We start from the raw sequence: 106,103 nt of genomic DNA, 5'->3' as shown, positions 1-106,103 counted from the left end.
TAAACTGAGATCCAATTTGATCTATTGCACCAAAACTTTAAACTCAAATTTAAAATTGGATCAAGTAATAATAAAGCAATATAGTGGTCAAAAATGAGTGCTGTAAAGTGTCTAGCTAGCTCATAAACAGTGTAAGGTTTTGTTAACTTTTTAGCTACCTAATAAAGTATTGTAAAGGAATAAAGAGCAACTGAAAGTTAACAGTCACATTTTGTTCACTTTTTATCTGGCTAGCAAGCAATGTAACATTTCATAAAGAAGTTCAGAACAGATGAAAGTCAACATTACCAACCCACACATCAATAAACTTGGTCTACTCATCACAGATTAGCTCTTAATTGTGCAAAATTAGTAATCTGGATTTCTTCATTTTAAACCTAGTTTTGCTAAACTAGTTTTGCTCGAGTAAGAATTTTATCTTTGATTGTGGTGCATGAAGTCCCCTACTCCTACTTGCATTCACAGCAGTTTCTACAAAGGAATCCAGGTGTTTTCAGCTGCAGTAACACATCAGTGTCCATAGAAGCTTGCCACTTGCCACTCCTGCAACAAAACCCATCCCCTCTGCAGCCCACATGAGCTCATATGTATGAGACAGTCAAGTATGCCTAAATACACAACCTTCCTTCCAAAGTTTACCCAGAATCCTACTGAGATCTTGTGCACTCTCCTCCTTCCTGCACCCTCACTGGTCAGTCCTGCTCTATCCTGACTCTGTGATTACATCTAAATTTTAACGTATCAAGTACATCCATAGTTTAATCTCTACAGACATGCATGTAAAGAAGTTAAACTTAATAAGATGAGTGGAGTCAAAACTCTGCTGTTACTAAAGTGTTGAAGTTTACCCTCAGTTTACACACAGCTGTCAGCAGGGGGCAACATTTTCACTGAATGGGGTTAGGGAGATTATTGAAGAGGTAAAAAAAAAAATAAAAATGAAGGTGCCAATAGCACAGCAGCCATTTTGACATGAAATAGTAGGATAAACACAGGTGTTACCAATGATACTAACTGAGGCCAAACTGGAAAGGTTCTGCTAACCAAGCCCTGTAAGCTCAATGGATGGTATTTGTGTTTCATTTCATTCATTCAGTTAAACTCTGTAATACTTTTTAGATGTATTCTGTGAAACAGCAGTGGTGTATATTAAGTGTGTATTTAGTGTGTATTAAGTGTTCAGTTTGTTCACTGCTGAAATCAGATATCTGAGTTTCACATTTACATGTTGCACGGAGGATGAACTGATTTTGTGAAGCGAGTGGCTGGAAGGAGACAAGTTTGCCCTCTAGATCTGAACACATTTAAGACGAGTCATTAGATGTGAGAAAAACCTCTCAGAGGAGCTGACCTGATAGGACTGTCCTTGTAGAGTCCTGTACTAAAAACTGGAGGCCTACAGCCAGACTTCCCATCACACAGTCCACAGTAAACTACATGATGAGGAGTACATAAATCAAACAGTGAGGTGGAGTTTGGGTTATAAAGAAAGGGTTTGGTCGGAACATTTAAACATAGTCAAGGAATTGCAGACATTATTTAAAATTACAAATAATAAAATTAACTTTTGCTAATTTCTCCTCAAAACTGTGCAGATTTTACATTTTAATAACTGCAGTACTTACTTTTGTCTTTATTTATACACTCTTAGAAGTAAGTGTTCCAAACAGGTTCTTCCTGAAGGGCTGAGGTTCTACCCACAAACATTTGCTCCTGAAGAACTCTTTTTTTTTTTTTAGGAAATGGTGGATCCGGGGTTCTGTGAAAGACTAAGGGTTCAACTAGAAATTGTTTTCATGCAAAGATCCCTTTTTGGAACAAAGAGCTCTTCAAGGATTGTTGAAATCCTTGAACCCTTTGGTGGGTTCTAGAGAAAACCCTTGGCACATATAAGGATTCTTAGTAGAAACACCAGTTGGGGTCTAGATAAAACCCTTGGAATATAAAGTGGTGTTCCCAGTAGAACCCCAATGGTCGTGTTCTAATATATAAATAAATATAAAAGGGTTCTTGGGGGAACCCCTTGGATGGGTTCTAAATAAAATCCTTGGCATATAAAGGGGTTCTCATTATAGCCCCCAGGTGGGTTCTAGATCAAACCCATGGTATATAAAAAGGTTCTAATTGGAATCTCCTGGGTGGAGTCTAGATAAAACCCTTGGAATATAATCGGGTTCTTGCTAGAACCCCCTTGGTGGGTTCTAGACAAACCCTCAGAGTATAGCATTCTTGGTGGAACCCCCTAGGTGGTGGTGGTTTAGTATATAAAAGGTAGAAGCCCCCAAGTGGGTTCTTGTTAGCACCCTTAAAAGGTGGAAATGTTCTGGATAGAATCCCCACAGAGGGCTCTGTGGTGAACCGTTACGCCACAGAAGAGTTCTCCTTTATAACCTGTCAGAGGGTGATGCAGATGGTTCTGGGTAGAACCCTTTATGTTTGGTTCTTGTATGTGAAAACCCACTTGGCAATAAGCCTGATTCTGACTCGACCGGCTGTACTGTTTTTATCGTGCAGGTTTTGTTGTTTGTCATTAAAGTCAGATTATTGTCTGACTTTATTGTTCCACTGAGGTGTAAGACTGAATCTGCTCACTGAGGTCTGGGCTTTTACTGTTACTGATGCTTTGGAGGCAGACTTCCTCTGCACAGCTGCAGTCGGTCTCTCAGGGTGCTCACTCGAGGGTGAGAACACATCAGGCAGTCTGAGAATTTTAAAAAAGGAACGTTATGAATATTCAAATGGATAGAGGAAAACATATGGCCAGTGTTAGCTTAATGTGGTTGGGGTACAAAGTGCTTTTTTCCCCTGTTTGCTCCTCACAGCTTTTTAACACCAGTTTCACTCCCAAAGCTGTGGCTTCATTTTGGTGAGAAAATGTGAAAATAACACCACTTTTGCTGCATTTATATATACGGGGTTGGGTTTAAAATATATTCTGATACAGTTAGTCAGATGCAGTACAATTAGCCAGTAACCTAATTTACGTATCGCAATATTATTATTTGATTATTTTCTGTTACTTTTGAATTACCTCAATATCAAATTTGGTGAAATTATTAAGCCTCATGTAATGTTTTATGTTCGTTGTAGGTTTATTAATTGTTTCTCCAGATATTGCTTTGTTTGTTTTGTGTGAATGAACATTATTACATTAATAGTGGTAATTAAATCCATTGAAATGTACTTTGTTAAGTAATGTTGCCACAGACCCAAAATATTTTTTCAGTATATTGACAGGTTAGCTAGCTAACTGGATTTCTGTGAAGCTGGCCGTTTAGCTAAAGTTAGCAGCTGGTCTGTAAAGCTAATGGTATCAATCAGCCTGTGTGGCTAATGTTAATGATCGGTCTGTGTCGCTAATATTATCAGCTGGCCTGTGTAGGTCACATTAGTGTTTGACCTATGTAGCTAACATTAGCAGTGGGTCTGTGTTGCTAATGTTAGTGGTTGGTCTGCGTAGCTCATGTTGGCAATTGGTCTCAATCTAGATGTATAAATTAGATGTTGAGACAAGATAATGGCAAAGTTCCAACTTAGTGAAAGCATTTTTTCAATTAGCTTGTTTCACGGATACCAGAGTGGTATCAAGAGACTCCTAGTGTTGTAACTTGTGCACACTACATAGTACATACTGTAATATACTACATGGTAGTATATTATTCTTTAAGCAAAATGTATTTTGAAAGTAATCCTGCTAATAATCTTCATCTGTAATCTGATTCTGTCTTATTTTTTGTGACTGTAATGGGATACATTTAACTTTTTTGTATCTTACTTATGTAATCTCAGCTAGTTTCATGTAATCGGTTACTGTCTGGTTTTATAGTATACAATGAGGTTGCTTATAAAATAGGCAGGGGTAATGGGTGGTGTGTTTAGAAGAACACGCCACACCTCTACAACAGAGTCACTGGCATGGTTACCAACAAACATACCAGACAGTGACCCATTCAGTAGTTAAAGAACAAACCAAACATGTTTTACAACCTTTAAATGAACTGATCCTTCTATTTGGTTTAGAATAATAAGAGAGGAGTTTGTTTTCTGTGTTATTCCTAAACGTAATTGAATATTTAACACAATTATTTTCCTGCAAACTTTTTTTTTCACTCTTTCAACAGCAGCTCTGACACCAGATGGAGAGGGAACTGGTCTGTGGAGACTGTAACATGGTCTTTCGCTCCACTGGGCTGCTTGAGAAACACAAATCACTGTTCTGCATTGGGAGGGGAACAGAACACCTTCGTGCGCAAAGACACAGCTCAGAACTCCTCACGAGAGAAAAACCAGGATGTGTGGAGCCTAAACACACAAGAACACCTGACCTTGTTCAGGTAAGTAAGTCAGACTGATTAAAAGTGAGCAAAGTCTGAGCAGGTGGATTAAGTGAGCAAAAAAAGGTGAAACAGATAAAATGGAAAACCCTGCATGCGTCTTTATGTTTGCAGCTGAGAGGTCAGCGCAGGAACACGACCAGGTGGAGGAGTGTTGATGCCAAACCGGAGTCAGCAAGAGCAGACGACGTACCAGCAACCAGTCAGACGGGAAGTGCTTCTGTGCAACATCTCACAGACGAGGTAAAACCGAACAAAACCTTCATCTGTCCTGCACTACAGCGATCTAAAACATCTAAAAAAAACAGTGACAAAACAAGAAGCAGACGTTAGATGTTAATTCTCAGAGAGCCATTAATATTTATTTTATATTATATATATATATATATATATATATATATATATATATATATATATATATATATATATGTATATATATTTTTTGAGTTTATTTTAATTGTCATTTTACCAGGCACTGCAGGCATTTCATGGTCTTTGATTAAAAATTCATGTTTGAATATCAGTATGCTAGTCAAGGCACATGGGAGTAACAAGGGTACTTTATTATACAGGCATACAGATACACGCATGGAGGTACAACCCCAGTTCCAAAAAAAGTTGGGACGTTGTAAACAGGTCAATTGGTGAGAGGCGACAGTATCATGATACTAAAGGGACATCCTCGAAAGGCTCAGTCATTCAAAAACCTGGATGAGGTGAGGTTCACCACTTTGTGAAAAACTGCCAAATAATTTTAAAAACATTTTAAAAACAACATTTTTCAACACAAAACTGCAAAGAATTTGGGGATTTTGCCATCTACAATCCAATATGTCAATAAAAGAGAGAGAGAATCTGCACAAAAGGGGCAAGAAAAGCAACACTGAATGCCCGTGACCTTGCATTAAACACCCACGTAATTGTATAAAAGATACAACAGCTCAGGAACATTTTGGAAAACTGATGTATCACATGCCCCTGTCCAAGTTCAATTTAATGTACTTCAAAAAGTCAAATCATTGCATTCTGTTTTTATTTACACGGCGTCACAACTTTTATGGACTTGGGGTTGTATGTCAGACTAATTCTTGTCAATGCTACATTTTAAGTCTAAATATCAACATGAACTACAAACAAATTTCTCTTTTCTGACTCTCAGTTTCACAGATTGAGGATGTCCATTGAAGAAAATGTGCCAAACTGGTCAAAAAGGACCACAGATACCGAGGTGTGATTCTGTCATAGTCATTTTCTTTTTCTTCTTCTTATTCATCCTATTGGTGCTTGGTGAGCACTTTAAAGTTTCTCAAGGTGGTCTAAGTATGCAGGTTTCTTCTATATTGTAAAATCTCTTATATAATGCATTAAGTCATCAGCCAGTGGTGTCAGAATGAGTCACGGGTCACAGGTGAAGACAGGTACAAAGACAAGACTACATTTTTATGACGTTGGGTCTCTGGGTGACAAAAGACATGAATCATTTTTCTTCAGGATATAATATGTTCACGAACCAAAGCCACACATGAATGTTCACTTGTAAACATGCTCTTTAGACGAGTGGGCGTCAGCTGGGTCACAGTGAGAGACTGAAGGAGATGAGGGAAATGGCGATAGTCCATGAGCGTCAACTGGCCCTGATACGTGCTCACAACCAGCAGCTGGAGCAGCAGAGAGACGGTGAGGAACAAATGCAGAAAACCGTTTTACACCTTGTAATCCAAATATCCACTTCAGCCTCTGTGTCAGAATCTGGGCTTTAGATTCCTCTCAAGTTTCTCAAGTGTGTGTGTGTGTGTGTGTGTGTGTGTGTGTGTGTGTGTGTGTGTGTGTGTGTGTGTGTGTGTGTGTCAGAGCTGGCCCATCAGGTGAGTGTCCTGTCTGAGCAGAGTAACACAGCTCACCTGGAGAGTCTGCTGCTGGAGCTCAGAGAGCAGGAGGAGAGAAACGAGGATATGTTGCAGCAGCTCACTGAACATCTGCGTACATTATAGTAAGCTTATACTTTTAGAGCTTCTTATTAAGAATTTACATACTTTATTCAAGTAAAAGTACCAATGCCACTATGAAGAAATACTACTATTTTCTAAATTTTAGTATTAGCGATAAAATATTCAAAAAGCAAAAGTACTAATCTGAAATTGAATCTGAAATACAATCTGAAAAACAACACTGCATGTCTGTGACTTTTTACCCCTTGGGCAACATTGCATTAAAAACGGCATTAAAAACCCACATAAATGTACAAAGGATACTACATGGGCTCAGGAACACTTTGGAACACCATTGTCAGTACACACAGTTTGTCGCTGCATCTAGAAATGTAAGTTAATGTGTATGGCCATACACTGTTGGCTTATCTTGACCTTTAACAATTATAAACTGTTCATATAGGCCACAGTATTCAGGAAGGAAATGTTTATCTCAAATGTAACCAGCAACTATAGCTGTCAGATAAATACAAGGAAGGAATCTGAAATGTGGGGGAGGAAAAATATAAAATAGCATGAGTAGTGCATACTTAAATGTTTTTGAGCTGTAAACTAAATTCTCGCAAAGGCCAATGCTGACATAGAGTCAACCAGGTTTGTGTTTAAAAAAAACATGTTTTAATCTTTTATTTTTTAATCTTTAATCTTTAATCCCCACCCTCCACCCTTATTTTTCTAAATTATGCTGTGGATGGAGTTTGTCTCAGACCTGGGGGTGAAGTTGCACTTCAAATGATATATGACAAAAAAAAGGTGATGACAATAATTTAAATGAAATATAGCACGAATCCCATGAAAAGACCAAATGCCTGATATATCTTACTCACCACTGCACTGTGTCATCACCTGAAAATAAGAAATCATTGCGTTTTTTTTTGTTTTTTTTTACCTTAGAATGAGGTATTTACTGCATGTCTACAGGGCGTGCGAGTCTTCCTCCACAGATAAATCACCATGTTTCTACAGCAGCCCAGAACAGACAAACCAAACACTGGCTCTAGAGCGGGCCTTTCGCATTTTTGCTGCCACTGTAGTTTCTCGTACGCGCCTTAAAGGGGACAAGTATTCAGCTGGTTTCAATCTGCAGTCTCACTGGTAGATGAAACTGGTTCTTTAAGTAATTAAATTGTGAATAAGTAAAGTACTTAGGTGAAGAAATTTCACACAGCAGTTGCTTAAAGACGCATCACCAGGGTCCGTGATTACTGAGAGTTCAGCACTGACAGTAAAAGCGGGATCAAACCTGCAGCGTTTGTATTTGCAAACCCTAACTGTTCTGCCAGGGTTTATTTAACGTGTATTTGTTAAGGCAAACTATGTCGGCGCAGATGCAGTCAAAAGAAATGACTGCTTCTGTGGTGCCCTGCCTCCAAGATGAATATTTAGTGAAATATGTTTTTTTAGCTGCTGGATGACTCATACCGTCAATTATGTATTTGATTATGCCTGGGTTGTTCCTCGCTACAACATTTGTGGTAGAATAAATTTAATTTCCTCTTGGAAGGTGGATCATAGCTGGGAAACTTTCTGTAGATGCCACAGTGTGATCCAATTTAGATGATCTACTGTGTTTTCTTTTTCTCTTTAGTGTGCGAGAGGCCTTCGTACCTGCTGATCAGCCAGATCCACGCATGAATAAGAGGATGCATCATGACAGCTGCGAGCTCGTTCCTTCTGTGGATGGGCCTCTCTCTGCCCAGATAAAGTATGTACCTGCACCCCTCAACAGTCATTTATTTTAAAAATGCTCTTTTGGAAGGAAAAACAATGGAGAGCAGATTTTTTCCCCCCATTTGTCTGGTTGCAGCTTAGAAAATCAGGTTGTTTACATGTTTATGAAGCTGCCAGGTTATATGAGGGTAAATCAGGTCCGGGTTTGGGAGGGTTGCTTTAAAAATGTATTGCGAGAGAATACCTAATTATCTGTTAAATAATGTAGTCAGAAATCTAATCTATGTTTCACAATATTAAAGTAATGTAACATGATTAACTTCCCTTTACTTTTGGATTACCTAAATACCAAATATGATGAAATTGTTTAGCCTAATACAATGTTTTATGTTTATTGTGGGTTCATTGTTTGTCCCGATATTCCTTCTTTTATTATGTGCAGATGCATGTTTAGATGAATTATGGTAATTTGGCACTTTAAAATGTACTTAAAACCTTAACTGTTAATGCTAGCAGTTGGTCTGTGAAGCTAACGCTAGCAGTTAGTCTGTGTAGCTAACATTTTAGGTTGGTTTGTGATGCTAATGTTAGCCGTTTGTGTTTGTTGCTAACATTAGTGCTTGGTCTGTTTCACTAAAGTTTGCACTTGTTCTGTGCAACTGATGTTAGCGCTTGGTCTGTGTAGCTAACATTAGCAGTTGGTCTGTGTAGTTAATGTTATTGGTCATTCTAATGTTAGCGGTTGGTCTGTGTAGCAAAAGTTAGCACTTGGTCTGTGTAGCTAACACCACTAGTTGGTGTGTGTAACTAACATTTTTGATTGGTCTTGGTCTTGTTGCTAATGTTAGCATTTTGTCTATGTTGCTAACATTAGTGCTTGGTCTGTTTAGCTAAAGTCATTGGTTTGTGTGGTAAATGTCAGTGGATTTGTCCCTGTCGCTTACATTAGCAGTTGTTGTAATGCTAGTGGTTGGTCTATGTAGCTACCTTTTTTAGGTTGATTTGTGTGGCTAACATTAGCAGTTTTGCTTTAATTTGTGCTTTTTCTGTGTAGTTACTTATAACAGTTTGTCTATGTTGCTAATATTAGTGGTTGTTCTGATGTTAGCAGTTGGTTTGTGACACACTAGCAGCTGGTCTGTGTAGCTAACATTTTCTGTTGGTTTGTGATGTTAGCATTAGCATTTTGTCTATGTTGCTAACATTAGTTCTTGCTCTGTGTAGCAGTTGGTCTGTGCAACTAATGTTAGCGGTTGGTCTTAGTTGTAAATGTTTCTGTAAATTAGATGTTCAGACAAGATAAAAATCTCCAGCTAGCGAAAGCTTTTTTTTCAATCATGTTACATGCAATATGTTACTCCCATTGTCTGAGCAGGTGTGTTTGTTGCAGAGCTCTGCGGCAGGCGTACATGCAGTCAGGTGGGTCCGATCCAGCCATCGTGGCACGAATGATTGACCTGCAGGCAGAAGCCCAAAGTCTGGAGAAGAACCAACCAGCTGCTGCAGCAGCCGGCAAGAGTGAGACTGAGAGTGATGATGAACAGAAAATATGTTGTGCTGCTTGTCGCTGTGCAACTCTGTGTTAACACAGCTGTGCTCAGTGGAGCCTTTATTAAGTTTACCCAGCTTGATTTTTCCACTCTGAAAACTGATTTCCTCCATCCATAATTATGAGATTCTAGTCAAACATTTATTTTCACATGAACAGTTAAAACACTAAAAACATAATGAATACAAAACACACACACCCTGAATTGCAGCAAAGAGATTACTTTAATTCTGGGCACACACTGAGAGAAAAGTGAGAGCCTGAGCCACATTATTAATAATAATAACAATAATGATGAACTTTATTTGTACACAGCAGATCCTGGCCTAAACTCTCTGTGAGTTCAAATGAACTCAATGTGACTCTCATGCAGAGTTAAAGTAATTCTTTTCTGGGAGTTGACCTTTTAACTCAATTCAGGAGTTAAAACCAATCTCTTGTTGGAATTAAAATATTAATCCCATGTTGAGTAAAACACGACTGTCACCTTGAGTTAATTTTTATGTGAAGTCTTCCATAGTGTTTATAGTCAACTTTTAAAACTTTGATTCATTTAACACATATGAAGTTAATATTTCAAAACAATATAACATTTTAGGTAAAAAAAAACAACTCCAAAAACGAATCCAAACAGCGTCTTCAAAACTTCATGTTGGATTGAGACTTACTTGTGTCACAAGTTAAATTTTTTTCTTTCCGCACTAACAGTGTAATTATGCAGATTTTCACATTTAAAACAAACTGCCATAGGGGCAGCTTAACAGTTGGGAAGTTGTGTGCTCAAATGGAAATATCAAAAAATAAGAAAAACAAGAAAAATGGTTATTTCAACAAAACTAAATATAACACCATTGTTAATACCACATCTCTACGTTTTGCATAAACTCTTCAAATTAAAATTTTGCAAATTCATCTATGCAAGAGTATTACTGACAGAAAATCCCTCATAATGTAACATACAGTCTGAGGAGTAAAATGCATTTTTACCGTCCTTTTCCAAATGAATTTATGCAACAAGCTGCAGCTGTAAAGATGAATCAACACCAGGAGTGTGGTTGAATCACACTCCTCAGTGAATGAACACTAAAGTATTACACCACCAAAGAGTATCCCTGAACACAGGCTGTGGTCTAAATAAAACAGAATAAACTCCCAAAATCCAACACTATGACACTTTTTAGTCCAAGTCCAGATTATTATGCTCCATAAATTTGCTGTGTGCATCACCTTTCATACAAAGGAATGCAGCTCAGAGATCTTTATTATTAACAAATTACAAGCAGCAAATGCTTCACATAAAAAAGACATAATATAAAACAAGAGGAAAAGTAAAACCCATATGATAATAATAGTAAAAATAAGATATAGTTGAGAATAGAATACATCTTCATTATGAAAATAGACATAGAATGACCATGATACAGAATGAATTCTATAATTAATGAAAATAAGATTGAAAAATAAAACCCACAGAACAATAATGGAACACGTAGAATGAATAAAATTAAGTAAAAATATAACATTTTAAAAGAAGTGTAGCAGTGCATAAGTGCAAATCAAGTGCAAAAAAGAGTTTCAGGCCTGTATCCTGAAAGTTGTAGCAAGCTGAAAACTAACGTGAAGAGAATATGTGAGGTTTCTAGCTTTCTTTTAAAATATTTAGCAAGCTGGCTTCCCTTATATGTAGAAGTGGTGCGTTCCAGAGCTTTAATTGACATTCGTTGTCCTCGTGTCCAGAGGTGAAGCCTCCTCAGAGGGGTCGGAGCTGGGAGCTGCTGGCTGTGGAGCAGGAGAACCAGAGACTGGAGGAGGAGATCCTCAGGATCCAGCTGGCCAGAGGCCGACACCACAACTACGAGGGTCTGAGAGTTGTCACAAATAAAACATTAAGCTCTTTTTCTTTAAAAGCTAACTGTTTTCAATTATCTAGTACAGTTTAAAATAGCTATTGCGAATAAATTGCAACAGGAAGATGCAGGGTTTTTTTTTTTATGGCTTTATTTCACAATAGTTACCATGTTACATGTTTATGTACCAAAAAACCCAATAATTTGACACAAAGTATTAATTTTCAAATGATTTTAGTGATTTAACAATGATCCTTTTGCTTGTCCAGAGTCTATGATCAGAATTGTGTGCATAGCAACGGTATGTACTTCATAGCAACAGTCTGTTACACATAGCAACGGCCTGCTATCAGAAATAACAGACCTGAGAATGCTTTAGTTGACCAATCAGAATCAAGTGTTCTTCTGAAATGACTTTATTTCAGTTTTTAAAAAAATATTTCTGACATTACTGCTTTTACTACTAGGGCTGGATTATTCTGATTATTATTTACTCTGTAAAAAGTGCTGCTGACACTATGTACTGAGCATTTTTTATACGGGTTTTACCGAAAACCAAAGTCCATCAACTCTCTGGTTAGTAATTTGGTGCATTTTAATTAAAAACTTGAGCTTTAATCGGTTAAATTCTTAATGCAGATTATTCAATTTATCATTAACATCCCTGCATAGAATTTTTTATATTGATTAAACATGTGAAAGCCCTTGAACAGAACAGTGTGACTAGCACCAAGAATATATGTAGGTGAATACTGGTCTCACGGGTTTTGGGTGGTCGTCTTCACAGAGGACATCTCGTGTCTGCGTGTCGTCTCTCAGCAGCAGTGAGGACTGAGCTCGAGCTGATTCAGAGGGAGAACCTCCTGCAGATTTCCAGTTTACAGGCAGAGATGGAGAGAAGCAAAGAAGCTCCCAGGCCCAGGAGACGTCCTCCTCCTCCGCCTCCTCTTCCTCCTCATCATCCACTCCCACTCCGAGCGAAGACTCACATTCATGCACCTCTTTCACTGGTACATCAGTCAGAGCTGTAGACAAAAAAAATATCTAGCAAAGACAACTCTGTTTAACTCTGGTTTTTCACAGTTTTTTAAGCTTCAAGTGATATAATAGTCACCTTTAATCATGTTATTTAATGAATAATTTAATTAATTATTGACATTTATTCAAATACCTCCATGTGTCCCTCAGCTCCAGGCCAGATCCTTCTCCTCTCCACTGGGAAGATGCACGTTGGACACCTTGGACTGTCTTGGTCCTGCCCCTTATGATCCTGCGTCAGTTTAATTCTCCATTTACGTGTCTGGATCAGATTTGAGTTTAACTACACTCTGAGCTCACATCATGCGCAAACAGCCCGTGGTCACATTTAAGTAATATTAAACTGTTAAATTAAAATGACCTCTCTTGAAATTAAGCTGAATAAAAACCGTCCTGTGGTGTTTCAGAGCTGGTTTTGTGGTTTTCTACGACCTGGTGGTGGGAGTTGATGTCTCTCAGAGGGCGCTGCGCCTGGTGGCGGCTCTTTACTCAGAAGGTCAGGAGGTGGGACCCCCGACTCCGCTGCCTCCTGTCCGGTGCCTGCAGGGAGCGTCCCTCACCCCGAGAAACTACGCCCTCCTGTCAGTCAAACAGCCTGCACCCAGGTAGGAGAAACAGCAGCTGCGCAACTTAAAGGGATAGTTCATATTATTTTAAGTGGGGTTGTATGAGGTTAAGGAAGGGAAGTTAAGGAATGAACTGCTGTAGACAGGGTCAGCAACAAAAGTTATTTTAGCCACCTAAAAAAATTCTATATTAACTCAAGTGTACTTAGAATATTTTCATTGCTTTCCTTTGCCATTTGCCATTTTCTGAGGGGAAGCTGCTGTTAAAGAAGCCAAATATATTCGCTCAACCAGAGTCCACTGACAAAATCTGTAATTTAGTTGTTGGTCTACCACTGTACCAATAAATATTGGAAAGGGTTAAACATTCCTAATCATTATTATGTTAAATAAATTCATTTAGGCTAAATTAAAAGGCCACCTTATTACGTTAATTTCTTCTCATCAGGAGAAAAATATAGGACATTTTAGCCTCCTTCATAAATGAGACAAAAAAAGTACATTTCGACACAATTAACAGGCTCTCATGTTTTGTCTCTCTCATCAGTAAAACAATATGCACATTTTAAATATTAAATTTGCAGATTTTTTCCCCACAGTTTTTTATTTATTTGGCAACCCAAATAAAATCTCCTGTGACCCACCTGTGGGTCCCGACCCGGTCTTTGAGCATGAGAGCTCTATAATGTATAACATTGTATAAGAGTCTCATTTTGGGTTAAAGTCTTTTAGGAAACTTGCTTTCATCCCTTCGTTGCACTTCTACCTTCAGTTCATGGAGCAAATATGGTATCTCTCATGTCCCTTACTGGACACTCCCCTTGTCTCTCTGTTAGTCTGGGACAATGATTGGCCTGAAGCCACATGACCATATGCCCAACCTATTTTTAAATGTGCCCTATTGGCTGATACATGTATGAATTACATGATTGGCTGTCTTTTATAGATATACTTTTTTCACTTTTTTGAATCAACATTGTCTCACACCCTTTCACTCCCTACTAAAGAGTTTTAATGTGTTTCATGATGATCCTGGTGAAGGCCAGAGCTGACACACGTTCTGTCTGCAAATAAAGTTAGTCAACATACTGCAAGTGTTGCAAGAAGTTTTGCCTTTCCGTGCCCTTCTCCTCCTCTGCATGCACCTTGTAAGTAGGTGAAGTTGTGCCAGATACCCCTACATGCTTCTACAGTGTGCTGCTGACCCTGTCCACAGCAGCGGATTACTGCACTCATGCTCCTCTCTGCTCCTCCAAACTGGGGCGTGTCGGCCGCCATCTGTAGGTCATAAACTGACGTCAAAGTAGCTCATAAAACCCCACTTCAAATGATCTGAACTACCCCTTTAAAATAGACTTCAGAACAAGGGTTTGTAAATAATGGGAAAGGGCAATGGCCCAAAAAATAGACCAATTCCACTTTAGATGAGAAAGAAATGCATTTGGAAAAAGGAGAAAAGTCTGCCCAAACTCTCATGCGTGCCTCCTTCGTGGTAAATCTTGCCCCCCTGCAGGATGCAGCCGTCACCCTCCCTCTCTCTGGTGATGGAGGTGCAGGCAGCCAGAGATCTGGATGTTCACGACCAGGAAGTCTTCAAACTGGCGTCCTGCGGCTGGACACGGATGGAACTATTTGACCAGTACAACCAGGTATTAAAGTCTCTATAGAATAATGCTGAAAAGAAATATGGAAATAAATTATACTAATTAGAGTTTATGTTGCCATGGCAACAACGCCCTGGTGTCAGTAGTGTTTATATCTATATATATATATAAGTTGTTGTCTATAGACGATTCTTTTTAGCATCTGATCCCTGTATGTTTTGTATCCAATTCTTTTGGATTTTGGTATGTTCTTGTGATATATATTGTTATTATTTGTTTTTATTTCTTGTTATTTTATTTTTTGCAGCCCATCTTGGCAGGATATTAATAAGGGATAAATAAATTAAGAATAATAAAGCTGAGTTCGTTCTACAGTTAAGGTACCTCAGTTAATACCATGCTGTTGATGCTTATTAATCAACAAACAGTGGTGTTTAAGGCGGCTGGTCTGAACAGTAATTTTATTTAACTTTTATTAATTTTAATTTCATTACCTGCTGAGGTAATTAATAAACTGATTGCACCATCTGGCAGAGAGGAGCATGAATCTATCACACATTATCATGCAAGTCTTAAATAACCATCTGCTGTTTTTGTTTAGACGAATGTTTTGTGTGTCAAAGTAACCCATTACTGAATACTTTTTTATAGTGTGTCATAACATTTTATCATTTTGTGTCCACCGACAGCTCTGCAGTGGCCACTGGAGGGTGCCAGTGCGCTGTCTGCCTATTAGACCCTCATTAAGCCTCGCTCAGATCAACTCAGTGCCTCAGGTATAAAACCCCAGAGTTGCTGATATTGTGCATGTTGGCTCACTAGAAAGGCTCTGATACACTAAATGGAATGGGACCTTAAAGCCTGTGAGCGCCCACACAAGGTGTTTTCAGTTATTTTGGCTGGTTTATAATTATTTATAACTTTTTCATAATTTCAGTATGACTGCTGAGGTCTATTTGATCAAATACCTGTACACAGAAAACAGCAGTTTCTGCAGCATCATCCACTGAAGTAATCCATTACATATTCTCTTTAGGCAGAAATTTAAGTTGTTGTTTCAGCCTGATTTTTTTGCAGAGGGTGAAGAGAGGCATCAAATGACTCTACACCTGACTTTATGTGCGTTTCTGTGAACTGAAGGTGGGCGACATGGAGCTTTGTGTGCGTTTGGTCAACGGACGAGATGGAGATGCTCAGACTCTGGCGAAGCCCGACCCAACCAGCACCAGTCACTATAAATATCCAGCTGTGGTAGGACATGTCCTTGAGATGTATCAGGAAAAGCTAAAGAAAAAAACAACTACTACACCGCAGAAAAAGCAGTCATTGCAATGGAATTATGTTGTTAGTTGCACACAGTTTAACCCTCCCTGGTCTGACCTGAATCCATGTGTGACACTTTGTCAGTAAAGAATTTTGTCCTCTTCAGGCCGTAACTGTTGATGCTCAGAATAATAATCCCTTTTGCGTCAGCAGTACGAGCAAAAGACCATAAACCCCCGTCCACATCAGGATGAGTGAATTTCACACCATAAAACAGGTCTAGTTTTGACATTTTGAAAAGAAACATCATCTACAAAAGTACAAAAAAACCAATTTAATTTTGCAATCCTAGATTAGAAATAGTTTGTTTTAAAAAGCACAATGTTGCATTTAACAGTCTGACTCTCCTAAATTCCCTCTGCTTGAACAGTTTAAACTTTTTAACAAAATGTGTCTTGCAGCTTAGCAACAGACATAACCAGTGAATGGGCTACTTAGACTCATTTGAAGGAATTAATACTCTTCCCCCACATATAGAAATGAAAACTTGGGGACAGTCTGTAACTGTATACTACTTGTCTCTCTTATGAACACACTTGAATGTGTCTCAATACAGGTGTCCTCACATCCTGCGACTGTCCACAGACATGCAGCTCTGCCAGTTTCGGCCCCGCAGCCCACTGAAGTGGATCAACTCGCCTCCCTTTTACCCTTCACTGAACACCAGCACGCTCCACCCAGAGAGGAGGCCAGTCAGAATTAAAAAAAAAAGACAAGAACACCGTGAAGAAAACATCTCTACAACCAGTGTGCAGCAAATATCTGTACTCTCCCAAACTCAGAATACTTTGTGGAGTGTAAATGAGGGTCCGTCTCTCCCACTTATCTTGTAAAGGCAATGGTTTTTACTTTCCTCTACAGTTTAAGTCCAATTATGCAAGACAGGTCTTTTGATGAATGTGCAGAAGCATACTGTTGGAAAAGAGCAGAGAGATTATTTTAACATCTGATGTTTGTTAAAGTGGTGCATTTCACAGCTGCAACTTCTGATAAAACAATGAAAGCAATCCAATTATTTTCCTCATCATGTGGTCCATAAAATGTCAGGGAACCATACCAGCTCCCAGAGCCCATGGTGACGTTTTCAAATGTCTTGTTTTGACAGTACAGCACCGTCATCACCATCATCTTCTATGATGCCATTAACACCAAAAATACTCTTCTCAGGGTTCAATGTAAAATAAATAACTCGCCCCATCAGAAATCTACTAGCCCAGAGTGAATTTTTACATGTTAATAAATTGTTTTAGCAGCAATTATCAAACAAAGACTAAAGTTAACTGTCATGTTTAATCTAGAACTGCAACACCTATAAAATGGAGCAAGTGAGTAAGTTTATGGTTGAGCCCTGCATTTAATATAGAACCACTGAAATTATCTAATCACTAATCCAGTTATGCATTAGTCTCAGCTGTTATTTGGAGCAATTAAATTGGTTAAGAGTGAAATCTTCAGAATATTAAAGCTCTTGTGTCATGTGGTCAAATGTATGACTAGATGGTAGAACATCAATTCTAAGCAAAACACATTTAAGTTGACAAAGTAGCAAACAAACTTTGTTGCAGGTTTGTCACAGTTGTGAGATTTAAAAAAAAAAAAAACTGATACAAACTTCCATCTGCAAATTTTTTATTCTTTTTTACTACAAGTATACAAAACTTGACAGACAAATCTATGAAAATGGATCTTATTTACAGAAACAAAGTGTTGAAGGTGGAGAGGGGCTGGACAGGCATGCTGTGCTGGTTTCGTAGATCAGGAAGGAGTCGAGGACAGTCACGCTGAAGACTTGACGACAGGGGACGACTGGCTGGCAGGCTGCAGGGAATAAAGAAAACGCAAAAAGGCTCAACATAAAAGCAGCAAGAGCTTGGCATTCTCCTTGCATTTCTCTACGATCAAGAGAAAAAGTTTTCAGTTTGCTGGTTTGGCCTCAATGTCTCTTGTTTTAAGAAGTCAAGTTTCATTGACCAATAAGAATTCAGAAAGATGATACATAAACACTGAAAGGGCTGCACATAACAATTCTCATTTATGTAATCCCTTGTTCACTGATTGGTTGTTTGGTCTATAAAATATCAAATCCTTGAAAGTGATATTTTCTAGTTCCTTTGGTCCTCTGGCAGTCAAAATATCTTTGTGTTGCCATTTGAGGACGTCACCTTGAGCTCAGAGAAACTGAGCAACATATCTGATAATATTCTTTGGTCCATAAAACCTAACTACTAACCATGAAAAGCATATCTAGTCAAGTCTGAATGAACAGGATTGTTGCTTTTATACAGATAAAGCCACTTCAAGGAGACTTGAAGTGATTGAGGAAGAGAAAAGATGTAAAATGTGGTCATCTTTAGGTCTATAGAGTCTTGCAATGAGCCTGAGACGGTTTCATGTGCAAGAACGGTTTGAGTTAAAGCATCAGTGATGCAGGCTTCTTCCTGACTTCCTTATGTAGTTCTGATTAGACTTCAAGAGGTAAAATTCCTTCATACGTAGAGAACAGCTAAATCCTCAACCCCAATTAAGACTTGGAACTCCACCAGAAACCATATTCAAGTAGTGAGGGTCATGTTTAGCCATCATCACGACACAATCATTCCAGAGCGTCCTCCTGCAAACGTCATCTGTACAAAGAAGCCTATCACTCGCCTCCTGTGATTTTCCCTCCTTGCTGGCACTAGAGTCCCCGCTGCCATTAACTGTGGCTTCCTGTTTCGCTTGTTTAGCATCAGTGTCCTTTACTGGGCTCTCCTCCTCTGGTTTCCTCTGTGTGGAAACAGAAAACCAGGACAAAGGGAGGGGGGGGGAAGAGAAGACTCAACGCTTCTGCACAAAACTGCATTCAACGCAAACAACCCTTTAAGAAGGTTGACATTCAGAGGGAAAAATGGAACCAAATGAGTCACCAATTATTTCAAGGGCACAATTTAGTTTATCATGCACACAAATCAGCTCATATCAGAGCTTAATATAGCATTGAGCAGAACCACAGCCACCTACACTCACACATGCCACAGCTACAGTAAGCTAACCAACACAAGTCACACTTCACAACACACAAGCTAAAGACTGACATTCACAAAAAGCCCTGACATCTGACAACCAGAGCAGGCAACCACACAGACCTAGCCACACACAGAGCAGCATTTTGCCACTTTCAATTCAGATTATTGTAGCTCCCGTATAGAGATGAGCTTTTTATTCCTTAGCAAACATTCTCATTAGGCAGAATAGAGAAAAAGGAGAAAAAAGGTCAGGCAGGGATTAGCAGGGTCTCACCTTTTTCCTGACGAGGTGGGAGATGTCTGAGGCTGCTTTGGAAGACGAGGCGCTGTCCGATGACTTAACTGGGATCTGAAACGGCAGAGTTTGGTTGCTTATCAGTCAAGTTGCACAGTAAGCAAGACACCTAAAAGTTTAAGGTGCCTACTATTACAATGTCCTTACCTGGCTGGCTGTTGCAAATGCTGAAGATGACGAAGCGCCCCCGTTTTCGCACAGGAATGCTGACGAGGTTGAGGCGCCACCCTGGAAAAGGTTAGTCAGTTAACAAGGAGCTGAAGCTGCAGTTATTTTATAGCTTTTGTACATCTAAACTGCAAGAGAAGGGTTCCAACACTGGATGGTTTTCACCCTTTCACCCAGTGTATTAAAGGTTGTCGTGAGTATTTAAGTATCAATACCACATCTTTACATCACTAAAAAAAAAAAAAAAAAAAAAGCCAAATCCGCAGCAAAGCAAAAACAGTTCAGTGACCCTTCACTGACAGCTCTATACAGTATTATTGTTCCTTGCTGTTCTGTGTACTCACTAGTGTCTGCTGGATGGCCTGAGAGGCGGCGCTGGCAGTTTTCTGGCTTTCCTTGGCATCCTCCACCTTTTCCCTGATGTCGGGCAGAAGCTGTTTCAGTTCCTCCATCTCATTCTTCTCTTCTGCTGCCCCGTCCGTTCCCTCTGCTTTGGTTATCACCTCCTGCAACATGGCTATATACAGACAATACATGTGATAAGTCCATTAAAAACAGTTCAGCCCTCAGAACTGCCAGGATTTGATGTTCAGCTTTTGAGAAACATGCACTCTCCAATCTACCAGTCACTTTACAGGCTCATCTAAGGATGTATAAAGCCCTTGAGAAAAAAAGTTAAGTGCAAAACATAGCTGCGGTTCTGAAAATGCTCGTCTCCAGAGAAAGAAAACTCTTACCCAGACGTGTCTCGATGACTTTTATGGAGCTGTTGTAGTGCTGGATGGCCTGGCTGTACTGATCCATGTAGCAGAGTGTTGTGGCGACATGATAGTGGGTCTCAGCCAGCAGACGACTGTGTGGAGGCAGGTGCTTCAGCTGCAGGGTAAGACACTCCTGGAAGTCTTCCAGTGCCTGGGGATAGTTACCTGGCAGAGGGGTCACAGGGAATTCAGATTTGGAATATAAGGTGACATTTAGCTCGGCTACATTGACATGAAATTTGTCAATGAAAGATTTCAAAAATGTTCAATGATAAATGACTCTGGCATTTACAACACTAATCATGTTATTCTAAATTGCATGCAACTGTTTGCACACTTGATGAGCAAAAAAAAAAAAAAAAAATTGAGCCAGGGCCAATTGAAGATTCCTCAAGAAGCCCTGGCAAAATATTGTGAAGGTTTAATTCAGAATAACCTGTCTTTGAGGAGGGGAAAGGAAAGTCCAGCCTAAAAATGCAAATCTGCTGCGTGAAACTTACCTGATTCAGCGCTGACTTCTCCAAGTTTCAAATATGCCTGGGCTGCCATCAGCTGGTCGTCTTTGCTTTCCTTTCTGTGGGAAAAATAGAAATAGAAATTAATTAATATTAATAGAAATTAACTGAGTGACAATTTTACCTCTTATTGACCAACATCCTCAAGCAGAGCGCTATTAAGATTATAAAGTCTGGATTTGTATGAGGTCAGACTTTTGAAGTGGCCTGCTTGAAATCATTTCAAGTGTCAAGCCCACACAGCTGAAGACCTGAAATGTTACAAAGGTGTGTGAAAAAGGTCTGGATGGGTGAGAAGCACCATAGTGAAGATTTAAGGATTTTTAGACCAGTAAAGCTGAAAAGGGACATTTAATTGTTTGACAGATGAGCATTTTGATCCAAAAAGTTGTTCCACTAAAGTCAACTGATGAGAAAATGACAATTCTGAGCAACAATCAGGAACAGTTGTGAGTTGGGATGCACAGTTTACTTTCAGTACCTCCAAACTGAGAGACTTCTATATTGCTGACATGGCATGAAAGCACACTAAAGGTGAAATGGTAGACTGCAGAGTTGCACTTACCTTTTGTAGATGACTTTGGCAACCTCCAGCATCTCCCATGCCAACTGCAAATTCCCAACTTCGTCCTCTTCCTGAGGGCAAGAAAGGCATAAGTCAAAATTCTAAATATTCAATTATGTCAAAGAAACTTGCATGTATGGAGCTCACCTTGTCTTGTCCATTTTTCTCTTCATCCTCATCATCATCGTCATCATCATCGTCGTCATCATCATCTATTGAGGCAGCAGAAGGGCAATTAGACAAGGCCAGATAATCTTTTTCTGCAGTACGACTCAAGTAGAGCCTGAAGACAAATGTGCTCAAATAGATTAAATTTTTCCACCAAAGTGCCGTAAACTCTTACTTCAGTGCATTTCCCTTCACCTTTTCTAACACCTAAGCTAATGTGGCCCATTTTAGATCAATACAAAGCTTATGCTACACCCAAACAGTGGTCTGTATCCAAACATTTACTACCCTCTGGTTCTCCATCATCCTGTTCAGCTTCTGGCTTTGATTCGTCTTTTCCTTTCTCAGTCTTCTCACCACTCTCTTTTGAATCTACCGTCTTTACACCGTCTTTCCCAGGAGACACAGTCGGACTGTCCCCAACACCGTTCACATGGCTCTTCTCAACACCATTCACTTTAGCTTGAGATGACCCTGATCCATTCACTTCAGGTTTGACTGGGGACTTGGCCACACCAGTTTCCTTTCTCACCTCAGTGTTGCCCTTTCCATCCTCAGACTCCAGCTCTCCTGCCCCATTCTTCTCCTTCTCTGCCATTGCATCATACACCTGCTTTCGTAGCTCATCTCTAGTTTGTTCTGCACCAGAGTGGCATGTGAAGAGTAGTTTCAGATAAAGTGTTGCATTTAAATGCCAAGGTTAGTTTTCCATGACAAACACTTTCCAGAAAGCTCACAACTCATTTGGTCAAAAGAATTATAATTTAACGCTTAATTTGTGATTGGACATGGGAGGGAAATTAAGCCTCCTCACACTTGAGCCAATAGTGAAAGGAAAACATAAGTCTGACTTCGGCTAACAGGAAAATCAAGTCTAGTGTTTTATCATTACTGGGATATAAGAATATACCTGAAAGCATGAGAGAGACTTGAGATTTTGGACTATGCACCAGCTAATGACAAACTAAGCCAGAGCTTAATGGACCTTTTTTCATGCAAGGAATCAGAATCAAACAGCATTTACAGATTTTTTTCTAAAATAAAGAAAAACAATACTTTATACCGACCATCAAGATTGTTGGCACTCTCAATATTGGAGCTGGGCTGCTCCTCTTCCTCAGATTCTTCTGGGACTCCCTCCAGGGCATTACCAAGGACACTGTTCTCCATCCTAACAAAAAAAACACAAAAAGGAAGACCATCAAGGAAAGTATATTTATATAGCACCAAGGCAATTCAAAGTGCTTTACAGGAGCACAGACGCACATTAAAATATCAGGATATCTAAAGCAAATATGTAATGCTAACAGGATCAAGTCTAGAAGCTGTCACTCTTAAGTCAGTTTACACGCATGAATAAAAAGTGATGCAATGTTAGTCAACTTTATATCAGTCACAGTAACACCACCTAATATACAGTATTAAGTTTTTAATGGGTCCCAGTAAATTAACCAACCTGGCAAGCTCCAGCAGGGACTTCCCACACAGGAAGAAGGCCTCACCGCACTCATCCGCTGTGTCTCCATACTTCGCAGCCCTAGCAATGACAATGCAAGTATTGAGTAGATTCATCCTGCATTCATTTTGGAAAACTCATATGAACACCTGCTCAAGTTAGACCATATCAGAAAGTCTAAGAAAATTTTGGTTACATGCACACAAATGTTTGGTTGATAAGTTTAAGTACTGCATATTAGAGCCAGTCCAATAGAGCAGTCATCCCATAATCAGCACGATGGAGGCTGGTCAGATATCTGTATAGGTATACATGTTTTAAAGATATGAAAACATTTTTCAGAACGTAATACAGAAATCGATGTTTGAAGAGATTTAGATTTAGCCTAATGTCTAACATGAGGACAAGGAGCTCCCTGGCAGGTGTAAATGCAGAGTTGCTATGCTTCTTGTTTTACAAGCTGCCCCTAATTGACTGACAGTATTGAAATATTCATTCAAACGGAAACGGAACAGTACTTCTGTTTATTTATCGATGTCATTTTTATTTCTCAGCGTTCCTTTCTTCAAATGCTTGGCATACTGTTGAACAATTATTTAACATGTTAAAATATTCTTCAGATAGAGGAAACCTTGTTGCAGAGCCGAAGGTGCAAACTTCATAGAAAGTCTATTTTTACATTGCTGGTACAAAAATCTTATCCTGTGAGTTTTCCTCTCCTGAAATCAGAATCATCTCAGAAATTCCATATGGGTTGGGTTCACCTGCATATTAATTTTGCTTGCATGTCACATGGCATCAGATTGTAGCCATTACTGTCTATGTAGAGTGAATTATTTATTAGTATTCACCTTGATTACAAGCAAACTAAAGCTACATTTTAGTGGTTTAAGGGAATGTACTGATGCATCCATGTTGTTCTATTATGACTTCAAAGTTCCTGAAAAGTCTTCTAAATACAGAAAATGGGATCACACGAGGATCACATGACTGAAAGATAAGTTAAACTCGCTGATGTAAGCTGTGGTCAGACTTACTTCAATGTGAATTTAGAATAAATACAACGCACTTTCACTTTACATTTCTCACAAACCCAGAGTGATAGATACACAGAAAATAGAATATGAGTGAATACTACTGACTGACAACAGAATTCAGAGTCAGAATTAACAGTGACTACTGTTTCCGTGTTGAATCATTAACAGCACTTTTCCCTACAAAACTCACAGCATGCTGCAGGCGTCCTGGAAAACCCCGACAGCAGAAACAACATCTCCCATCACTAGATGCTTGTTCCCTGTGCCGATCAGTTTCTTTGCCTCCTCCATGACATCAACAGAGCTGCGACGGGGGGGAAATTCACATCTATCAGGTCAGAGTTACACAATAACACGAACAGATGCAGCGGAGTTTTCCGTTAAGTTACAAACACTCACCTGTCTGCTGCAGCAGCAGCTGATGATGATGAGCACGGCTTCTCCTCCACACTACAAGAAACAAGAGTTCAAACTTAAGTTCAGTCAGCAAAAACAAGCTACCTGACCTGATTCTGAAGACGTCGATGCACCCAACTTTAAGCGCTGACACGCGTAGTTTAAGATATCAGCTACGCCTCATTGTTGTTAGCCAACTAGCCTCCCAGTGCACGGTGACAGTATTTTTTTGTTGGCAGCGCCTGCAGGCACCGCCTGACTATTACTTTAATAGTCACTCAGAAGTACGGAAACCTAGATGTCACATAACCAGTACCAACCACGCAAGGTCGTTAACGTTAGCCGCGTTTTCCTGCGTTAGCTAACATTACAGGGCAGCTAGCCGTGTTTCCCAGCGTTACGTTACACAGTGATAAATTACAAGCGAGTCTTACCTCCCAGAGCTGGACGCGGTGGACGTTTCCTCCGGCATTGTTTCAGGACGACAGTAGAGACAAACAAACAGTCCGATGTGTGGTGAATGAAGTTCAGACAGACCTCCTGCAATAGTCTTTGTTGGCGCGCTTAAATAGAGAAAAGAAGGCTTTCTATTTCCGCTTTAACTTGGAACGCGGGAGATTGGACTTAAAGGAGCCGCAGCAAGTATCATGATGCATTCAGGGCCTGTGGGGGAACTAAAACATGAAGTCATGGCAGCGTTTGAGACATAACAATGTGGAGTCAGACAAACAAAATACATACTATAGGCATTATCTGTGTACTGAAACGCACACAAAAGTCTTAATTACTAATACGTGATTGCACCTATTTTGCTTGATTTTTGCGTTATTTGATTTATACATTATTTAATACTGCTGATCTGTATCTACACTTGGCAAAACATTTTTTTTACTGGCTGAAATTAATCAGAGATAGGGGAGTTGATTAAATCTAACCTCTCCTCGTCAGACATGTGGTCACTAAGTCCCACTAGAAAGCTGAAGTAAGCTGTTTTCGCCGATGGATTTCAGATTTCCGAGGATGTGAATACAGCAACAACAATATGTCACGCTAATTTGATCATGTTTGGGTCCTGTCTAGAAGGGAATCCCAGACCCGCGACAGATCTCGCGAGAGTGATTATTTTAACCCAAACCATGATGTTTCCTTATATCCCTAACCAAGATCTTTGTCACTAAACCTACTGAGATCTAAACCACAGCGTTGTTATCTTATAAAACATGATTCATTTGTTTAACGTGCACGATTAACAAAAAGTGAGTATTTCTCGCGAGAGTTTCTCAAATCAAGGGTTCCCTCTAGACACGACCGTGCGTTTAGCGTCATGCCCCGTATCGACTCCCGCTGGTTCCTAACTCGTTATGATCATGTATAAAGATGTGTAGCAGCCTCTAAAATAACATAAATGTGAAGCAGATCTATGTAAAATCTAGAGCAAAATGAAAATCTTCATGTGATGATGATAAAAAGACTAAGAATATGACAAATATGAATCTTATTGTTGTTTATTTACACTTTGAGTTCAAACAAATCTGTGTTATGTACGTATTTAAAGTTGTAGTTTTTTATGACTGAGCTTTGTAACCTAACATTCATTTAGCTACTTCACTTTCTAAAGTTGCTTGTCATCAACGGGCAGGTTAGTTTATCAGAAATCGAGTCTCGAACCTGCCGTTTTAGTTTTAAAATTCCAGCCGGCATTCTGACACATCATTGGTCAGATCTTGGTTGGTGAGGGAAATCTTGGGTCATCTATGAGGACACCCCAGGTCTGCGAAAGATCTCGCGAGAGGGACCATATCAATCAAACCATGATCTTTTCCTAACTCCTGTGCATGTACTTTTTGTCCTTACAGCATTGTCCTACAGCATTGTCACATTATTAAACATAATTAATTAATTCATCGTGCGCAGTGTAGAAACGACGCATACAAATCTCGCGAGTTTCACAAATGTTGAGTTCCCTGTAAGAGAGAAGCGACCAAAACGTTGGTAGCGATACGAGCGCTGATTGGCCGGAGCAGACAACGATTTGTGATAGCAGACCGAATCGTGATTGGCTGCTCGATTTACAGGCGCTGTCTGTCTCACAGTTTGCGTAAATTGTCATTTTCCAGGACAGGAATGCTGCCATTATGTCACGCTAATTTCCAAGTAAAAATTGGTGTGAACAACATGAGACTTTTTGTCGAAAGAATAAAATTACATGCACTTCAAGCCGCAATCGAGGCTTCTGCAAACGGAAGGAGCGAAGCTGCTCAATTGGCCAGAACAGAGACACGTCACAGCGTTCTGCCGTCTTGAACTAGGTTGTAAAGAAATGACCACACACGAGTGCTCCTTATATAAATTTGACATAGGGTCATAAAATAATGCTGTTTTATCCTTTTTGGACATACGCGTGTTTTCATCGGGCCTCGTTGGCGCAGTAGGCAGCGCGTCAGTCTCATAATCTGAAGGTCGTGAGTTCGAGCCTCACACGGGGCACGTGACTTTTTTTTTTTTTTTTTTTAATCAACTTTGTGCAATACGTAGTAATCACGTGCTACTTAAGGAAGCTAATATATGCTGTAGTAGAAGGTTACCCACTTGTGTTGCGGTTGCCAACGTTGCTATTTTTATACATGGTGAAAAGAGGGGAGCAAAATATTACACTTAAAACATTAGTTACTCACTCAAGAGTGATACTCTTTCAGGTTGTCCACATTTTAGTCATGAAATGGACGGACAGGTTGCCATGGCTATGCTAAATTACCTTGCTGACGTTTGTCAGGTGCTTGGTCAGCCTTAACGATCTGTGTAAAAAACTTAGTCGGCTAGTTTAATTAAGCTTCTTGGTGGAGGTGAAGTCGAAGAAAATTGTCTTTTTTGTCAAACAAGCGAAACAGTAAACTACAGCTACCGACGGTACTGGAATTGTGTGTTAATTGACTTTCTGCCTCAGCTAACCGCTACCGCATTGTTGTAGGTGGTCCTTCCAGAAGGGAACCCAAGATCTGCGACATTCTCGCGAGATCTGTACGCGTTGTCTGAACTTTTACTGCACGTCTTCCAGAAAAATTGTGGTTTATAATATGACAACGCTGTGGTTAAGATCCAGAGAGATGCAGTGACAGAAAACACTTGGTTAAGGTTTGGAGAAGATCGATTTGGGTTACAATGATCCCTCTCGCGAGATATATCACGAGTTTGGGGTTCCCTTCTATACACGACGGCTGCAGGTCTGCAAGGTGAGGTAATACAAGCTAAACTAGATGAGTGCTGTCGGTTAAATCAACAATACTCATTCTATATTATATAGCTAATTAGTTATTGGAAAACATATAACACATCACAAGGGTTCTATACTTATGCAAGAAGATTTATATGAACATTGTAACAAACTATTTACTCTAATTGAGGAGCTGTTAAAAATGACTCTGCAATGATGCAAAGTGACCAACGGGCGGCGCTCATGTTCAACTTTCAAACGTTGCTTTTTCCTGATTCCACTTCCCTTACAGAAATCACTCAAGCTTAATGGACCCTGTCTGCAGAAGCAGCTGTTGTAAAGTGTGTGTGAGAGAGATAATGTAAAAAAAAAAAAGACAAACAAATAATAATAAACAGATGGCTTATGGCGACATAAGTTAGTGAATTCCCGGGTAAATTGCCTATATCCCTTATGATTATTGTGACGGTTGTGCTCTCACAGTGTTGTCAGTTTCTTAGCTGTAATAAGATATTATTAACATTACGATATAGCTGCTGTATAGCAGACACACGTATTTTTTAAAGTATTTGGAGTGCACATGTCAATTAAGTAATTGAGCTGAAGTGAGTGAGGGAGTCAGAGAGGGAGGAGGGCGCTGAGCCTGACAGTGGGCTCCAGCTCCAGACAGACTTACTGGCTGCAGATGAAGTTTTCACTCACGCCGCACCGTGGGATTTTTAGGAATTCATACATTTGCCGTCCAGACTCTCTATCTCCTGACTGAGATGTTGCGATGTTCCGTGCAGCCTTACAAAACGTGGACTTGTTTTGGCTGATTTTGCTGTATTTTGTTTTCCTGCCGGAGAGCGGCTGTAGATCAGCCGATGTGGACAGCTGTCATGAGGTGAAGACAGCCTACATGATGCGCCAAATAGGCCCGGTGGAGCTGGTGCCAGACAGGCCGGGGACAGGTCAGTCACTGGAAACACGATATGTGGAAAATATATGGAAATGTTCTGAAATATTATAGTGGAAACTCTGCAGGAGGCTCACAAAAAGGAGCATGAAGTATTCAGAGGTGCAGTGTAACTAACTGCATAAAGTGAAGTGTTGTATAATAGTTTCATTTTGAAGTAGTCGAACTTTACTTAAGTATTTTCCATTCTGTGCTATTTTAAAGGCAAATATGTTATATTTTTAATACATTACATTTGTTTGACAGCTAGTTATTGCTCTGAAGATCAAGATTTTAAATGCAAAACATAAGATGAGTTTATAAATTACAATGCAATGTTATAAATGAAACCACTGATCAATACTTGTGGATGAAGTAAAGATTAGTTTCACTTAGATCACAATTTCAAATTTCTGCCTTTCAACTAAAGCACTGGTAATAATAATAATAATAATAATAATAATAATAATAATAATAATAGTGCTGTGTATCTACTATATATATTATATTAAAATATCACATATAATAATTATATATTATAATATAACACTGACAATTGGGCCATTTTGCTACTTTAAGAACCTTTTGCTTTGTACAATTTTGATTGAAAAACCTGTAACTGAGTATTTTACACAGTATTCCTTACTTAAGTAAAGTATCCAAGTACTTCTATCTAAGATCCCTACTAACCACAGTAGTGTCATGAAGACAGTTAAAATATATAATTAAGTGTAGAGCTGCAGCAGTTAATTGATTAATCGATCAGTTGTCAACTGTTAAATTAATCACCAGCTGTTTTGCTAATCAATTTAATGTTTTTATTACCCTTTTATCAAGTAAGTAAGTAATCATTAGCAGCCTTAATCAGTGATAATAATCAATATATTATTAAAACAATACGTATATATATATATATATATATATATACACACACACATATATATATATATATATATATATATATATATATATATATATATATATATCCATACTAGTGATATATCAGTTAGCTTTTGTACTGTTTTAATTGAAGAACTTGTAATTGAGTATTTTTGGGGGTGTTGTGTTAGACAGGTATTGACGATAACCTTGATATTTAAAAATTAAATATTGATATCATGTCAATAATACACACATGGTGATATCTTGTAAATAATCCAGGGCCTCTATAACACACTGTGTGGTCTTACATCAGTTTATCTGGTTGCCTTTTCACAGTCCATTAAGTCTAATTGCATTTTTTGTACAGTTTAGGTTACAGACGTTCCTCCAACTCTCTACACTCATATTCATTTGCCAAAACAGAGACAAAACTCAAGATAAACAAACTTAAAGATGAATTTTCATCGCTAGAATGATATTTTTTGCAAATGTTCTCTAGACATTGCAATAATTATTGTTATTAGTTTGTAGAAAAAAAGATTTAGGGATGTAACAATATTAAAATTTAACTACACAAATATCCTGGGCAAAGTATTCCTTACTTAAGTGAAAGGATCCATATACTTGTATCTAAGATCCCTTCCATCCATAGTATCAGGAAGATAGATGAAGTATATAATTGAGTGTAAACTTGCACACATTCCTCACATTAAGATTCACTTAATATAGTGAGGCGGAGCTTGACAACTGTGTTTTGCTGAAAATAATTCAAAAGAGTCTCTTTATTTTCCACGTTCTCATCTTAAATGACTAAACTGAAAGCGAGCAAACTCCATGCAGTGTTACATAATCAATCTCCAACTTAATATCTCTTCTGCTATGAGATTTTTAATACTTTAAGCATTGCTGTGACATGTAGCCCACACAGGATTTAAACTCATAGCTTCAGAAGCGCAGGGCCAATAAGTCACTGGATCATCACTGTGCAGCCAACACTTCTTAGAGCGTCAGAAGCCATTTCTGCTGAAAACTAACCTAAATATTCTGCAACACTTCTGTAGAGCTCTTGAAAACATACTTGGCTACAGGTGGTGGTGTTAAAGACGTGGATTTCGTCTGGCTCATGAGACTGTCTCTGCACAGTATTACAGTCCTGCACTGTGTGAGCGTCCAGGTCTAAGATGTCATTATTTTTAATGTAACTGTACCCAAAAAGAAACCACAAAAAGTTGATCCCTTAGAGTCATTTGTTGGCAGTAATTTCTGATTTTCCTGTGTACTGGAGACACGTGGCTGATGATAAAGATCTCAAGTTAACAAGCTTTATTTTCCTGTGGTCTTGACTTACATAAACTGTCTCCTTGTCTGAATTATTAAAGTCATAAAATTGCACAAGAATCAGATGTTAATTGTCCTGCTATAGTCAACAGGCATAAAGTAATCTTTGTCAGATATCAGTAACACTCACACAGCTGAATGAAAAATCTCTTAATTAATAATTTTCCTGCTTTTGATGACAGTTTGCAGTTATAGCTGATGCAGAGATACAAGGCGATTTATCCATCATTTACAACATGTTTGTAAAAGGAGGTGTTGATGTTGTTCCCTCTTCGATTGATTGATTGGAACTGGCTGAAGAGATGAAGCAGTCTCACAGCTCTTCAGTCAGGTGGTACAGCAGCGGATACTTCTGTATCTCTTTCCACACAGCAGCAGGGCGAACAAGCTGTGGCTGGGTGGGTTTTGTCTTGTGTGTTGTTTGAGCTCTGTGCAGAGACGTCACCTCCCAAATATCAGTGATGCTTGGTAGATGGGTGCAAATATTGTTTTTGGTAGTTTGAATCTGTAAAGTTTACCTTTCGTGGGCCGATTTCTGGACTGTAGGCACTGTAGTATTCCTGCAATATTACTGTTGCTGCAGGACCTGATAGTGTACTATGAGGTAGTGATTGTTAACATCCCGTTTACAATATATAGTGGTGACCTTTACATTTCTGGGCAGAGATTTGCTAATTGTCATAGGTAAAAGTACCAGAAGACTCTGGCAAAAGTACTGATTCACCTTCTTTACTCAAATAAAAGTGAAAAAGTACAGGCTGTGAAATGTACTCAGAGTACTATAACTAACTGAACCTTCTCTGCGGTCTAGTTTCCCTCATGTCTGTTTCATCTTATTACATCTTTACTGTTGTTTTCATTTTTTTACATCTGGCATACACAGTATGTACCAATTGACACATCAAGGAAGTGTATATTCTGTGTATTACTGTCCCATCTGTTTAGACTGAAATCAGTCCTGACACAGTGATGCAAACTAAAAATAATGATAATTTCTCTCAATTCATTAAAACTAAAGCAACTGGACTGTCTTGAAAACGTAAGGAGTAGAAAGAACAGATATTTGTGTTAAAATGTAGGGGTAAAGGTAGAAAGTTGTCAGAAATATAAATACTCGAGTATATTACAGATACCTGCAGACTGTATTTGCAGCTACTACAAGGAACTTTCACATTTTCTTGATTTTGGAGGCCTCTGTCGACAAAAGTGGTGATGTTTCGTCCGTGACAACCACAAAATATAACATCAAAAATCAAAAAGTCTCTTCCTGCTGCTTTTTAACTGGGTAATGAACTACTCACTGTAACTTTGCCTGGGAAACGTAAACACAACATGTAGAAATGGCCGAACTTCTTGGTGATGGTCTCATTAACTGTTGTAGGTCATATAGAGGCATCAGTGTTAAATTGAGGCAGTTTCACTGTAGCAGAGCTGCGTCGATTAATCAATTATTAAATTAATCGCCAACTATTTTCAGAAATGATTTATCGGTTCGAGGAAAAAAAGTCAAAATTGTCTGATTCCAGCTTCTTAGATGTAAATACTTCCTGGTTTCTTTACCCCTAAACTGAATATCTTTTGGTTGTGGGCAAAACAGGACACTTGAGGATGTCATCTTAAGTTTTGGGAAATTTTAGATGTATAAACCACAGTGAAATGTTGGCACGACACAGTATTCTGATCTGGTGAGGCCATGGATGAATTAATTAGAGATAAAAGCCATTCTAAGTAGGCTGTATAACAGTTGAATAGCGGTGCTGTCCTTGGCGGACAAATGCACCTCTCCCCGGCCCGTGATTGGCCAGGGAGTGGCTTCCATTATTGGAGCTGAAAAAGCACGTCAGTTTCTCTGAAAATGTTGGCAAAAATTCAGTGACAGGGATTACCATCTCATCCCATATACTGTGCGACCACCTGCTATTATGTGGCTAAAATCCCATACATATATCATGTGATAACAATGGAACCATCTCCATGACAACTGAGCTGAACTCCATCTGCTGATGAAGGCCATCTGATACTCAAGTCAGGACAATTTAATTTATATAGCGACAAATAATAACAGCAGTTATCTCGGGGCATTTTTATACAAAAAGAGCGGGTCCAGACCGTATTCTTCACAATATTATTTACAAAGACCCAACAATCTCACCATGAGCAAGCACTTGGTGACAGTCGTGAGGAAAAACTTTCTTTTAACAAACAGAAAGGTTGAGCGGAACTAGGCTGCGGGTGGGCAGCCATCTGTCGCGAGCGGTGTGGGTGAGAGAGAAAGACCGAGGAGTGATAGAGCTGAAATCTCTGTAAAATTTCCAGTAACTGGACCTTTTACTAAGAGTCCAAACTAGTTTAATGAATAATTTTGAGATGAGAACAGAGGCTGCACAGGTCTCTGAATCATGCTGACTGTGTTGGTGTTGGTCTGGTTGTTTCCAGACTTAAACCTTGTAGTCTGGCTTCCAGACACCCTGTTGCCCCACTTGCAAGTGAGGAATGCAACAAAGCATCTCCAATAAATAGTAACCATCCCAGTAATGTACTCCACAGTCAGCCAGTGCTAATGTGAATAGTTGAAAGTTTGACACAGGTCTGGTGTGTGTGTGAGGTCAGACATAGGTGAACAGTCCGTTCCTCTCTCTCCCTTGATCACAGTCAACTTGACAGCTTGGCTTACAGCAGTCTACACACCCTCACACACACACACACACACACACACACACACACACACACACACACACACACAGTCTGGTGTGTGTGGTGAAGTGTTGCCCACTGTGCGTGTCATCATGTCAGGTCCCAGCAGGCTCATTGTAGAATTATTTTTGTCAAGTCATAAAGTCTTGTGCCCTAAATTCTTTTAGATCACTGGTCCCTAAACGGATTAACTAATTTAAAGGAGCAGTCTGTAGAATGTAATGGTGTCTAGCAGTGAGGTTGCAGATTGTGTCCAAATGAATACCTTCTCACCTCACCCTCCCCTTCCGAGTGTGTAAGAGAACCTATGATAGCTGCAAAACTTCTGAAAAACACAAACGGCCGTATCTTGAGCGAGTGTTTGGTTTGTTGAAATTAGGGATGTCCCATTGTCAGGAACGATTCTGGGTCAGGAGAGAAACTTACTACAAAAACATTGGAGCAGATATCAAAATATTTTTTATTTGGATAAACTGATCACATATTAGGACTCTAAAGTTATTTTCGTGCATGAATGAATGAATGAATGTAAATGACCAGTAGCTCATTCAGTCATTCATGCTCAGTTAGTCACAATATGTAACATATGGCTCCATGTATAAATGGTCACAAAAATTCAGTATAATACAAAAATATAAAAAAACGCAAAAAAAAAAACATCTGCTGAATATTATATTTTATTCCTGCCATATTCTGCCAATAAATCCCCATAGATCTTACACATTGGGCCTTTAAATGATTAATAAGATGAGTTTTTTACTGGTTGTTTAATTAGTGATAATGTGTGGGAAAAGAGATTTTTATGGATTTTAAAACAACCCTTAAGAGCAAATCTCTAGCTGTGAGCCCAAACTAAAACAGTGGTGAGATTTAATCTGAGACTTTATTCTAAGAAAATATTAAAGATTTATCAGATACGTCACTGCCTCCATTAATCATAAGAAGCTTGGCGAGTACACCCAAAACTCTTCCAAGCCAATTTATCGAAGGTCAGAGTAAAGGCGAATAGAAAGCTGTGCAGACCTCATGAAATAATTCCTTCCAGGCACCATTCTGTGTTGGCTGATTCAACCCGATATCAGTGGATCTTCAGTTAATACGGTCATGCCTTAAACTGTTTCTTCCTCCTCTGTCTTTCAGATGAGTCTCTCAGGGTGTGTGTCCATCCTGGGCCCAGCTGCTGCACCAGTAAGATGGAGGACAGCTACATGGCGGCTGTTCGCAGCGAGACGCAGCAGAAGATCCGATCCTACAGCTTCGAACTTAAGTACCTGATCGCTGGACACACCAAGGCCTACCATGGTGAGAGAGAGAAATGGAGTTACAGTTGAAGGAAGGGGAGTAGACTAAAGAACACAATGTGTGCATCAATTCGTTTCATGTATTAATGAAGAGAAATGCATGTAAGTGAATTTTCCAATTGCTCCGCAAATCGGTAAAATTCTCAAATTATGTTTACAAGTTTGTTAAAATCCATGTTAGTGAGCATTTTATACTTGTCAAGATGACCTTTTTTTGCCCAGGAGGTCAAAGTCATGACATGCTCTACTCTGCCTCTGATTGGCTAGTGCTCTTTACCTTCATTGGTGGGGTTGTTTAGGTTTAGGCATGAGGTGGTGAGGCTGAGGCTGAGGGTGAGAATGTCAGGCTAAGCCAATCAGAGCCAGAGCAGGGTTGTGACTTTGCCATCCTGGGAAAAAATGTGGTATCTGTAGCCCAGTGTGAAATATCCATTGTTCAGTGCCTAAAAATGTCTTTTCAAGATAGAACTGCATAGTTTGGAGTAGTGTTGCCAGATTTAGCAACTTTTCAGAGCCTTTTGGTGACTTTATTTCCAAAAAGCAACATATTCTGCAAACAGTGTAGGGGTCACGCCTCTCCCTCTATTGCACTGCGCTTGCAGGCAGAAGGTTGTTTGATCTTCTCCCTCCCTTTGTATATATATATATATTTTACTATTTTACTTCAAATATATGCTGTGATGAGTTTGTGAATATTTAGATAAAGATTTCTTTATATATCCTTTAATATGGCTTAAGGTGATCTCTTCCTTGCCTGCTACAACCACCGCAAGCTTTATGTAAATACTTACGTGATGAAACTTTTGGAGCTAGCTGCTTCTATTGAAAAATGGTTCAGTCCAAAACAGACCTGTGCAATAATAAGACTGCCTAGTCAGCATCTCTGTATGCTGTACCTGTCAGGTGAATGATCATCTTTGGTAAAGGAGAAGTGCTCATTAACATGGATTTTAACAATTTGTGAACAAAATTTGAGGGAAATAAACCTTTTGTGTACACAAAAGAGAAATATTCACCTTATGAAAAAAGGTGAGCCAAAACAAAGTGCTGCATTTATATTTTTGCTGAGTGTACATGCTTATTCCTCAGTAAACTATTTTTTTTGAATTTGAACAAGTGCTAAAAGTTGACTAGTTGGTTGAATCTTTTTTTTTAAGCAAAAGCCCAGGGTTGTTTGATTTGACTTGATTACTCTGATTCTCAGACAGTTTTGTTTTTTCTGTTTTATATAGTTTTAGTTGAATTTTTTTGTGTCTTTTGGATGGTTGGTTGAACAAAATAAGAAACAAGAAGATGTCACACTGGGCTGTGGGAAATCATCATTATTTTAGGGACCAAATGATCAAAAAATATTGGAAAAATATCCAAAGAATAATTTGATAATGAAAATAATATTTAGTTACATTTGCAGCCCTAATGTGAAAAGTAATGTTTCCTTTCAGCTTTGTTTCATTAATGATTTTTCGTTGCGGATTTATTATGATTAACCAGCACTAATAAAGTCCGTTGGTGATTCAAGAACGTAGCCTAAATCAAAGTGACATTAATAGCAGTGGTGATTTTGGTGTTTTAACGGTTCTGTCAAGTGCCTGTAGCCCCCCGTCATTCTCACTTTGTGTGTTCATCATGAAATAGCTAGTTTGTGTCAGGGTGGTGGTGTGAGGCCAGTTTATTTTGTGAGGCGCCACAGTGGCTAGCCAAACAAACAACTGATGTTCGATTGAGTCTTTGAGAGAGCAAACTCTCAGAGGGAGCAGCGGAAAACTTTGTTACAACTCTCCGCTCTCTTTCTCTGTCTGTCTGTCTCTGTCGCTGCGATAATCAGGTTTTGTTCTTGACCAATGAGAGAGCGAGGGACGGAGAATGTTTACATTCAGTACGTATCCGCAGCAAAGTGTTGTTGCCGTGGGCAACAGCCGGTCTCTAACGGGCTGCTCTGAATAGGAGGAAGAATACTCTGCTTGTCCACTTGTCTCTCAACACTATTCACCAGTCTGTGTGAGCATGAGTGTGTGTGTGTGTGTGTGATAGAAAGAGCTGGTGTGTGTGTGTGTGTGTGTCCACGTGCACAAATGTGTGCGTGTGCATGCAGAGATTATGAGAGGGGTAGAGTTGATGAAACCCAGCAGACAGACATGGCAAACATGTACCTCTCTGTTTTCTTTTTTTTTTTTCCCTGCCTCTCTATCTCCCACTCTCTCCTCCCCGGCTACATCTCAGTGCACTCAGGCTCATTTTCAGCTGCTATTTATGCCCAGCGGATGCCTAAACCATCCATGGGTAAAATTAATGCAAAACATCCATACACAAAGGGGCTGAATGAGGAGAAGGCTGCAGCCAGAACAAGGAGTTAAAATTTCACAAGTTTAAACCATGATTTTAAGAGTCAGTTCACTAAAATCACAAGAAACATTTTTTTAACTCCACCTGATATCTACCTAAGGAGGAAGTTTTGTGTGTTTTAAGTTTTGTGATAGATATCATTATCTGAATATACTGCAGCCACCTCAGCACTGTGGAGGTAATAGAAGTTCGTGTTATACTATCCAAAACACTGAAATGAAGAAGAAATGAAATGAAATGAGATGAAGAAAACATTCTTTCAGAAGGACATAGTGATAAGTTATGTTAAATTATGTTAATTTATTCAGGATCAATCAATCAAACTTGATTTAAATAGCACAAGTCTTACATCAAATGCAACTCAAAGTACTTAAGATAAAAAGAGCTAAAAGAGCACAAGTTTACATAAAAAACATTTGAATTAATAAAACATTTAATTGAATAAAATAAAACTAATAGTCACTTAAAAAATAAAAGTAAAGGACAAGTCAAAATTAGCAACATTAAATAAAAGCCAGGCTGTAAAGGTGTGTTTTAATTTTCTTTTAAAGATATCCACACTTTCTGCTACCCTCAGTGATGGTTTTGACCTCACGTGGTGTTTATCAGGATATTAAACAATGATGACAGATAAATTAAACCTGGTCTCACGGTTCTTACATGTCCCATTCAAACATTTATAGGTGCCTGTTTGTATTCTGCCGTTCATTTTTTTAGGTGGAAAATAAAATTGATAACTTTTCAATTTTTTTTAACTTGGACAGATAAAACAGGAAAGACCCGCACAGCTAAATAATTCTAGTTTCAAGTGAGAAAATATTTTAGTTTTGTGATTTGGGTAAACCAGCCCTTTAAAGGGACAGTTCACCCCAAAACCAAAAGTGGGCATGCAGATTTTCCCTATGTAACAAGTTCTGTTTATCCATCCAGTTCAGGGGTCTCACACTGCCGGTCTGGGGGCCAGATCCTGACTGGGAAAATTTATGTTAATGCCCCCTTAAGTCCCTCCCCTTAATGCCCCCAACAACTCAGAAAATTGGAAAAAAAATAGTTGTTGCAGAGTTGGTGTCTGCTGAAGTCATGTATGCTGAAATATGATGCACGAAAGTGAAAGTTTGGTTGTTTTTATTAATTCATCCATGTTTTTTCCACATATCACTTAAAAGCTCATGAATACATCAAAGTCGGAATGAAGATTTTCCAGCTCAGGGAAATGGGACAATCCAAGGAGCATGTGAATGTGCACCAAGCTAGCTAGCTCGGTGATGTGGTTTGCGGGTGTAGTTCGGTTGAAGTGCCTACATGAAACTACTTGCAAAAAGGTCTGTGGATTATCTTGAGTGACTGGGTCATGATTCCTGGAATGAGACATTGTTGTTTTTCAAAACACAGTAAACACAAGCTGAGTGCCATTTAGTTTCTACAGCCGATATCTCCAAAACTCAGCTAGAGGGATAAATAGCACTGCAGTTACAATATGCATTTTTCATTTTGGGGTGAACTGTCCCTTTAATGAATGAAATTAATTTTGCACGACAGCAGTGGTCAACAGCTGAGCTAAATCTCAGAGGATCCCCCCTCCAAAGCACAGTGATTAAAACCCACAAGAGAAACTGAGACATGCCCAGAGCGGTTGTAGTCAGGCTCTATTTACACCCTGTGGATTACTTTAGTGTGTGTGTGTGTGTGTGTGTGTGTGTGTGGGCATACGTGTCTGCATGCTTGCGTGTGTTTCTCCTGGCACTGTAAGACCCTTGTGCCCTCTCCACCATGGCGCAGCTGTCATCCAATCATGGAGGGTAAAGAGCTAATCACATGACCCCGGAGCAGACTTTGCCGTGTCACTCGATGCCGTCTGTATTTGTGTTGCTATTGCCAGGACATGGGTATGCAAACACATAAAAGTGAGACATCACTCGGTGCTTTATGTAAGCGAGCCCTGCCTCTCGCTGCTCCGCCGCCTCGTCCCCCGACCACCATCGGCGTCACTTCATTTCATTTCATCTACTAGAGCGAAAATGAGTCTGAATGTACAGAACTCAAATACTGGGTCACTGTTGTGTGAACTCTCCTGAAGAGTGATAATGATTTCTTTATTTAGTCAATTTGTGAGTTATTTAATAAATTCCCACTTGTAGAGTCAGGCTGTGATAGTGAAATACAAAGCTGTTAAGACATGACCACACACACACAAAGATGCACACACACACTGACTGAATGAGTTGACGAGAAAGTCACAGAGGCGTAGATTTCCCTCTCTCAGTTTGTGTGTGTGTGTGTGTGTGTGTGTGTGTGTGTGTGTGTGTGTGTGTGTGTGTGTGTGTGTGTGTGTTAGGATGCCATCACATTGACATCACCCTTTTTACTTGGCAGGTTTCAAACATAGACACACACACACTGTCACACACACACACACTGTCACACACCGCGTGCACGCAGCCTCTGTTAAGGGTGCTGTCCACTTTATTAGACCGTGTCGGACATAGGAAACACAGTGGATCCTCTCATTATCACCTGACTATAGATAACAGTGAAGTGAAAATGAGCTCAGGGATGAATTAAGTTGTGTACTATTTTGGCTCGTATGCAGCAGGATAAAGTCAGTCCAAGGTTAGTGAGACAGACACTGTGTAACAAGAGACACTAATATACGCACAAATATGGAAATGACACATCTTTCAGGTGGAAATGACATATCTGTCAGTTATGCCACCATTAGAAATGTGAAGAATTTTAGATTTAATTACGGATGTAACAATACAGTGAATAATGTAATATTACAATTAAAAATGTCTGAATACTGTACTGGACTTTGGCATTATCTACCATGATATTACATAGTTAATTATTTTATTTTATTTATTTTATTGCAAATCTCTATAAATATCTCAAACATTTATTGCCAAAGACAAAGACAGAAGTCATAATTTTCTTTGTGTTTTAATGTTGGGATGAATATTGTATTGTGGACCTTTTATCTTGATATTATTCTACCTTGAGGTACAGAGTGTCTCACAGAAGACTCTTGTTTCTCATTATGATTTTTTTAGCCACACAAGTGGCGTAGCTGTAAGTATGGCGATGTTTATCATATGGTTGGTCCGTCCACCACTTTGGTCCAAACTGAAATATGTCAATTCAACTTGTAGATACATTAACATTAAATATAATACATACATTCATGTTTCACACATAAAAGATGAATCCCAAATATCGCCTGACTTTTTATTTAAGGCCATTCTAAGGTCAGCTAGGACAGAGGTCAGAAAAGTCTTTTATTTAAATCCCCAAAGTAACGCCAAATATCCATTCATTCCAAAATCCTGAATTTGCATTCGATCAGTGTTTCATGTTCATTCAGTTCACGATGTGTTAACTTCTTTGCCAAGGTCAGAGATTACACAACTTATTTTTAGGTAATAAATTAAGCTTATTAAGTTTTGTGATCACTTTGTTTTGAAGTCTTGAATATACTGAACAAACAAAAATTGGAAAGAAAATCTAAAATGCAGACCACATGCTGCGCCATCTGACCATATGTGACCACCTCAATATGTCATCATGCCACCGTCTGCTTAGGGTTTTTTTTGGTGCATACCAGCAGGCCTGAAAAGGAAATCTAGGGCAAACACTGATAAAAAAGACTGAGGTTAGGAAATTTAAAATGTTCATGTAGCAACAATGACAATGAATTAAGGTACCAGAAAGGTAAAGTAGAAATATAAAGTAGAAAACAATATTCCTTTAAGATATATTCATGACTAATTATCAAGTATGTTTGTTAGGGAACATGGAACAATATAACTCATGTTTGTCTTTCTCTCTGTCTTCTCACTTGTTCCAGAGACCTTTGAGTCACTTGTGTCCTTCACGTCTAACCTGACCGGCACTCTGTTCGACAGCGCCTACTCTGCTTTGGCGTCCGACTGTCGCCCCCTTGTGTTTCAGCTGTTCAGCAGCATCAAACACCACCTTTCTGGAGACTCTAACTCCTCACTGGACCACACAGTGCGTCGGTTCTACGATGACCTTTTCCCGTTGGTCTACCGCCGCCTGCTCAACCCTGGGATCGGCCGCTCGTCGCCTCAGTCCTTTTCCTCCACCTCCGCCAATCACGACGACTGCCTGCGGATGACACGGCAGGATGTCAGCCCGTTCGGACCCCATCCCCGCCTCTTGGTCAGCAGCTTGTCCCGTGCGCTTGGAGTGGGCCGAGCACTGAGTCGACTGCTGAAACTGGCCGGAGAGGTTGTGAACGCGACCGAGAAGGCGACGTTATCCAGAGAGTGTGGGCGGGGCTTAGTGAGGATGCAGTACTGCTCCCACTGCAGAGGGCTGACGCTGATACGACCCTGCACCGGCCTGTGTGTCAACATCATGAGAGGATGTCTGGTAAGTGATTGAATGTTTGTATCTGTTTTATTATCTGTGTATGTTTCCATCATAGTTATACTGTACACACTGATAACAAAAGTGTGAACTGAGTCACAAATTTGATGAAATCAAAAATCTAAATCAAAAAAGACTTGCAACTCAACATGGGCTTCAACACCAATAACTTCACTTGGACTTTTGATTTTTTACTTGAAAATACTTGATACCTTCCCTGAAGCCCAGAGATGAAAAAAACTGTTATTTAAGATCAGTGCCATGAAGCAATTCGTTTTTGTTCATTTCCTCAATCGACTCATTTTAATGCTATTCGTTCTCAGCAAGTCGACACCTCATTCTCCAGATTCACTTTGATTGAACCAATCCAACAACGTCCAATCAAGGAGAGAACCTTAAAGGACTAACATTACGTTACTAAGCACCAGTGTGAAAAAATGAGACCAAAGATAATTTCATTCACAAAAAAACCCTACAAGATAGTCAACAAAAAAACAAATGCAGTATGTGAAACTTGTAGGTCAAAAACTACAGATGGAGATGCAGTGACTGTCAACTTTGTTCAACATTTGCAGTTGCACAAAGAGCAGAAAGTTGAGGTGTACATTATGACCTGTTTAAGACTCAGTCTTGACTTGAGACTTGAGTGCAAAGACTCAAGACTCTCTAGTGACCTGCAAAACAATGACTCACCTCTGTCTGATACTAATAAAATTCAGCATTGGACCTGTGCATTAAGTATGGAAATAATGGCAAGAGGCAATTAGCTTAGCTTAGCATTAAAACTGGAGGCAGGGGGAAATTGTTATCCATGCTCTGTCCATGGTTCAAAAATACACCTGGGCCAGCACCTCTGGTTTTGACTAGTTACTCTCTTACACCGTGTTTATTTAAGCTGTACACAAACAGAAATGTCTCCAGACGCAGGGATGCTCAGGCAGATGAGCGGCACTCGATTTGACCATTATAAACATCTTCTCTTTCTAAAAGATTATTGCTGATTTGTTACGGCTCATAAACTTACTAATTCAGACACTTGGCATTAATTTGAGCTCTAGTTAACATGAAATGGGCGAACAATAACAAGTTAAAGGCCGGAATGGAAATGTCAAATGAAGACACCGCAGCTGTAGTTTTGTCAAAAAAGTGAGTTATTTCAACTTGGCATGTTTCCTTCCTTCACTGGTGACACATCATGGTCATTTCATGGTTTATTATAGTAAATATGTTACAGAATTGTCCTTTAAATCACCTGACACTTCGTCATTTTAGGTATCAGTAATGAAAATTTCTTAATGGCATTCCAGGTTGTGTGTGCGTGTGTGTGTGTGTGTGTTGTAGCTGATATTGTTTTAGATGCATGAGATTCCTCAGAGTATTTGTCTCCATCTGTGTCTGGAGCACCAAGTCAAAAAAAATCAGTAATCCTCTCATCACTCACACGACTGAATCAGTCATTCACAGCATTTTATCATCCATAATTCATCCCCACATTAAGTTTTAGACTGACAAATAAAAAGAGCATCGCCAAGAGAATTGGCACTGTCCTCCGTGTGTCTTACTGGGCTGCTTCGAAATTCGCTGGACAGCTTTAACAGCGCCCACAGTCGAGAGACTTCTTTATAGCACGAAGCAGGAAGATGGCACTGTTCATCCCGCCTGAGAGTTTCTTGGAAGGACAGAAAGTGTGATGGAAAAACAACTCCCATCATGTTTATCCTCTTCAGCAAAGGAAAGGAGAGAAAAACACACAGTGAAGTCAAGGAGAGGCAGAGGGACAGGCGGGAACAGCCTCTCTGTGACAGAAGGCAACTTGGTTGGAAGATGGCGTCTTGGCTCCTCTGTCATGAGATGAAGCTGCCGTCACTGATAGATTGATTTTAAAGCATCTAAGCCAATTTACCAGCTTTTTAGAAACATGTAAAAATATAACATCAGAATATTTTTCTTTTTCTAATCTTCTTCTTTCCACATTTGGCAGCTCTTCACCCTCTTTCTCGTCCTCCTCCTCCTCCCTCTTCTCCATCTTGTTTGTTTGTTTGTTTATTTGTTTGGATCCCCAAAGCAAAACTAGTCTTCCTGGGATTCATATTCAAAATCATGCATACATTTTAAACATGCGTCTAAAAACAAGAACATACATTAAACACTACAGTCATTTCAGATAGCAAAAATAGCAAACAAGCAATAGCAGCAAAAAAGAAAAAAAAAACAACTACAAATCCCATATGCATGGCCAATCATCCTGAGGATCTGATCTGAGGTCAGCTGAAAGTGTTGAAATTTGTGAATGTAAGCTTAAAATCTACCTCTTCAGTCTGGCTTTTGATTGAGAATAATTTATAGGTCTTAATCTTGTTTATTTTTATTTTATTAATTTCATTCAATTTGACCTTATTTATTCAACATTATTTGTTATTATTTTATTATCAGTATTTTTTAAGTTTGTGTGTTTTTTTAATGTATTTTATCCAGTTCTTAGTCAAGGTTTTATTTAACTCCATATTATTAACATCGCTTTTCAATCTATTTCATTGTATGTCAACAGTTTTATTCTGTTTTTATTCTCTATTTGAAACAGAGTATATGGTTTTACTTTCACTCTATTACAGTTTTCACTTGTTCTGTCTTATTGTTGGTTTGTCAGCCATCTGTTAAGCACTTTGAATATCATTAATCTGCATGAAAGGTGCCATACAAAGAGAGTTTGATTGATTGATCAGGGTGCTGTACTCCCGTGTCACTCCGCTGCCCCTTTTAGTGTGGAAAGAACACTGTGAATTTGACTGCCAGTTAACACAAATTCTGTGATCTTTGTCAGCTCATTGCATAAAATAAGAAAACTGTAACACTGTTTAGCTGTTAAAAGACCAAATCCTCTAGCCAAGAACGTGAGTAATTAAGCTGTGTCTTTACTGATCAATGATTGGCATTGTAACGAAATAGGGGATTTTTCATACTGCCTCCATCAAAGTGGATGAACCAGACATATATAACTACCTTAACAAATCTTCAGGTTGTGTATTTCAGACATGTCTCACTTTTTATATTGTTCAGACACTTTATTTATTTACTTACTGAGCCAAACTCCATTCTAAAGACAGGTGTTTTATGAAAACTTTAGTTCCACCATCACTAAGACTCTTTTCTGATTCACTTTGATCTACAGGCACATTCTTTACACGTTCTTTTACTCCATAACATCATTAACTAACCTGTGATGAAGTGTTTGCCACAGACACACACACTGACCGGTCGCTTTTATAGTGCTTGTTTTCACACAAAGGGGGATGTGGTTGTTCTGATTTTGCAAGGTGTTTCCTTATTTTCTTTTTAAACATTGATATCTGTGTTGATTTAGTCAGTAACAATGGTAAAGAATTCCATGTTTTCATGCACTGTGCCTTTGAGGAAATTAGTGTTTCTTCGGGGAGTGAAAAACAGCATTCTGTTGCCTGTCTGGTGGCGTATGTATGTGACTCTGAATTGTGCTTTAATTGCCTGTACTGATATGATTAATTCACTCTTACCATCTCTCCTCATTTCCTCTCCTTTCTCTCTCCTCTAGATGGGTGTATCAGAGCTTGGCGCCCCCTGGGGGAGCTTGGTGATGCTGCTCCAACGGTTAGCTGCCACTTTAGCAACCAGCAGCAACCACAACAGCCTGGAGTTGGCTCTGTTAGCGGTTCGAAATCATGTAAACGATGCCATCCTGCACGCTCAGCTGCACGGGCCGCGCATTACAGCCACAGTAAGTAAGCAGAGGGGATGATGGGATGGCAAAGAAGAACTGCCTAAGTGGTTTGCTTTGTTCTGTCTGTACTTCAAATTCTCACATAAAGTCAGGATGTTGATGCCAGTCAACTGAAAAATGTTTGGATACTGAAATAAAAGAATGTGCTCCTATAAAAACAATCACTAAAAATGGACCATTAACAGATTGCTCAACCATCCTCACTCATATACCCCAATAATAAAGTCATTTGAATTTTGGACACAGAGCGAGGAAGGCCGTGGGTTTTCTTTCAGCCTGGCAGTTGGATCTCTTCACAAAAGCCTTGTACCTAGATGGGCTAAAAACAGCCTCATTCTTCAGAGAATCTGGGGTTCCCCTCAGTCTGTGTGTGTGTGTGTGTTCAAGCGAGTGTGTATGTGAGAGTGAATACAGATCCAGTGCCAGACAAAGACTGTGGTTGGCGGGACAACCGATACCCAGAATGCAGCTTGGTTCTGAGTGATGAGAAAGTTTCTGTGGCTAATCTCTGGACAAACAGACGACACACAAACACATGCATGCACACACTGTTGGAGGAAGGAATAGAGCAGCCAGCCAACTTTGAGAGAACATTGTGGACTTAGTAGAGTAGATTCCTGAGAGGTAAACAAACAAAACACACAAGCATAATCACACCGCTAATTGTGGCTAATAAGAAAATACCACTTCATTGGATATTTGACCAAGCTTCTTATTCATTGAGAAACATCACCAAAGGCTGACCCCTAATCCTTTAACAGTGTATATGTTCAGCTTTTAGATAGTTTGGATTATTTGATGTGGGCATGTGAGGTATTTATCTACAGTCACTAGGTTGGTACGCCCACAGTGTAAAGAAGCAGAGAGGCGTAACAGCACAGAAGATAAGCAATGAACTGCTCTGGACAGGATCTGTAACAAAAGCTATGCGCACGCTATATTTAGAATATTTTCACGGCCTTACTTTGCTGCCAGACAGCCTTTTCAGATGGGAAACTTCCATTATACAAGCCAAATAGAGCTCTGTCCAAACCAACCAAACTCCAGAGGCCAAATCGGTAGTTTTACCTCACAGAGCACGGGAGCTGCTGGTCCACCGCTGTCTCAACTTTGTGTTATTGTGTGACTTTGGTGTTTTAAAAGGATATTTTCGGCTTCACCAAAGTCAAACAACAACACAAACAAACTAACAGAATGAAACAGCCGTACACCAGCAACTCCTGTGTTCTGTGAAGTAAAATTATTAATTTCGCCCATGGAGTTTGGTTGGTTTGGAGTGAGAAATATTTGGCTTATGGAATGGCATCTTCCTGTCTGAAAAGGCTGTCTGACGGCAATTAAAGCTGTGAAAATATTCTAAATATAGCGTGCACTGAAATTGATTTATAAACTGACTATGGATAAGTACCACTTCAAATAAAAAGAACCATCCCTGACCTGGTGCTATTAGATCAGTAATTCCCAAACCATTTGAAAAAAAAAAGAATATATGATGGGGTAAAAAACGTATATATATTAGGGCTATTATTTTGACAGATATTGCAGCTTGCATTTTTGCAATCAGCTCATGATGATGTAGCACTTGTTGGGGTCTTTACCTAACAAACATGTTTTCTCTCATCTGGAGAACAAGATTTGTGGGACAGCTGCTTTCCAAAACACTAACCTGCAGACCGTCTCCCCCCCAGGTAGAGAAGGTGTGTGGATCCCAGGCAGCTGGCCCAGGGATGCCGAGTGCAAATCCCACCACCTCGCATGTTACAACCTCTGTGAGCCCCGCTGTATCAGTAACCTCAGCAAGGTCACCTGTGACATCGCCTCCCTCAGCGCGTCCGACTGCTCATCATCGTCTGCAGGAGCAATCCCGGAGGTGAGTAGTGTTGGCGGTCAGAGCATCTGGGGCAAAAAAAATTTCCCTCTAAGATGAAAGAGACAGGGTTGAGTCGACCTTCAGTCACACATATAAATATATATTCCTGTGCTTGTGTGTGTTTGTGTCCCGCCAGGTCATTCCTTCTCAAAGGCTCCAGAGGAGATAAGAGTCGCAGCCTGAAAAAACTGTCAAGGTAACTTTGTCTCCATCAGTTGCTCTTTAAATTATTATCAAAAGAGTTTTTGTACATAATCAAGTAAGGCAGCATGAAATGGTAAAACAAGTCATATTGTGATTATTTTGACTGTGAAAGTGTAGTTGTGATATGTGATATGATAAGTGGGAATGATGTTTTTTGCATAACAGTTTTCATTTTTACTGAAAGAAAATGATTAAGATTGTGGCGATGTGAGTCTGTACCAAACACACATGCTTTCTTTTATCTGAAAAACAAGATCTGTTGGTCAACTCAACCCAGCTTTATTTTTATAGCACCTTTCATACAAATATGCAGCCTAAAGTGCTTCGCATGGCAAAAATAAAACAACAGACAGGAAACAAATAAAAACAAGCAAAGAACGATAAAAATCCAAATAAATAAAAACAAATAAAAAAATGTAAAAATAAAATTACAGTACAACAAAAAAGTTAATATTAAAAATTAAAGTTAAATCATGCTGTGATTTCGCTTTTTTGGAGATTGCTCAGAAACCCCCTTATTGTCAACATACCTAAGAAATCCATGCATCCTCTGAATGCCCCAGGTCTCTAATTTGTGGCTGTGAAGTTTCATGAGGCTGTGATTATCATAGAGGTCACCAAAGGTCATTGTATACAGTGAGGTCAAGTTTGAAATGGCTGCTATATGGGGACTAACATGATCACACAGTAATTAATTTGGCCAGTGTCTGAAGTTTCAGATTTAGATACTCAAGTTATGCAATGCAAATATCTTTAGTTGCATTTTAATTGTACAGTGTCTTCATTATTTTATGTTTCATTCCTCCTGAAGGATGTAGCCATGTCCTCAAGGTGGGGCGTTCATTATTCAGCCATTACCAGAAATGTTTTGAGCTGGTTTCCCTTCCCTGTGTTGTTTTCAGTGGCTTACCAGAGTCTATCAGAAGGGATTTCACAGGGAATTGGACATGACAAGTACAAATAGGAACAAATAAAAACAGATGGCACATCAATCCTGCTCTTACTGACACCAACCCAAGCATTCAACTGTGCACCGCTCTCTCTCTCTCTTTCTCTGTTTCAGGGAGTTTGAGGGCTCCGTCCAGCGGTACCAGTGGTTTTTCTCAGAGCTGCCGGAGATGCTTTGTGAGAGTGAGATGGAGGTGGAGCAGCACACATGCTGGAGCGGCCAAGACGTCGTAGAGAGGTGTGTGTTTGTGTGTCGCAGTGCATTTATTACATTTTACAGCAAATATGTAGAACATTTGCTCTGACACAACATGTGGTCCTGGATGACTTGCTCGAGTGAGGCACCCAGCTCTGGCATGTTATGCTCATATTCTTCCATATTGGAGGAATGATGAAATGCAACCTGCTGTTTCAATCCTGCTGTTTTACATTCTTTATATGTTAGGAGGGATGGGTGGTATTGACTTACAAGCAACACAGATGAGGGAGGAAAAAAAGGAAAAGAAAGGAAAGAGAAAACTTTTAATATCCCCTTTCATAAACTTTTCTTTTACTTGAGTATATTTGGAGTATATTTTTGAGCGAGTAATCTACTTTTTACTTTGCTACATTTGCCTTTTACTCCTTTGTTACAACTATTCTGCTCTTAATGCAGGGAGCACCTGCATATTCTAGCTGTTTGGAAGAAAAACAAACACAACCTGTCTTTCGACTGCAGTGCAATGATGACAAAGCAAAACCAGCTATCAGCAACAATCCTTGTGAAAAAAGACGACAGTTAGGTCCACGATGAAGTGCACCCTGTGCCTCCCACTGAGATCTCCACTTTTAAAAACTTCAAACCTGTGCATGCACACTGAAGTAGGCTGAAGTAGGTTACCACTGACTGATCTAGTGGTCTGTCAGGCTTTTGTGTTGGTGACAGTTCACACCAAACTCAAAAATACATATTTTCCTCTTAGCTGTAGTACTGTATAATCATCTAGATTGTTTTGGAGGGAGATGCTGAGCTTTAGAGATATCAGCCATAGAGATGTCTGCCTTCTTTCCAACTGAAAGGGACTGAATGAAAAAATTAAAAACTCAACAGCGACAGCTCTCCTTCCATAAATCATGACGTGATTCTCAAGATAATCCACAGACCTTGTAGTGAGCTGTCGTAAAGGTGACAAGTAAAGGTCTGTGGATCATCTTGACTAGACAGCTCATGATTTCTGGGAAGAGACCCTACAGTTGAGTTTTTCAAATATATTTTTGGCGCTTTGAGCACCACAAGCCGAGTGCCATTCAGTCCCATTATATTGTAGAGAAGGCAGACATCTCTACAGTCGACTCTGTGACTCACAGCAAATCTATCTAGATGAGCAGCACTACAGGTAGCAGGATTTATTTAATTGAATTTTCTCAAATGATCATTTTCAGTACTCTACCCACTACTGTATGCTGGAGTACAAAGCTAAAGCAACAGAAGTTTTCATGTAAAAATACTGGCTTTAGACAGGTTTGTGCTCAAAAACATCGTGTCGGCTCTGTCAGGCCTGGGACGCGCTCTGCCTGAAATTTCAGGACTGCGTAACATTCACAAGGCCATGAAAAATCCAGACATGTGCATAGTTAATGACTGCAGTGCTGCTATAATATTTAGCATTGTTCTGTACTACTAGGTGCCCAGAAGCTATGAAGTATGTTGCAACAATATTACCGTACAGTGGAGGGTATGTTCATCACAGTGTAGCATCCAGTCATCAAGTCAGCTGCATTTGTATTGGTGTACATCATGTGTTTGTGACTTCAGCTAAGCCTGATGTCAGTTTTTGTCTCCTGAGTTCACCTTCCACTGGTGGGTTTGTATTTTCTTCATTCATATGAGCATTAAATACCAGTAACAAGGGCTTCACTGCGGTGGTCATCCATGACAGTGTCTAATTTTAAGTCAGAGTGATTTTTTTAATTTAAAAAAAAGGGGGGAAACTGCATCATATGAGAAAGTGTGTGTGTGTGTGTGTGTGTGTGTGTGTGTGTGTGTGTGTGTGTGTGTGTGTGTGTGTGTCCTATTAGTGCCAGGGTGGGGGTTGACAGGGTTGTGAAGGTTAGAGAGTTCGTTTCCAGAGTCTTTCTCATGGTGATTACATTGGCAGCTTAAACTGGTAACAAGACAAATGGGTGCGCACACACACACACACACACACACACACACACACACACACACACACACACAGACGTACCAACACATTCACAGGCGCGCATGCAAACACACTCCAACATGCACATTCCTACACACGTACCAACTAACTAACACACATACCAACACGCACCCTGCAATACACACAGAATATGGGATGATTCTGCTCGTCTGACATCTCACTGCACACGGCCCTATCTCAACACACACACACACACACACACACACACACACACACACACACACACACACACACACACACACACACACACGGACGTTAAGTTCTATCCGTCTCAGTAGGGAAACAGTTGCTGTGATGGAGACGGTTTTCTATTAATGGTCCATCAGCCATATGAAACAGACCATGTAGCCTTACAAGGACAACCTACACAAATAAACAAACACACAAACACACACACACAAACCTACTTTGTCACCGTCAGTGTTCCAGTGAAGGCCAGTAAACCTCGTATTTATTGGTTCTGCCCTTTCTTTGCCTCTGCTATTTTGAGGTAAGTGGAGCAGTTAAATATATATAGTTTACACACATATTTATATTATTTTACATTTAAGAAATGCAGATGATAACACACTTTATAATGTCACCAGTCTAGTTAAATGAATAAATAAATGTATAAACATGTCCTTCACCTATAATGACTGTCCTTTGGTAAACTTTGAAGAAAGTCAAGTAACAATATGTAGCAACTGTGCATCAGAAATGTACAGCAGAGTGAGTTGGAGCCATAGACTGTGTATTACATAGGTGGAAATCTTATTTAATATACGACCTTTGGTTGAAGGGAGTTGTTTCCCTCACCCCTCCCTCTTCAGACTTGGGGAAGCTTGGGCAGGCTGCAGGAACACTGCAGGAGGCACAGGACAGGAGTGCAGCATTGTAAACTGACAATAACAAGCGATGACCAGTCCAACACTCTGAGCTGCTCTGCTGTTTATAACAGTCAGTCGTCTGTCTACGTAAAGCTTCAGCCCACTGCTCTGAAAACAGTTACGCACCCTGCCAGACTCCATAACATTTTACATCTACTCCTTCAACAAGATTACTAATGATTTCTTATGATTCACAGACAGACACTCATTTGGGATTCATTTGAACTCTAATTAATGGGAAACAGTCATACAAAAACAGTTATTCCAGCCTGGAATAGAAATCAATGGATAGAAGTGCAAAGTTGTGTTTACATCTTAATTTCCCGTATCTCTATCTACATTCAGGCCATTTTAGTCCAGCCCAATCCATCCCACTCAGTAATTTTGTCTGTGACAGGTCAGTTAGATGAAGTTTCCTAACTGCAAGTGAAGTACTCAGAACTCCTCAGACTGTCAGTATCCGTGAGGTGGGTTTTAGGGTGAAGTTTTTACTTAGAGGAACAGAAGAGATGCCACACTCGGTCTGTGTTGGAGTTCAGCCAGTCTGTGCCTCTCTGACCTCTTTACATCTTCTTCTCCCTTGCATCTATCCATCCACCCATTCATTCATTAATTCAGCCATCCATTCATCTCTCCATCCTTCTATTCAGACCTCCATTCATCTCCTCCACCCTCTGACCCACTTCACTTACAAATGTCTGTGTTTGGTGAGTGTGTGTGGATGTGAGAGAGAAAGAGAGATAGACGGCAAAACACACATGCCTTAGGGCATCTTAAATAACATCTTGTGGGAGTGTTTATCATCAGAATGCTCTCATGCGAAAAGAAACAATCAAAATATGGTCATTTTAATGCAGAATAACTAAAATACCTTCTACATTTCATATGAAAACAAGCCGAATATAGTTGCACACAAGAAAAATGCAGCCCATTACTGCTGCTTCCAAGGGAATTGTATAAGAGGGAAGGTACAATTTACCACTTCGGTGTTCAACAACTTGAGGTAAAAGTCCCAGAATACGACTAACAATGAGTTATGTTGAACAACCTGCACAATTTAGAGACCGATGAGTAAACACTGCTATCAGCTGCCAACCCAGACCAGGCCATACATAAACTGAGGCGATGGCAGGGCCCAGTTGGCAGCCGGCGGTCCTCCAACTGCTGCTGGCCAGTCCTGTACGCACAGACCAGAGAACAGTCTAAGATGAAACATCTTCACTGTTGTATGTGGTTTTCCATCATATTATAGACACAATAGCTCTTGAAAACGGGTTCTCAAGCTCAATATATCTGTTCTATATAATATAAATAGAAATTTAGATCATGCAGTGACATTTAAAGTTACAGCTGCGCTGAGCAGCTTCCTATCCATCCGTCCTCACTTAATGTCACAGCCCCCCGTCTGTAGCTAATTTACTGCGGCCATTTCTCCCTCCATGAATATCTCTGATTTAAATCAAGCAGGGGGCGAATGGTATAAATGAAATCCAGAGTGTGTGATACGCGGTGGAGAACTGATTATGTCTCTGAACCCAGGATTGACCGAACAAGACAAGAATGATGGTATGAAAATGAATTGATATTCCTCAGCTGTGCATGAATGCAGGTACACGGGTGCAGTTAAACAATTTTAAAGAGGTGTGTTTGCAGTAATTTAGACCAATCCCTTTCCTTAAGGGACCGCCTTTTCTATTTTGAATTTTGAGCAGATTATTTCCTGTGAATGTTGCATCAGAGATGAGATTTCCTGTTTTTTTTTAGGAGCTTTCATACAATTCTCTGTATGCATTGTGTACTGTTTTATTTAGCAGCAATCATACATATTTAATAGGGGTGTCACAATTTTGGAATGAGCTTGAAATTAAGAAGCAAATTGCAAAACAGATGTCTGATTCTGCCAGTGTTTGTTTTTCTCTCCATCCCTCTGTACTACATTTTACAGTGTAGCTTACCAGTCATTGTATCACAATGGACACCATGTAAGACTACCTTTTTATCTTTTAAAAGAAGAATTTGAAAAGTTAAATGACAGCTGTTAGGGCATAAAACCAAAATCAGAGTAATTCTGATCCAATAAATGTGCATTTCATAAAGAAAGACCTTAAAAATGCTCTTCATTGAGTCCCTGATAGGAGTTGTGTTTATGTTTATGGATCACATTACAGTGATTGCATGATGGAAGAGGTTCCAGCTGTTTAATGTTGTACAAACTCTTTCAAATGTTACCAAAGCATTTACAAGTAAACTTAAGTTGCAGTTATTAAAGCAGTAAAATATCTGATTTATCTGTCAATCATTGCGCAAAGTTAGTTTAGTTAATTAGTTAGGGTAATAAGTCAGTAAATGAAAATAAGAAATAAGAAATGTCAGAGAAAGATGAGTTTGTGGGCCTTCTAATGTGTATTCATTTTATCTGATAAATTAAGTTATCATTATTGTTAAATATATATATATATATATACATTTTTCAAGAGTCTTCCCCAGGCAAAAATTGTGCCCTTAATTCAGCCAGTTGAAGCTGTAATTACTGATAATCTCCAGAAGAGGGAAGCATCATATCACCATGCAAACAAGTAACAACACATTAACTCTGCTTCCACCACTAAAGAGCTGCCACACCCAGTGTTTTCATGTATTTCATGTATTTTTTTTAAATAGATTAAAATTCATTTTTTAATGCATTCAAACCTTTTACATAGTTCTTCACGGAGTCAGGGAATCACAGAGAAGGAATTTGGCCGCAGGGGATGAAGAGAAACATGAGGGATAGAGAAAGTGAGACCAAGAACAATTTTCCAAACCTATCCAAACCACAGCGTATCGCTTCCACATCTGGTTCAAGAGGTACAGGTAAAAGCCTCAGGTGTGAGCATAGTTACTGTGTGTTTGTGTGTCAGAGTTATTGTAAATGAGTCCACAGGAATGCAGCTAGATTTACAAATGAGGTTTTGACTCTTATAATTACACATCACCCACAGATCAGATCATTATCTCAGGTAATTTTATTTTGACTGTTCTGTGTGAGCCTGCATGCGTGCGTGTGTGTATGTGTGTGTGTTTGCGTGCACGTCACAGACGCTTTAAACGTTCGCTCGCAGAGATGAGACGGAAGAATGGATCTATGTGTGTGTTACCGTTAACAACCGTGCAGTTACCGAGGGCAGCAGCAGAGCAGCTTTGTCATTACGGTGCCTGTGATTTATGTCTGTCGTTCTCCAGATCTTATTAAGTGTCACTCACAGTCACACCTCTATGCGGCGTGTGTAGCACTCTCTCTGCAATATTATCATCTGGTGTCATACAGAGAGAGGATCCCGACAGTCTGTAATCTGGCCAATAGCTCATTCACAGCGCTGACAGTTTCCAATACATTCAGCGGGATGGCGGGTATTGGACATGAGAAAAGGCTCTAATTGTGCAGATGCTGTTGATACCGCCTTCTCCATTTGAATATAAAACACAATCCACGAGGTGTGATTTATTACAGAAACTGATGAAAAAGGTTTGTACATTTCCAAGACGGTAACAGATCATTTTCCGTAACCATTGGACAGAATACTCATGTTAATCAGCCCCGCCATGCGCCATTTCCCCCCAAATTGATGAAAAAGGCTAAAGATCTGACGTCTGTGAGTCCAATCAACAACCATTCACCATTTCTGCAAATCATGAATGAATTAGCTCATCCCGCTTGAACCCACTTGCTCATTTTAATCAAACGTAACAATACTGAATGGCAGTAAAAAGAAAAAGAAATAGAGCCACCGCCTCTTCATCTCCAGCCTCAGTAAATCTGATGGCTGTTAAGGATTAAGTGGGAATGATATCTGTTCTGCTTTCAACAGATGTTTCAGAGCTGCTGCTGGCAGAGCGTTATGAGAATGTCTCCTCCTGAAAATAACAAATAGATGCATGCAGCCAACTCTCTTCACTGATTTTGTGGTGCTAAGAGGGACACAGAAGTCATACAATGTCACGAACAGATTAAGTGATTGTGGCAGTTGTAGATCAGCAACTCCTGTGATCTGCGAGGTGAAGTTACTGACAGAGTTTGGTTGGTTTGTAGAGAGCGATGATTTGCTCATATAACGGCAGTTTTCCATCAGAAGAGGTTGTCTGAGGGCAAAGGTATTCTAAATGTAGAGTACGCTTAAACTTTTTAAGTGGCTAAAATCTGATTTGCTGCTGATCCTGTCCAGAGGTGTACATTTCTTAACTTCCTACACCGGTTCTCCTGCTGCTTCTGCAAACTGGGGACATGGTGACCACCATCTCCTGTAGGTAATACACTGGCTAATCTGAACTATCCCTTTAAGACCTGGAACCTGGAACAGGTATCCTTTCGTCTTCCTTCTATTGCACCAATCATCACAGAGCATATCCCATTGATTGATCTTTTCATTACATTTTGCATAGTCATAGTCATGGAAACTGGCTCATGTGGTCCATGTGCATTTGCAATAGAGATTGCAGTGACCCTGATAACTTTGTTCCAAATTCCAGGTTGTCTTACCCGTCACTTATCCTGGTATTGCTAATCAGTAATAGCTGAAGGCATTCGTCTTGGAGCACTGTACGCCAGTTTGCTTTTAGTCAGCCCTTGATCCACTTTAGACCTCACCTCAGTTGCAAATAGGATTATTGTCCTGTATATTTATAGATTCATTTAACATGGCGGGCTCCACGGAGGAGGACCCACGCCCTCTGCAGATATAAACAATTCATTCTAAGGTAACGAAACCGCCACTATTTCTGCTATATTCTGATAGTAGATCCCCTCAGATCAGCCATTCCCAAACTTAAGAATTCTGCAGCCCAATTTGAAATCTGAAAATCCTTTAATCACAACTCTGATCAACATGAGAATAATTTTACCAATGATGAGGTATAAGATATGTTCTGGTGTTAATGTGACAGTTCACCAAAAATGGTGTGATGCCTGATAAACTGGGTCCGATAAATTAAAAATAGCACTAAATTTAAATCTTTGAAAATTAATCCTAAATTTATGGTGTTATACAGGAGTGCATTATATTGAAAGGTATTTCTAATGTTCTTCCCCTCACACTTATGTAAATGGGGTGGCCAAAATAATAGAAACACATCAATAGTTTGGCTGCAAGCTGCAGTCTCTATAATAAAACTCCAGTTAAATTAATACATGTATCAGAGTGTCAGTCAAAACTTATCTTTGTAAAGGCAGAATTAAAGGCAGAGCTGTTGTACTGGATCACGTAAGACTGTTCAACTGTAATGAAGTGGCCGGTGGGTGTACATAACAGTAATTACATATCTCCACTGTGGCTGGTTCTAAGGTTGCGAAGGTCACATCTTATAAATAACTCGGTATCTGTCACAATGAGAAATGTTGCTTTAAATATCATATAGAAAACTTTTGCACACTGCAACACAAGCCTGGCTTTCTGAACTTTTCCTCTCAGTGGTAGAAAAAGTATTGCTGAAGCTGTTTTTCTCTCAGTTCCTGATTACGGGGATGTAATCTATAGACATGCTCCTGCCTCTACCTTTACCATTAAGCACTTGGATTCATTACTGGAGATAATTACAGTTCCCACCACTGCATTTTTCATGATTAGGTCGGTTGGTCTTCCTTTACTGACAGGCACAATAAACAGTTGGTGTTAATTTAATGTTTCTGCTTGTTGGAAAGTCATCATGTTGGATGTACTTTTTAATGCTCTTGAAGGAGTAACTGCTTTATTGTTGGTGCACTGGTCTTATGAAATGATCTGCACTTAGTGTTTGATCTGCCACTAAAAAGCACTTTATACCCCTCTCTAACTTCAAAGACCTACACGATAATGGCCTAATACCTGCCTGTATTACTCAAACTAATTGTCAAATTATTTTCCAGAATCTTTCCTTTGTTTGTATCTGTCTCTTTATTTTTGTCTCTTTCGTTTTGCAACTGTAAACAGGTTGTTGCGGTGAAAGATCTATGCTCAGCCAACCATATAAAGGTCAAATCATTTGCCTGCCACTCATGTTTTCATTGTTATGAATGAAGAGACACAACCCTAGCTTCAATGAGGATTAAGGAAAACATGAATATGCAGGAATATCTGTGAGGTTTTGACACTGTTGCATGTGTGGCAGATTCATTGGATGCGTGGTGTTGACACTGATCCCCAAAATCTTTGTTGGAGTCTGAGGAATCTTGGGATTTCCCCCCGGGGCACAGTCTGTGGTTTTTAATTGAGCACCCTTCTCCTTTCCTGTCCTTTCTTCTCTCCTCTTTCCTCTCATATTCTACTCTGTATATTGCCTTGGATTTTACAAATGAGGGGAGAGTTGCTGAACCTTTCATCACAGGTGTTAATGCATTTAAATGTAGTCCAATATCCTGTTGTTACATAAGGTTCTCGATCAATCTGTTTGCTCATGTTGGTACATGTAGCATCATATCTTGTTTTTATCCACCGTCTCATCTCACACATAAAGTAAAAGCAGAATTAAATTCTTACAGAGATCAGACAGGATGCACCTTATGAGCTTTTGCTGTTCACCGGTGCATCTTTGTAATTAGTGAAAGCAGTTTCCACAGCGATAATGCTAGAAATGTTCATTTTGTTTATGTAGCAATACAAAAGAGATCCATGAGATATGATCTGTCTCGTAGAGTAAGATTAGTGGGTTATCCAGCTAACTTTAGACATAACCCAGGGTTTCTGGATTTATCGGACTTGCTCACTTTGTTTTGTGCAGCATAGCTAACTTCCTCTGGTGTATGTTAAGATCAAAGGATTTGAAGAAAAATGCATAAACAGCCCACCCACTAACAACCTCCACAAAAATGTAGCAATAGTCACATATTGAGTAAAGAAACAAGGTGGGACTTCCCGCTGAGGGTGACCAGATCCCAACAGACCAAATGTGGAACAAAGAGTTTGTTTGTGTGGGACAATGTGAGACATGTTACCAGTGCTGAGAGGTAGTCTAATATTTTTATGTTATATCTACTTTTTAAAAAAGTGTATTCTGCCCCTTATAATATTTCTTGCTTTGCCTTCTGGTTGCTTCAGCAGAAAATCACAATCTTGTGGTTGTTTTAAGCCATTGAGATTTAAGACATTGGGTTCTACTGTAGATTTCAGAACGTGACAATATGTATGTGGGGTACAGCATGCAGGAGTCACTCAACTGCATTATTCTATTCATTGTAACATAATATAGATTAAATGCAAGCCAGTAACGGTTTGAGATTAGATTTGCTGTCATTTAGGATGTGAAAAATGTGCTAGCATTGGAAAACATTCGGACAAACCTTTACAGCAGGATGGATGATGATGTTATCGTTCCGCAGATGCGTCTGCAGACACTTTGTGATTATCGGTCAATCCCTTATCTCAAAATACCCTAAGATCATATTGATTAATCCTCTGATTAGTCTATCACTAATGCAGGTTACAGGTTAGGCCTTTAGCAGGTGAAGGGCTTAATGAATATGTTTTATTTATTTTATATAAGTGAATACATTAAGCATAAACCTGTATGATTGGGAGCGCTGCACAGTGTGGTAACAGCTAGTTATTTCAGCCTCTGTTATCTAATCTGTCTGGCATTTATCTTTGGATTTCAGGAAACTGCGTCCACAGATTGGCATATCTCTTTTGGAGCCACATGTTTTGTGTGTGACTCACATATGCTGTGTCTCTTCATGTTGCAATCTCCACCCTCCCAATGTAAAATTGAAAAATAAATAAAAAAAAAACTCTCTGTGCTTCGCCTTCAGCTGGCTTCTTTCACTTATAGGTAGTTTTCTAGTCTTTGTTATATTTGCATTTTATTTTCTTTGGGATAGCTTCTATCATAGTCTGCCTAAATCTGCATAGCTTGTGACTTGCAATTTTCCCTGTTGAGCATAGCGGAGGATGCAAAGACATCAAACACAGCCCAGTGATGACCGTGTTTTCTGCTTTCCCCACAGCCATTGGATGAAAGACAGATTTTAGAAAAGTGTCTGCCCTACAGTGGTTTGACTTTTGAAAAGTAGAGCCAATCAAAATGTGGGTCAGGAATCTACTTGGCCAAAGTTCTTATTCTTATTTGCCCCTGTATAAATTGTTTTATTAGCAATTATTTAATAACAACTAATACTCAAGTTGATTGTCATGCTTAATCGAGGGATGAAGCATCTATAAAATGTCAGATAATAATGAAAAATGTCTATCCCAGTTTTCAAAGTCCAAGATTATGTGATAGTTGAGAGGCTGAAACCAGTAGGTTCTGCCATTTTTGCATAAAGAAATGCTTTAATTATTCATTCATTATCAAAATAGCGTAATAGTTGAATTCTTTTTTACCATTTGCCCAGTTGGGTAAGTGATTTGCCAGATTTATTTGCCCACCTTGGCATTTTACATGCCCGGGCAAGTAGGCAATCTTTACTGTTATATGTGTGGGACAAGGGGTAAAATTCCTGTGCAGTCCCACAAAAGCAGGACATCTGGTTGCCTTCCACCATGGGTCCTATCACAAAGTAAATAAAAGAAAGTAAACACAGTTACTTTAGGATATTTAATTACAGCAGGATATGGCCTGTCACGTACGGTAGGTTAAATCTGCCTTAGCTGACACTGAACATGAATTAAAACCTATGCGGCAGATGCAGTACTTACAGCAGGACAGCCATGTGCCAACCATAAATCCAGCCATAAAAGTATCTCCCACTAATTTACGTACACAGCGTTATACTCACACAGACCCTCATCAGTCGCTCTTTTCCTGCAGCTGTTATGTTTGATCATTAACAGTGCAGTTTTTCTGCAGTAATCCTCTTTGCATTGGCAGCAGAAACACTGTACACTGTAATAATGCATCTCATCATGAAACATACGAGCAAAACTGGCAGTAATTATTTTTTCCATAACCACCCTACTCCAGGCTACTGCATATGTTGAAAGTATCAGCAGTATATAATGTTTAATTTTTTTTAAAGTTCTGTTTCTATTGATTATACTTATTATAGTTGTGTGCTGCACTCTTTTTTCCGCCCTGCTTCATATTAATTTTTGCTTTTCTAATGACCTAATTTTCCCATGAGGATCTGTAGTCTCATCATCTCTTACATTAAACATGCAGCTCTTGATCTGTTGATGTTATATGCGATTGGCTGCATATTAAATGTGAACTTGCCCAGAGCTGAATTGGAAAATGTATCTCACAGAGACAGCTCATAAGCACTTCAGACTAGTTATCGTGGGTTGCCAGTGTCAAGCTTAATGAAGCCAGAACACAAAAAGAACCCGACTGGGATGAACTGGCTTTGTGAATCAGGCCTCGGGAGATTTCACTTGGCTCCAACGGGACCTTTACCAGAATATGACCTTCTATCGGGAAAAATGGATGCATGAAAACACAATCTGAGTGAGAACAAGACAAATATTTTAGAAACTTAATTAGAGACTTGATGCATCAGACGAAAGTTTCCCAGCGTGGTAACCAGCAGGGTTAGCGTGGCTCCAGAGGTCAGGGTCTTCACCACCACAACATCTCTTGGCATTAGTCAGGTCGTATTTTTTTAGATTTGGTTGACATCCACCGTGCGTCTGCTCTCTGGTTCCCACAATCCTCTTCCCTTGTTGCCATAGCCAGAGTGTGTTTGTGTTTGCGAGGGTGTGGACTCAGCGGTTACTGAGTCGGTGGCTGATTGTATTAGCTAGCAAAGCTGGTTTGGAGACTTGGAAAAATATGACTCATGAACAGTTGTTTCTTCTCTTTTGCTCTTCTCTCACTTCATCTTCCTTTTGATCCACCCACTGCAGCCCCCCCACACAGACAAAAATGATGTGATACTTGCTTGCAGCCCACTACAGAAAGAAACATCAATATGCAAGATGATCAAGGATCAAACTCAGTGATGACATTTATTTGCCAGATTCAGCCACTCACCCAGTTTGTCATTTAAACAAGTTCAGTATGAAGTTCTCATATGCGCACATCTGCAGAAGGAGTAGCTATTCTGAGTCAGAAAAGTGGAGGAAACCATCCAGAAAAAGCAGTGAGAAGAAGTCGGAAACAATCTCACAGCTGGTGACAGGCCGAAAGACATTTTGTCTAAAAATCTCATAGCTTATTTAAAAAATCTCATCTCATATACCTGTTAGAACAACCTGTATGGAGGCAAAATCTCTGCTCTTACGGAAGCAGATCAGACTCCCTGTTAGTGTGCTGGGAGTCCAGTAACAAAGAAGAAACCCACGGCTAAAATTAAACCAGAGCATAGCATTTTGTAGCAAATGGCGGTGAGTCTGCAGATTGCAAACACGTTGTCTCACTCTCCCCTTTCAAACGTGTAAGTGAACCTACAGTGGCTTTGAAACCGTACCACTGTAGAAAAATGGGTCGCTTTGCACAATCACAAGAAACTACATGAAGTTTTATTAATGCAGTGGAGGAAAAGATACAGTGTTTTCTGCTGTAGTGCAGTAGAATAAACGTATAAAGCAGGGGTTCTCAAAGTGCGGCCCGTGGTCTATTGATGGCACTCAGAAACATTTTGTGCGGCCCCTGAACAAGAATGAAATGCATGCATTTTAATTTAATCATTCCTTTTAAATACTTTCATGTTCAATGGCTTACATTTAATACAACAAGCCTCTGTCAGGTTAGGCGTGACACATGTAGAAAGATGCTGGTTGCACAGCAGCCAGTGGTTCCTTGTTACTGTCACAGGGATCATCAATACTAGTGCTTCATTTTAGTGGATGACTTTGAAAATGAAACTGGAAAAGCTGCCAGTGAGAAAATGCTAAATGGTTGCAGAGAAAAGGGAAATTTCAGGATTTCAGCATTTCCAGGATGTTTTTGTTTACTGTACTTCATTGGACCTCGGGGGACACATAAAGTGATCTGCCTTATATGTAAACAGGAATTCTGGGTTCAAGGACCGTTGAATGTTAAACGTCATTATGAAACCAATCACAAATCGACAAGTAGAGTTTTCCTGTGCAGCCCTTAATCATATGCTGACACCCAGACATCAAAACTTCGAGACCTACTGGTATAAAGCTTCACTAAATGTTATTTTTAATCAGTTACAGTATTTGCCACCTTTTGTGAATTCAATCATTTGTTTTACTCATTTATCAACCTCTTATTGATAAAAATCTCTGTGACTATAACTGATAAAGATCAAGGTCAGTCTGCCAGAAAATTAAACTGGTTGTCTCTTTATGTCTTATATGTCTCTTTGTAAACTAATTTTACTGTGTGTGTGTGTGTGTGTGTGTGTGTGTGTGTGTGTGTGTGTGTGTGTGTGTGTGTGTGTGTGCGTGCATGCGTGTGTCTGTTCCTGCACATGAAGTGAATCATACACCCTGACTGAACACACTAGTACACTGACTGTGGGAAAACTGGGGCAGGAGGAACACACACACATACACACACATACATGCATACACACACATGCACACACACTCAGAACTGGGACAGAAAGTACTGTATGTCTCATTCTTCTTCTGTCTTTCTGCAGTTATGCAGGTCGTGTGGTTGGCAGCACTTTAAAAGCCCAGAAGGAAAACCCAGAGATGACCGTCCGTAATACAGATCCTGTCCTGAAGGGGGCGAAACTGAGGCTGGAGCAGTTAACACAGGTAGACACACGTGGTCACTTCAAATAGGAAACCGTGCGTAAGATAAAATTTGGCGCACACCATTCTCACAATGTCATATTCTCAACAAACCTTGGAATGATTTCACGAACTATGAATTACACGAAAGAGGAATATTTAGCTTTTTGCCCCACTAACAGCAGAACCTACAGTCAGCAGTCTGTCCGTTTTTCACCAACACTTTTATCCAGAGCAAGCCATCTTGGTTGTCTTGATTGTATAACACTGACATAGATATTTGTGGCCCCTGTAAGATGATTCTTGATTATTTTTGTGATCTCATCAGTGGCAAAATGCATTGTTCTCTATGAGAACATCCTAACTGGCTGCATACAGAAGAGTGTAGCAAAAATTACAGATATCTTCACATGTGAGGGACGCTGTTGGTATTAAAAAAAGAAAAGAAACACATCAAGAGGGCCTGGAGCATATCATCACAACTACCTTTCCCGAGTTGATTCTATATTTTGAAAAACTTAATCGTGCTCTGAAAGCAGGAGATGTATGTGCATGGAAATAATCAGGAAAATAAAGAGCTGTGTACTCTTTTCCGTCAGGTAGAAGTATCCAGTTACTCAGACCTACACGATGATAGTCCAGTCAGAGCTCTGAGGAAATGCCAGGTAAACACCCCAAAAGTGCACAGATGAGATGTATATGAGTGTTTATTCCTGTTGCCTTATTTGTGGAAATGACCAACTCTTGAAACTGAAGACACTTGACTCTTTTATAACTATTTTGGATGTTGACATTAGATTTCCAGCCTGCTAATGTCAGTTATAATAAGCAGGCAATGTAGGTGCCTCACAGTCATAGATCCAGACTCTACAGCTCCGGAGGCAGAAATACCCGCAGAATGTAAAAGAAGAAAAGAGGAGAGAGAAGAGAGAGCACAAAACTACAGGAGAGAAGATGTGGAGATAGTACCGAGCATTAATGCAATAAGAGTGCATACAGATATAGAGGGAGAGGAGCTTGGTGCATCATGGGAAGTCCCCCGGCAGTCTAGGCGAAGAGCAGCAGGGATGGTTCATGGCTCACCTGAGCTTTGTATGTGAGGAGAATGACTCTAAATTATGTTCTGGCTTTTGCATGGAGCCGGTGCAGAGAAGCTAATACAGGAGAAATATGATTTCTTTTCCTAGTTCTTGTCAGTGCATGTGCCGCCGCAGGTATGTAATATCCTGTCTGTGAATAGTTTCCCAGAGGATGACTCCCATTACTTTTTCCTGGGACCCCCTGACCTTTCTTCTAGCGCCGCCATCAAAATTTTCCTCCTACAGACAGATAATCTAATGTCATGAAATTTAACGGATACATTTGTTACCCTGGAGACATTTTCCATTTTGGACACACGAGCTTTCTTTCTTTCTCGTCGCGTCATCATCGGGTCAAAATGTCAGCGTTGCATCAGCATGATCTTTGTAACATACCTCACAATGATGTAGGTGTTCCAACCTGTACACTGATATAGTCATTTCAAGCTAATTTCACAGTCAAGGCTTAAGCCTAGTCCCAGGCTAAAATGTCTGTTTAAGCGGCGTTAACTCGAAGCGACTCGCACTCGCACTCACATTAAAATCGTCATAGATCCAGCCTATTCTGAATTCAACTGAACCGATTGCAAAAAGGAAGATTTAGAACTGTTCTAGGACTCACCTGAAGCTTTTTTTAGATGATTTTTTTGGCATTTTGGAGACATAGAAGACATCATGCAGCAAAGAGCCACGGCCTGGGAAAAGTATGTACCAGAACCCTGCATAAAGCATTAATAACTTCTGTTGTCACTTTAGCCATGACACCATGATATATAAAGGTGGTTTGCATTCTGCAGGAGTTTTGCTACCTGCCCTTAATGGATGGAATTATTCATATCCATACTTAAATAATGATGCTGTTGTTAGTTTGATCTTTAGCTGTTATTATTACTGTAAAATATTAAGTTCAACCTCTTGGTGTTTCTTCAAAGTTAGATGAAGGTGTGATATACAGTTACCAAAGCCAACTGCAGGGTTCTGGGTTGTATTGTGTGTGTGTGTGTGTGTGTGTGTGTGTGTGTGTGTGTGTGTGTGTGTGTGTGTGTGTGTGTGTGTGTGTCTGTCCGTCTGTCTTTGGCTCTCAATCATCCGTTATCATCTCACGTGTGAGGCACTGCTTAATCCAATAAACTCAAATGTCAGCACTCGACAGAGATGTCGATAATAACATGCAATAATAAATTAATTATTTCAACAATTAAACTGAATTTATGCAGCACTTTCAAAGCTCTGCGCCGCATGGTAATATGGTGATATGATACGCATGGATGATTCATAAAACCATATAAATATGATCACATAAAGTGACACATCCAGGTTGTTCATAATGATGATTAATTGTTTGCGCCAAAGACCATGTGGCTGTGTTTTGGACAGTTAGAGACAGTTAGACAGGCTGATAGACAGACAAACTGGAAGCCAGACAGGTAAATGGGGAGAAAGGGTTCGACTGAAGAGATAACAGAGAAATATATAGCGTGTCAGCCATAAAATGATAAGGCTGGCAATATTCTATATTTTTGTTACTGTCAACAAAAAAACCCTCTCAATACTTTCTGACATTCCTCATGAGTCAATGGGACTTATGTGTCATGAATATTTATATAATTTTTTTGTTAAAGGCTAAATAATTTCCCAACACAACTGGGCACTGTAGATTTTAATAAACTGTCTTTAACAGGAGTAAATAGTGTATTTGTCAGGGACTATTTTCTGCTGCAGATTTGTGAACAATCCATAATTTATGTGGGATGGATAAAGCACGTGTTCACTGTAATGAGTTAGACAGTAGTAGAGGTTTATGGCACATATTCCAAAGAATCAGACTTTGGCTTCACAGACGATCCAAGTTTATAGTAGAAGTTCACTGTTGGTTTTGTTCTGTATCTTGAGAATTCTTTACATAAGAACTGCTGCAGATGGGGCTGAATGAGCAGAGGCAAAATATGGAGTGAAAGTATGTTGAATGCAGAGCTCAGCATAAATGTCTGGTTTGGCAAGTGGGTCAGTAATCTAGTTTACTTGCCTCTGTACAAACTGTTTTATTTATTAATTGGCATGTTTAATCTAGGGCTGCAACGTCTATAAAATGTCAGAAAATAGAGTCCATTTCAGTTCTTCGGTCCAACGTGTTGTCTTTAAACGTCTTGTTTTGTCTAAAACCCAAAGATATTTAGTTTAAAATGATAGTGCACAAAGAAATGTGTGACATTTGAGAAGTGAAAGCAGCTTTTTCTGCCATTTTGCATGAAAAATTACTTAAAAGATCAATCCATTATCAAAATTAGCATTGAACTGTGTATTTTATATGGTATTATAGTTATATTTACAGAACAAATCCATGAGATGTGAACAGCAACCCCCAGCAACATCTTTTGGCCATTTTCAAAATTTGTTTTTCTTTTCAACAAAGAAGAGTCTAGCACACAGATTACCTGAGTACAGGAAACAGGAAAGGAGAAGGGTGAGCCAGATACCAAGCTTGCTCAACTGTCACTGGAGAACAGTTTGAAAAGAGGCGGGACTTAGGAAGGGTCAATTCATAAATGAAACAAGGCAGAACATCCCACTGTCGCTTTTATCACAAAGTAAAAGACAGAACATGAACACAGTTACTTTCTGCACTATAATTAAAGCACGATACAGTCTGATCATGTGTTGTCATCACTGTGTCGTTGCTGTGGTGATAACAAATGAAATCTGACGTTTAGCTACGACTATAAATCAAGACCCACAGAATGCCTAATCATAAGGTCAAAAATGGAAATTGTAGTTTGTCAAGACAACCTGATGAATTCTGTTAACATAAGACTGTGTGTGTATGGAATATTCATGGAGACTCGTGGGACGGGACATGCTAAGGTTTATTTTTCTCTTTTTGCTGTTGAAGCTTTTTTTGTGCTCCGTCTAATTTTGGTGGTGGGTCCATTAATCATGTTGCATTTACATGGAGGAAATGCGAAGTCAGCAACCCCCCCTCCCCCACAAACACACACCGCACACGCACTATGTAATCATTTACGTTTGAGATGTACTTTCTCAGCCTATTAATTCTGTGTAACCCGTACATGTCCTGTTAGGCTGTGATTTAAGAAAAACTGAATCTATGAATCTTCTAACATGAACACACACTCAAACAGTATGAGGATAAAGAAAGGTTAGATCAATGTTTTTGGACTTGTAATACATTCCCAATAGATGAATGATGGAAAATGCTAACATGCCAGAACAAGAACTAAAGGAAAAAGTCAGATATAACGCAGCTCATCTGCATTGCAAACTATTTCCACTGTCAGAGGGCGAGCAGTCTTTCCATCTTTTTGATAAATTGAGAGAATGCAAGTCTGCGCACACAAGCAAACCCTGTGTGAGAGTGTGAGTACACACTGTGAGCTGTTCAAGTCCTTTGAACAAGTTGAGAGTCACCTCTGGAAATCCAGGGCCAGGGCTGTGCTTCTTTCATGCTAGCTGCCCGAGTGCTTTCTCTGTCGGGGAAGCCATTTGTCTGAAGCAAACACATTAATGCGCGCCGTGTATTAATAATTATTCATGCCTGTCATGTGTGCCATTTACAAACTTGCACAGCTAGGATGAGAGGAGGAGCAAAATACGAAACAGGACAAAGAAGCCTCCTTGGAATTTTAATTATTTCATCAGCGGTGTTTTGGACGTCTGTCTTCCTTCAGTCTTTCCGTCTGTCTCTACTTATCTTTCAATGTCCCAATTTTGTACTACATGTTAATTAGACCTTTGCAGCAGCGGGTTGTGTTTCACACAGGCTTTGCCCTCTAATGGGATTGTACTGGTGTAGCCACTAGCTTATCCCTGCAATTATAATTTGTGCTTACATGTTCAGCCAATCAGGATGAGCCTAATCATCCCTGTGAGGGCTGCCCCTGTGTAGGAAAAGGGCAGTGGTCCCACCCCTCCATCCACACTCATCCATTATTTTTTCTTAAGTGACAGCAGACGGCAACACTGCCAAGGCTGGCTTAATTAGACGACTGTTTCAATTCCTGGTCTTCCTACTGTGTCTCGGTGTTTCCCAGTATCACCAAGAATTACGTTCATGTTGGGTAATAAAGCAGCATGCGGTTTATATCCAGTGACAGCAGTCAGTGCAGGAAGTGAGAGGAGACCAGAAGTTCCTGTGTTTAATCTTTGATTTATTTAAAGGAATAGTTAACATCTCCTATCTGTCAATAAATATGAAGCTACAGCTGGCAGCCAATGAGGGTAACTACGACAGTACACTACTTGTAAATTGGTAAACTAATAAACATTTACTCATTTCACTGATCAGGTCCCTTCTCCTCCTACTCCACAGTCCGACTTCACTGTACCCATAACTGTTGCAGGAGTCATGGAAAAATAAGTTTTATTTTAATTAAAAGCTCAGAGCTGAATTACATGTAAAGCAAATTCAATAGTGGCTCTGAAAAATTGACAACTCAAATAATCCTTAAATTAAATCCTGAAAATTTCCATTTATTCTAATGGAGTTCTACAAGGCATATGTGAATGATAGTTAGCTTTAGCTTTCACAGGCTAGTCTTTACAAGAAGGTGCCTCTCCTTATTGGTGGGGTTTAAATTATTACGTATTATTATACGTAATTGTTGGTTTGACTGCAGAGGCAGAAAATAAAGAGTTAAATCTGCAACACAGAGAGCCCTTGAAAGTTAACGTATTAGCTGCAAATTACTTTCACGTAACTTTGCTGAGCAGTAGTTTCTTCCCGTTTTGTTCATGCAGAGCACATTTTGTTGTTGTTGTTAATGTTTCCAGGTGGTTGGCAAACAGTGTTATGGTGCTTTACTGCCACCACTGGTCAGGAGTGTGAATTGCAGATGGTTAATCCACACTCATACTTTGAAGTACTTATGAGTTTAGTTACTTTCCTCACCAGAAAGTCTTAGTGAAGTCAGTTAACTGTTTTTAAGTTAGGTGAGAAATAAAATTTAATGAGCGAAACAGTTAGCCTGTTTCTTTCCAAATCCGTCTTCCAGCACCTTTAAAGATTATTGATCATTGGATGTAATCTATCATCTCTAGTGATAGGCCAGACTACTATAAGGCAGCCCCAACAGTGGTTTATTTGTATCAGACAGTTTTAGCCTCACTGTCATCCACTGATTCCTGACAGTAGACGCCTCATCAGGTGTTATCCTGCTTACACCATGGTCACATGCCCTTCCACGTGTTTTGCAAAACCAAAATCCAAGGTTTTTCACAAGCCACTACTCCACTTCTCTGGAAACACCTGAGGGTTTGACTAATACCTGGAACAATCATTTCCATCCCATAAGGATCTTATCCAATGGAAACATTGTTCATGGATAGATATTTCTAGTCTGCTCAGCTCATAGAAGACTTTGGCTCAGCAATGAGCCAGAAAGCTTAGGTCATGCTAGCAAAGATTCAAAGTCAGCAACAGTGCATACTGTTTCTCCCTTTTCTTTTCAGTTTCTCTTCCTTCAGCTGCACTCCAGTGATCAAAGTTGTTATTTTCTCCAAACTGTTAAAAGAAACGTTGAAGTCACTGGTTGTAATTAGATGTTAGCTAGTTAATGTGTTGCAATAAATTGTAAACAGAGACTTCGACTGAATCTGGTTGCTCATTCCAGCCCATTAATTCAGAATTAAACAGACATTTTCGCTGGAACTATTTTGTAGGTGTTGATTATCAGTATCAGGAATTAATGGACACCCTGCAACCAATCAGAACCAAGTGTTCATCCAGACCATGGTATAAAGAGGGTCCATCCTGATTGGCTCTACACATTACTTGTAGTCTTTGACACTTTGCTAACAACAAACTGCATCATTCACAGTGTTGGCTGATGTGGTAAAGGCACTGACCACCATCCATGATCATAGTTTGCTTTCATTGCAACAGTGCAAACTTGCCAATTAAAATGTTGATTGTTGGATAGCTGGAATGAGAATTAATATTATAGTCGCGACTCAACCCCTCATTATTTTGAATTAACTTCGTCCTGTCTATTTTCTATTTTTGTAATATGCAAACTAAGACAAAACAAGACCAGAGTGCTTCGCCTTAGCCACTCGTTTTTCTCCTGTCATTAATTAGATAGGACAGGCCATTCTGGAGCTGCTACCATCGAATAATTTTACTTGTAGGCTGTTTGGTTTCTCTGGAGATTTTCAGTGCCACTCGGCCCAAATTCAGTTTAAATTCTAGCCTTTCCACATGACTGAGAAAACATAGTCCTGGTGGAAACATTGGTCTAATACATTTTTGTCCTCCCTCAGCTCTCATTTGCAGTCCGATGACAAGATGGTGAATCACCACATAGAGTCTAGTCTGTCTCCATGTCCCTTCGGACATGCTGTCATATTATAACCTTGGTTCCCCTTGATTCCACTCTGCCCCACGCTTCCTCCAACAGTGGAGGCCAGATGTCCCTCCTTATGTATCCAACCTGCATCCGCCCAGCAGGGAAACTCATCCTCAAACATTGGTTGGCATCCGCCCCCCCCCTTTGGAGAAGCAGAGAGGAGTACCAGCATGGAAGCAGCGGCGCACAGCTGTGGAAAGGGTCAGCAGCAAAATGTATTTTAGCCACTTTAAAAAGAGGACCATCTAAACAAATCAATACCTGTTTAAGTGTAAGATATAGTTAGAATAGTTTTAGTTTCATGGCCTTTTTTGACAGGAAGCTGCTGTTGTATAAGCCAACGATCACTGTCTCCACAACAACCAGACTCCACAGGCGAAATCAGAAATTTTATTTTGCTGAGTTTTTGGTCTACTGCTGCCTAGTTTGTGTTGTTTTGTGACTGGTGTCTCAAAAGGATAGTTTGGATTTACCCCCCCCCACACACACACAAAAAAATCAATATAAACCAAATATCACACTCTCTCTTGCTCAACCAAACTTCTTTCCAAAAAAACATTACTGCACAGAACACAGAAGTTTCTGGTCTACCACTGCCTCAATCTGTTAGCTTATTTGTTATTTTGTGGCTGTGGTGAATCTGAAGTAATCTTTTAAAACACAGTCACACGATTACACAAACAAACTCACTGATTGAGGCAACGGTTGACCAACAGCTCCTGTTCTCTGAGAGTTAAAAAGACTGATTTTGTCAGTGGAGTCTGGTTGTTTTAGAGAGAGGGTGACATTTTGCTTATATAACGGTGGTTTCTCGTCGGAAAAAGGCTGTCTGTGGAAAAGGTAAAGTGGTGAAAAAATTCCATATATACATAGGCACATGCTGAAGGCTTTTCTGTTGACATGACATTTTCACTTGTTTGTCCTTGTTCCAGTCAAACACATACATGTGTAGTGCAGTATAATTACGTGTAGGTCTGCTGCTGCTCATTTTCAGGGTCACACTGTGAAGAAAAATGTTTACTGTTTGCCTGCTGAGTGTGTATCACATTGTGTAACACAATATAATAACAGTTTATACCATATGCTCCTGCGTTAAAGGGATTATATTTGCAGGGCAGAGTTAAATACTGAAAAGTAGAATGGATTTTGTCAGTGTGGCAACAAGCAACACTGTCATAACTCCTCTTACCCTGCGTGACAATGAAGTCCTAAAAATGTTTGTAACTATAAAATCCCAAACAGCTGACTCTCAGTTTGGCCTTTGTAGTGTTTAATTTGCCAGACAGATTTCACCAGTGTAAGACAAAATAAATCATTAGGATAGACGTTGCAATCTTAGTGGCATCAGTTTTGCTGTATATAGAAATGTGTTATCTTTGGAGAAAATATAATAAAATAAAATGTCAGCACAATATATCTTTTTCTCTTATAAAACTCGTGGCCCTTTTCCTTATCTCTGTTTCAGCTGGAATTCATATATTACCCACCTTGACTCTCTTACAATACACATTCATCATACTGTGAACCAATTATACGTTCCTGTCGCTGTGAACGTATGTGTGAAAACCTAATAACTCCAGTTTTGGAGTTTTATATTTTCTCACTTGGACAAAAAGTTTGTGTTCTTAATCAAATTCTACAACCACTATTTTAATTTAAAAACTGAGTGGATGTTTTGATTTTTTTTTTTCTTTCAATAGTTAATCTTTAGGGGATGTGAGGTTTTCTCTCGGCATCACGATTATGTAACATGCCACAGCATCTGTTCTGAGCAATAGATAATATGGATTCACGCAGAGCCAGCGTGACCTCAATTACCCTCTAGTGTGCTCGCTGACCTGTGTGTACGTTTGTATTTTTTCTCTTTTTCTTTTAGTGTTTTTTTTACATTTCTGTTTTTGTGACCATTTGGTGACTTCAGAGGGAAACACATTACAGAAAACATCCCTTTTTATTTCATCCTGAGCATTTATCTGTTATGATTGCTAATGCTGTCATGCAGACATGCTGTAAAGAGAGAAGTGTCACAGGTCAAATAGATTAAATTTATTTTGATTCTAAATGTTTGAATGGTGTCGACCAATCAAAAATGCTGCTAAAAATTCTGTGTGAAAAAGGTTTAGAAAAGAAAGTAGCAGTATTGAGCAACTGAGTCATTTATGGGCTGTATATTCCTTCCACTGGAGGAGCAGAATATTTGTTTCACTGCATGATGTTTTTAGATGGCTAGGTTAACCAAAGAGTGACCAGAGAGTATTCATAAACACTGATGATATTCTTAAGAGGGCTAAAAAAAAAAAAAGGCTAAAAGAGCCAAAACAACCTTAAAAAAACAATCTGTAGTTAATGGATAAGATTTTGATGTCAGAAGCATTCTGGTGTCCGTTTGTAGTCCAAGTACTATTGACCAGTCACAGTGGAACGTGGTGGAATACATTGCCCAAAATGCAGGATTCAGGATCCAGGAGCCCGACGGCTATTGTCTAATGATAAATTAGCTTTTAATTAGGTTTTTAAAAATGTATCTGAATTCATATGCATATATCTGTTTAGCCTCCAGCTACATGCTCGCGTTTCAAGCTGCTATTCTGAGTATAAACAATGATCAGGGCACAGGAGAGGAAGTCTTGACCCGCATATTTGTCATCTGTTATCTGGTTATCCGCTGGCTAAATATCCAGACTGGATATCCAGAGGCAAAATCATTGTCAGAAAATAGCCAATTGATTAGCACTAAACACAAAGTACAACTGAGACTGATGGGACTGTCATTGGTTTTGCAGGTATGTAGGAAAGTATTAGACAAATTGTATTTTTCACCTGATGAGGGTCTCAATGAAGAGTCAGTGGATCACATTACAGTTTATCCTGAGGGGAGTTTGAATATTCATTTATTATTCATTCGTTATCCATAACCGCTTATCCTTGAAGGGTCGTGGGGGGGTGGAGCCTATCCCAGCTGACACTGAGCGAGAGACAGGGTACACAGTGGACAGGTTGCCAGTTCATCACAGGGGCTGACACACAAACAACTAACCAGATTCTGCAGATTCTCAGCAGTGTTTTGTGGGCTAAAAAACTAAACCCATCCTTCAGTCAGCATAAGAGTGAGTAGGTAATGACTGAATTTTCTCTTTTGGGGGTAACTATCCCGGAGTACTTGGACAGAACCCATGCAGACATGGGGAGAACATACAAACTCTGCACAGAAAGGTCCTGCCACAGACTCCACAGCCCCCCCATATACCAGCCTCATGGTGATGCTAGAGGAAAAGTCAGGGGATCACCAAAGTCAAGATTCAAGATTACTTTATTTGTCCTGAGAGAAATTTATCTTGGATGTACAGGCTGCTACATAAAAAAACACATCTATAGTGCTGTAAAGTCCATAGAGAGCAGACATAAGCGCATTCAAATACCTGCAACACAGCCCCTTATTTCACATCCTCTTGAGTTTAAGAGATTCACTGATGGACGGATGGTATCTGTAAGATTCATCCTCTGGGACCATGAACGTCTGTACAAACTTTCATGGCAATAAAATAGAATAAATCTTTATTGTCTACCATGGTCGAAATTTGTCTTCAGCTCACCAAACACAATAAACAACACAGCAGTTACTAAAAAATGGTTAAGATCAAACACATATTAAACATTTAAAGCAGTTCATGTCACGTCTGTGATTTAAATCCCATAAGTCAGTTTGCAGAGTTGAGAATACTGATGGCATTTGGGATGAAGGACTTCTTACATACATTTTTAGTTTACAGAAGGGCTCTGTAGCGCCTCCCAGAGCTAAAAGGATCAAACTGGCTGAAGAGAGGATGGGAGCGATCTGTCAGGATGGTCCTCATCTTCTCTGTAAAAAGTTCTGGAATTTGCCAATTATTTTACTTGCTATCGACATAATCCTAGAAAGTTTATTCTTTTTTTAAATATCTTTATTAGATTGTCCATATTCAACACAGAACAAAGCAGCTCAGAGATAACATGACAAGAAAAAAGAAATAAACAACCTGTGCAGACAACATGAAATGCATAAGCATGTCAAAAGAGTGGCATTTAACATTTATAATACGACAGTCTGTTAGCCCAAGAAGGAGGCGCATAGGATCTAGCCTTATTGGATCACCATAAACTAGAAAGTTTATTCTTCAGTCTGCAGTTCAGGTGGCCGAATGGGCAGGAAGATGAGAAGTTAAAACACTTTCCACCACAGCTTTGTAAACAAGCCGTAAAATCTGCTGACTGACACCGAGGCCGCAGAGTTTCCCGAGAAGGTTAAGTTGCTGTGAGCATCTTAAGAAATATACTCTGTGTTTTCAGAGGTTTTTCTGGGAGTCCAGAAATATGCCAAGGTATGATTTTGACTGTCAAGTGAAACCGATACTGATACTGTTGTCAGATTTTGTTTTGTGCAGATAGGTCTTTTGTTTGGGCCACATTGATATCTAGATGACTAATGCAACACCATGTTTGAAGGGTCTGAATGTGAGCCAGATAGGCAACTTCACCTGAAGGATCTGATTTCTGAAGAAGGCTAGTTAAGGCGTGTCATTGACCATAAATTAATTTGTAAAGAGAAAGAATAGCAGAGCTGACATTCTTCCCCCTCACACAAACTCTTTGAGGATGCCAAAAGAGAAATTTTCTGATCCAGAGAACAAAACATGTTAGTATTAAGATCACTGAGCGTTTTCCTAAAAATATCAGTCAGAATAATCCATTCAATAGTTGTTGAGATACTTTGGTTTGGACAGAAGTTGTGGACAAACTGACGTAAAGCATGTGTGTGTTTTGGAAGAGTTAGTGTAATGTGTTTGGACATTGGTATGTGCGTGTGTGTTTTATTTAGGAGCTGTTAGTGGAGCTCGGCTGGGCAAGCAAAACCAGAGGAAAGGTGGAGGAGGAGGAGGAAGAGGAGGAGGAGGAGGAGGGAGGGAGCGCACAGACAGAGAGAGGCAGCGGAGACGACTGTGACGATGAAGACGGCTGCGAAGCATCTGGTGAGGAGAATGGTGAGTCATACGCACACACACACACACACACGCACGCGTGTGCGCACACACACACATGCGGACAAGCATGCATGCAAAAATAGAGGGACAAACATTAGCAAACACACACCCACAAATATGCACACACACAAAGTGATGCACACTTGGCTCGTCTTGTGGCTGAGCAAATATAGGGGTTCTGATTCATACATAACACATCAGCATATATATAAATATACTGTATATATATGTATACACGCACACCCATCATAAATAAAAGACAACACACGTTCACACACACATACAGTTCACTGGCATGGTGGAGGTTTTCAAACGCTGCAGCCTCCACATATCTTGTGCCAGCAGGGAAATGCCCAGAGGGAGGGATAGTACTGAGAGATGGATTCAACTGTCCTCCATCTCTCTTCCTCTCTCTTCCTCTTCCACCGTCTCTCTTTCCATCTCTCTTTCTGCTGCTCTCAGCAGTTTATTTCTTCCTCGGCCGGGATGAAGGATGCTCCAACAACCGGGTCACCCCAAAAACAGAAACGGGGAAATAAATCCCAATTATTCATTTATCTCTTGACTTATTCATCGTGCGCGTGCTTATACATAATACATGGGTGTCACAGGGAGATCTGGGGACTCCTGTGAGCCTCGAGGCAATCCCACTGAGTGGATGTACTTAAATTTAGCTATTTTTAAAGTTGTTGGGCAGTTGTAATGGGTGGAGTTTCGAAAAGGCCTATGAATTGTAGAGGCTTGTAAAATACAAATTGGAACCTGCAAGCATGAAAGCACTTGATTCATTATCTGAATTGCTTCTGTCTAAATTGAAAGATTCTTAATAAGACAACAATGCAAGTGTAAAAGCAAAAAACAGATTGGCCTTAACATGACTTCATATAGCTAAATTCTGATTGTTGTGAAGAAATATGTGTCCAGAATGTAGAAATAATTTTAGAAAAACTGAGGTCATACACTCACTGATAGGTACCTGGACAAAGCCTGTAAAGTTTCTTTATAAATCTGGATATTTCCACATTTTGAAAACATTCAAACTTATAAGCACCAAATCAAAAAGCATTTTTTATCAGGCTTTCTCAGCCAAATCTCTTTAAGCTCTCTCTGATGCATGTTCTCTATGAATCATAGAGAGAAACAGTGCACATAAGAGACAAAATGCATATGATATTTATGATATAATTAATAGAAGAGTATTTCATACAGTGTGCTCTGTGTGTAGCTTTTATGATCAACATTAAAGGCAAGAAGTTTAATGAGCCCAAGTCCGACCTGAGCCCACTCTGTTAAATAAAATGACCCAGACTCGGCCCTAGTCGATTCAGTGTCTCTTGGCCTGTTGGGCCTCTACAGCATGGTGAGAAGATAAACCAGAGGAGGTCAGCGAAAACAGAATCTTCAGGCGGACAGCAACATAAATCTGTTGTATCAGAGTACTATCTACTGTCTGCTGCTTATAGTAAAAAGTTAATTCAGAAAATAGGTTTAGACTAGTTTAATCAGACTCAGCAGATGGTTTACACAGATTATTTTATGTAGAATAGCACCTTATTTCAAACGAGGCTCATAGTAAGAGCAAACAGATCCTGTATTTCATGTCAGTGTGGTTCCTGAAGGACAAACAGTCCTCAAACGCTGCTCACGTACTGCAGCTCCTCTTTACGTTGTGGAAAGCTTTACTGTCCGCGTCTATCTTTAGCTGGAAAAACACATACGTTGATTAACTGGTCAACAGACGAGGAGGAGACCCCGGCCCCCTTTATGGTGACGGAACTTTCCATGACACCCAAGTGGCTTGTGACTGGAGTCAGTGGTCGTATCGGCGACGACCCACGCCAGCTGTTTTCAGGTCAAACCGATAACGTCACAACAGTGTTTGTTTGCGATGCTTTCTGTTCTTTCTACTGCATATAATGGAAATCATACACAGCGATCATTCTTCTGCATTATCACCTCGTTACTCATGACCCGTGAGGTCATCTGTGATGTCATCGATGGTGGGATCTCTGCGCCTGAGGGCTGGATGTAACGGGGTTAAAGGTCATTGTCACATTAGTTGCCCCTGCACTGTCCTCGTCTTCACTGTGGTCATGAGTGCGTTTTCCTGCGGTGACGTAAAGCACAAGTGTTGTTTGTCCTTTATGATGCTGAACTGGGCGTCAGTGGTTCTCAATCCCCAGCCAGCAGACTGGTACCAAACAAATCATATGATTGGATCAAAACAAGCTAAATAATAATTGAACTTAGTCCTTCAGTCATTCTGCTACCAGACCAGAAATCAGTGAGTCCTGAAAAAGATTTTGTTGTGTGTTGCTTTGTGCTCCGATCATGTTCAGATTTGGTTATTTTGAAATGTCATTTACATTTCTCTCTTTCTCTCTTTGATTTTGCCAGTCCAGAGAGAGTTTACCAATGAAAGTGGAAACAGACAACTTCTTCGTTTTAACTTATTATTATGAAGTGAATGTTGATTGCACAGTTTAATGACACCTTCAGCATTAAAGGGGTAGTTCACCTAAAAATGAAAATTCAGTCATTATCTCCTCACCCTCATGCCGATTGAAGGTCGGGTTTAGTTTTTTAGTCCACAAAACACTGCTGGAGTTTCACAGGAAAACAATGCTGCTGAATCTCCCGAACAATAGAAGTGAATGGTGGCCAGTTTTCAAATGTAAAAACAACAGAATAAAAACATAAAATGCCTCCATACTGCTCATCTGGTGGAATTAAAGTCTCCTAATGCCCCAACATGCCAAGTTGACTAAAAAAAAAACTTAAAAAAAAAGTTTACACCATGTTTTTAGCCTCAGTATTACTGTAGAGCCTTAGCTTGAAGCCACGTTCATGAGCACAAGCACACTGTCTGAACACGGTGTGAAGGAGTGCAAAGTTTTAAAGCTGGGCTGGGCAATATATCAATATTATATTGTACTGTGATATATGATCTCGGCTTAGATGCAGTAAGTGTAGTCTTTTCCTGGTTTTAAAGGCTGAATTACAGTAAAATGATGCAATTTTCTGAACTTACCAGGCTGTTCTAGCTGTCGGTGTTATTTGATTTTACCCATTTGGTTATTATATCCACATTAGTGATGATCTCATTGTGTTAATATATATCGATAAATATCAATATTGAGGTATTTGGTCCAAAACTATAGTGATACTGTATTTTGATTTTGAAAATTATTTTATCACCTTGGCCACTTCCTCCTTTTTGAGTACACAGATTGCTAGAAAGCTGTCTTTATTTTATTCATTATATTTAATCTTTACTTTAAAATGGAATTAATAATGAATAAAATACAGCAGAAAACAGCTTTTGGGTTGGATATCAAGTTGGACTCAGTCAGGCTGGGTTTAAAGAAGTGATTCCAGGTTGGGTTTAAATCTTAATTTTAGGTTTGTACAGAACTCTTATGGTTTCTTCCAACTGTTACTGTTCTGACTTCTAAACAACAAAAAAACATGAGAGAGAATTCAAGAGAGCTTGAGAGTTTCAGGTAAGATAAGATAAGAGTTATACCTTGTGATTATAAAAATGATCCGCAGCGTAAAAAAAAAATAAAAAGTTGGGAACCTCTGCTGTAGGTATGTGCCGGTAAAGATTGCTATTGAAGTTAAGGGATTTAAAGGAGCAGCGGGTCGATTGAAAAAAACTAATCTCACAATAAGCATCCAAGCGTCCTCTATCCAGGTATCCAAAATAAGACAGTGAGTCAAATGGGGGCTTGTCTTTTACCACAAACAAAACTATATTTAAGATTTCACGCCGTAAACCTCTGGCAAGAGTTAACTTAATTTAGAGAAACATAAACTACAATATTTCAATGCAAACGACAGCAGATAATAATGAGGATTATGTTAAAACATGCAGACACTGTTGACATTACAGTTGTGAACCGAAGGCTGTGTACGAAAAACATTTATGCCGCCTTAAATGTTTGTTTTTTCGTAACGCATCACCCCCTCATTTAACAGCTCTAAAGGTTATGTATTTGATGGCACATTTGTCATACCCTTTGCACTAACCTTGATCTGTCGGATCTGTGGAAACTCTCACCTCCCACTGGGCCTGAAACTGGTACAACGGCTATTTACAGAGAAAATTGCTGGTTATGATTTACCGAGCCAGTGGCGGCGTGTGGGGATCGTGTCTCTGAAGCCGCAAACGAATTCCTGGAGAAAGAATTACAATAAGTGACAAAAGGGGATTTTCTGTATGTCTCCATGCTTGATGGCATCTCTATACATATAAACAAGCCTCGCCGATGCTGAAAGAGTGACGCAGCATCAACCACACCACAGAAATCACAAAGGATCACTTGTTTTTTTGGAATATTTGTACTTTTTTATTCCTGATCTGTACATTAAATCAGTTGTTCTGAGTTAATGTGTGAATAAAATACCATCAGATGAATAAATGCAGGCTGCTTTAATTTCCTTTTGGATAGATCTGCCACTAAATCTGTCCGTCTACACTCTCTGACTCTCTCTCTCTCTCTTTAAAATTCAGCCTACAAACCACTTCTCTAAATCAGAATCGCTGAAATGTGGAGCTTATTATTTCAGAGGAAAGAAAGAGCATGGAAACTGTGCTTGCGTGAGAAACACGGCGTCTGCGAGTGTGCGGATGTGCGTGCGCAAATTAATGTTTATGGCGTCTTGTTTGTGCGTGCATGCCTGACGTTCTTTACGATTGAAGTGTGTTTGTGTGTACGCAGGCAGTACATCTGTTGCTGCAGTGTCTTTGTGTGTTATCCAGTATGTTTTATGGATGGCCCAGTTCTCTGCCTGACTGGTTGAAACCGATCCAGTAGGGTGCTCCTTCTTGACTTTTAATGACTTTCTCAATATCACCCCGCTGTTTTCTTTAACGCACACATGATCGAGCTTAAGTTCTCTCCCTCTCCGTCCCTGGGCTGCAGATATGAACAGAGATGAAGAAAATATTCTTCCTGTCTCGTAATTAATTCTCATGACATTTGGGCTTCGCTGAATCCTTAATGGGGACAAGAGAAGTGGAGGATGAGAGGTGCAGGTGGTGCGATATCAGCCAGGAGCTGAAATCAAACCTCGAAACTTCAGCAGCTCAATGCCAGTATGTTATATTTATGTGGGCCACTTAACAGCGAGAAGTTATTTTAGTCATGCTGAGAGAGTACACAGGCTATTATTATTTGATTTGAGTCCATTTACAAATTGATCTCAGCCAGGGACGGAGAATCACTTGGCAAACATTGTTCGCAGATCAAAAGAAGAAAAAAAAGCCAGGCGCCTCAGCATATGAGCAGTTAAAAGCAGAGAGCTTAACTTAGCGCTGTTTGTGCCACGTTACAAAGTTTGATTTTCTTTTTTAGGTCCAGCCAGAAAAGCTGATGATGTAGTTCTTTCTCTTACTTTATAGTCATTCATTGTGATACTGAAGATTAGGCAAAAGAGTATCTTTTATTCACTGTGCTGTGTGTGAATAGAGGACAACAACAAGCATGTTTCAACAACAAGCATGTTTCAATATGCTTGTTGTTGCTGTTGGACTAGTAAATAATGTCAGATGGCTTGATATGTCTTGTGTTGTACTTTTTTGATGTTTGGCAAAGTTTTTTTTTATCTTAAGTGACGTAATCCTTATAAAAGGAAGTGTACAGCAGCAGTGTTGCATAATGTTTTAACTTGATTAGCTATTTGTCATTATTCGCTATCAACCATGTCTCAGATGCTGTTAAACACAGTCTTACTGCAGGGTTTCTTCTCTTTTACTATTCTTTTCTTCATTTAGTCATTCCTCATCCTCCCCTCCCCTTGAATTCACTGAGATTAAACCGATTGATTTTTTTCTCCTCAAACCCGCACAGTCCTTTCTTCAGCTGCCCCCTTTCTCCGATCTCTCTGTCTCCCCGGACATATCCAGGTCCTATAATGTCAATAATGTAAATGTAATCACAGCTTCTCTTCTTCTCCTTCTTCTCTTCTGTGTAACAAATGAAATGCTGTGTCACTGTAATTGCCACGCTTTAGGCTGCGGTGGATGCAGAGGTGGGGATACTTTAACCTCCAGGTATCCATGAGTCACACTGCAACCACTAATGTCAGCGTAGTCTGGAAAGCACCGATCCTTTTCCCTTAAAAGACTTTACTGTCAAAGAATCTGCTTACATTATGACTAAGTGTCTTACTCATTCAGATTGTCCTAAAACAGCAGCTAAACTCCTGTGCCGATAAAAACACACATAAACATGTTTAAAGCAGATTCGTCTTTCACCGTACATACATACTTCGTAATATATTCAGGAAGTCTTTGTATCTCTACCAAGTACAAGATGCATTTATGTGTGCGCGTGTGTAAGACAATGTGTGAATGTGTACTCACAAGGGGCACTCAATCCCCGTAACCATGGTTACCAGGTGGTCCGTCTTCCCATGGGTGCTTATTTGATGACAATGAAGAAAGAGAAAGAGGGAGGGAGAGAGGACGAGAGGAGGTGTGGCAGATTTTGTGCCATCACTCAAGTAACATAATGTATTTTTGCCTCGTGCTTTCCGTAAACCCCTTTTGTGTTACAAGACCTCGGAAGTGTCGTTAAGCATCGTTTAATTTCAATTTAAAATTCAAATTAAGTGCAACTTTATTAATCCCGCTAGGGGCAGCTTGTTTTTGTTTTGTTTTTTTAAGATTTTTTTTTTGGCTTTTTGCCTTTATTGTGAAAGGACAGCCGAAGATATGACAGGAAAGGGGGTAGAGAGAGGGGAAGACATGCAGCAACATCATCAACACTGCCCAAGAGCTGCAACAATTAATCGGTTAATCAATTATTAAACTAATTGGCAACTTTTTTTTTTTTTTTTTTTAAGGAAAACCGTCAAAATAATATACTGAGAATCTTTGGGCTGACAAAGACAAGACATTTGAGGATGTCATCTTGGGCTTTGGGAAACACTGATTGACATTTTTCACTATTTTTGCACATTTTACAGACAAAACAACTAATCGATTGCTTGAAAATAATCAAGAGATTAACGGCAATGGAAATAATTATTAGTTAGAGACCTGTGGTACCCAAACATTTGTATGATGTAATTATTTCCTCATTTTCATTATGAATGATGCACTCTTTGGCTGCATCCATGTTACATCTGAAATCTGTAATCCTTTCTTTGGTTTTCAATACATTTAAATCCAAGAAATTGTGATTACACCAAGAAATAATATCAGCAAGAGCATTCTCACGGTCAGATTTGTTTTAATTTGCAGTGAAAACGGTGTCAGTATTTGGTTCTCATCCTAATCCTGCACTAAATAATGGACATACAACAGGATATTGTACTGCTGAACCATTTTCTATTTATTGCCCTGCCTCCATGCATGTCTCCTCCATCATCCTTGCCTCGCTCCTCTGGCCTCTCCCCCACTTCCCTGGGGCCAGATTCACAAAGCCTTTAGAAAGCGATTTCATCTTAAAGGGAAAGGCCAGTGTTTTCCAGCGCTTGAACATGTTACCCCTTCTGCCTGAGGACAGTTTGATCTGCATTCGTAAGCGTCTGTCTAAAGGGAGCCAGAAAGAACAATAAAAAAGTCTGGCGAGGCTCCTAATCTGTATCCGTGACTATAAAAGTTCCCAGAGCGAGCCTTTGCATTGGATTGATCAGTGCTATAAAATGAAACTGCTTTCTTTGTACATGCTTGCACAGGAGGACATTAGGGTGTAAAACATGCTATGAATGCAGTCAGTATCCTACTGATACAGCAGCTTTACTCTGGAAATACAGACTCAAGCATTTTTTTCTTATCATGCTTTACTTTCACATTTAGTCAAAGGCAACCCTATCTCTGAAGAATTATACTTAACTAATGAGGGATATGCATTTTTGTAAGAAATGTGATGCTGCCTTGATTTTGTTTTGTACAGAACAGATCTGTTAGTTCATGCACTCTCTCACTCACAGCATGAACTTAGACTGTATAAACACACACAGTATAAATAGGCTATATCAGCAAAATGTTCAGCATCAATTCATTGTATTTGTTTCCCCCATAATATCTCCTCCTGGCTGTCGGAGCCTGGTGGTTATGGTCTTACTGAAATACTGAAAAGGTCAGGCCTGATTTGAAGCATGAGGCAAGACGTGTTTGCTTTTTCAAAACCACTATCTTCCCCTTACCTTAAAGAACAAGTGTGGAAATATTCTGTATTTTTCTTATTGTCAACAAACTCCATTAAAAGCCCAACTGAAAATCCCGATCCTACCAGAAAGTATTGTCTGTGTAGCCAAAGCTTGATATGTAAAGGAGTGTCCACCAACTCCAGACACTCAGCTGGAGGCACACGAGAGCACTTTGGAGGTTTTTTAGCTGAGACACTTTGTTTGGTATGATATTGAATACATGGAAGTAACTGTTAATTTTTGTTTTACAAGAACCTAATTTTGCAGATGGTTTGTGTTATCAACCAATACTGAATGTAAATAAGGAGTATCGACTCTGGTCTTTGCTCTGGATGAAGACAAAGCTGAAGCATGTAGGGAGAACGACGGATCTGCCGGTTTCTGTGGGTTCATGGCATTTTGTGGGCAAGGAAACAGTCTTGGCGAATACTACCATTCAAAGAGCTGAAGTAGGATGTGAGAAACCTTGAAGGTGAGGCATCCAGGGGACATCTCAATCATCCCAATTAGCTGACTCCTTTCGATGTGAAGGAGCAGCGGTTTTACTCCGAGCTCCCTCCAGATGTCTGAGGTCCTCACCCTATCTTTAAGAGCCCAGACACCCTATGAAGAAAACTCATTTTGTTACATTCATCCGCCATCTCCACGTAGATCCATGTAAATTGAAAGGTTTGATGTCCACATTACTGCTAACGCCACACCAATTCGCCTGTCGATCTCACGTTCTGAGACCTTTAGATACATGAATGGAGAAATCCACTGTTTTCTGTTAGCCTGATTCAAGGGGTACTTTTATATGAACATGAAACAGTTTGTAGAATTTGCCCCGTCCCTCCTCCATTCATTAGATGGCTCTGTAAGCGACTGTGATATGCGAAACGTTTTACTCAAAGTTGAGCACTTTTCACCTCTCTGTGACCAGAAAGAAATGCCAGTCATCCAGTATACAGCACAGAGTAAATACTCAGACATGCTCAACATGCTGCTGAAGCTTTTAGCATAGTGTCAATACGTGGTAATCCCACTGCAAACAACTGAAAATATAAGCGGGCCTCAGGAAACAAATGCTTTAGGGGATACAGCCCCTTATTCTCCTGGTCCTTCAACCTCCATGGTTGAGAAACAGACTGACACATTATTGGTTTTGGTCTTTTAAAGGAATTTGTCAACAATAACAGAAATACAGAATACTGTATTGCCACCCTTATCCTTGAATGTTTTTGAAGCCTAAAGTCGGCAACCCGCTACTTCTAATCTGATAATGGTCTTCATAATGAATTGAATCTACCTTCTGAAATGTGAGATTTGCTGATGGTAAATCAGGAGTATTTTGGTTTTTGACTGTTGGCTGAACAAAAGAAGCGATCTGAAGACATCACTTTGGGATCTGGGAAATTAGGATGAGCATTTTTTACACTTTTTTGACAATTTATAGACTAGACAGTTGACATTTTGCTTAAAAAAATTACTAAAACAATCAATCAAAACGGTTGTAAAACAGCTAGTTTTCTTTCAATCAACTAATCAATTACTCGCCTAATCATTGCAGCTCTATTGGCCAGTGAAAATCATCCAGCCAGCAGTCATGTCTCCTCTGAAATGCATTTAGCAAAGCAAATTAACAGCATAGAAACTAAATTTGCTCGATCATTGAGATTTCTGTGTGATTTATAATCTGGCTGTTCTCCCTCTTTTAATTGTTCCTCCCTGTCTGTCCTCAGTTTCATTTTGTTTATGGTGCCCAAGTCTCACAGCTTGGGGTATATTGACTGGAACTGGTGCACACACACACACACACACACACTGCACATACACCCACATACGCACACACAAACACAGAAATCAAGGGTGGAGAAGAAGGAGAAAGGGAGGGGCAGGTAGAGGAGAAGACCATAGGGGGTAACAGTTGGTGCAGAGAGAAAGGGAAGTCATAAGTGATAGTGCTCACATGCTGTGTGTGTGTGTGTTCAGCATGTGGTAATGGTTAATAAGCAGTAGAGTTAAAATGATAGATCCTCAGGGTAGAAGATTCGGCTCATTAAAGAATTACACATTCACTTTGCTCTCACTGTCTCTCTCATTCAAAGAGACTTAACGTCTGTTTTGTTCAACACACCCTGAGAGAGATAAAAGAGCTGAACTTTACATGAAATGCTGCACATCCTAGAATATCTACTGAAAAACTACATGCACAGAGGGCTGTGACGGTATGGATTTTTTCTTACCGGGGTGAAAAAGCAACGTATTCTCTTGGGACGTCTAACTGGGACTGCCTGAATAATTGAGTTTTATTGGACTTTATTAAAGGATATTGTCACAAGCTTAGCATAGCTCCTTTAAGTACTAGGGCAAAATGTGTGCATGTACGTGAGGGAGAGCAAGCAACCAGCAGAGAGTGACAGTGCAGCGAGCAGAGCAAAGGAAATGGTTAGCAATAAGTTGTCAAGCTGGCAGTAAATGTACAGTAAAGGTAGCAGTTAATAAACGCTGCAGATTCTCAAGACCAAGAGAAGTCTTTTGTTGTTTCCCAACTGCTTGAAAGTGAAGTTTTCCCAGAAGTAAGAGGCTAGCAATAACTTAACCTTTGTGCCTACAGTGTTGACTCTGGTGCGATCGTATCCCTTTCAGAAAGTTTGTATTCAAGCCTCAGACTGCAACGTCTTTTTTGTTTGCCCTCCAATCCTGTGATGCCTTGGGTTTGAGTCTGTTGACCAATCAGACTGTGTTCCCGACTTGTCGTGTATGATGGTGTTAATCTCAAATGCATTGTGCAATGGAATAACATTGACCCTGTACCGTTTTTACACTCAAATTAGCGCTTATATGCAGGCTTTTTGAATGCAAATTTACTTAAACCCGATAAAAATAGGTGGTGGGGTCTTTTACCAGTGCCCACAGACATGTTTGCCTTTCTGGTTTTTCTGATGTGCACCAGCTTTGTGTCTGTGCAGGAGAGCAGAGAAAAAGATTTTTTTCAAAAGTCTCTCTTTGTACAGCTCTCAGTATTTTTGTATCTTCCAAGTGAATCTCTTTGGTTTGAAGTTTAGTTTCCCTTCTGCCTTATTTGACATCTCTGTTTTCATCTGCACGGCAGTTGTGTTGATTTATTGCTGATGAAAACACATTTCCTGATTTTAGATAGCAAAGTAATGGGGGATTTGCAATGTGATGAATTTATAGGTGGTAAAATGTTTATCCACCGTTCAGCCACTTGACTAACAAGTCAAAAAAACCTTTTGAATAACGAGTCAAGCCATGCAGCACTTGTGTATGAAAAGGAGCAAAAGGGATACAAGCCTTCATAGCCTCTGCTGAAAAGGGGTGAAAATAGTATGACCACCTGGGTCGATAAATACCTGAGACTACTGCAGAGTCATTTGACCTCGGACTAAAGGCCAGTCGTGCCCTTTCCCAGTGAAAACAAAAGCCTGATGGTAGTGTTTTTTTAATCCAGTGAAAAAAGGGGCTTTGCAAAAAATTTGCAGTGATGACGATAATAAGCTCAGCTTCGCAGTAGGCGTCACATGATCGCACCTATGACTCCCTATCAAGCATCTCTTATATTGGCTACTATGTTCTTTTCTCTCCCCAACTGCCCATCTGTCAACCTGTCTGTCTGCCTGTTTCCTGCTCACCTGTCTTTCTGTCTGACCCCTTGCTTGTCTGTACACCTGAAATCTGATTAGACATCATCTGTTTATTGTTGCTCCTCTCTGCAGTGATTCTGTTATTCCCATACTTGACCTTTTTCAGACAATCCTGTTGCCCTTGCTTTGTCTGGCGTACTCTACCTCCAGCTTCATTCCTCATGTATTCAGATGAACATTCACATGCTGCACACACAGCAGACATTGGCCTGTGTTGATGTACAACCTTCAACCAATCACTCTGCCGTGTTCATCCTTTCATCCACCTCCAATCACAGTCAGTCCCTCGCTGCAGTCCTCAGCTCATTTCTTTTCCTGCGCGTTTCCTCCAAAGGTTTTATGATTCCACTAGAGGCTATGCTTAACCTCGGCGAGTGTGACCTTGGGAAGATGCTTCACTGCAAGTCAAACCGTTAAGTGTTATTGCAGTCATTTGAAAACAAGCACTAGCCATTAACCTGAATATTATGTTTAAGTCTCTGTTACCACACAGTTAATTTGGGACCAGTGAAGCAGATTATGGAGATGCAGAATAGATCACGTGACCAGGCTTTTATCCACAATCATTCAGTAAATACACATATTCATCAACAAATAATAATCCATAAATCTTCTGGGTTAAATTATATTTTAATAGATTAAACAATAGTGATTGAACATTTGATGTTCAATCACTATTGACAATGAAGAGGTTCTTGGAAATTGCAAATAAGTTGCCGTGTTCAGATGTAGTCTTGTTTTGGTTTTTTTGGGACATGCTAACGTTTCTAGAGATAGTAAGGTTGGTCTGTCTGCCACTTTGTTCCAGACTGAAATATCTCAACAATTGTCTGATGGATTTGCCATGAAATTTTGCACAGATGCTCATCGTACCCAGAGGATGAAGCCTAAGGATTTTGGTGGTCCCCTGACTTTTCATCCAGCGCCACCATGAGGTTCATATTTGTGGTTTTAGGTGTTAGCACGCTATTTGGTTCAAAACGCTGCTGTGGCTGTGTACAGCCTCACACAACACGCTGCCATGGCTGTAGACTTTTAGTCTTGTTTAGATGAAATTCCCTCTTTGTGCTAGCCTGGCATCACCAGAATAATACACAAATGTTAGTCTGGAACCCCTCAGTTCATTTTCAATCTTCAAGGGGTGTTATGTATCATGCATTTGGATAGACCTTCAACAAACCCGAGCAGCGACACATGTGACATGCGACTTTTCAGATCTGGGCCAGTGACGCTCCTCTGTCGATCACTGTATAGAACCCACCCCACATTAAATAAACAGTTCTGTCGAATGGAAGGGATGCCAGACGTATCCGCTAGAGGAAATGAAAACATGAGTTCAGCAGATGTGTATGATTCCAAGGCTATCTTTGTCCTATGACTCTGTTATCTTTCAAGGCAGATGGATTCAGGAGATCATTTGAGAATTCATCTTGCCAGGCTTCATGTTACGCACTGGTGTGTTGAGCCACATTGATTTGCACAAATCAGCATCCTATAAAGAACTGCTGGGAGTCACAGGAATGGTTTAGGTGTGATACAGTGAGAAATGACTGTTTGTCCAGAAGCAACAATGGGGGCATTTTTGCATCGATGCAGCTTTAACATCAGTTACATCACCACTGGAGAGTATTTCTTCACTGTAAGAAGACCAGAGAACAACGCTGAAGACTTTTCTCAGTGCAGAAGATATTTTTCATCTTCTCCCAACTGGCTTTGGCCAGAGTTTGATTTATTAACTGGTTCATTGAGCTGGTTGGTTGACGTTAGCTTGTTATATATGGTGATAGACAGATGGTCCATCCAATCACTTGCCAAGTTGTTTTTGAAAGTGCCTGCCCTTTTTCAAACAGTTTCCAAGGATGACTCCTCAGATGGTTCTGCAAACAAACAAACCATCTGCCGTGTCAGGTTGAGGACTCTGTCCATTGCTGCGCCAAGATGAAGTGACACGTTTCGTCTCCGACTTAATTTATATGTAGGCATTGTTGCAAGAATCAGTGCAATAGAGACACAAGACTTCCTTTGACAACCAGTTGGTAGCTGTGAAGGCTTTTCTTGGTGGAAAAGATGTTTTGGTCCCTCCCCCAACTGGCTTTGGAAAGAGTTTGTTTTACCAACTGGCAATGGTTTGTTGATCTGATTGATTGAATTTAGCATGTGATAAGCAGATGGTTCATTCAATCACCTGCCAAAAACCTTTTTATGATGAAGTAATAGGCTTCTCCCCCTTGATTTATACTTTGATTAATGCTTTGATGCAAAATGTTTCGTCTGATGGGTAAACCAAAAATCATTCAATTCTCTAAGGTTCTTCTTCTTTTTACATTTTCCTGGTTTGATCCAACTCTGACAGGCTTCATGCAAAATGATACTTCAACTAAGAGCAAACCTCACAAAGTAAAACCCAACAATTTATGTGCTAATGTATGGTAATTTAAAATTAATTGAACTCAGAGTCCTTTCAAAATAAGTTACTGTGTACAGTGGCCTTAGAACTCCTAAAAGTTCTCCTTTCCTTCTGAGATAAGGAGCCTCGCTGTCACTCTGTATGGTACAGCTAAGCTTAGTAAAAAGCTTGAAAACATCACAGTAAATTATCCAGCAGGGACACATGGACGATTTTTGTGTCTGTGGATTCTCAACTCAATGAGTAAGTTGACCAGCAGGCCAATTTTGTAATACTTTTTCTTTACGTCCATAAATAAGAAGGTGACAGCAGTGAAGAATAGTAAGACATACAGTACAGTGTTTTGGCAGGATATCAGAATCATATCATTTATATTGCCAAGTTATATTGCCAGCACGTGGGCAGGCCCTTAGTAACGACCTAGCAACGGAGACGATTCCTATTCCCTGTTGAGTCAGTCAGCCAACTTGAGCTCATGTAATGTGCTTTCCAGAGATCGCTGGATTCCCCAAACTGAATAAATAATTTTTCCATGGACAGATTTAGCTACTTCATCCGCAAACTTCACATGTGTTTTTAAGCTAGCAGCACCTGTCACAGACTCACCGGGGCACAGCTGATGGAGGATGCTGAACTGAACTGTGTGATGCAAACATTCCCAGTAACTCCACAGTCCAAAAGTCAAAACTGCTTTGAAAAATGATAGATTTCCAAAAATCTCATTATTCATATTTGTTGGCGTCTAACCTTTCAGAAACATGATCACTGCTGTCGCAAAACTGTTCCCTCTCTGGCTGTCCTGCATTACAGGGGCGGTGTAGCAGCAATCTAACATTAGCATAAATTATATTCATTAAAGAAATTTAATTGAATTATTCTATAAATATTACTTAACCGGCTACAAGAAATGGGTTGTCATAGTCTATTTAGGCTTTCTTTCTTTCTTTCTTTCTTTCTTTCCATCCTTCTTTCTTTCAGTTTCTTTTCTATGTTGATATCATTTTATAATTTGATTCTGATAAGTACTTGCTGAGAGTATAATCCACAGCTACCTTTTACCATGCTCTTCCTGCTGTGTGTGTGTGTGTGTGTGTGTGTGTGTGTGTGTGTGTGTGTGTGTGTGTGTGTGTGTGTGTGTGTGTTTCCTCCCTGGGGAACTGAGGCTGAAGTAATGAAATGCTCATTACCGATTCAGCTGGAAATGCTAGGGATACATTTACACGCCTACACACACACACACACACTAGCTATCCAGACGCTTTTCAAGGTCACCTCGCATCATTCATGTGCATGTGTGTGTTTGTGTGTGTGTGTGTGTGTGAGACCAACAGAGAGAGAATGAATGTCTGTTGCATGCATGCAAATTGAGAGGCAACAACATTGGGCATAATTGGGGCATTAATTGACAGTTCTGTACAATAGACCACAGGCATCTGATATCAGACACCATCATTAACACACTCTATTTCATACATACACACATACACACACACATTCACCATTGCTGTCAGTTCACTCTCCAACTTTCACTCATCAGATGATGCATGCCTGACGTCCCTTCATCACTCCATCCACATGGATGAACACACACGAGCTCACACGCTGTACATCGAACATAAACACCCACAAATATTTGAACCACCTGAGGTTGCAGTCTCAGACGAGACTGCACAAATGCTCCTCTTACTCGTGTGACACATTAAAATGCATTGATTTAGCTCTGCTTTACACACAGATCAAAGCATAACTAACATGCTTCTGTGACACACACACTGCGTTTGTGGACACACGTATTGTCTGCTGTGATGAGGAAGGTGCTGTGCTGTCAGCTGGGTTTTGTTTCAGATGGCAGACTGGGGGAATGCATGAAAGAGAGTTAAACGCAGTAATGCTGAGGTTTGGGTATTGGCTCCTCTGGAATGGATGCTTAGGTAATGCTCGATGTTGCAGTCTGAACATTACGAAGGATTAACGCACCACAGGTGATTTTGGCTGGATTTTCATTTGGAGGTACAATGTTTTGTTTCTATGATACAAAATCATCATCAAAAACAAACCAATGGATTTTGTATAATAACAGGTTTTTATCCCAGTTGTGTCGAGTGCACCATCATTAAATTTTTAAATCAGTAATAACCTGAGGCCTTGTTATTTAATTATATTTGGCACAGTAAATGGTCAGTGTGTTACTTGCATGGTGGTCAGCATGCTCCCAGCACAAGTGTACGAAGCCAAGCACTGAACTGCTGTGGACGGGCAGCAACAAAAGGTATTTTCACCACTTAAAAAGGGTCCACCCTAAAAAACATCTTAATCAATTTGATTGTAAAGTGCTGTATTTGAAATATTTTCACTCTTTTACTTTGCCTTCAGACAGCCTTTTCTGACAACAAACCACCAAATACCGTTCTCTCCAAATTAACCAAACTCCATAGGCAAAATCAGTAATTTCACCTGGCAGAACACAAGAGTTACTGGTCTAATCTGTTAGTTATTGTGTGACTTTGGTATATTCAAACTATCCTTTTAAAACACTAAAGTCACACAATATCACAAACAAATTACAAGACTGAGGCAGCAGTAGACCAGCAACTGTGTTCTGTGAAGTAAAATTCACTGATTTTATCTATGGAGTTTGGTTGGTTTAGAGCTAGCGCTATTTGGCTTATGTAACGACAGATTCCTGTCAGAAAAGGCTCACTGACAGCAGAGTAAAGTGCTGAAAATATTCTAAATGACAATTACTGAATTAATGTTTCATGAATGCAGATAGCAGCAGTGATTATCCAGGAGCTTATCAATATTTCAGTACTGACCAATCAGGGCTTTCAGTACCTGTCCCTGATCATTACAGTGGCTAAAATCTGACTATTTTTAAATTAGACCAAAAAATGTTTACCAAAAACTTCAAACCATGAAATGTCATTTATATCTGACATATACATATCTATTTAATCAAAACTCAAAAATTAATCAAAGATTTATTCAATTAAATAGTTTCTTGCCAAATTAAAGCTCCTCCAAGGAGCTTTAGCATGTTATGACACAGTCTTGGTTTATTACTGATGCCTCTATATGGCCTACACAAGTTAACAAGACCATCTGCACAAAGATTGACTATTTCTATGTAGTTATTTTTGCCACTAGGTCAGATTCTCCTTGAAATCAGATGAAGTGAGCCTTTGTTTACCTTTTCCCAGGATAAGTAACAGTGGGTCGTATGTTAACCCAGTTAAAAAGAAGCAGGAGGAGATTATTATTCAGATCATTTTATTTTTGAGGTTATATTTTGTGGTTATGATGGTGGAAACGCTACTGCTTTTGTCCACAGGGGCCTCCAAAATCAGCACAGTATGAATGTTCCTTGTAGTAGCTTTAAATAAAGCAATCAACTTCTCTAAATTATCTTGAGTTTGTCAGCAGGTTTATATTTACTCATGTACGCGGGGAACAATATATTATTAAAACGGTCACATATTTGTGTGTGTGTGTGTGAGAGAGAGAGAGAGAGAGAGAGATACACTATGGGCTTGGCAGCCAGTCTGTATCCTGTGAGTCACCACAGCACTGATTTATGGCCCTGCTCCACCTGCTTGGGACTCTCACTGTCACCCCAGGGCATTCACTTTGCTTGAATCCAATTCCATTTTTATCTTATTATTCTGGAAAAGTATCTAAATTACAAGTCGGTGGTGAGGACGACGCATTTATTTGCTTAGACAGGAGGGGATGATGTATCACATGTTTTCACCAGCTCTCCTCTTCAGCCATTAAAATACACGGTGACCGTTTATGTTCTTGTGTAAACTGTCACTTCACGTCCTCTGGGGCTGCAGACTGTGCATGAATGGAGGCGTAAACTGCTCGTGTGCTGGACGTCAACAAAGTAGGGCTGAAACTTTGATCTCAATTGCACCGGCCCAGAATCTGCAATCTACCTCTGCAAATCACTGACGGGATCCTTCAAATGTCACTCCTGCATTCTTATTATCACACACACACACACACACACACACACGCACAGACACACACACACACACACACACACTCATTACCCATTGCAGTAAAGGTTAAACTACCCCATGAGTATGACCAGTGACATTGTTCATCACTCATCTCCGGTGGTGTGTGTGTGTGTGTGTGTGTGTGTGTGTGTGTGTGTGTGTGTGTGTGTGTGTGTGTGTGTGTGTGTGTGTGTGTGTGTGTGTGTGTGTGTGTGTGCGCACGTATTTCTAGCCAACCCGCCATATGTGACATGTTCTGGATTGTTGCTAAGAGACAAACATGCCTAAGGGCATGTAGGAGGAGACTGCATGTTGCCACCAGCAGCAGAACACACACATGCACACACAAACATACACGAACGGGCAAAATGCCACAGACGGCAGCCATTCAAAGTTGGAGTGACTCTAATTTAAAGGGACAGTTCACCCCAAAATCAAAAATACAGTTTTTTTTTTCTTCAGGGCTGTGCTGCTGTTTATCCATCTAGATTTTTTGATGTGAGTTGCAGAGTTTTGGAGACACCACCTGTAGAGATGTTTAATGGGACTAAATGGCACTTCACAGAACTTATTCTGAGAAGTTTCCTGTAGGAACTACTTTTTTCCCGCAGTAGAATCTACCAAAACTACTTGAAAATCTACTGGAACTATTTTTTTTTTTACCAGTCAGAAAGTCTCACAAGGCGTGTGAATTATCTTCAATAACTGGGTCATGATTTTTGGAAAGTGATGCTGGTTTCACAATCCAAGTGCCATTTAGGACCACAACATTGGAGAGAAGGCAGACATCTCTATAGCTGATATCTAAAAACTCTGCAACGCACCAGAAAAATCTAGATGGATAAATAACACTACAGGCCAGGGGACAATTGTTTATTTTTGATTTGGGGGTGGACTGTCCCTTTAAGACATTCAGTTCAATCATGAAACTTTGGATTACTGTTCAATCGCAATTTTGATAATTAATATACAATTTATCAAGAAACAATATCAAATATTTGCTTCCTCTAGTTTCTCAAATGTAAAGGTTTGCTGAATTTAATGTTTTATATAATTCTTATAAATGATAGTTTGAAAGTTGCCATGGATATTTTTCACCAGGTTTTTATATTAACAGTAACAAGTTCCATGAAACAGCTAGTGGAGTGCTTATCGGTTACATGTTTCTTTCATGGTTTTAGTTGTTTCCTGTTTTATTTTGAAGTTCTTACCATCTCTCTTGTTTCTGGTTTTCACTCCCCGTCTTTGTCATTTTCCTTACTTTTTTGATTACTGATTGTTTTTACCTGCTCCTGATTAGTTTCCCTCTGTGTTCAGTCTGTCAGTTCATCGTTGTCCTTTGTGTTGAGTATTTAAGCCCTCTCTCTCTGTTCTAATAAATCACTTTGAACTGTTTCTGCTCAGCCTGCCTTTTCCAAAAACAGGCAGGAGGGAGGGACCTGTCACAGACATTGGTTGTTTGCAGTAGCCAGTAGACAGAAGTTAGCTGCATATGTGTGCTTACGCTGGTAGAAAGTGGGCAAAACAACACCTGAACTATTTTATTAATGTGGCTGCTGCAGAACGGACGCTGTGCTTCTGAAATGTTAACATCATATCTGTCAGTAAATAAGAGTAAAATACAGATTTAGTGAATACCAGTCCCTTATGAATAAGGCATTTGTGGGGAAAAAATAATTAGCAGGTTAAGCAATAAAGGAAATAATTAATTGCTGCCCTACTTTGGATATATTTTACTGCCTAATTTACCTTCAAATATGAGTGTAAGTCACCTTGATTATGCTCTTCGGTATCAACAGTTGATAAAAATGTTCCTTTTGGCCTATTTAAAGGGACATAACAAGCCAACTTGCCATTTTTCATCTAAACCAGCTCACTGCAAAAGAAGGTCAGTTTTTGCATTTTTTAAGAACAGTGTCGGTGACAAATAACAGATACGGTGCTTTAAGTGAAACATGGATTTGTCACAATAAAGTTGTTATTGTGGAAAAGGAAGAATAATATGATGCAGATCTGTTCCTTAAACAGGTTCACTCCAGATGTGACACAGGGTTTTCAGCTCTGATTGGAGCTGATGGACACAAAACAGACCACACACACACACACACACACACACACAAACACACGCACACTTTTGCACAGCCATGAGCCCGTGGTTCCTTATTGCTCCATGCAGCTATTTGTCAAGAGAGCGCAGGATAAAGCACAGATTCCTGATTGGAAAACATTCTTCCATGAGTAAATCATCTGAATCATCAACACACACAGTCAAAAACAAAAACAGATCAGGCATCTCTTACACAGATTTTTTTTTTTTTTTTTTTTTTTTTTTTCTTGGTAGTTGTCTGTGTCTGGGTTTTGAATTTCTTTCTCTTGTGTGTGCATGCTTGTGTTAATGAGTGTATTTATGTGGCTGTTTTCCTGATTTCTTCATATCTGTATTATGATGGGATATAATATTTGTGTGAGTGTGTGAACATTAACAACTTGCCTCATTCCTCAGCGCCTGAAAGAGGCTCTTTGTCTATTGTACTGCAGGACAATGTGTATTGTAAGAGACCGAATCAGATTTCTGCCCAAGCAGGTGTGTGTGTCTTTATGTGTGTGTGTGTGCCAGGATAGAGCATGTTGTGACTGAGTGTTTTTTGTGACAGCGCAGGTGAGTATGAGAATGTCTGTGCTTTTGTGTCTGTGTCTGTGTGTGTGTGTGTGTGTGTGTGTGTGTGTGTGTGTGTGTGTGTGTGTGTGTGTGTGTGTGCACATTTAGCTGGCGGCACAGACTGTCTCCCTCCTGTCCTAATCCACTCATTTACCAGTGTTCCTCCCGTGAGGGACCTGGATTACAGCCAACACACACACACACACACACACACACACACACAGACACACACCTACATACATGCATATGAAAGCATGAAAGCAGCTGGTGAAGTCCAGCCATATGCCCATTAAATGAAGCAACTTTTCACACATCTGTGTTTGTGTGTGTGTTTGTGTGTAAGGTGACAGTATTCACATTTGTGCAAAGCTGCGGGTGGGTGGGGTGAAATCCATAAATCTTTCAGGTTTAAACAACAACAAAACAGCCGTAACTAATGCAAGATTTTTGTGCAATCATGAGACTAAAAACAGAACCAGAAATTACTTCCACAAATCTTGACTTCGACTGTTTTATGGACTTGTTTATTTATGGAGGTATGTTTAAACAAGATCTCTCAAAATGATTGCAAAGGCCTGAACTTGTTTTGGTTCATTTAATTGATCTTTTCAGACACTTAAATGTGGGCTCATTGCTTGTAAATATGGATTAATGAAGTAGGGTAATTCCCATATTCAAGATTAGTGTCATGTCATATATTATATTATTTTGGAGAATAGATCTGTATCTGTAGAGCACTCAGAAATTGCACTACACAAGGTAATAAAAAAGAACAATAATAAAAGCAAATGGAAAAAGCAGTTAAATTATACTCAGATTATTTATTTTAAATATGGATATATGAAGTATATAGTATATAATCTATACTATATGATCATATACTTCAAATCGTAAGTATATCTGCTTAAGGCCACATGCTGTGTGTGAAAACTAGTTTGCAAATGAGCAGATAAGAAACATATCGGAACCTTTTTCAAGAAATTTTGAGTGTGCCAGATGCTTGGTGCGTATCCCCAATGTTCTTAATTAATGAACAAGTAGATAAGGATTGGAAATTGTGTAGAAATAAAGCACATTAAAACCATGAAAGAAGATGCACTTTGTATTAATATCAGATCTAAAACTCTGTTCTTGGTATTTTATTTTGAAACGCCTACCTTATCCTGAGTTCCGATTGAAAATACAGTTTATTTTTGAGGCATTTACAATGAAATAATCCTTAGTTTCCTGTTGACATACAGTGACTGTTGGGGGCTTTTATTCTGAAAAATGAGCCTCATCCTGGAAACAGTGTGTACTGATTTGATATGGGTTCCAGGTCGAGTGACTTGTAATCTCATAAGAGTGTGTAATGTTGTGCATTGGGCTTTGAGCTATGTTTTCCCTTGTCTGGTTGGTGTGTCAAAGGTGTAACCCAATCAATCAATCTATCAATCTACAAAAAAAGACACAACAAGCTGTTTCTGTTGATATAAAGATTTTGCTACATTTTGACAGGGCTGAACGTGGCGCTGCACTGATATTAAGATAAATATGGGGCTTTTATTTTGTAAAGATACAGTCTGGGGCTTTTGTTTTGAAAAACACATCACTAGTTTCCGGCCGAAATACAGTGGTTGTTGGGGGCTTCTGTTATCTATCCCTAGTTTACTTTTAAGATTTGATTTTATTGAATCAACAACACACACACACCCACACACACACCCACACACACACACACACACACACACACACATACACACACATTGGGCAGCCCGTTTCATCAACTTGTCTGAGGCCTTCGATATTGAAGACTTATCAGTGTAGGCCCACAGTCTCAGACTCTTCAAAATCCTGTTCTGTTCTACACTGTATCATCATACTTTCTGTCTTTGTCAGGTGATGAGAAAGGTGATACATCCAGCGGTCGTAGTCCAGCCACAAAGGACAAGGCCCCCCCCCCTCCTCGCCGGCCTGTCCCTCCTCATCACCTCTCACCTCCGCAGGTAAGTCAAGGCGACTCCTCCCTTTCACATCCTTTCTCTCCTGCCTACGCTCCTCTTGTCTGTCCACTCTTATGTAATTCTGTATCTTACTTCACGTTTCCTCGTCAGGTGGCTGTTCGCGCCTCGGCCCGCACGTTGTCCGTCGAACCTTTGACCCTGGTGACCCTGCTGCTCCTACTGCTGTCACCATGGCAACACCGCTGATCACAGAGAGATGGTCCCTGAGACTGATAGAGACAAAAAAAAAAAGACTGAGAGACGACCACATGAGTGTTGTGGTGAAGTTGAGTGTGTGGAGTTTCAGGTCAAGCACTCTGATTGTTTTTTTGTTTCGGGCGGTGCGGCCGATGGGGCGAGCTGTCGGTCCATCACAGTTGCAGGTGCACAGTATGCATTTTTATATTACCTGTACTGACCTCTACATGTGTTTGTTTATTTGTATTTAACTCTGATAGGATAGATTGCACAGCACTACTGACTTTTTTTGAAGAGAGATGTAAATACAAATATATATATTATATATTTATATGAAGAATTTCTATAGATAACAATGGCTTGATGTGTGAATAGAGATTAATATAGAACAGAGCAGATTGACTTGGATGTTAAGGGATGTTTGGTTTGGTCTGACCTTTACATTATCTATCCCCTGGGGAGATTAAGCTCCATGACAGCTAAAGCTCAGGCTGAGACCTTCACTGTAGCAACAGTAAAGGCACACTCGTGAGGACTTATTAGTGCTGAGGACGAGACAGTGCAGGGAGCCAAACATAGGCTGGAAAAGGACATTAAGACGTTTTCTCGATAGGCAACCAATTATATGATACTTCAGACCATTTACAGATGGTCGCGCAGCGTAATGAAGAATTTGACAGTTTGGTCTGTAAGGCCTGTGCAGCAAGTGTGCTGAGGGTTTTAATGTCGCTCCAAAGTTTAATTCCTCCAAAACAGTCACTCTGTAGGGATTTTATTTTGAAACACTCACCTCGTCCTGAGTTTCCAGTTAAAGTACAGTTACTGTCTGGGGCTTTTGTTTTGAAAACAAGCCTCATCCTGAGCTTCATGCCAAGTTACAGTTACTTTATCTGCCATTTATTTAAAAAAAAAAAATGTTCACTGTTAAGATACAGTTACTGTTTTTTTTTGGCTTTTATTTTGAAAAACTAGGCCCAACACTAGTTTCCTACTAAACAAGCCTCATTCTGAGCTCACTGCTAAGATACACTTACTCTCTGGGGACTTTATTTTGAAAAAAAATAAGTCCATGACATTTCAGGCTTGAGACCTTCACTGTAGCAACAGTAAACACACACTTACTGTTGAGGAGAAGTCAGCACAGAGAGCTGAACATTAAGACACTCTCTCAATTGGCAACCCATTATGTTACACTTCAGACCATTTACAGATGGTCACACAGCATAATGAAAAAATTGACAGTTTGGCCTGTAAAGCCGGTGCAGACTGAAACCCATACTGCACTCTTTTTTTTTTTTTTTTGCACAAATATGCTCTTTGTTCATGCAATTTGGGTGATCTTCTGTAATTTCTGCAGCAAGTGTGCTGAGAGTTTTAACTGTGTAACACTTGCTCAGAATTTTAATCCCTCCAAAAATGACTCTAATGGCTGAGATTTCTCCCATGAAACAGTTTTTCCTTTTCTAGGCACCTGCGCCATGTGTCAACAAACAGGCTTTATTTTTGCAAAGCTTCGGGCACTCGCGTCACCTCAAACCTATTTTCACGTGCCAAAATCTATTCTGATGTCCTTGACGTTCCTGTTTCCTCTCCGGTCCACATTGGACAACGAGAGACTAATTTGCAAAGTTGAGGAGTGGCACTCATTTTACAGGGATATCCTCAAAAAGGATGAGGTTTGGAAGAAAACCAGGGTGCAGCTGGGTGTTAGAAGCAAGCAAACTGTCCCCCAACTATATAGAAACGAGGCTTAATTAAGAAAATTACCAAGTTCACTTGCTCGGTGTATGTTAGCAGGCGTTGTAATACCTTTTATAGTCTTCGTAGGACTTATTTTCTTCTCAAGATTTACAGTATGCAAAGTTCTAAAAGCACTACAGAGAGAGACGTAACAGCTTCCATTTCAACTTCAATTTCTCTTCTAAGTTGTCACAGCCGTCCTTGACTGTAAGCTCTGTTAAAAATAAGAGCATGCTAAACAAAACAAAGCACCTGCTACAAGAAAAGACTAAATATGGACCGTATTTATGTCTGCCTGAATAATGGATCATTTGACAGCTCATTGTCATATGCCAACACTGAACTGTCACAGTAATTTCAAAGGCTGGCTGGTGTCCAAATATTTTAATTAAAACTGCAATGAGATCAGACATCCAACAAAATGTTATACAGCTATAGTCATAGTAGGATTTTTTTTAAGTGTTATCAGTCTCCAGTGAAGACAAGAGATGAAGTGTCAGGAGAGTCATCAGAGTGGAGCCGAGCCCAGATCCAAACATGTGAATTAAATGTAAATGTAATTAATTAGTCCTCACGGCTCTGTGTTGAGTCTCAAACCCCCCAAACTGCACACAACAGCAGGACAGACAACTGGAACACTCATTAAATAAATCCAAAACGGAGCGAACGAACCAGCCAAGGGACGCTGTGTGCATTCACGTCACATTTTAGTGTTTATAAAATAGCAAAATTCTCATATCAATGTGTCATTTTTTTTTTACCACCTGAGGCAGTTTATGTATGAAGGAATGTGAGTGACAGATGAGACAACTTGAGAAATACCATTAAGTACCGAAGTGAGAGTCATCTGGGCAGCGAGCCCAAATACCATGTTAGCTAGCGGGATGCTTTTACAACAATCTGTCAGACAAATGCGCTATTATTTGATTACTATTTAAACGTTATACTCGAATGAGATTTTGGACTCAAGCCAACGGCTCCATCTTTCACAGCCTTCGCTCGGCGACCTACATAAACAAACCACCAACACACACCAATGCAGAAACAGATAAGTGGATGTATAAAATGGATGGATACACGCCATTTTAGTCTTTATGAACCTAGGATATCGATGGCGATTTTGGAGATTTTGAGAGAATAAGAGAAGATGCATTTTCATAAATTCTATACGCTTGTAAACATTTTAATTATGAGCATTTACAGCTCTAATAATTACAAGTAGAATCAGTAGGGTTTGGCCGAGCTTTTCATAAATGCACCAGAAAGATAGATGATTGCTAAGGGTCACTCCCAGGAAGTCAAATATCTACATTTTGAGTTTTAAAGCATCGATAATTAGGAAAATATGGAAATACAGGCAGAGGGCTGGGCCTCTGCAGATACAGATACAACCACACACTTCTAGTGGGTCATAAGTGATGATTGAAAGGGTTTATGTTTATATGAGTCTTTTTTTTTTCTTAGGAAAATGTTGCATATTATGACTTTAATTGAGCCATAATTCAAATTAAATTATGAGGGATGAAAATGATAAGTTGTCTTTCTTGTAGATGCTCACCAGTGTTGCCAGATGGAAAATACAACAGTATCATACGTCAACATTAAAGTTATTGTATTTCAGTGAAAACTAGCGACAACATGAGAAGGGCCAGAATACTAGATTGAGTGGCAAAACTGTGCATCGCTTCACACAGAATCAAATGCACAAGAATTTCCTCCAGTTCTGACTTGTCAAAATAAAAGCTCCAGATCTACACACTGCTGTCACTGTTTAACCAGCTGCTTGATCAGTGGTGCTGATGTGATTGGGTGCTCTCAAACTGAAATGGTAAAATTATTGTACATTCTGCCTTTTTTGGGAATTATTGATCAGATATTGTACAGTAGTTACAAATATGATCACTGTATATCTGGCAACACTGATCACTTCATCTGTTAGGAGCAAATTTGTATCTGTGGATCACAAGTTGAAACGTTGAGAAATCTTTGTAGTGACCGAAGTGTGAATCCTGTCAGTGCCGTGATGGTACGCTGGTGTGCCATGGAGTGATCTGTGCTGTGTCATTTGCTGCGTTTACATGGACTCTAATATTCCACAAATAATCAGAATAACAAACGAATCAGAGTAAAAGTCTGCCTCATGTAAACACCTCAGTCAGAAGAGACTGATCCGATCCAACTGGATCGGAATGAACTTTCGATCTGACTGAGAGAGGTGGTATAAACCTTTGATAATCAATATGAAAGTCAGATGAGGGTCAGAAACACTTCCAAAATAAAACACAACTGGACAGTAGTGGATACAACTTTTCATCAGGAGGAAATTTTTGATGTGGACAGAAGCACTTTGCGCATGTCGAAAAAAGTCGTATTCTGATGAACGCTTTGGGGCGTGCACGGATCACTTTATTTAGCGTCCATGTAAACAGTTAAGTTGGAATTTCTAATCAGAATGGTTTCAGTATTGTCCATGTAAACATAGTTATTGTTATATAAAAATCAGTAGATGTATTTTTTATCAAGGTTTAACAGCTCTGCTTGTTTAGAAATTCTAATTTTGTTGTTGTAATGTAGCAGTATGCAGGAACACCAGGATGCAACAAACGACCAGTTAGCTGCAGAACAATTCTATGGTTTCTCTCACCACAAATGAAAATGACTTTGCTTTAATAAACTAAACCAGTGACTCTCGTGTGAATAAACCTGCTGTAATACATCGTGTCCTGCTGCTCTGTTGTCATTAATCTTCAGCCTAATATCCTCAGTAATAAAATGTTTTCAAATATATATTGTGCTTTTTTGTCTTTTTTTATAATCTGTTATTGTCTTTGTGGAGGATGCACATGGGAGCCACAAACAGAACTGAAACAAGGTGTAAATACGCTAACATGGTTTGTAAATAATGTTTATGTACACATGACTACCTGCATACAGAGTTTGCAATATGTTTACAACGCTGAGTTGAAATTGTAGCTTGGCATTTTCATATTGCAAATGAAAAATATGGCTGTGGAATTTGTGCCATCTATCTTCACATAAAATAAAGATTTAATTTAGAGATGCATATGGGTTGTTTTTGTTCAGCAGTATATTTTACCATCAGAGCATCCAATCCACCGGATCTGGGCTGCTAAAATTGGTTTACACAGACAGGAGTCTGGAGCCACCAGAGCTTTATGCGTACATATAAACGTATATATGGGAACGCAGCTGCAGCTCTTTGGCCTCTGGCCCTTTGAGAGATTACTGTGATTGGATTGGCATGGTCAGGAAGTTGGCACTGATTGCTTGGTTGGCACAGGAAGCCGCCAAGGGATGATGGGGAAATAAAGACATCATTGAATGCAAATTGCCACAGTGAGGAAGACAGACAGAGAGAGAGAACGAAGGAGAAAGACTGCGAGAAGGAGCGTTTCCATTCCCCATCCTGATGTTGGCACAGTGTGGTCCCTCCATACATTCTGCTTCTGTCTAAGCATGTTTCATGATGTCTTTAAAGCATAATTACGTGAGATTTTCTGTGTTTTGCAATTTGGCCCACAGTTTCAGAATGGAATTCATTTATACCCACAGATTTCAAACTGGGGTGCAAGAGTTGTAGGAGGTCTTCAGCAAAAGGAGGAATATAATATTTTAACTTTTATCACATTCACGAAAGAAATATGGTTGGCCATTTTTATTCACTGTATTTTATAGTGATTCTAATTTGATCACTGATTGACTATGAAGGCTTTAGGTAGCATATTTTTCCTTAAGCCAAAATCCTCACAAGTTCAGAGGTCTGTGCTTCAATATGCATCAATTTTAGGGTCTTTGACATGAAAAGGTTTGAGAACCACTGACATAGACGCCTCTGTCTTAATTATGGACAGCCATACATGTACATTGGTTATGATTACATTATGTATGATCAAACACTTGCAAGTCAACAACTTAAACATAAAGCAAATGCAACAACACAAAGCAAAGCAAGCCAGCTAATATCACTTACCAGTCCGACAGCAGGAACAGCAGTTTAGCATCTGTTTTGTGGCCTTTTATTACTTGCAGTTCTCGCAAACAATTAAAACCCAGTGTGACATTTACTCTAGTCAGGTTTCCTCTTCAGTCACTCTGTTTCTCCTTTTCCTCCATCGGTGTCCTCTTCACCTCTGCCATTGTGGCACAACACCGTCACTGTTATCCACACAGGATTACCCCCCACCTTGGGCCTGACAACCACCTCCTCCTCCTCCTCCCAGGGGTGTTAGCCATAGATATGGAAACATAGATACCTCATGGGCTGCTGCTTGTGTCTGCGCAGTCACCGTATCAGAGAGGTAAAGATCCACTAGTAGAAAACACAATGTGCATTGACAGATGCATATTTTATTACAGAGCCATAGTTGTGGTGATTCAGAATATTAATGCTTTGGCACTGAGCTGATTAGAGGAGCTGAATTTAATTCCAACAAGCAGATTGGTCTGGAATTAAGTGAGGTACCATTGATTTTTTTGCGAAGCCTGCATGTCTTGATACACATTGTATTTGTTTTCAGGTAGATCTTGACCTCCTTACTATGACAGACGGGTGGTCCATACTTGTCCTACTTGTATCTAAGGAAAGCTGAGCCAGCTGGAGGACATCAGAGGGAAAACCAGAAAATTTTCATAAAAAGTTTCAAAAAGTCTCATCAAAATCAGCGACATGGTCGGTGGTGTGTGACGTGTTGTAAAGCGTTTTGCACTTGCCGCGACACCAAAGTTGCATCAAAATGATTTTGAAGCTGCTATCTTAAGGCTGCAATATTTTACCAGCTTTTTATTCATTTTTCATTCGTAGAATTTTTTTTTCTTGCTTTAAACAATTACTTTGAAGCAAACTTCATATGCACTTCAACCAAAGAGGGCAAAGGGCCAGTACACTGCACACCCAAACAAAGAGACAGAAAAGCAGGCAGGACGGGAGGTGAAGGGGGTGAGAAAGAAACCTGGATGAGTCAGAGTTCAGAGTGAGAAAGGGGATTTGCAGGATGTTGTTTCAACAAGCTGAGGTGAGGTTGCTCTGCTGAATAACATCCTTCCTCTGTGCCAGCACTAATGAAATCGGAGCTCTGATTATTCTAACCCTGTCCAAGGGTTATGATTGAGCTTTGTGCTATTTAAATCATATTTATGGGCCTATTCTCGCCAGTGTTTCCAGCCTTCGAGACACATATTCTATCTGATAACTGACTGTGTGTACATGTTGCAGCTCAGCATTGTTTTATAGCTGTTCAAGCTATAAAATATGACTGGGGGCTTTCTGTATATTTAGCCTTTGATTCTTCTGGTATGTTCTGTGTAAATATTTCTTTATACTGAAGAACTGCAACCAAATAATGAAGAATAAGCTATTTTCCCTCTCAGCAGTACTAAGCACTCCATCTAAACTGACAAACACTGGATCTTTTGCCTCTCTTATCCCTCAGGTGCTCAAATCTTTCTCAGCTGTGAATTTGAAGAGTCCATTGTTTCCTGATGCTTCTGGGTGTATAAAAGATCCTTGAATATCAATGACTGCTGATGGAATCTATATGCCAGTGGTGTGGCACTAGTCTAAATTTGGATTTAATGTTCAGGACTCATTTAACCCTGAAAGCTGATCAACTTCACAGTGGTTGGCAGCCTCCTTATCCACAGTCTATAATGCCAACATAGAGCAGCTCTGCTGAAGCAATCAGGGATTAAGTGTCTTGCTGAAGGGCACTTTAACATCAGTTTCTGTGTGAACGGAGAGAACTGAATCATCTAACTCACTTTAACACACCCCTATTAACCCAACAATCCCTTCAGCGCTCTAGACCACTAATTGTTTCTGGTTAACCTGCAAAAAAATGTTTTTTGGACACTTGGGAAAAGCTGAGACAAGGGTTATTCTGAAACCCCACAATGTCCCACTGGACTGAGTGTGTCATGGTTTGGGCTTAGTCACTTCCTGTTTTATTTTGGTAAAGTCTTCCCTTACACGTCTTTACATCTGTCTTTGTCTGTTTTCCTGC

The 106,103-nt window shown here is 39.7% G+C and overlaps 3 protein-coding genes and 1 non-coding gene across 4 annotated transcripts; 3 read left to right on the top strand and 1 right to left on the bottom strand.

Moving 5' to 3' along the window:
- Nucleotides 1–4,136: 4,136 nt before the first annotated feature.
- Nucleotides 4,137–16,981, top strand: ccdc17 (coiled-coil domain containing 17). The gene is given in 15 exon segments (XM_084722304.1): nt 4,137–4,334; nt 4,449–4,577; nt 5,494–5,562; nt 5,888–6,011; nt 6,186–6,324; nt 7,911–8,027; nt 9,384–9,511; nt 11,280–11,402; nt 12,212–12,399; nt 12,578–12,663; nt 12,835–13,032; nt 14,507–14,642; nt 15,287–15,373; nt 15,738–15,848; nt 16,477–16,981. Coding segments are annotated over 15 exon segments (2,004 nt in total). The 3' UTR covers nt 16,648–16,981.
- Nucleotides 16,982–17,532: 551 nt separating this feature from the next.
- Nucleotides 17,533–24,903, bottom strand: nasp (nuclear autoantigenic sperm protein (histone-binding)). The gene is made up of 15 exons (XM_084723618.1): nt 24,721–24,903; nt 24,290–24,340; nt 24,081–24,194; nt 22,854–22,934; nt 22,465–22,568; nt 21,653–22,036; nt 21,377–21,441; nt 21,230–21,300; nt 20,650–20,723; nt 20,126–20,314; nt 19,733–19,905; nt 19,368–19,448; nt 19,200–19,274; nt 18,570–18,686; nt 17,533–17,738 (listed from the first exon to the last, which is right to left on the bottom strand). Exons 1-15 carry the CDS (start codon nt 24,756–24,758, stop codon nt 17,697–17,699), a joined length of 1,659 nt encoding a protein of 552 aa, XP_084579744.1. The 5' UTR covers nt 24,759–24,903; the 3' UTR covers nt 17,533–17,696.
- Nucleotides 24,904–26,700: 1,797 nt separating this feature from the next.
- trnam-cau (transfer RNA methionine (anticodon CAU)) lies at nt 26,701–26,773 on the top strand. The gene has a single exon. It is a non-coding gene; the product is annotated as a tRNA-Met (tRNA).
- A 286-nt stretch (nt 26,774–27,059) lies between these two features.
- LOC146324305 (glypican-5-like) lies at nt 27,060–99,258 on the top strand. Its single transcript, XM_084722303.1, has 11 exons — nt 27,060–28,450; nt 34,489–34,650; nt 40,837–41,384; nt 44,950–45,132; nt 46,824–47,005; nt 47,142–47,201; nt 48,273–48,395; nt 62,728–62,848; nt 75,121–75,283; nt 98,042–98,148; nt 98,257–99,258. The coding sequence occupies exons 1-11, from the start codon at nt 28,273–28,275 to the stop codon at nt 98,350–98,352; spliced, it is 1,923 nt and encodes a 640-aa protein (XP_084578429.1). The 5' UTR covers nt 27,060–28,272; the 3' UTR covers nt 98,353–99,258.
- The last annotated feature ends 6,845 nt before the right edge of the window (nt 99,259–106,103 follow it).

Source organism: Lutjanus erythropterus, chromosome 7 (genome assembly GCF_056507025.1).
Source record: "Lutjanus erythropterus isolate fLutEry1 chromosome 7, fLutEry1.hap2, whole genome shotgun sequence".
In the NCBI taxonomy this organism is placed as follows: Eukaryota; Metazoa; Chordata; class Actinopteri; order Lutjaniformes; family Lutjanidae; genus Lutjanus; species Lutjanus erythropterus.
Note: the sequence above shows the minus strand (reverse complement) of the source record. Positions and strands in the feature narration are given on the sequence as shown.

What these genes read in the sequence shown, in the direction of transcription:
- nasp (XM_084723618.1), bottom strand. Translation starts at nt 24,758, where the DNA reads ATGCCGGAGGAAACGTCCACCGCGTCCAGCTCTGGGAG. An exon ending in ACCGCGTCCAGCTCTGGGAG is followed by an intron (nt 24,341 to 24,720) that starts GTAAGACTCGCT and finishes TGTTTCTTGTAG; the next exon opens with TGTGGAGGAGAAGCCGTGCT. An exon ending in GGATACAGACCACTGTTTGG is followed by an intron (nt 21,442 to 21,652) that starts GTGTAGCATAAG and finishes CTGCCTCAATAG; the next exon opens with ATGATGATGACGACGATGAT.
- LOC146324305 (XM_084722303.1), top strand. Translation starts at nt 28,273, where the DNA reads ATGTTCCGTGCAGCCTTACAAAACGTGGACTTGTTTTGGCTGATTTTG. An exon ending in ACATCATGAGAGGATGTCTG is followed by an intron (nt 41,385 to 44,949) that starts GTAAGTGATTGA and finishes TCTCTCCTCTAG; the next exon opens with ATGGGTGTATCAGAGCTTGG. An exon ending in ATCACCTCTCACCTCCGCAG is followed by an intron (nt 98,149 to 98,256) that starts GTAAGTCAAGGC and finishes TTTCCTCGTCAG; the next exon opens with GTGGCTGTTCGCGCCTCGGC.